The sequence below is a fragment of the Mesocricetus auratus genome, unplaced genomic scaffold (genome assembly GCF_017639785.1).
Source record: "Mesocricetus auratus isolate SY011 unplaced genomic scaffold, BCM_Maur_2.0 Super-Scaffold_100011, whole genome shotgun sequence".
In the NCBI taxonomy this organism is placed as follows: domain Eukaryota; kingdom Metazoa; phylum Chordata; class Mammalia; order Rodentia; family Cricetidae; genus Mesocricetus; species Mesocricetus auratus.
In genome coordinates, this window is record NW_024429195.1 from 54,952,788 (window position 1) to 55,076,084 (window position 123,297).

The 123,297-nt window shown below is 40.4% G+C and overlaps 3 protein-coding genes and 1 long non-coding RNA gene across 12 annotated transcripts in view; 2 read left to right on the forward strand and 2 right to left on the reverse strand.

Moving 5' to 3' along the window:
* Lgr5 (leucine rich repeat containing G protein-coupled receptor 5) overlaps positions 1-1,371 on the forward strand; it is a 113,867-nt gene extending 112,496 nt beyond the window's left edge. The window contains exon 18 of the mRNA XM_005081473.4: positions 1-1,371. This exon is cut by the window's left edge and continues 1,236 nt beyond it. The gene's annotated coding sequence lies outside the window, so the exon portion shown is untranslated.
* Positions 1,372-14,992: 13,621 nt separating this feature from the next.
* Zfc3h1 (zinc finger C3H1-type containing) lies at positions 14,993-62,345 on the reverse strand. Of its 2 annotated transcripts, XM_005081472.4 has the most exons (35): positions 61,467-62,344; positions 55,893-56,309; positions 49,360-49,424; positions 46,531-46,729; positions 45,644-45,867; positions 42,719-42,839; positions 41,795-41,892; positions 39,883-40,092; positions 39,529-39,693; positions 38,456-38,593; positions 37,787-37,908; positions 37,368-37,517; positions 35,981-36,155; positions 35,422-35,553; positions 34,496-35,038; positions 34,295-34,404; positions 33,120-33,251; positions 32,901-33,022; positions 31,514-31,615; positions 31,213-31,332; positions 29,969-30,152; positions 28,189-28,375; positions 26,804-26,992; positions 25,815-26,052; positions 23,515-23,620; positions 23,238-23,436; positions 22,341-22,435; positions 19,996-20,106; positions 19,634-19,738; positions 19,342-19,507; positions 18,385-18,485; positions 17,005-17,106; positions 16,323-16,362; positions 16,003-16,065; positions 14,993-15,872 (listed from the first exon to the last, which is right to left on the reverse strand). In XM_005081472.4, exons 1-35 carry the CDS (start codon positions 62,071-62,073, stop codon positions 15,735-15,737), a joined length of 5,976 nt encoding a protein of 1,991 aa, XP_005081529.1. In that variant the 5' UTR covers positions 62,074-62,344; the 3' UTR covers positions 14,993-15,734. The 2 variants fall into 2 exon arrangements, with proteins under 2 accessions (XP_005081529.1, XP_040610785.1); XM_040754851.1 differs by having other exon boundaries at positions 14,993-16,065; positions 61,467-62,345.
* Positions 62,346-62,657: 312 nt separating this feature from the next.
* LOC101830095 (transmembrane protein 19) lies at positions 62,658-102,048 on the forward strand. 8 transcript variants are annotated; one of them, XM_040754854.1, is made up of 9 exons: positions 62,682-62,969; positions 69,135-69,330; positions 81,897-82,047; positions 84,803-84,916; positions 94,325-94,462; positions 95,297-95,551; positions 96,383-96,592; positions 98,333-98,527; positions 101,606-102,048. In XM_040754854.1, exons 1-8 carry the CDS (start codon positions 62,899-62,901, stop codon positions 98,488-98,490), a joined length of 1,293 nt encoding a protein of 430 aa, XP_040610788.1. In that variant the 5' UTR covers positions 62,682-62,898; the 3' UTR covers positions 98,491-98,527; positions 101,606-102,048. The 8 variants fall into 8 exon arrangements, with proteins under 8 accessions (XP_040610794.1, XP_040610788.1, XP_040610786.1 ...); XM_040754852.1 differs by lacking the exon at positions 101,606-102,048 and adding an exon at positions 99,588-99,689; XM_040754858.1 differs by lacking the exons at positions 69,135-69,330; positions 101,606-102,048 and adding an exon at positions 99,588-99,689 and having other exon boundaries at positions 62,687-62,969.
* LOC121143281 lies at positions 73,967-81,019 on the reverse strand. The gene is made up of 3 exons (XR_005880484.1): positions 80,667-81,019; positions 79,817-79,895; positions 73,967-74,039 (listed from the first exon to the last, which is right to left on the reverse strand). It is a non-coding gene; the product is annotated as an uncharacterized LOC121143281 (long non-coding RNA).
* Positions 102,049-123,297: the final 21,249 nt, after the last annotated feature.

A 123,297-nucleotide genomic window follows, 5' to 3' on the forward strand; every position in this document is an offset into this window, starting at 1 on the left:
TGAGAGCGATGTGTAAGTCTAAACACTGCTTGTATAAATTGTTCAGCTATTCATCACATTACTTCGATGAGCTCAGAACTGAAAAGCAAATGAAACGCTCTTCCAGAAATAAACTCTCTCATTTCCTTTGCATTCTCTTCAAAGTCACCAGCGTAATCACTGGTAATAGGGGATTCATCAAAGGACACAATGGGTATATTTAAATCGACAAATTCCTTAGAAGAAAGTTAATAGTATGAAGCAATATAAGGACTTTAGTTAAATGGTCTACATTGCCCACAGAGTTTCATTTTAATGGTCATGTGGAGATATCTTTTGTCCTCTTGTAAGAAAGGGACGTTCCAACACACCAGTTTCTTGGATGAATGAGACATTTTTAACTCATTCATACATACATTTAAGATACTGGGTTTAATAAGTAAGCACTTGGTGCTTCTCCCTTGATAAAATAAAACTGGCTACAAGTTGTTTGAAAGGAAAATTATTAATTTAAATTGTTTCTAATGCAATTATATATAGGTAAAATTTGACTTATCGGATTCATTTTTAAATTCCTGGTGTCCAAAGCTCAGAAAGTTCATTGCCAGCAGTGGACCTATGTAGGAAAGACAGTGAACAGTTGCAGGATTTGTGTTTGTTTCTGATTGGTAGCATGCTTTGGGGACAATGTTTTATCATTGCCTCAAATAGTTGTGCATTGTAAGATGCAGAAAGGCAGACAGGACATATGTCCATATATCCTCTGAGAAACCTCACACACACACCCATCTGTAGTAGCTCTAGCAACAATGCCTCATGGCACTTTGGACTCAACAGAAACTGGGCAAAGTATTATTCTTTCTATGTAGCTTGGTTTTAGCTGTGTCCTTTTTTGATCAACCACCTGATAATAAAGAATACTTCTCTGCTTATTCCATATTAACACGGGTGTTAAATGTTTTAATCCAAATTATTAAATTTGAAAAATGAAAGTGTTTATTCTTAACTTCTGTGAGCCTACATTAGCCTCATTGCACCCAAACCAAAAGGCTGTTAGGTAGATTTATTTTTATATAAGCATGTTTTATTTTGACCAGATGTTTTAATGTGGAATTTTTTAAAAATACATTTATGAGATGTTTTATAAGATGTGTACATATAGAATTGTATTTATTACTACAGTAAAGATGCAGTGACATTTAAAAAACATGATAATAAACCATGTACAGTGACATATTCTTCCAAATATATTGCTTCTCTGCCCATTTTCTTTAAATGCATTAATTGTATATAATATATGTAAATACATAGTGCTTGTAAATAGACTCAAAATTTGCTTTTCTACTGGGCGCAAAATAAATTTTTAATAAAATGTGTGACTTGCAAAACAAACAATATCTTCAAGTCTATTGATTGACAGAAGAGACACATATGTGACCTAATGTTTTGGTGTGTGCTTTCTATACATCTGTGTTTTAATTCCTTAGATATATTGGACTCATATTAAATGCATCTTTCTTGAGAGTAAATCAGATTTTTTTCAGCTTCTGAATTATCTTCCCTGTAGCTAATAAGCCATGGGCTTGGTATAATATATTGTCTTAAGTGATAATTTGGATTTTATAACCTACACTAGTTCCAAATATCTTAGTGATAGAAGAAAAAGAGCATTTGTATATACAATTAGAAAAAAGTGTAAAAAACAAACCAATCTTAAATTATTGAGGATGGACATGAGTGTTCTATAAATTTAATTTGTGAATGTAAATTTAATATAAACACACTTCATGACCATGGCAAGAACATGCATACCCAGTACACAATGAAATGTATTGTTCAGTTACCTTTGCCCAAAACATAAGAAATTGTAGTTAATTTTCTGTGTCAGACTGGCAGCTTCCATGGGGATCTATGCCTCTCTGGGTTGTATACAAAGGAAAACAAACATTATGGTTAAAAGTAGCCAGTGTTTAACAGCACATTCCCAGAATTCCTTAACCATATGCTACATCCCAAACCTAGTTAACAGGTATGCCTAGTTAATGGGATCCTGTAAGCAGTCCCTACCCAGTCAATCTTTGGGTACAAAAGGGGCTTATTCCTCTTAATCCCATTCCTTTTGGCCTAAGTAACAGACACAGAATGGACTCAATCTTTCTTCTCAACACACTTGTTTTTGGGCAATCTAAGTTAGCAACAAGTTCTACCAGCATATGCTCAAGGAAGCACAGCCAATAATGTAATTTAAAAAAATGAGGAAAACATTTGTATCTACCCACACATCATGACTTTCATAGCAAAACACTAGTTACACCTCACACAGAACACTGGCCTTGAGTGTCTGACAAATGCTATCCACGATATATATTGCAGTGTGGGAAGACCTGGACTCCGTCTCCACAGATGAAGACATCAGCAGGGAACATACACAATGAAGATTTCCAGGGTGAACAGTAGTGAAAATAAATTTTAAAAACTAACAACCAGCTGGGTGGTGTTGGTGCATGCTTTTAATCCCAGCATTCGGGAGGCAGAGGCAGGTGGATCTCTGTGAGTTTGAGACCAGCCTGGTCTACAAGAGCTAGTTCCAGGACAAAAGCTACACAGAGAAACCCTGTTTCCTCAATATTTGGTTATTCTTTTTGTCCTGTTTGGTGTCTGGAAATAGTGTTTCTGAGGATGACACACAAGATTTTCCTTTAGCCTCCACAGGAATGGACACACACTCAAATATACACACAGAAACCTAAAAAAATAAAATAAAATAAATTTAAATGGTCAAGGGAGAAGTGCCGCCTAGGAGAACCATTGAGAGGCCAGGATCATAACACAAACCCAGCTCCATCTAATGAGAAGTGTGGAGAAGGAAGAATATCTTCCTATTGGGAGCAGCTATTTAATTAAATAGACTTCAGGTGTATTTATCTAGGACGGGCAGCCCATCATAATGATTATTATGTGAGCTTGAGCTTGTGTGTTGGCTTCTTTATGTATAGCACGTCATTTAATTAGGACAGCCTATGAGATAGATCTCATTCTCATGTTTCTTTTGGAGGAGGCAAGAAAGAGCAGTTAAACTTGCATGGGAAACAGTGATGAGTCCTCGACACATTTCTGCTAACAGGTACAGCAACACTTTTCAAAGAACAGTTCCTGAGAGTTGGCTGTTAGGCCTCACTCAGTCTTACACTCTGAAGAAGTAACATTCAGCAATCTTTGTTTTACTGTGCTATGTGGGTGATACTGCTATAGGCTAACATTTGAGAGCCAATGCAGCCTGCCATGTGCAGGACCTAGGGTCTAAAGAGGAACTGAGCTATCATTCTTAGGATGACAGAGAACAGGAAAAGAAAAAGTGATCACTTACAGTAAAGAAAAAAGTAAAGTGCAATTTACAAAAAGAAAAGTGGTAGGGAATGATGGCTGATGCATTGACTGCAGGATTTCTAAAACATGCTAACTCTGTCGATGTCACACTTGACTACAAAGCATTTATGTAGCACTCATAAATTCTAAATACATAATGAGATTATTCAATGAGCATTCACAGTGTGGTTACTTTGAAGGATAATATAGCATAGTGACTACTGAGATTGTGAAGCCCAGGGAGCCTAGGTTCAAATCCCAATTCCAGTCCTCAGTAGTTGTGTGCTTGGGCAAATTTGTTTACCTTTCTTCAGGTTGTAAAATAGGTCGTGAGATTACAAAATGTCACTGATGGACTATGCAACATCACACTACATCAACCAACAGAATTTACCGTTCAACTGCTATTTCTGCATGCGTGTGCTGCTGAAAAAACTATATGTTGTCAAGTCAATAGTATTAGGTGTTAGCAGTTTTAGGAGGCTCTGCCCCCATAACTGTGATTAGTGCCCTGATAAAAAGAGAACCCATGTGGCTTGTTAGTTCTTCACAGTATGAGGGCACAGCTAACAGGTGCTGTTTATAAAGAGTGGGCTCACAGTAGATACCAAATCTGCCGTTTTCTTAACTGTAACATTTCTTACTGTTCAGGCTTCTTGGACTGTAAGAAATATTGTCTATAAGCCACCCAGTTTGTTTGATATAGCAGCCCCAAAAGGATTATCTGTGTTAAAAAAAATTCTAAAATAAGTAAAATATGTAGTTATAGAAGTTTAGGCCTCGGGGGATGGGTTGCTGTTTATGTCTGAATTTTATGCAATGAACAAAAGAAATTTTACATTTCTATTTCACAATTAGCAAACTAACTTGCATGATATTTGACTCAAAACTTGTGAAGCAACAATAAGGAAATGGCCTGTAAAAAAGAAGAAATAAAAACCAAAAACTTCTACTTTCTACTCAAAGCTTTTGTTCTAACGAGAATGGACCTTGATCTAAATTAGAACAATTATCACTGTCTCTAAGTACATACTTTTAATTCTCAAAGGAAAATTAAGAATTCTTCATATATTGCTTTGTTCCAGTAATTAGGAAAAAATTATGTAGCTGATTTTTGCCCTTTTAAATGTCTGGATTCGTCGATAGTATAAAACAATTTAAAGTTTCTTCATATGTAACTGGAAGTATCTATCCCTGCCAAAAGCCAGTGGAGATGAACAACTCCACATAACTGTCATAAAAGGGTCATGCTGTGACATGCATAGTTGATGACATGCCTGGTTTAGTGTGACAGACTGCACAGGGCAAAGATATGCCAAGGTGATTAGGAAGTAGGTGCTATCAGCTAATACCATAAGATGCAGCCCCATTTCAAAGAGAAATGGTGTCAAAGAATAGAAGTTTGTTTCACTATTTGCAGGACTACTATCAGTAGTCACAGAAGCTTTCCCAATATTTGGCTATACTTGTCATTTATTAGTTATTTGGCTCTAGATTCTTATTTTTTTTCTATGTCAAGTTTTGAAAAAAGATCAGAATGCCCAGCAGATATGGCCTGTTGAGGAGAATGATCACCCAAGTAAACAACCTTTCCCATTTTCAGATATAGCCATTGTTAGCATTTAGGCATCTGTACTGCCTGCCCTTGGGGTTCCAACAGGATACACCCTCAGCTGCTGCCACTAAGAGCACCACCTATGCATATTCACTATGTTCTCTTTTAAAAGGGTCCTGCCCACGTCCCATCTCTCTCTGTCTGCCCCCCCTTTCTTTTCTGCTGCTCCTGTCCCCAGAGGCCCATCTCCTCCCTCCCCTCCCTTCTTTTCCCATGCTCTTTCCCTTAATAAAAACCCCTCCACCCAAGCCCTGTCTTTTATGGTATCTTTCTCTACCATGCTGCATTTTTAAATTACAGCAGTCATGAATTACAGAAAATCTGGGACAGCTCTGCATAGCTTTTGTTTGGAATGCAAAGACAGCCTTGACCAGATAGGTGCTTCCACACTCCATCACCCACACCCAATTAACATGAAAATCCACTCTTGCTTCGACTGATGGCTCTGCTGCTAATATGAAGAGGGATATGTGACAAACATCTTTGTTTGTTCGCTCCTCTCCACACAGGTGAGAGAGACTCCCCCTCCACTGTCATAGCCAGGGCCCAAGATGGGCTCACTTATCTCTACTTGCTGGTTTGCTCACATCTGTGTGATTTCCTTTCATATTGCACTAGGCCAGTAATGGATCAAATGTGTGATGGTTATGTCATTCTCAGGGCTAGGTGGCAAGGCATTCTCAACTTCAGGTTTTAAAAATGAAGCTTCTGTGTTTGCTGCTTTCAGTCCACTCCCTCTGAAAGATCTGCTACCGTTTTGGCCTAAAAATAGAAAAACTGGAGCCTGCAAACACCTACACAAGCAAGCTGGGAAGTAAACCGAGATTAAAAGAACACACTGGAATTCCTGGCCAACTTAATGAGAAACTCAACCTCACTACCCAGTTAAGACACTCCAGGATTTCTGACCTAGTGTCTGGGAAATTTGTTCCTTTAAGCTTCTAATTTGGGAGGTAATTGGTTACACTGCAGTAGGTAACTGAACTTTCCCAAGGATGAACACACAATGGCTTACTTAAATTTCAAGATCACAGCTTCTTAAAACTTGGGAAGTCGTGGTTTTTCTTAGGGACAGTTTTAGACTAGAAAGGCCTGGTAATGTAAATATTAGGAGTTTGTGTTCCTGAAAACCAGCAGGGCCACATCTCATATAATTGTCTCTTAGTACCCATAGGGCAATAGCTGTTTCTATATCATGGAAATTATAACAATGTAAGGTCTGTTCTTTGCATTTTTGTTTTTGTGCTTTTGGAAGAAGGGAATTCGCTACAAAGCTCTGGTTGGCCTTTAACTCATAGCAATCTTCCTGCCTCCACCTCCTGCTGGGACTACAAGTATTGTTGCACTAATCCCAGCTTGATGATTTTTTAAAAAGTATTCTTGGTCACTTGAACCCATAAAGGCTAAGATAGACAGCAATGGCTAATGGGTGAGTAAGCCTAATGGATTACTGCTGAAGTTCAGGTATCATTTTTATTCAAGTGCAGGCATGAGAATGCCATGGTGTGTGTATGGGAATCAGAACAACTTTGAAGGGTCAGTTCTTTCCTTCCATGTGGGTACCAAGGATTGAATCTAGGTCTCTGGACTTGAAGACAAGAGCTTCTACCTGCTGAATCATGTTCAAGTCTATATTTCTATCATCCTGATGTTGTAGGTCCAAACCACATGAGCAATGTTCTAACCGTTAGCACATTGCATTTCCTACACTGGAAAATCTCTAACAGAATCCTGTTTTCATCTCTTTGCAGGCTACCTCATTCATCATCATTTTGCTTTCAAGCCTTTATTACAACTTCCTTTTGATACCTGGCTAGCCTAGAACTCTCCATGTAGACCATTTGTCCTTGATTTCAATAGATCTGCCCACACAGACACTAAATCACTTTCTACTTGGTCTTTAGGTCTTCCTCTGTAGATTTTGTTTGTTTTGGTTTTTGGAGACAGGGTTCCTCTGTGTAACAACTCTGGCTGTTCTGAAACTCGTTATGTAGACCAGGCTGGCCTCAAACTCAGATCTTCCTGCCTCTTCCTCCCAAGCTCTGGAATTAAAGGTGTGTGCCATCGTACCCCACCCCCTCGGCCCTCTGCAGAAGTTTTAAGCAAATCAACCTGATCACACCCCTTAAGGTCAGTCAGGGTTAGCATCTAAGAACTTTAGCAGTATGAAAAAGCTTTGTGCCTTTTCAGCCTTATCCTCTCACCTATCTAAATATGTACTTTTGTTTGCCATCCTTACATACCTCTCAAGTTCAATGTAGTTTTTACTTCAAACATTTCATGAAGCTGTGAGAATGAATTCCATTTTCTGCCCTCAATCTGTTACATTCAGGCCATCCCACAATTGTTTGTTAAATGGAGTTAACCCAGTTTTCAGAGGACAAAAGAAACATCGGATCTCAAAAACTCAGTAAAAGGGATGCAATGAGAAAAAAAGTATTAAAATATAGGGGTGTTTCAAGTTGAGAATTCAAGTGTCACATCTCAATTCTGCTGCTTTTCCCAGAAGGCTCCAACAACAGCATTGTGTTGAAGCAGCTACCAGAGTTCTAGACTGTCCATTAGCTTGTCAAGAACAAGAAAGTCATGAACAAAGGGGTCAAGACTATGCTGGTGAAACCCACAAAGACAGCTGACTTGACAAGGGGGAGCTCTTGGACCCCAGACTGATGGCTGAGAAACCAGCAAGGGACTGATCCAGACCCCCTGAATGTAGTATCCGTGAGGAGGCCTCGACAATCTCTGGGGCCTTGGGTAGTAGATCAGTGTTTACCATGGCGTACAAATGAACTTTGGGAGCCCATTCCGCATAGAGGGATGCTCTCTCAGCCTGGACACATGGGGGAGAGCCTAGGATGAAATGACACTCTGGAGATCCCCAAGGAGGCCTTACCCTCCCTGGGGAATAGTGTGGGGATTAGGTGGGGGGCTGGAGCGGGGCTGGTGGAGGGTCAAAGGAGGAAGGGTGCTAAAGGGAACTGGGATTGACATGTGAAGCATGCATGTTCCTAATTTAAACTAAAAAATATAGTGAAAAAAAAAAGTCTCAATAATTCCTTCAAGGGTCTCAGGACCAATTCTCAATGCACCAAGTTTACTAAGTCACCTTCTTAGGCTCATTTGTTACCTTTGTGATTTAAATTTTTTGTTATTCCGTTAGTATTCGTAAAATGGAGATTACAGTGTTTATATGGTTATGAGAATTTTAACCTCAACACACAGAACAGGGTAAAACCACAAGTCACAAGTGTTTTTATTGAATAGCCTTATGACCACCTAAGCTGGAAATTCATGTTTTTACCTTTCTTGCTCCAAACTAAAGAATTACAGAAAACTGTAATTCATACTTGAGATTTTGTTGTCTTCATAGCACCTAAAAATATATGTGCAGCTCCCACAGCAGTGGCCAGAGGATTTTTCTGAGTATCAGAAAAAAGACCAGAAGTGGTGTCAAACTTCTGTGAAATGCTCCAGTCAGGGTTTGTTGTACTTCTATTTTTCTTACCTGCCATACCAAATATGAAGAAACGGCTAGCTTGGGGAAGCAGTTTAAGATCATCAGGGCCAACATCCTCCACAGTGACGTAGTTCAACAGACCCACATTTCTCAAGTGTTCTCTCCAGCAACTGGAAGGTCGGTCTCGGGCTTCCATGTTGACTGAACTAGTAGTGCCCCCATGGTGCTTGAATGGATAATGAGGTTTAATTTCATTCCCCATTTCAGCTTTTTGTTTTGTTTTGTTTTATGGAGACAGGGTTTCTCTGTATTGTTTTGGAGGCTGTCCTGCAACTCGCTCTGTAGACCAGGCTGGCCTCGAACTCACAGAGATCTGCCTGCCTCTGCCACCCGAGTGCTGGGATTAAAGGCGTGCGCCACCAACGCCCGGCTCCCCATTTCAGCCTTTTGGTCATGCACTCATATGCAAGACATTACCAACCACATTTGGTAGGTCTGTGGGAATAGAGCCCACGCAGGACAGAACAAGGTCAGAACCATCTCACTCTGCCATTACGTATGAAGCCTTTCTAACACTACCCATCTGCAAGGCTACATCAACCATATTTGGTGGGTCTTTGGCAGTTTCAGCCAGGTTTGGCATAACTCAAATCACAGTTTGGGAGGCAGGGGTGGTGGTGTGGTGGATAATATTTTTCTTTTTTTTTATATTATTTTATTTATTTTTCAGTTTAAATTTAGATAAGAAACAAGGTTGCTTCACAAGTCAGTTCCAGGTCCCTCTCCCTTTCCCTCCCCTCCCCCGGTGCCCTCTCCCAACCCTCCCATTATCCCCTCATTTCCCCAGGGAGGGTGAGGCCCTCCATGGGGGTGTCCATAGTCTGTCATTTCATATAGGGCAGGGCCTAGACCCTTCCCCAAGAGTTCAGGGTGAGAGTGCACCTCACATTGTTGGACGGGAGTCAATATTTTTCTTAAATATGCCTTCAACACAAACTTTACGTAAGCTTCTTGCCTCATGAGGTCATTTTATCATTTCTGCTTGCAAGCAAGCTTAAGTTGGTCAACTCTGCCATACCTTTCCTAGGCAATGCCAATAAAAACTGTAAAAGCTACTCTTAATCCATTGATTATTGAAGAGGTCTTAATCCTCTATTATATCATAAAAACCAGTCTAGCCATCACAATGGTAATTTATATGAGAAGCCCCCCCCCAAAAAAAAACAGGGTTTCTCTGTGGTTTTGGAAGCTTGGAGGCTGCCTGGAATTAGCTCTTGTAGACCAGGCTGGTCTTGAACGCACAGAGATCCGCCTGCCTCTGCCTCCCAAATGCTGGGATTAAAGGTGAGCGCCACCACTACCTGGCCCAGATGAGTTTAACCAACCCTCTTCGACTTAACAACCTAAGGTAAGCACCTTTAGTAGATGTTTGCATGTTAGAAAGAAACCATGAACACAGATGGGCTTCTAGTTGCTACTTTGCATACTGGAGTTAAAACCCAGGACTTTAAGGTAGGCAAGTGTTCTACAGTGAGCTGTATCCCATACCCCAAAGTCTCTAATGTCTTTCTCAGAGCAATGAATCACACTTAAGCCCTAATAGGATCAAGTTTGTCACTGAGTGAGAGTGATGAAACTACACCCATGGAAAGCAGACTATTACTTTAGTGTCACTGCTCATTCAAAATACTATTTGTGGACTAGGTTTTTTAAAGATAATTTCTATCATATGACCCTTTAGCACTCCTAATGTAAGTACACTCTTTTTTATATTTTATAGATATGGTTGTAGAAATGAACCAAGAAGCAATGAAGTAGGCTGTCATTACAGAGCTGGCAGTTCTACTTAATACCTAGATGCTCCTAGATAGGTGCTTCCCCGGCTCATTGCTTTACACCCCTCCACTTCCCTGAAGCTTTCTCTTAATCTCCACCTAAGCCAGCATGAAATGCCAACTCCATCCCCAGGCAGTCTCTTGACTGATGATTTGCCAAGTTGAGTGTTTTGGCCTTAGCAGCAGATGCTCTGATTATCTCCACTAATGTAAACAGACCGACAGCCATCTATCATTCAACAACTTCAAGCTGTAGGCCAGCCGTCTTCACAAGACTGACTCCATTAAGTAATGAGATGTACATGACTTGGCTTGTTTAATTGACCAAGCAATAATGTAAAGCCACCTTTGTTCAGCTGACTTGATAATCAGCCCTGAAGCTTTCAGATTACCAACCTAAAAGGGAGAATGAAGTATAAACTCTTTAAAGTTGGTTGGGAAATTTTTATTTGGATTTAGGCGTTTTACTTAACTCACTGAAGGTGGCCCTTGAAGAGATGTATTTCTATATACTTTGGATGGCCTTTACTACTTGCCAAGTGGTACGTAACTTTTTGAAATACAACTGACTCACATATTCTATATATTCTATTACGTTTTGTCTTTGAACTGGAGGAACATATCTAACCCACCAACACTCATTAATGTCACATGTCATATTGACCTGCGACAGTCCAGAATCTGTTTCGCTGGTGAAATCATAAAAGGCACATATTCTAAGCTTCTGCAATTGATTCTGTTCTTCAACAGAATCACTTTATTTCTGGATTTACTTAGCTTCCAACTGATTGAAGGCATGACTGATACTGAGCTAAAATGTTATTTGGAAGACTCATTTAAAAGTAACAGAAACAACTCTGGGTAGTTCTTTCATATAAATAAGCATGGCTCTTAAGACTTAATGGGAAAACAACTGCATGGCTTCCAGTGGACTGAAACAGTGCTTTGTATGTTGTATGTGTGAAAACTGCTGACAGTAGCATTTTATTCATTCATGATATAACAATCGGGGGTGGGAGAAATGAAGTAAGTAGGACCTTTAGTTAAACCATACTTTCCCTAACAAGGTTCCAGTCAGATTTGTGTGGACTTTCTAAGCACAAGATGCCCTGAGAGACCACCTTTCTGGCAGGTAGGCTGCTGTGGTATCCTCACACCCTCGTTTAACAGGTGGAATGTGACTCTAAACAAAGTCAAAGTTCTTCTAGGATGTTGCTTCTTTTTGAGATGGGCCTATGTACCCCAGGATGGTCTGGAACTCACCATCTTCCTGCCTCGGCCTCCCGAGTGTGGTGTGGCACTAGATAGTCCCAGATATTTTATTTTTCTTTGTTTTGTTTTTTAATTTTTAAATTTAAATTAGAAACAAGGTTGCTTCACATGTCAATTCCAGGTCCCTCTCCCTCCCCTCCTCCCCAGCCACCCACCAACCCCTCCAATATCCCCTCGTTTTGTTTGTTTTTTAATGTATGTTTCTAAACACATGCAAACCCTCCTACAACTCAGGTTTTAATGGCACATTAAATCCCAAATAACCCTGGCTTTCACTATTCCTCCTTCATGAGATGTAATTACTCACTTCCACCCAGGAAGTCTCTCCCAAATCAAGCTCAGAGCTGCTCTGGGAGGTTTCCTTGGCATATTCTTCTTTTTGTTTGTTGGACTGTTAAGTATGGAAACATTTTTATTCACCTCTGAATTAGCATAGAGCATAAACGAAGATTCTGGAAAGAAAATATGCCCAACTCTGCTGAGAAGATTGTGATGGTCTTGTGGCATCCCTCTTGTGAGGGCCATAAAGACAAAGTGTAGACAAACCACATCCGTTTTACTATTTGTGGAAGGCAGATTAAAAAGCACTGCATCTACCACAATGGCACTGCCCATTACTGAGGAGAGGTATGCGTATGATGGGGAAAGATGGAGAGGGAAGGGTGGGTGGTCAACCCTCGATGACTGCTCACCGCCCCCTCCTCCATAGTGAAATGCACAACTTAAGAATGCTTCCAGAATGGACATTTGGATGGCATATGGAGGCAGAGAGAAGGTTCGCAAAGGAAAGAGAGGAGAGAGACAGAGGGGGGAGAAACAAAGAGAAAAGAGAATTTAATTATTTGTAGGCATAATTCTCAAACATTAAAGGTGACTAAATGTATATCTTGCCATTTTCCCCCCCTCACACTCCTGTTAACAAACATGAAAGCAGACTTAAAGAAAATTGGCACCATTTTATAATTCACTTACATATTCCTACCTTTCCAAAGCCCTAAATAAATATTTGAACTATAATCTCCAATAAAGTCCCTCTGTATTTGTTGTCAGTCTCAATCACCTTTTGCTTGTCTGCAGAGCGCCTCTAACTCTTAGATGTTGCACCTGGAGATTCTTGCTTACTTTATGATGTGGGTTTATGTGCCCTTTCATTGAAAGCAAACCGCCCTAGATAATCCAGTGAGAAAAATGTTACAAGGTCCACTTTCCGTTAAAAGACAAATAAAAATATTAAGCTGTTCTCCAAAATGAGGAAAAACACGTAAAAATTCAAAGTAATATACTACTGGATTTCCTCTCTCACAGATAAAGTCCCACATCATAAAATGCCTCTTCTGTGTCTCTCTCTGGCAAGGCAGAGGGTGCAGGAGAATACAGTTCTTGCTGATTCTCTCTCCTCTCTCCCCCGGCTCAAGATTTGATCATAGAGCATGTTATCCATTCCAATTTTAACCTAAATTTTTACTTAGGTATTGCTGAAAGCATTTAATTTTTAAAAAGTAATGAATATTGAAGGAATAGGAACCTTGTCCTTAAGGAATGCTTAATATTTTTATGCAAATGCTAATGTGAGTTTGTGAATGACAGGAAAAGGCCAACATAAGAGATGATACTATTAGTAGAGACGGGGAGCACACACCTGTAATCGCTTGGAAGCAGTGGTGGGAGCATCGCCACAGTGTGAGGCCAGCCTGGGCTGCACAGTGAGACTGTGTCTTTAAAACCACAGAGGAAAACAGACAGTATTAGATACCTTTATGGTTTAGCAATTTGAAAACTGACAAAATAAAATTTAAAAAAAAAGAACCATATGTTCCTATATGGCATGTGAGTGGTAAACCCTGAGATACCACTCACATGTACATCCTTCAAGGATGGTATCCAGAATTTCATGCATAGCATCAAGTAGAGCTCTGAATGCAACAATTCAAGACATGTGTGTGTATATGCAGAAAATAGCTACAAACAAAACAAAACAAAACCACACACACACACACATACACACACACACACACACACACAAAACTAGAACTAGAGGATGGATGAGCAATTAAGAGCCCTGGCTATTCCTAAAGGGTACCTGAATTTTGGTTTCCAGCACCCACTTGGTGGTTCATAACGAAGCATATCTCCAGTTCCATATCCAACACCCTCTTTCTAGCCTGACGGCACTGCGTGCATGCTGTGCACAGATACATGGGCAAAACACCACCAATACACACTGGGCAGTGGTGGCGCACGCCTTTAATCCCAGCACGTGGGGAGGCATAGGCAGGTGGATCTCTCCGAGTTCGAGGACAGCCTGGTTTACAGATGAGTTCCAGGACAAGCTCCAAAGCTATGGAGGAACCCTGTCTCAAAAAAACCAAAAACCAAAGCAAACCAAACCCTTACTAATTCACATAAAATAAACCCAAGAAAAACATTTTAAAACTTAAAACTTGGCCCTTATAAAAAACAGAGATGGTGCAATTACAACTTTTAAACTGTAGAGAAGCAAATGGAAAATAATTTTGCCTATGATGGTGGAGAAAGGTGCACACTACTCCATGTACATAGAACAGAAGCCAAGACATGTACTTGTGTACGTGGTTCTCTCCTTACATGGGCTGCTAGCTTTGCTCAGGCTGCAGCTTCCCTGCAGAGCACCCTGCTGAAGAAGAATTTGCTGAGCACATAAGCATCATCCTCAAATAATCCGAGCAATAACAAATATTGAAATACATACAGTGGAAGGGTTCCCTGTTAGGATTCCTATCTTCCTAAATTGCTTTCGTTTCAGGAGAAAAACAAAAGGCTGATGTCTGGCTTTTTGGTTAAATGAAAGACACTAGACAAATGGGTCCACTCTTGACCTAGCCAAACAGTATTAGCTAGCAAATTATGTGCCAGCTTATATGCACATAGTGTTTCTTCAAATCAGTTTTTACTTTCAATAAGCACTACACGAGCATTAGGTTGTATCATTCTGCCTGTCATGTAAGGAGTTGCTGCTCTGCCTCCCACAATTAGGCTGCACACAGCTGGCTCTGAGGCCACATTTAAAGTCATAACTATTCTAGCAAGACACAAACCTCAGTAAACCAGCAGGTTCTCCTTACAATGGCACATTTAACAGAAGCCAATGTCTCTAGGTAGCTAACTCAAACTACAACCAAGTGACACAACTATGTTTTGAGTACACGGTGTTTAGTGGCAGTGAAAACCTATGTGCCCACTGTTGTCCAACCAGAACACCTAGCTCCACTAATTAAAGTCACTGGCCTGTCTTACTCTGTTGCTTTAAACAGGGAAGGAGCTGCAGAGGAAAGCAGCAGTCATAAGAAACATCTCTGTCTTCTCCTACCACAGTGAGAAGTGAATAAAGACAGCAACGGTTTTAAAAAGTTAACTTATATTAAAAATATTTTGTATGCCAACATTTTAATGCTACAAAGTATTTCAATACAAAGCAGTTCAAATATTAACTTCTTTAAACTGTTAAACTTTATTATAAATTAAATTTTCTTTACAAAAAAATTGCACATAATATTTGATCACTCTTAGGTTCTGATGCACTGGCATTTGCAATAGTTTCTTTAAATCTTCAAGTTAAACAGTCTCAGCAAGGAGTCCAGAACGTAGAAAGGGCAATAAACAACCCTGCTAGAACATTCAAAGTGCAACTAGCAGACTTGTGGCCATGGCAGTTACACTTTCCTTAAGATGGACTGCTTACGTTTGAAACCCTGAAATGAAGAATCTCAGAGATTTAAAGAGGAGGAACTAAAAGGGACTGCCTGCTTTTTTACTGTAAACACGGCCCTGAAAACTAAATCCCAAACAAGAATCTCTCAGGCATCAGAGAGTGTCAAGTGGATCAGGAATAGCACAACATAAAGGTAGGGAAAGTAAAAAACGAAACAAAAAACAAAGTAAAATGAAAATAAATGTCAGTCGCTTTGAGGAGCTATACTTACGTACATGATGTTAGAGAATCTGGCAGGGCCCAGAAGCAGGCCAAACAGGAAGTTCATTTATCCATTCCAAGAGTGTCATTCATGTTCATTGCTTCCGGTTTTAAGGAGAGGATATTGTAGGGAACTTGATATGATCAATAATGCTTGTCTGCCTTACCCAGACCTTAGCCAGGGATCAGCCTAATCTTGAAGAATCATTCAAATAATTTTGGCAATTATTATAAGGGCTTAGAACTGACTGCACCCAGTGTTCAGTGATTCTTGCTTTCTGTTTTGTTACTGTTTAAATTTAAGAGCTCATTTAGGCTGACTCCAATCTCTTGGCACTTGGAAACTAGTTTTCTCAGGTTATCAGTTTTACCTCCTTCTGATGCTTCAAACAAGAGTTGCTGTAAAAGACAGGGAAGCATAGAAGTAAGAGACAGCTAGGTTTTGAGCATTTACCACATCAATGGATATGGCACATGCAGAAAATTTATAGGAAAACATCAAGATAAAATAAAAGATAAAAAGCATTACATCTTTCCATAGTGATGCACAAAGAGGTAACTTCTGTAAGGCTCTCTGATATAAACGGTGGACCTATAAGATAGACAGACATACTGCCATCAGAAAACACCAGGGACAGACAACAGCTTCACAATCCTGTTCAAGGCAGACTTTACAATATACTATCATTCAAGTCAAAAATGCTTGTCTTGGGCTTTAGAGATTCCAAGTAGGGTTCTTGGAATGTTAACTTCTATTTTTAATCCTTTTTAAAGTGAGGCCAACAAAGGGGGCAGAAGAGCTAAAAGGAAAGAAGTGCCCATCTGGTAATTCAGTAATGGATGGCTTACCTCTTTTTGTCCCTTTAGAACAATCTCAGCAGCAATGGCTCTAAGGGGAAAAAAGGAATATAGAGAAGGAGGAAAATTTTATATATCTTCAAACAAAATGAAACACACCACTGGCAGAATACTGATTGTGGGAATCTGAGTACAAAACTTCCTGAAAGTAACAGGCTAAACTTCCAAGGAGTGTAACCTATAGTGAAAAGAAAAATTCAACAATTTTTATCAACTTTACAAGAATAAAACAGACCAGTGTTTTTGAACATGAATAAGATTCATGGGAGCAGGGGGAAAAAAAAGAAACACATTTCAAAACTAGTTAAAAAAAAAAAAAGATCTGGCACTAACATGTTTAAAATAACGAAAGAAACCAGACTACAACAAGGAAAACCCTACAATTTAGAGATGGTCCTAAAGTGTTATACACACTTATTTGTTTGATAACAATATTGTATTGTTATCTAAATGTTCTCACTCATTAAAATATTGTTGTTTTTAAGTTCATTGAGCAGCAATTAATAAATTATTTTACTCTCCCTAGGTATTAAACTATAGCAAATGTCCAAATAACTCTATATTAGTCTGCCTCGGGGAGGGAGAAAAGATTCTATTTCAGATTTACCTGTCTGGAGCAACCCTTACAAATAAAAGCATAGCTATAAAAACATGTACATGATTGTTGCATTACATTTTCCAGGTGGCCAGGCATGTTGGGATATTATATGTAAACATCTTGGCTTGGAGTTTCAGAATCTGAACATTGCTTTCTTCCCATTCGTGTTGAAGTAGCCTGTAAAGTACATTCAAGAAGATGAACAAAGCATTCAAAGTACAGGGCACCCCAAATGCGCTCTCTGACAGAATGTATGACCAGGTACAAAGGTTGGTCAGTTAAATCGGATCAGGGGCATCCAGCAAATATTTATAGAATGTAACTTATGATAATTGCCCCAGGATCAGAATTTGCTAACTGTTCTATGGTCTTCAATAAGAAGATCATATAATCCTGCAGAAAACAAAAGCAACCTCAAGTGTTTTTTCTTCATGGAACATACTTAATATTGAATGTTTCTGGGACAAAATAGAGACATAATGGCTCAGTGTTAAGTTCTGGTTCTTGTGGTGCAGGGAGGTAGCAAAGACAACCATAGGAAGAGTGCACCAAAACAAAAAGTGTGCTTTACCCACAATTAATTATCTATGTTCTAAAATGCTTATCACAGTAGAAACTAGATACACACAGAAACAAAATACAATCATATTTTCTACTTCACATGCTTATCAAAGGTAATTTCCTTTATTCAAATTTCCATCATTGGCTTCTGAAGAATAACACAGTTGGTATGAAATTTAATTATTAGCCATGAATATGGATGGGTAATTTTCTCACAAATTTAAGCTTTTGCATTATTTTTCCAGTTATATTGTATATATCATATGCATCATAGTATGGAGACAATCTTTAAAATCCAAGAGAATATCCAATAAACACTTTATGGTAAGACACAACCAATACAGTAGAAATGACTGCACAAGTGGATGTCCATGCATGGACAGGTTAAAGTACTCCATAAAAACTTCAAGTTGGTTTTTGAGAGTAAACAAAATGTTTACCCTGACAGAGCACATAAACCACAACTAAGGGTTCAGAAATTCTCTTACTCTAATTGAATGTAAGAAATCCTAGGTCAGTGCTTAAACAGGGTTTGAGGGTCTAAGTTTAGGAATTTTGATTTTATGTCATAAATCTATGAGATTCCATTACATACTAAATATCTGAATAACTGACATGGAAATCTCTTAATATTCCTCTACCATGTAAAACAGGTTTCTGCTTATAATGCATATGCTAATGATAAATGGTTTGTTTGTAATCTACAGTTCTCTGAAACGACCAGATTTTCATATTGGCTTTTGTATGAATAATTACATATGAGTTAACAATTCTGAGATAAAATAGTACATATCCATGAGGAAAGAGCAGAACAACACAGTTTTATCAAGTTTTCAAGAATAATTTCAATTTGAAGGGCCTATAGTACTGAGTGAGAACCAAAAATTTTCTTACCTCAGTGCAAGTTGAGAATTAGTTGGCATAATAGAGCAAAACCGTTCCAAGGTTTTGGAATGCTGAGTCTTTGGAACACAGCTCAAATAAAAGAAAATCACCTGTGAAGGGAGAGCAAATTTCAACCGAAATGCAGAGTCTAGTTATTGTATGCATTTTAATGAAAAAAGTCTTTAAGACACAAATGTACAGATTATGTATGACTAATTACCATTAATTATGCTAGCCACTTTCTAAGTACAAGTTAGAGATTGGGGTCTAAGGAGGAGAACATGGACAAAGCACTGACAGGAAGCAGAGTCTGAGTTTTCAAGCCTGAGTCTCCTTTACTTGTTGTATTGCTGAGCAAATCAACGGAGCTAACTATACTTGCCACAGCTTGCTCATGGGATCCCTGTGAGAAAATGTGACTTAATGTCCATGTACTGCTTTTAGTTCCTGGGATAAAGAACGGCACAGAAGCATGACACACAGTAACTGGTTATCCTGATGAGCCCAGAACCATCCTATGGGGAGGGTGAGGATGAGGGTGTCTAAATCTACCCTGAATTTCAGTAAGTAGGAGCTTCTGGGTGCATTTCATTGACTGAACTGAGACTGAAAGGGAAGGAGGTGCTTTGCTTCATCACCTACATATACTATACCACTGTGAGTGCGTGTTAATCAGGTTTACTATTACGAATGTAAACAGCACCTTGTTTTCAGCTTTGTTATGCCTCGTAGCTGCACTTGCTTAGCAAGAAGAGTTACAATGGATATGCTGATTCCTACAAGGCCTGACAGGCACCTTTTCCTAGACTTGGAAACATGAAGAATTGATGACAGGAATGACAGTGAATGTTAGGAAAGTGGTCTCAGGAAAACCTCTCAATATAAAATAGTAGTTTTGCCTTGCTGTCATTGTTCAGTTTTCTTTGCTATATACAAACATCTAAAGAAAAGACATTTAATTCTTACCCGATTATGAAATTCATAGTTGGACCAGTAATCAGCACTGCTAAAAGGGATGGGGTATCGGGCAGGGACAGTAACCAAACATCTATTCACTAAGTCAGTAAAAAATTTGAATTCTTGGACTTTGTTTCTGGATCCAGCAGCTCTATTATTGGCAAAGACAAGATAACTGCCAAAAGAAAAACACAGTACTTTAGAATAATTAAGCCAGTAACTCACCAAAAAAAGCTGATCACCCCTTCTCCCACCAGAGGATTATTCTAGAAATCCCATTCATAAAAGGAACTAAACTTACTCCATCCAAATCTTCTGGACTATATCAGACCTCATGGCCACCCCCAATGCTGCCTCATATGCTTCTACTGTCTCTTTAATACTTGATTGAAGAGGATGACAAAGACTAAGAAATAAAGAAAAACGTGTTTATAGTTTGATTTCATTACGTAAAGGAATGACAATGCACATGTTAAACAGCACAGATATTATTATTATTATAGTAAAGTCTACTTGCTCTTGTCATTCACTAAATAACCAGCCTTAGTATCTCTGGCTTCAGTGACATTTTTTAATACATCATAATTCAGTAATAAACATCAGCTACAAATACAAAATAGGTTCAACATGTAATGTTCCTCTCCAAAGTGGGTAATGTCTCACCAATAAATCAGCCACAAATAAGGGACTTGGTTGTTAAATACTTCATCATCAAAATTCCCTTTACATAAACAGGCTGGAATGTCAAGTGGTCCTGGGATATTTAAGAGATAGCTGAAAGAAGAAAATCACAACATTGTATGAAATTATGCCTAGGCACACATGGATTAAAATGCAATCACTGATACTCTTCAATTTCAACTTAATTGAAATATTTTTACAAAATAATGAACTTTTCTAAAAGTCATATTCAAAATTTTACTTTTCTACTAATATGAACTAACTCCTCCCAAATAAACTTGTAATTCTATCCTCTCAAAAAAAATGCTAATTTTATCAAACAAATCATCTAGTTGAACCTAATTAAAAGACCAAATAAGATTACCAAGTATCTAAAATTTCCACAAAATGTATATTCTTATGGGGGGGGGTGCTTACAAAACCCACTATCTGCATCTTTATCAAAAAGAGAGCCATTATCAAACAAAGTAGAGAAATGCTCTGGATTGTATCGCCCTTCGAAAAAAAGAATAACAATATTAAAGGTTCTTAGAAATTCTTATTTGACTTTCACTATTTCAGCTTTCTTTCTGATGTATCCGAATATCTTTATATTTAATACCAGGATCTCAGATTCATCAATCTTGAAATGGCAATCTAGTATAATCATTTACATTAAATCTTAAAAGGACTACAAGGGGGAAAGTTTCAAAAGACTAGCCCAGCTTGTGGGAAGGCAGCATCTGCAAGTTGGGTTATCATCCTACATTATCACTGCCAGCTGTATTACCCTGGTTATCTACTAAATTTCTAAGGATTTTAGAATCCTCTACTGACTTCAAATCTAAAATACATAAAATTGTATAATCTCTAGGGCAATTTCCTCAAAGTGAATGAAAACACCAAGTTAACTTTCTAAATTTACTTGAAACAAATGAAATAGTTCTTACTGCTTGCCATCTTTATACTAAATGTCACAAAAAAAAAGTTGATCAAATTTACTTCCAGGTAAGTATTACAATGCCACATATTCTACTTTATAATTGCTGTCCATGCATTTATATCTTGAAGCCAGGTTGTAGAACATGCCTTTAATCCCAGCACTCAGGAGGAAGAGAAAGGTAGATTTAGCAAGTTCGAGGCCAGCCTGGTCTACAGAGAGCATTCCAGGACAGCCAGGGATACAGAGAAACCCTGTCTCAAAAAACAAACAAAAAAGAGTGGGGGTGGGAGAATTATATCTTGAATATATAAGGAATACTGATTTCTACTAATTAACTGATTATAATGTAAGCTTAAAATTATATATAAACATATGGTGTGTATACATAAACATAGCAATGCCAAAAACCACCTCATTTATTGGCATTCTCCTAATATCTGACTCAGACTTTTTGTCTTCTCACTATGTAGCCCAGGCTGCTCTTAAACTCACATCTTCTACCTCAGGCTCCCAAGGGCTTGGATCACAGTGTGCCACCATGCCCGGTTAGAGGTTTCTTAAATTAGTCCTCGTGTAGACAAGAACTTTTAAAAGTACAGGTGTCTTTTCCTAATTCTTGGTGATAAATAATTATTTCACAAAAGAATTTAATAAAGCAGGATGTCTCAGTAAAAAAAAAAAAAAGAGAGAGAGAAATGATCTGCAGGCAATGTAGCTCCGAGTTTGTGCTGCTATTGTCTCTATTCTGCTCTAGTAAGCTAGCCTCAGGAAGATCTAAAGACCTTTGATTAGTTAGTTACACCAAGGCAAACTCTAGCATCTCTTACACTAGACCAATTATCTCCACGCCCAGGGGAAACCAGAACACGAGTGTTTGTAAAGGGTTTTGTCTGGCCTTGAATGGCCAAAGATCGAAAACAAACCAATTTAATTTTAAAGGGAAAAAAAATGGGTATGGAAGAGGGGAACAACTCTCAATTCCTTGTATTTTTTTTTCTTGTTGTTGTTAATTCACATTTAAAACTGCTTTGGTTCTAACTATATTTTAAAATATTAATGTGGATATAGCAGGTAACTTAGAATTAAGTTTTGTTTTGTTTTAAATCCATTGGTAACCAACAAATAAAACCCACCAATGAGATGATCTCAGGATACAAGTTACTACACTTAGCAAAAATGAACAAGCTGAATGGAGAAGCTACAATAAGCCTTCCATTGTATGACACGAGCATTTTATATCTTGCTTTCATTTTTTATTCTGTTTATCTAACCCTCCTAACAGTTCTGCAGGCAGGTATTCAAGTGCTAAACAAAGTCTGAAATGCAAATCAGCCAACAAGAAAAAAAACATCTTTCCACTGACCTATATTCTGTCACTCAACGAATCAAAATTTGCGCAACTTACCGAAATAAATCTACGTTACTGTACTTCTCAAACCCAGGTTTAAAAAATGATGCAATAAATTGCCGCAAAAATGGAAGAAGATTATCGCCTCGGTTCTAAAAAAAAAAAGTGACACATATCAGGCCTATTATAACTGGTAAGATGTTTCAAAGTCATTTTATAAAATCATGATGACATATTTCTTGAGCAGATGAGGACAAAATGAGTAAGTTTAGGACACATCCTCAATTCTTGTGATGATTGGTTTTGTCAACTTGACACAACCTAACTCCCTGGGAAGAGTCTCTGGGAAGAGGGACTGGCCTGTCTAGACCAGCTGACCTGTGGGAATCGTCCACTGCAGACGGTGCCATTCCCAAGGCAGGGGACCCTGAACTATGTAAGTGGGCACAGCAAGTGAACACTAGCAAGCACACATGCACCACCCTCTGCTCCTAACTGTGACATATGATTTGTCACTTCACACTCCTGAGGCTGAAATAATAGATGGTGACCTGGAACTATGAACTAAAATAAACCCCATCTTCCCCTAAGCTGCTTTTGTCAGGGTTGCTTTTTGTTTGTTTTAATCATAAAAACAGAAATGAATTTGGAACACCTCTGAATTAAAATCCATTAAACAATGTATCTAATATTATCACAGGCTACAATTCACCTACTAAGAGCTTAGGCTATCACATTTGCCATGGATACTTTGGGTGTAAACACAAGTTACAGTTTGTACTCTTGAGGAGTTCAAAGAAACAAAGCCCTGTAGCAAATGCAATGAAAAAACTGCAGCAAAACCAAGAAAAGTCTACCTTAACTTACAGAGGACAGAAGGACCAAGAAAGACATGATTCCAGAAGACATTGGTAAAGAAATACAAAATATTTAAGAACCATGAGTTGTTTTTACCTGCAGGATGAAAAATTTGCACAGATGATAAAAAACTTCTGCATTCTGACAATTATTTTCAAATGCGGTAAGCCATACCATTCGGGCTTTGTCATACTGATCTGTTTTCAAATACAAAGCAGCAAGTGTTTCCAGTAACTGGCAGTTTGCAGGACATGATTCCAACAAGCTTTTGCACAGCTCTACTGCCGCCTCATACCTTAAGAAGAGTAAGATGGTTGAACAGACTTCTACTAAAACTGATCTTAAACAGAGTTGTTCGTTAGTGAATCCTTACCTCTCGAGGAGCTGGTGCAGAGCAATCATGTTTGTGTACAGTGGAAGGCAGACTTCTATTCTTTCCCCACTGCTAAGGCTCTCATCTGTACAAGCTTTCACGGCATCTACCACAAAACATTACAACATGAGCCAAACATACAATCCATTATTTGACTGTTACACCAACTCTAAGAGACAAGAAGAAGGAAGCCCTAGCCTTTACTTGCCCACCATCCTTTTTACCTTCACTTAACCCTGACATTTACCCAAGTGAGGTATTTTAGTTATTCCCCAACTCCTTAAATTTGTGTCTATATATTACCATACTTCCTGTTAAGAGTGAGGTGTCCAAGATGGAGGAGTGATGAGCAAAGGGGTCAAGACCATACTGGTGAAACCCACAAAGACAGCTGACCAGACAAGGGGGAGCTCTTGAACCCCAGGCGGATGGCTGAGAAGCCAACATGGGACTGATTCAGACTCCATGAATGTAGTATCAGTGAGGAGGCCTCAGAAATCTCTGGAGCCTTGAGTAATAGATCAGTGTTTACCATGACATACGAATGAACTTTGGGAGCCCATTCCACATAGAGGGATGCTCTCTCAGCCTGGGCACATGGGAAAGGGCCTAGGTCCTGCCCTGGATGAAATGACAGACTCTGGAACTCTGGAGATTCCCCCAAGGAGGGCCTCACCCTCCCTGGGGAATGATATGGGGATTGGATGGGGAGCTGGATCGGGGCTGATGGAGGGACAAGGGAGGAGGGGTGGGAGGGGGAGCTGGGATTGACATGTGAAGCATTCATGTTTCCAATTTAAATAAAAACATATATGAGAGATAAAAAAGTGAGCTGTCCCATTCAAGAGCCCACGATAAGCGATTCTTTACTCATTCCAAAACTAGAACCACAAAATTATCTTTTAATCTTTCTCTGATCACTTAAATGGAGTCTTTCTTTGCTGTTTCACAGTCACTTCAATGTCTTCCCTAAACTAGACCTTCCCCTTACTTTTTAAAAAGATGTATTTTTCAACTGAAAACGTAAGATCAGTCCTTCAGCTGGGCTTACACCTTCTTATGGAGGTGTTATTGTCTGTACTCTACATAAGACAAGTCTTGGCCCCACATGCCTTTATTCAGAGCCATCTCACTGGCCATGTTACTTTTCTGGTTTGTTTTCCAATATGTAGTAAAATTTCAACCATTTTCTCCTTAAAGAATCTCTTCTCAATCAAGTCTATAACACTTTACAAATTCTTAAAATTGGCCATCATTCCACTAAGCAAGCTTAATCTTTTAGTTGTCTAGCAGAATTCTTCAAATTCCTCTTTAAACTCACTACACAAATTCATCATTAGCTTGCTTTTCATTTCCTAGCTCCTCTAACAGGAATAGCCTTTTCTTTCCTTTCTGCACTAGGCTATTCAACAATGATTTACTAAGCACATAATAAATTATAGGAATTCATCAAAGTGCTCAGCAAATACAGAGACACAAGCACAGGTTTAGTCTTTGAGAAGGTCTACTTGGGCACATCACAGTCCTGTTCCAAAGACCAGTTCCAACTCTTAGACATCTGCCTTGAACATGCAAGCCTACAGTAATTTTTCCTCCTTGAGTTCAAGACTTGTACCAGATAATTCTATAAATACCAGATCCTTTCTTCTGTAGCATACAACTTTACACTACCTACTAATACATTTTGTGTGTGTTGGGGGGTATATATATATGCATACATACATACACATATATATATGTGATCTTATATACTTTTATGTCAAATGCATAGATCTAACAGAGATTATACTTGTGTTATACTTATTTTAGGGAGAAACAGGTTTTAAACTTTATTATATGTTCAATGGCAGATATATGTTTACAATATCATAGTCATAAAATTCATTGATGGAGGAAAGAATAGCTAGATGAAAAAAACAAAACATATCCTTTAAGCTTCTACCTTAAAAAAAGGCTGCCAGAACAAAAATAAAGCCAAGTTCTCCAATTGAATCATTCCTCTATCCCAAATTATATTATCAGAAAGTGTGTGTGCATTCAGAGGCACATGTATTTATTAACAATACACTTATCTAATATCCTTTGCCATAATAAATCATAATGTAACTTTTCATTTTCATAGATGTAATGACCATCTTAAGTAATTCAGCAATATTAAAAATAATTAGATTATAATACACTACAATTTCCACATAAGCTACCCTATTTTACAAAGAATCATAATGAATAAAGAACTGGTGTGCTAACATCAGCTTTGTAACTTGTAATGGTTTATGTTATAATCTATAAATATCACTTACCTTCAAACACTGCTAATAATAAGTCAGGATTAGTCTTTACGTCTTGAGCCGATTGCCATGGCATTACGAAGGGCTCTGTGTTAACAATTCTTGAAGGATTAGCATTGGATGGATCATAAAATTTTGAAGGGAGACTATTAAATTCAATAAGATGTATGTAGGCCAGCCACGCCAGACATCGATCATCTATCTTAAGGTACTCAGCCACTATTGCATCATTAGCCAATTTTAATGCATTCTAGGGAAAACAAAAATAATTTGAAAACATTTTTAAAAATACATTCCTATCCATAATAAGATTCAAACCTAAAGAATGAAACTGTTTAAGTGATTCATAAATACACACATGAAAAAAATGTTCCTTTTTTGTTTTTGTTTTCTGTTTTTTGAGACAGGGTTTCTCCTCTGGAACTCACTATGTAGACCAGACTGCCCTCTAACTCAAAGAGATATGCCTGCCTCTGCCTCCTGAGTGCTGGGATTAAAGGCAAGTGACACCACTGCCCAGCTTGCAAGTGAAAATTTTAATCACCAAATTTTTAGATGACAAATCTTGAAATGAGCACAGATTTTATTGCCTTAATGTTTATGATGTACTAATGAAATAATATGAAAAGTACTAAGTTTATTTACACTTAAAATCCGGTAAGTTAAAGACAAAAACAAACAACTGAAACAACAACAATAAAACTGAAACATATACCCCCACCACACATCAACAACAGGTGATTTTCATTATAGACTGATCTTTTTTAATTTGTATCTTAAGTCTTAGCTGGTGAGTACCTAAAACAAGTCTTTCCCATGTTTCCTTGTAAGAGCTCTGTGCCAACCAAACAGAAGTAGAATGTCACCATAACTTATGAGTAAATGACAAAACAGAAGTTCAAATCCAAAGCCTGTGCTGTACAAACCAACAGTAATATGCATGTCTTAGACCAATATACATGCTCTCCCAAATGAAGTTAAGTACTATAATAAATGTTTACCTGTAAAATCGCAAGTGCACTTTGGCATCTCCCGGTGAATATGTGCAGCTGAACTCTAAACAAAAGAGCCTCTAAAAGCTGAAAGGACAGAATATCTGATGGCTCCCGTTTGGCTGCTCCCATCAGAAACTGCACCATCCTCTCACAGACGTAATCCTTCTCCTCAAAGGTGCTTTCCAGATGTAGGAACTGATTGAAAGAGTTTCAGGTAATTACTCTTACTTTATAGGGAAAAACTTTTGTCTTTCAAATTACGATACGAGTAATTTTAAGAATGTACAAATCCACTTTCCAGTCTAATATCCCAATCTGCCCTTCTGTCACAGATTAGAACACAAAACCAAGTGAACTAAAACAATTAGATGTACTCTCCTCCAGGTCATCACTGAGAGCAATTCATTTTCTTTTTCTGAATCAATATACAGAGAGCAAGACCATGAGAGATACACAAGCTTACGTTTATGATTATACCAATCTGTGTTGGTTAGGTATAAGATTATTTACAATTTGAAGAATTGCATCTGTGGACTGGAGAAATAGCTCAGCAATTAAGAGCTGCTCCAGAAGTCCTGGGTTCCATTACCACCACCCACATAGTGTCTCACAATGGTCTGTAATCTAGTCCCGGGGCTCCCATGCCCTCTGATACCCAAGTCACCACACACACAAATGGTATACAGACAGACATGTAGGCTAAGCACCCATACACATGAAATAAAAAAATTTTAAAAAGAGCATTTGTATTAGAAATATATGATATACTGAAGAGCAAACAAATTTAAGGAAAAAAATACATCTTTTGAATATTCTTTCCATGGAAAGTTTTGTGATAATCAACAGCATCAACTTCAGTACATGCTTCCAAATTCAGAATTAATAAAGCCTTTGCTATTCAAGTCTCTTCAGCACCTCAGCTCAAAAAGGGCAAGTTATAGCAATCAATTCATTTATTAAGAGGTATTAATTATGCTGCCCAAACTTATGTCAAAGAAATTAGAGGTAAGACTTCATAAACAGTGAAGAAAAATTTTAAAAATCCCAATAACCATAATTTTACAAAACAAAAGAAATTTAAGAGTATTTTTTCATATTCTGTGAAACTCCCTTTAACTTTGTCCAAATGAAAACTGTATAACAATTTGTCTAAGTTTTATTATTTTTCTTTAACCAATAAATTTAACAATGTTTTCTCTAAATATTTCTCATGTTTAGTCAAAAATCTATCCCTATAGAGAAGTGACTGGGAACCTAAGAATCTGGTTAAGTAAATCTACATACTGATAAAAGTATTATCTATTAAGCTACGTATCAATAATTAAGATGCTCCAAGGAATTACGAGCACAGCACACATCTCAACCACATGACTACTATCTTTTCTACTTACAGTCCAAAAGCTTTGGTAGTCAGGAGCATATTCAACAGCTGTTTCACACATTTCCTGCACCTCCTCCTTGGTCCCTCTTTTGGAGAACAATCTGAGGTAATGGCACCAAATTTCTGGATTGTCTTTATTGTTTTCCAGTGCTCGAGCCAGTACATTCAAAGCAGAATCCAAAGATTCTGAACACAGTCTGTATGTTTAAAAGGAAGAGCAAAGTGTTCCATTATAAAATGCCTGAGCGCTAAGGCGCCCAGTGTAGCAACATGTGCCCAGCAGACACATGGCACAGGTACAGTCAATCACCAGCAGTGCAGAAACTAAGTAAACTGCATCACAACATCTAACATCTAAGTAGGGCTAATCAAACGATCAAACCTACTCAAAGCCAGGATCACAATGATAAAAAGTAATAAATTGGGATTTTAAATCATGTCTGTCAAAGCCCAAAGATCCTAATCTCCCATAGACTGAATAATTTCTGTTTAAATGGATATTCAGTAAGCATTTACCACAGATAAAAACATGGTATAATAAAAGCACTAAGATTATCAACTTCAAATGTGATCTACATACATATTCAGCAATACCTTTTATGATTTATACTGTTTAAAAACAGGAAAAGTTAAACAACTCCCTTTCAAGGCCAGCTACTGCCAGCACAAAATATCAAAGCTTTCAATATAATGGTTCTTTTCAGTTCAAGGGCTTGCTATCTCCTAAAGAAGATAATTCTCTCATGATCCTATTCATACAGTAATGTAGTTCTTTTGTCCTTTACTCAATAAACAAGTCTGACAAGAAAACACTGTAACTTACTCCATTCTCATGGAAACCACACACAGGTAACTTCAATAAGACCATGTTCTGTATGTGTGTTTATCAGCATGCTGTAGCCACTACCTTATTTAACAGGTTTTATACTGTTTTACGATTAGTCTTTCCCAAAAGATTACTTTAAAAAAAATCATTATACTTTCAAATTACATTGTAAAGATTATTCCTGGCTTGCTCTCCACTATTTAAAAGCAGATATAAAATCTGTAACAGAAACTACTGGCTGTGAAATATATTACTTGTTGTAACTTGCCTATAGCCATGCACAGCAAAAAAGACCAATTCCATCAGAATTCGAAGGTGGTTAAGTAAACTTCGATCTCCATTGCAAATTAACCTAAAATTTAATCTGTCCTATTCTCACAATTTTACTAACAAACTTTTTGCCCCCTTTTTTGGTTTAAGACAGGCTATCACTATTGACTGGTCTGGAACTCTATGTGGAGCTAACTTCAGTATTAGCCACTGAGCCATGAACACAAAATGAAGCTCTATTCTTAAACTTTTCTAGTAGGTTTAGAGCAATAACAGAATACTTTTGGCTTTGTCAAAAAACAAAACAAAGATTCAAAGCCAGGAATGATGGAATCTACCTATAATTTAGTACCTGGGAAGTAAAAAAGAGGAAAGTAGTAGTTCAAGGTCATCCTCAACTACACAGCAAGTTCTAGGCCAATCAAGGTTACATGAGACGCTCTTTCAAAAACTGTACTACTCAACCAGGCGCAGTGGTGCAGTGGCTCACACATGCAGTGTCAGCACTTGAGAGACTGAAGCAGGACTGCCTGGACCACAAAAGACTTTCAGACCAGCACTGATGAGAATGAGACCCTGTCTCAAGACAAAAGACTCCACTGATAGATAGCAAGAAGGAATTCTGATGACCATAGGTAAAATAAAATAAAAAGTAAAGGTATAAATATTTCAAAACAATATGAAGCTGACCTACCCTTCATTTTGATTCAAGCACTTGTATGCGAGTTTGAGCCAAAGTTGTACATGAGAAGGATTTTCAAGTACACTAGCTTCTAAGTTAGCAATGTCATCAGTTTCACTGGTAAAATATCTAACATCATCTGGAGTGACAACAGTATCCAAAGCTGGAACATTTATTTGGTTCTCTGGTCGGAAGGCTATAAAAACAAGCACCATTAGCTTAATATCTTCTATAACAACGGGGGATTGGGGAAGAGGGTTGTTTTCATCGTTAAAGATTCTAATGACTAGTAGTTAGACGATTTTCAGGTCTAAAATCAAACTGTCAGAAAATTAACCATTCAAACCTCGACACTTCTAGAAGTAAAAATGGTGCTATTTCAAGCATCAGGAAAATAAGATAAATGGAACCTTAGCTTATAAACTATAAGTATGATCTGCTGTTAAATTATATTAAGCATATTAATTACATTAAAGGTAAGTGATATCATCAATAATTGTGAATTATAGTTTCAAAACTAAAGTTAAAATACAGCCATGATGGCGCACACCTATAAACCCAGCATTACAGAGGTGGAGGCAGAAGGATCAGGAGTTCAAAGCCAGTCTTGGTTATGTAAGACCTTACCCTGTTTATGTGTTGGGGTACTCTAAGTTAAAAGTTGCAAAGTATTTCTTCTATATCTCAACTATAGAATCACACATTACATAATCACAAATAAGCACATGAGTGCTCCTGAACCTCATTATTAGTCCACAAACTATGCAAACTAGAAATTAGAATGCAAGATGTACTCAACAATGAGTTTCTTCACTGGTCTCAAACACACACACACACACACACACACACACACATACGTACACACACGTTTATTGCATGTCAGAAAATACAGACTCCAAGATAAAACAAAAAAAAAGCATGTGTTTTCAAGACTCTGGCAAGGCAGTGGTTTTCAAATGAAGCTATGATCACCCCACTAAAGTACATTTGCAAATATATGAAGTATCTTATTAGTGTTTTTCCTATTTATTGGGCAGGGAGCATCAATGAAAACATCCTGCAATATCAGCATCAATTCTGCACAAGGAATACATGTATTGCAATTGCATTTAAGACAATGAAAAACACCAATGATACAAGTTAAAGAAAGAGCATTTTATAAACTAGGTTAGTAGATACACTGGAAGAATTGTCAGTGTTTTGAAAAAGGAAACAGCACTTAGTAATTCTAGATCTCAAATGGAGCAACTTCTTACCATACTGAATTGGTCCTGCAGACTGCTCATCATCACTGCTGAAGCTATTCTCTGATACAGGTTTTCTACAAAATTTTGGCTTCCATTTTCTTTTATCTTTGTAAGTTGTAAATGGCGGTGCTAACACAGACAGGAGAAGATTGTTAATTGATGTAACTAGGTATTTTCTTTATTATATTGAGACTTTAATGGAGGTACATTTATTTGATCATGGTAGTAAAAGACAACATTCTCTTTAAGAATGTAATGCCAGACAGAAATAAGAAACAACATGCATACATATACACACATACATACTTACTATGACCTTTACTTTCATTAACATTGCTAACAAGGAGAACAGCCATCTGGTCCATTGACATTCGGTCTTTGTTTACACCAAAAAGTTTTTCAACATACTTTTCTGAAAATAAAATAGTGATACTGTATTTAATACAAAAATTTGACTGCTAATTGAAGAGTACAAAGCAAGGAATAACTTAAGACTTAATCTATATATGATATTATTCAGTAACACCTATTACCTACGAAAGGGCAAGGTCTACAGTTAGCGTAATTATTATGACAAATCCTTCCCACCACACCACAATATGAACTGGAGCTGATAGTTCACAGACTAAATGAACTATGAACTACATTATTAAATAAAAGTAGAAAGCCCAAATGAGGAATAATAAAGGTCTGTGATTTAGAATCACTCTGGATAGTGATCACTCACACACACATACACACACACACACACACACAATTCCTTTAATCCAAAAGATATTATATGGCACCAGAATCTGGGGAGAAATAAAACAATACTATGTCACAAATGTTTGCTAATAATCTATGGTTTCTACTTCAAATATATAATAAGGTACTTTCTACTTCACTATAGGATCTGGAGGCTAAAGTCATGTTAACCTTTAGTCCTCCTGTGCTTTTGAAAACAGCAAAAGAAAGTAAGAGTCTATACTAAAGTCATCATAAACTATCTACTCAAGTGTTACTATTTTTTCCCTAATAAACCGGACCATATGAATGACTACAGAACCTTCCGTAACATGGAAAGGTCTTAAATCTCTGTAGTCCTACTAGTCGGCACTTGTCACTTGGCTACTAAGTACTTAAAGTGTGGCTAGTAAGACTGATGAATTATGCATTTATTTAAATTTACATTTAAGGGCTGAAGAGAAAGCTCAGCGCGTTAAGAGCACTGGCTGCTCTTCCAGAGGTCCTGAGTTCAATTCCCAGCAACTACATGGTGACTCATAACCATCAGTAATAAGATCTGATGCTCTCTGCCGGGCGGTGGTGGCGCACGCCTTTAATCCCAGCACTCGGGAGGCAGAGGCAGGTGGATCTCAGTGAGTTCAAGGCCGGGCTGGACCAATAGCCTCCAAAACAATACAGAGAAACCCTGTCTCGAAAAAAACCAAAAAAAAAAAAAAAAAAGATCTGATGCTCTCTTCTGGAGTGCATACATACATGCAGGCAGAACACTATATACATAATAAATAAAAATAAAAAACCTTTAAATTTACATTTAAAGCCCAATATGCGGCTAGCGATTAGTGTGCGTGATGGGGCAGATACAGGTAACTGTTATAAGTGAATGTACTGAATTATGGGTTGTTTTGAAAATACCATAAACTGGGGATGATTTTTAAGTTCCCTAAGTTCAACAAGAACTCTTTACCAACCTGTTGCAGAAGCAACTTCCTCATCAGTGCTTGTCTCTGAACAGCCAATCAACGACAGATTATATGACAAAATGTCCTGGAACAACTGTTTTCGGCTAAGTGTATAGTCTTGTACATGCTGCCTAAAATAAAAGAACAGCACAAAAGACAGGCATGTATTTATCTAATCAAGAAACCATGGCTTTCTCTAAAGGTCTTTTCCAAATAAAAGTCACTCACCACTGACAATCATCATCATTACATGTCCCTGTTAAATCAAATCGGCAGAAACACTGCTCTGGCTCAATCATGTTACTGTATGACACTGAACTCAGGGGAAGCTTTTCCTTGGTTCGATAATAAGGACTAAATCTAGAAAGAAAATGAATAAGCACATTATAGTCCACACACATTTCTTACGAAATTTTTCTTAAATTTTCTTTCTCAGTTAAAACTTCTACACCTGTTTACCTAATCAAATCAACACCCAAAAAACTACAACTAGCCAGAATATAAGTAAAAAGAATCAGCTACTTTTACAATGGGAATATGAGAAACATCACATAGAAAACTGAGTGAGGTGGTGCCTAACTGTTTCTCAGCATTTGAGAGGCTAAGTTCAAAGAAAGCCAAGCTGATGTAAGAAGGCTCCACCTCTTTAACAATAAAGACCGGGGAAGCATTCAGTGGTAGAGTACCTGCCTCATATGTATGAGGCCCTAAGTTCAATTCCTAGTGCAAATAAACAGCAACCACCAAAACACTTTAAAACTAGAATACAGAATAATGCCATTTTAAAGTTTTTTTTCTACCACACAATAAAATGCTGTCTACTAATATTTTTTGTATATACCAGCTGCTGCCTATTAAGTGCTTTATAATTTTATCATAAAACCATACCCGTTTAGCAGCCCACAACTTCTAGCATTCTGAAAATGTTGCGGGACAACATTAGCCCTCTAAGACTGTCTAAGTTAACATTCCAAAGGCTGGTCAATGCTAAAATTAAAAAGTCTAAAGTTAACATCTTTACTGTCCAGGAATGGTAACACACACCTATATATTATGTTGTAGCACTTGGAAGGCAGAGGCCAGAGGTTTACTTTAAGTTTGAGGCTAAAAACAAGTTCCAGTGCAGCCACAGCTATGTAGTGAACATCTACCTTAAAAAATAAAAATAAATATATTTCCCAGGAGACTCTAGTCCTATAATACTCAACAGAATTTGAGCCCAAAGAACACACTAAACTGCACTTTCTCATATGATTTGAACAATAACAATACACATTTTTGTCTCTCATAAAAAGATTTGTTTTCCAATTGACTTGTCATCCAAATGCTTCTATTTATTAATACATATTCATCAAGGCCAGAAGTAACCCTGAAACTCAAACTACTAACTATCTTACTGATACCTGTAGGACTTAAAGACTAGAAGAGGGCTCTGGTAGGGTCTAAAAGGACATGGCTTCACTTCAGTTGTTTTAGTCTGCGCTGTAAGAAAATCCACATCCACAGAAATCTCCTGCAAAAAACAACCATCACAATAATTCCACACGACAAGTGAGGCATTGAGTAAACTCTAGATTTTATACAGAGTTTGAAATGCCACTTACCTGACCGTGCAAAGTCTTTTCTGTAATGCCTGTGGTAGTTTTTAAAATCAACTGCTTTAAGCTGTCAGCTTTTGAATATAATTTCTGCAATTCGCCAATTTTTAACCCTAGAAAAAGTTCTGGCTTTTCTACAGTACTTTTATTGAGTTTGTTTATGCACTCTTTGTTAGGGGTGTCAGTGTGCTTAAGGTTGGGCTTAGTAAACGCATTAGATTCTAAGAAGGATCTTCTTCGTTCTCTGTTTGAACCTGACAAAACTTCATCATCAACATCATTTTCTTCTGTGTCCAAGGTTAATTTATCTTGTGTCAGGTCATGAAGTGAGGGCTGAGGTAAAGAAAACTCAGGTTCCTCTTCTACAACTGGAACAAGATTTTGTTGTTCCTTTGCTTTAAGGGCTCGGGCTTCTTTTAACTTTTGAATTTTCAAGGCATATTCATATTCTAGCTTTTGTAATCGTCTTTTTTCCATAGCAATTAATTCTGCTGAATGCTTTCTTGGACTTGATATTGGAGAATTATCCAATCTCATCACTTTGTTTGGCTGAGGAGAAAGAAAATATTTCATAGCACTTCATGCAATCATACACAATTACTCACAAGATAATTGTAATATCACTAGAATGTAATACTACCATCACAAAATTGAACTGACAAGGAGAGCCAAACAATTTAAAAAGTCAACATACTTTTGTTAGTTAATTTGTGACAATCAAAAACTAAAGCCAATGCAAAATAAATTTTAAAAGCATCCAAAAATGCAGGTATCATCTTAAAATATACACTAGATTTTATAGAGAATCTCTTCTCTTTGAATTGGCAGCAAAGTTGAAGTTACTTTATGCATCTCTTAGTTTATAAATACCATTAAAACAACCAAAATAAAAAAAAATTTTTGTTCCAAAAATATTCCTATAAGCAACTTACTCCAAGGCGATCTTGTTCCAGTTTGCGTTTCCCTAGTTCTTTACTGGCCACTGCCTTTGCCCGAGCAAGTTCTTCTCCATACCTCAGAGTCAAAGCTTTCTTAATCGAAACACGCTGTTGAACTCTGTGAATCTGAACATGGAACACATATAAATGAAGATCTTAGCAAATATCCTCTCAAACAAAATATCCTAATAGCATGTCTCAATAAGAGACCACAGGTTACATATATGTTGATGTTAGTATAAGTTCAATTTTTCCCCCTTTGCTTTAGAGGGAAAACACACGGGAGGTGGCGGGGGTGGACTGAGAGACTGAGACTGTAAAAATATTCATTACTGGGGCTGGAGAGATGGTTCAGCAGTTAGATTTTTCCAGAAAACTGGAGCTCAGTTCTTAGCACCCAAGCTCGGCAGCCCACAACCTCCTGTAACTCCAACTCCAAGGGATACAATGCCATCGGATCCCAGGAAACACCAGCACACATGTGGTAGACACGAGACGTGAACAATGCAGTAAACAAAAGACTACAATACTTAATTTTTAAACAGAGCATTACTTGTTCTTGAAGCTTCTTCAAAAACACCCTGTTAACACTGAGGATTTTCTCGGCTGCTTGAAGTTGTTCTGTAAGTTTTGTAATTTTTGCTTCGGCATTTCGAACAGACTCTTTCTTCTTGGCTTCTTGTAGTACTAGATTCTTTAAAACTGATTCATCCTTTATCAAGAGGATCCTAAGTGGTAAATAACAAAATTCTTAGTTTTCTAAAGTAGTAGACTGACACCATCAGACCATAAAGATTTCAAAGTAATAATACAGTGATACATTTAAAGAATTTTTTATCTTACATGCAAATAAGAATTTGAAGGAGGCAACTCTGTTCATAAACTGAAGACGAATCTTACATGTTATGAAATAGTTTAGCACAAGACAAATATATACCAACATCAAATACACTTATGCAACTTCCAGAGAATGTTGTACTCAGAACACTTAATATCTAATTATCTTGTTCAAAAAGAACATATATCTGTATATAAAACCTCCTACCGTCTTGCAGTGCTCCTGTTGCTTTAAAAAATTCACAATTACATTCATTTGCATGATTCACAAAAAGAATACCAGAGTCTGAAATGTTAGAAATGAGGCTATGAACACCTACTCTTCTTACTGACCTACAGATGAACACATAAAAGCTTGTCTTTAAAAAGTCATTGGGCTACTTAAATATAAACTAATTACAAGTTAATTCAGGAGCCAGTCACCACGAGCATTATTCAATAGGTCAGATAAAAACTACTTTCAACAATGAAGTCCACCTTTAATAATATGTAAACAGGACCGTGACACATGCCTATATAACCCCAGCATTCAGGAGACAGAGGCACATATCTACACAACAAATTTCAGACCAGTGAGTACTGCATACACCTCAAAAATACTCACACGCACACACACCCCACAATATCAATATTTTCTCTAAAAAGTAAAACTACTTCCAATGAAGATGTTCTAAACGATTCTAAAATGAGGAAATTCACAAATAATTTTAGCTATGTTTCAATATGACAACCTTCCTTTTTAGGTCTTGGTACCACTAATCAAAATATTAAATTATATAAATGTGTAATCCAATAGAACGAGTAACTGGTATAGTTCTACCATGTGTAAGAAATCAGGATCCAGGGGTTGTCTAGCAAACTTCCCCTCATACATTGACGCTCCTGTCCAGGCACCAACATAGCCCTGTATAGAAGTTTTAAGACTTTAGTGGGGAGGGAGTGTAACCTGTCTTCCCCTGATGGCGGGGTGGTCGTAGTGGGGTGGGGTAGGCCATAATCCTAGGGTAGTTAATAACAGCATATACAGATACAAATACGAATAGAGGCCCTCCCATCCAGGCACATTTAGATACTTATTTAATCAGACACTAAGTGAAACTCACTTGTGTTTTTTGAGCTTTGCTTCTGCATCTGCAACTTGCTTAGTAACCATTGCTATTCTACTAATCCCATCCATTTCCACATCTGAGTTCGCTGGGGATGATGAATTCGTCTTCAGCTGATCTGATTTAATCAAACGCTGTTTCTCACGACTAAATTTGAGAGAGATGAATTAGGCCAAAGAGTACACCAAAACCATGTTCTTTAAAATATATTTTTATAGAATGCATGTAAATGACATTGACTCAGGCTGGCATTCCAAGCTAACACTGCAGTTCTGTGACTTTGTCGCTGTATTTAAGTTGATAGATGGTAATCAACCTCCCCATGTGGAAGTCATAGTATCATCTTCCTAAACAGGATAGAATCACCATTGCTCATATGCCAGAGTCATGGTTTCTAGACATAAAAACCTCCTTACTTGGCAATCTCTTCCTTCAGCAAACGATATTCAATCTTCTTCTCCTCGGGCAAAGCTTCAGGTGTCCGCAGAGGGTCGTTTTCTTTTTCAGATTTTGGAGGTACTTTGGGTTTTGAAGCTTGCTAAAAGTATTTAAATCAACCAGATCAGCAGCTTTCAAAGCTTCTACACTGGTATTTACAGTTCATGTTTCACCTCAGTATATACTAACATATTTAGAAATATATTAATATCTTTACTCTTCTTTTGAAAAAATATAGAACCTAGTTGTCAACTACTCAATTATATAATCTACCTTCAAAACCTCCCTCCTTTAAAACTATTGAACTGAATCATATCTGACCAACCACTGGAACAGAAAAAACCCTGAAAGTGCTTAAACTATAGATTTTATTAGTTGTAAACTGGTGTTTTGGTTAACATAATACATTATTGGAACAGCACACTTCCCATTTTACTATTTTGAAAAAGGAGTGGAAGGGACTTTTCAAAACCATAAAAATCTATGTTATCAATAGATGCTTGATTATTTAAGTACTAAAAGCATAAATACTTTTCCCACAATAAAAATGGCTTAACTCTAAGATCTCATTTTTCAGGAACAAAATGAACTTTAACCATTGCCAACACATACATCAACTGTCTTTCATCATTAATTATAGCACATACCTCAGCAGTTCGCCTTGCTTCTTTGATCATGGACTCTAATCCACCAAAAACACTGTTGGTTGCCTTGGAAGTCTCCCCATCAGACTCACTGTCATCTGAATCATTCAGTGTCACAACCACTGATTTATGTTTTGGAAGCTACAAAACAATGTAACTGTTACCCATGGTAATAAGAGCTTCTGAGGCCAGAAAAGGGCATTCAATTTCCCAGAGTCAGTTACAGATGGTTTTGAGCCACATAACATGGGTCTGAAAACCAAACTCTGGTCCCTACAAAAGCAGTGAGCACTCATAGCCACTGAGCAGTCTCTTCAGCACCCAGAAAAAGCATTTCTATTCTTTATTACTCTGTGACAATTCAAACTCTCTGTATATCAACACACAAAAATAACCACGCACAGTGGCATTTTCTGGTTACATTCTATGATTATAGCCTCAATGTGAGTTATAATCCAAACTAAAAAAGCAGTCTACATTTTTGTCTTTCCAGACATTACTATAATCATCTTCTTCAATATTTTTTCTACAAAGACACTACCATTTAAATTAACCTTTAAGAAAAAAATTTTAACACCCAAAGAGAAGAATGTTTGGATATTCATTCATTAAAATGACACCAGAAAAGATTGAAAATGGGCCAATTTATAATCTTTAAGAAGAGCAGAGGAAAAAATATCTACCACACTCTGAGAAGAGTGCAACTTCAAACACATCATCACCAAATTCTACCAATTTTCAAGTGCACATGCTGCTCTTACTTCAAACTTCTTTAAGTTTTTTTTTGGTTTTTTGAGACAGGGTTTCTCTGTATTGTTTTGGAGACTGTCCTGGAACTTGCTCTGTAGACCAGGCTGACCTCGAACTCACAGAGATCCACCTGCGTCTGTCTCCCGAGTGCTGGGATTAAAGGTGTGAGCCACCAAAACCCGGCTTCTTTAAGATTTTTAATTTGTATTTATATAAGAATTTATTTTTGTATATAAATGAGCTAGACAGTGAAGACAGGACAGTAAAATTATTTTTAAAAACCTCTCATAGGCTGTTGAACAGTATTGTCTTATGTTTGTTTTTACCGAGATCACAGTTCGTGGAAGACGAGGTCCTCTGTGAAACTTTGGATTCTGTATCCTAGGCTGAGATACTGTATTAATACTGACTATGGATAGATTGCTTCTTGACAAAGGCTGAGAATTGTTCAGAACTGGAGGTGAAGGCGGGTCGCTATTACTGGACGCTTCCTATTAAGAAAAAAGATAAACATTTCCAAATAAAAAGATGTGTCTGTCATCTTGAGAAATCTTGAGTAAAATAGCATTGGACTTAGCTTTGCTGAAAAACCTATTAAACCCTCATACAGGCAGACAAAAGTAGAACCATCCTAACCATAGGTGTGAGTGCACCACCTAGAGGTTCAGGCACTGAATTACCTCTGGCTTAAAAGCTCTCTTGTTTGCTAGAGATTTAAGCAATTCTTCTCGAAGGAGCATTTCTTCCTCCTCCTCTTCATCTGCAAAAGGTGGTTTTGGAGGCTGTTCTGGGTCTTCAGGCGGTAGAGGTGGCAAAGGCGGTGGAGGAGGTAGAGGCTCAAGAGAAACACACAAGCCTTCTCCATAAGGCTGGCTCAATGATGGCACAGACTGTTTTAGTAAGGAAATAATACTGTTAAATGCAAATTTTATTAACTTCAAGCATGTCTGAAGCAATATTTAATCAGAAAAAGTATATAGTCTTAGTTTTAATTTTTCTATGTACACTGATGTAAATATTAAGTATAACTCAAAGCCTATCCAGAATTTAATATTCAACCATGAAAATGTTACTTTTGCAATTAATGTCTGAAATATTTATGAATTCCATAGTAATTATACAAATATAAAGAACTCCGCTCCTACCCTTATCTACATTTAAAATTCTAGAAGGTATAAGAATCAAATCAGATGATATCAAGTCAAAAACGACACTAAAACAAAAATCATATATATAAGTTAAAGCACATATGTATTTGTAGACAACACCTCACTATGCAGCCCTGACTGGCCTGAACTCACTATGCAGGCCAGGCTGACCTTGAACTCCAAGATCTGTCTGCCTACTCCTCACAAGCACTGGGACTAAGGTCATGCGCTAAATTAAAACGATTAACAAACTAAAATATGTGCTAATAAAAAAATTTAAGTAGCATTAAAGTCAAAGGGATCATAAAAATAAGAGCCCAGAGTACCTGTTCAGCATCCCTTAAAATCCTTGTAAAAATGGCTTGATATACTGTAAATCCCTTGTCTAGATGCTTTTGCTTCAAAGACATTCCAGGAATTCTCCTCAATTTTAGTTCATTCATTCCTTGTTCCCAAAAGACAGCATTGCAATCTCCTCACCATAAACTCTATTAGAAAGCACCACACGTTTACCAGGAAAATTTCAATGGAAAGGTTCTCGTACCTAGTAGGAGATACTGTTTCATATCTAAATGCTCTCAATTCAGAACCTCTGTTTTGTGATTCCTCACTTTTTTTTTTAAAGCTGAGTTGATATCTCCCACAGTGGAGGCAGGCACCTTTAACCCCACTGCTCAGAGGCCAAGGCAGGCTGATCTCTCTGAGGTCATTCTCATCTAAACAGTGAGTTACAGGCCAGCCAAGGATATAGAGTGAGATCCTGTCTCAAAACAGTAACAGCGCAATAGACAGTTCTTTAGATCAGTGATGCTCAGTGGGTTAAAGCAGGTACCCAGAACCCAACTGGTAGAAGGAGCAAAACAAGGCAGTACTCTGACCTCCACATGTGTACATGCACGTGTGCACACACACAAGCATTTTTGAAAGGAAATAAAAGACTTAATTTCTATAGATAATGTTTCTTTTGTATGATTTTCCAAAGAGGAGTAAGCCTATTTAAATTTTCCTAGCACTTCAAAGACAGAGGCAGGAGGATCTCTGTGAGTTTGAGGCCAGCCTTATCCATATAGTGAGTTCTCCAACACCCAGGGCTATGTAGAGACCTTGCCTTAAAAATAAAAAATAACAAACAAACTAAAAAGAAAAAAACAATTTAAAAAAATCCACAGAAGTAGACAATTTTTATTCTGCTTTGTAACACATTTCCTGAGTAGCAATTATTTGAGAAACAAAGAAAAGGAAGAAATGAAAATGGCTATAGTTTAAAAAAAAAGCAGTGGATAGTCAATCAACTGCTTAATTTTGCAAATTTCTAGCTATTAATTCTAGTAAGTGAATATTAATTTTTAAGCACCCTTCAAACCAAGCAATCATGCCAGTTTTCCAAAACAAGCTAGAAGATGCACAGTAATTGTCTTTGAAATCCCGCTTGATCTTTACTTACTGAAACCTGAGCTGGTGGAGGCAAAGAAACAGATGGTGTTGAAGAAAAATACCCCAATGAACACTCAGAGAAAAATGGTGGCTGTACTGGTGAAGGCGCTGTTTAAAAGAAAAAAAAGTTTGAGTAAAATACTTCAAAAGGGACATATAAAATGCATAGGTAGCTTGAGGAAACATATACCTAGGCAGAATACAAATCAGACATTAGAAGTTTATGATAAAATCCTAAACCTCTATTCATCCTTCTCTAACTATATAAAATTGTTCTTGCATCATAAAGTTAAATGTGACCTTTAGGGTGGCACTTTAATTCCTCAAAATTCACTTTCTGTTAGGCACTGTAACATGCGCCTATAATCAGATTATCAATCTCCTAAGCATTTCAATTTCTAAAAGTCAGATGTACTGTTTTTCTGTCTCAGGTGCAGGTGTTTAGTATTAGTAAGGAAATAGTTCTCACACGGTCAGTCATATCTGAGTATCCATCAAGAAAAACTGCCTGAGCTGGGCATAGTAGCTTACAGCTTTAATTCCAGCATTCATAGAATCATTCCACAACTTTCCCATTTTAGATCAATTGCTCAACAGAGTTCAAACAAAGCTTTTTAATTTAAAGCCTTCTCAAGGAAAAAACACTTGGGTCTGGAAAGATGGCTCAGAAGTTATAGAGCACTGACTGCTCTTCCAGAGAACCCGGGTTCAATTCCTAGCAACCACATGGCAGCTCACAACTGTCTTTAAGTCCAGGATCCAACACAGGCAAAATATCAATGCACATAAAATAAAAATAAATAAAAAGAAAATCACACTTGAAAATAAACGTTAAAACAATACATCAGCAAATCTTACCTCCATTACACATTTCTTTCAAGGTTTTGAGTAACTTAATTGTGATTATCAAAATGTTTCAAAGTTTGGCTCCTACCTGGAGAACTGGTTTCACTATCTGTATCCATGGCAACTTCTTCATAGTTATCATATTGATAAATGCCTCCTCCACTGTCAGGTTGCTTATCTAAAGATCGCCTTAGGTCAGGATCTGAAGACTAAGGACACAACAGTATTTTCCTTAGTTTCAATACAGGTTATTCTTGGGCTACTCAACATAAGAGTTGATAATTATCTTTTAGAGACAAATAAACAAAATTATTATGACTCTATGAGACCTGCCCATGGCAGCAATCTAGAAAAGTGTCTATGGCAGCCAAGTACTATCTGTACAGATGAATTCCACCATTATCTAAGCCATTAAGTAAATGGAATCTCTTTTAAAAAAAATTTACAACAGTTATGCAGTTATGGTTTAGCCATGAAACTAGGAGAAAAAGTCATTTTTGCATTATGATTATAGTACCAGACTATATTTTTTAAAGTCAAGAATAGGAGCTAGAGCTGGGCGTTGGTGGCGCACGCCTTTAATCCCAGCATTTGGGAGGCAGAGGCAGGCATATCTCTGTGAGTTCGAGGCCGGGCTGGTTTACAGAGAGAGTTCCAGGACAGCCTCCAAAACAATACAGAGAAACCCTGTCTTGTAAAACCAAAAGGAAGGAAGGAAGGAAGGAAGGAAGGAAGGAAGGAAGGAAGGAAGGAAGGAAGGAAGGAAGGAAGGAAGGAAGGAAGGAAGGAAGGAAGGAAGGAAGGAAGACAGGAAGACAGGAAGACAGGAAGAAAGAAAGAAAGAAAGAAAGAAAGAAAGAAAGAAAGAAAGAAAGAAAGAAAGAAAGAAAGAAAGAAGACAGAAAGACAGAAAGAAAGAAGAAAAGAAAAACAGAAAAGGAGCTAGGAGAAATGGCTCTGCGGTTAAGAGCACTGGCCAGTTCCCACCCAGCACCTACATCGTAGCTCACAACTGTCTAAGTCCAATGCCTTCTTCTAGTCTCCGCAAGCAAGTGGTACAAGGCATGCACACAGGTAAATATTCATACACAGAAAAGTCAAGAACATTATAGTTACAAATAAAATCAACAGTTTCTGAAAATTATGAACTGTGGACTGGCATGTCTATGTGCCCTGATTTGTTTTTTTTTTTCAAGACAGGATTTCTCTGTATTGTTTTGGGGGCTGTCCTGGAACTCGCTCTGTAGACCAGGCTGGCCTCGAACTCACAGAGATCTGCTTGCCTCTGCCTCTGCCTCTTGAGTGCTGGGATTAAAGGCGTGCCCGGCTCTGGTTTTTATTTCTTATGTTTTACTCATACAGTTTATAACAAAAACAAAACAACAAAAAACTTATGCAGAGATAACACACAAATAATACAATTCTTATTTCTAGGCAATGATTCTATTTGTTAAGTCTTAATTATAAATAATCACAATCCTGGCCTAAAGAAAGCTTCCTCTTGATTCTCTCCTTAACTCTTAACTTTCTACATTTAGCTAGTATAGTTGTGTGTGTGTGTGTGTGTGTGTGGTTTTTTTTTTTTTTTTTTTTTTTTGGATTTACGAGACAGGGTTTCTCTGTATTGTTTTGGAGGCTGTCAGTCCAGCCCAACCTCGAACTCAGAGATCCGTCTGCCTCTGCCTCCCAAGTGCTTGGTCAAATATGAACTCTCCCAGCTTACTTCTCCTTACAGTACCCATAAAGACAATGGCTGACTCAGTCATTGTCAATAACATATATAATGATAATGTGTTAAGACCAAATACGAAATAGCTAAAATCAATAGAGTTAATGCTAAAGGAAGACTTAGTATATTTTAAATTAGTACATACCAATTATTCTCCACATTTCTCACTCTACATGGTAAACAACAAACTACTAATACAATGCTGCCCCTACAAGAAACAGTCATTTTCATAATGGAACCTTACTGTAATTTAATAACCCTTTTTTCTAGATAGAAGATGATCACAATGCTAAAAGCAGAGTAGGGTTGGGAGCTTGTCTGTAAACTTTTTGAGACTGTGTCTCACTAAGTGACTCAAGAGATCCTGAATGTGTTATCATCGTATCTTATCCTCCCAAGTAACTAAGATTATAGGAGCGTTTTGTTTTGTTTTGTTTTGTTTTGGGTTTTCGAGACAGGGTTTCTCTGCAGCTCTGGAGGCTGTCCTGAAACTAGCTTTTGTACACCATGCTGGTCTGGAACTCAGAGATCCGCCTACCTCTGCCTCCTGAGTGCTGGGATTAAAGGCATGCTCCACCAACGCCAGGCTTAAATATAAGCTTTTGTTAAACAAAATTTCAAACTTTTCATTTCTCATAATCTACAACTGTGAGGATTTATTTCCCATTACACCTTACTTTCTTCCCAAGGATTATTTGTAGGGCTGATGGAAGAACCTCAGTAAAAGGCTTCCTGTGCAAACATGAGGATCTGAGTTTGGATGCACAGGACCCAGGTCAAAAGCCAGACGTAGTGATGACACAAACATTTAACACCAGCATGAAAACAGACACATCCCAGAGCTAGACAAGCAGCAAGCTCTAGATGAAAAAGAAGGTTCCATGTTCAGTAAGACCTCATCTCAAAAACAGAAGGTGGAGAGAAGTGACTGAAGAAGACATACTGACATTACCCTGCACCTGAAAGGACAAGCATGCATACACTCCGTGCACACAACACAATTTCTCAACACACAGAGGAAAAGAGAAAGAAAGGCTTCTCTGCATAAACTCTATCAAACATAAAGGATGTACAGTTTTCCTTAGCTAACTGGATCTTTAAAATGATACTAACAAAACATTTAAATATGAACACTCTGGGCCAACAAGATGGCTCAATAGATAAGGGTTAATCTCCATGACCTACTGGTCTCTACTGTGGTACTCGTACTAACCCTTGAATGAATGAGTAAAGACATTTTTTAAGGTTTTGAACATTTCGATGGGATAGTTCTCTATTCCTTACCTTACTTCTTGATCTTCTCTTCCCACCAACCAATTTCATGAATCGATTGTACTGCTCTTCCTGATTGGAAAGGTCTCTAATTTTTCTAATTTCCTCTTCTCGTTTCCTCCTCTCTTCTTCTTCCGCTTGTTTCCGCTGGTCCTCTTCTTTCTGTCTTTCCTGCTCTTTTTGCTGCTGGAGTTTCTTCCATGCCTTTGTTTGCTGCTTCCTCAACGCTTGTTTAGCTTCCCATGAAAAACAGAAATGTCAGCATCCGCAAAACTGAAAGTTAAGACTCTTTAAGGGATAAGACACTTAAGCATTTTCATACTGTTAACTCATATATACAGTTGGTCCTCCCTAATTCTATTTATAACAGGATTAGCATCTAATTTAGGGCTCTGTACTTTCCCAAACTCAAAATTCCTGGATTATAGGGCTGGAGAGATTGCTCAATGGTTAAGAGCAAGAAGACCCAGGTTCAATTCCCAGCTCACCACCATCCAATTCTAGGGGATCTCATATCTTTGTCTGTCTCTGTAGGTACCAAGTATGTACATGGTTCAGACACACATGGGACAAAATAGTCATCACATAAAATGTTTTTAAGTACATTTTGTCACACATTTTCATCATATTCTTTCCCCTCTTTGATTCTACCACCCTTCTTTATGTTTTCATTCATTTTCCCTCCCCATCAAGAAGCTCCAGGACCAAGAGTAGTTGGCCGATACAAAATGGACTCCATGTTGTTTTGTACAATTTTTGCTGGGGGAGTGGCATTTTGGAAACAAAAATTTTTGTCCTATTAGTTTCCTTTTCAATGTTTGTTTTTTGGACGAGAAATATATTAACAAATCTCTGAATTAAAATCAGTTCAACTGAAATAATGTAAGAGAAGCAGTCACCTGTGGTGCTGACTTTCTTGGCTGAATGTGCTTTTGTGCTGGTTTTAGTCTTCTGCTGAACAGCTTTGGTCTTGGTCAGTTTCTCTTTGCTTTCTTTCATTACCTGTTGTTCTTTTTGCTGCCATTTTTTACTTGCTGATTGAAGAGCCAAAAGACGAAGCTGTAATTCAGATAGTTCCTCTTCATCTTCACCAAGTTTCTTTAAAACAGAAAAAAAGTTACAGTTTTTAAATTCTATTAAATTCTAATGTTAACAATTTTACCAAGCTGACTCTTTCACCAAGTTTACTAAAATTTAAAGTTAGTATTAAAACAAATGTTTAAATGGAAAATAAGGATAATTTTTTAAAAACTCATTTACTATCTATAACCCAAAACTAATTTAATTCTTCTAACATAAACAGAAGATCAACTGGTAGAAGTTATCAGCTTGCAGGTAAATATGCAAAGATGAAGCAAAAGAGGAAAGTTAAGAGTTGGGCACCAAGAATCAGGATGATGAAGATGAAGTACTTATCAGACTGCACTGCAAAAAAGAATACCAAGGACCATGTCATAACACCAAGAATGTTAACTTTTCAACATTATTGCAGGTGGAAAAAGATGTACCCACTAGTTTGCATTTGAGTGTTATATGTTCTCAGTATATAATTACCTGAATTTTGAAATTTTTGAATACTTATTTGTCATCAAAGAAACTAAAACAGGGTATCTTAAAAGCCTTTCTCACTAAAGTAACTTCCTATTATTTTTCACTCTATCTTTCAAATTTTTAACTGCTACATAAACACTATACAAACTGATAGGTACTTGTGCTGTTTCAGTATTGCCTATACTGTAACACTTAAGCCAGTTCCAATTATCACAAGCATTTTCTTTCTTATTTACAATGAAAACACTGAAAATCATGTCTCTCTGGCCACTCTAGAACAGCCCACCAGAACTTATTACTAATTAGAACCTGAAATGGCTCTAGAAAATTAGCCTGCTCTATACACTTTCACTGAAAATACCAAGCCACTTTAAGCAGAAGTTCTTAAGTATTCATGGATCTGAGAGGTTTGGGAAATTCTTTTAAAGATATGAAGCAGTACAAGAAATAATTTCATATCCCATACATTAAGACACACTTAACTTTTTCTAATTGATATTGTCTAATTATATTTTCCTTAAACTCCAATTCTTTTTAACAATAAGGATAACAGTGAATGCTAGCTAATGACTTCACCTTTCCACTGTTAAAAACTCTTAATAATCACATTTGTTCATTGATTTGTTTGTTAGTCTCAGCTCACTGTGCAGCCAAGCTAGCCATGAATGCTTATCTGAACTCACTAGACAGCTCAGGTTAACCTTGACTTCACAATCCTTCCAGAATCTATCTCCTGACTGCTGAGACTACAAATCTACACTACTACCACAATGAGTTCTAAATAATGTATACAGATACCCTCAGAGACCAGAAAGAGGGTGTCAGATCCCTGAAGCTGGAGATACAGGTAGCTCTGAGGTGCCCATGAAAGGTGCAGAGAACCAAACCTGGGTCCCCTAGAAGAATACCAAGAACTTTTGACTGCTGAACCATCTCTCTGGCTCCACATTTTAAATTTCAAGTTCTTAAAAACCATGTGTGTCATTACTCATAATTATCATACTAGATAGTACAACTATAAAGATTACTTTATGAAACTATTTCCCTTATAATGAAACAAAAATATAACTGATTCTGTCATACAATTATATTTGGTACTTGAAGTAGATTCTCAAAACCAAGATAACTGAAATAGGGGACAAAGGATCTCACTAAGTTCTTGCCCTGATATCTAATTCTTATGCAAATTAAGTCATTTAACCTACACAAATGTATCTTTTTTGTTTTGTTTTGTTTTTACGAGGCAGGGTTTCTCTGTATTGTTTTGGAGGCCAGCCCAGGCTCAAACTCACAGAGATACGACTGCCTCTGCCTCCGAGTACTGGGATTAAAGGCGTGCGCCACCAACGCCCGGCTTACACAAATGTATCTTGCTTCTCCTACGAAACATGCATGTCAACGTACTGCATATGGTTATTGTAAGGATATTAAAAAGCAAATATTTATGAGTGTGGGTGGGGTCACTGTCACATTATCCTTCCTAAATTCAGATCTTTCCTAGACTTTTTGAATCACTTCAGTTCACTCATAACAACAAACTGAAATCCCAAAAGAAGAAACTGCAAGTATTTCAGATCTATAATAAAGAAAAAGCTTGAGTTACTCAATATGTAGCATACACTGTTTGACACTTCTGTACTTTCTTCTATTAGGGCCTCACAACAATTCAGAAAATGTAAGAGATAAAACTCATTTTATAGAAAACAGAGGAACACAAAGGCCAAAGATCTCACTCAGCTAGTATTTTTTTCATTTAGTAAGAAAAGGAGGTAAAATGTGATTCCAGGTCAAGTTCTACCTAATTCGAAAACATCCCATATAGGATGAAACACACACACAGGAAGATAAACTCTGAATCAAAATTAAAAGTTTCAAAAATGACAAACAGATCACCTACAGATATGAACTGTACATTAAGTTAATAAAGTTATAGACGTTAGTGGAAAGAAACTCTAAGATAATTCTCCAGAACGTCAAAATAATTTCAAATTAATAGACTAAAAGTTGGGTGTGGTAGCCCACACTAGTACTCCCAGTCATCAGGAAGTAAAGGCAAGTTTGAGACCAGTCAGAGTTACATGAGATCAAGTCTCTAAAATGAATCAAACAAAAGAACAGACTACAGCAAAACAAGTACAGGTCATACGGATTTTCAATCCCAGAAATCAGTATCTTACCTTTTCAGATAGAATATCTGAGGTACTAATTCTTCTTGTTAAATTTTGTTCTTTATCTTCTAATCCTTTAAAACAAAATAGCATCTTTTGAATATTCTAAAATACAGCCACAATTAATCCAAAATGGACATAGCAGTATACAATAATCAGGAATTATTTCACAGGGTTTCATTATTATGGTCTTGTTTTCATGACTCTCAACCAAAATTGAAGAACGCGACTAAAAAGAAGGAAGGACTGAAGAAATATCTTAGTCCATAAAATGAGAAGCCGAGTTAGATCCCTAAAACCACATATAAATCCAGGAGTAGTAACTTGCATTTGTAATCTCAGCACTGTAAAGATGAGACGGAATGACAGCTGGTGCTGACTAGCCTGCCAGCCAGCAATGGTTGAGCTCTGGTCTCAGTAAGACCACAAGCTGGATGATCATCCTAAGGAACAGCCAAAATTGACACACACAGGAAAGAACGAACACACACAGACAGGCAGACAGGCAGGCAGGCAGGCAGAGAATGAGAATGCGAATCTGACCAAGCTTGTAACATCAGCCTCATTCTAAAAGTTATAGGGCATGTGATTCAAGTATTAAATAACATACTTTGATAAAATAGCTTTAGAACTAAAAATAATTATTTAGAATAGGAACAGAAGCTATGGAGCAGATAAATAAAGCAAGGCTTCATTACCAAACAGAAACCACAATACCAAACTATTATAATGAAAATAAAAATGAACTTGCTATTTAAAATTATAGGTTTATGTATGACCAGGTTAACCATCCATTTAGAAGAACACAGCAGGAGCAGTTTATGTAGACCCAGACTTCTAGAGTACTGTCCCAAACTGTCCCTCCACATTATTCCATGTATAACAGTTTTAGAGATCATATAGTAACAGCAGCTATGGCAGTTAACGAAATTCAAACTCAGAGTTGCAGGGCTGAATTTCAAGCCTAGTATTTTATGCCCCCCCATAATAAATGCAGCTTATTCAATAAACAGTAATTAATCAAGTACCCTAGGCAAAGCAAAGCAAACAGGAGGTAATCATAAAATCTGAGACAGATTCGTTTTCCTCTAAGACTAAAAAAAAAGGTATTCTAGTCAGGCCAGGTGGCCCAGACCTGAAACCCAGCTGCTGCGAAAGCTACGGCAAGAAGGATCACAGGTGTAAGGCCTGCCCGGATACCAAGTGAGTTCAAAGACAACCTGGACAACTCAGCAAGATTCTACTTCAAAATAGATAGTACAAAGCCGGTTAGGAGTATAGCTCAGTGATAAGAGAGCTTGCTCGGCATAGACAAGCCCTGAGCTCCATCCTGGTACAGAAATAAGAAGAGGAAAAGCTTATTCATTAGAAAATGAATGGTGGATTAGAACACTTTGAAAGCTAGGAGTTTTAGATTACTTGCCTACCTTGTGTGAGGTTCATGGCACTATCCTCAGTAGAGGAGGAAGACAGGAAGAGGAAGAGGAAGAGAAAAAGAAAGAGGAGAAAGAAGAAGTAGAGGAGAGGAAAATAAAAGGAAAAGAAATAACTTAGCCCAACATAAATCTCACAATCACCTGTGCATGGTTTTCATCTCAAATAAGAGAATATATAAAACAGAAAGAAAATATATAAAACTGTGCCCAAGTGATCTGAGTCACATAAGAATACAAACACACCCTTCTAATACACCGGAATCTCACTGTGTTAATTAGCTATGGCATTCACACCTGGTGCTACAGCTCACCATCTGTCTTCAACAACGCTCCTTGTCCTACAGTAAACACTTCCAAGATTTGACCTCTACAAGTACTTCTTTCAAAGTTAGGTGACATATTCATTACAGTACACTGCATCTAAAAATTCTCAGTGTGTAAAAAAATGTATTACCATTTTTCTGAGATCACTATCTTTTTTTCATGAACCACTAATAAAAATTGTTCAGTAATTGTTTTAAAAAGGCATATGTATTTAATCCCAGCACTTCGGAAGCAGGAGCTGGCAAATCAAGGCCAGCCTAGTCTATGGAGACAGTCCCTAGAGTTACTTGATGAGACCCTGTCTCAAAAATTAAAGACACATGTACCATTATAATCAAATTAATCACACATCAAAGTGACATCAGACAAAACTAAACAGGCTGAGCACTAGATTTTCCTCCTATTTAAGAATCCCAAGTTTCATAAGGCTTCTATGGAAAGTGGGAGAAGCCTCCTTTAACGAGGACAGGAGCAGTCAGTCACCTATTAGAATGTACCTTCTGAGCCAGCACAGCAGTAAAACCATTAACCAGGAGTTTCAGACCTAATGTTTTACATAGACATTTTAAATATAGATCAGTGTTTAAACTAACCTTGTGATTAGTTATGTACTATCCTGATATGTCTATCCTCCATCATTATTCCAAAGGCATGGGGAAAACGTCTCACTGTGTGGCCAAAACTGGCCTTAAACTTCAAAGTCCTCCTACCTCCAACTCCAAGTGCTAGAATCACAGATATTGCACTGTCATACCTGCTATTATCTATGTGAACTGGTCTTACATAGCTACCAAGTAGCTACATCTTACTCCTGGCATTGCCTGTAAGCTGGAATCAGTACACATTTGTTATATATAGTTTTACTATGTTAAGGTTAAAACCTTCCTTTTTAATTAGACAAAAAGGGGGAAACACTGTAGAATAATCCTTCTGTATACTGTGAATATATATTACAGTTATTGGTTAATAAAGAAATGATTGACTATAGCCAGGTAGGCAGGACAACCAAACTAAGGATGTTAGGAAGAAAGGCAAAGTGAGGAGTCACCAGCCAGACATAGAGGAAGCAGGACCTGTACGAAATGAGGTAACAAGCCATGAGCCATGTGGTAGAACTAGTTCCAGGACAGCCTCCAAAGCCACAGAGAAACCCTGTCTCGAAAAACTTAAAAAAAAAAAAGCAAGATAAACAGTAGGGAAGAGGCAGGCATATCAAACAAAGTGGTCACAAACAAAAAGGGCTTTGCTTCCTCTGAGTGGAAGAATTTAAATAGGGGTAGTTTTGTAATTTTTTTTTGTTTTTGTTTTTTTGTTTTTCGAGACAGGGTTTCTCTGTATTGTTTTGGAGCCTGTCCTGGAACTCGCTTGGTAGACCAGGCTTGGTCTCGAACTCACAGAGATCCACCTGCCTCTGCCTCCCGAGTACTAGGATTAAAGGCATGCGCCACCACCACCCGGCAGTTTTGTAATTCTAAAAAAGCAGCTAGAGAGAAAGATGGCATGCAACACAATTGAGGTGGAGGGGTTTTACTAGGGAAAGGATCTAAGAAGGGTAAAGGGGAGGAGGGAGACCCACCTCCAGGGACAGGAGCAGCAGGAGAGAGGAAGGGGGAAGGGGATGCAGAGAGGGAGTGAGGGAGATGGGAGGTGGGCGGGGCCCTTTTAAAGGGGAACACAGTGAATATGCACACATGCTTCTTAGTGGCTACAACTGAGGGCTTATCCTGTCAGAACCAAGGACAGGCCAGTACAGATGCCTAAATACTAACAGTACGTTTATATAGAAGTAAAACTGGATAATAAAAAGAAATCTATAATCAACACTAAACACAGGAAAGGAACGAGCTAGATTGCCTTCAAATTGAATATCCTTAAGACGGATAGCTGGCTTTTCAAAATCAACACTATAAATGAAACTATCTTCAGCATGGTGAGAATAGCCAGCATAGAACTCTAATTCAGGGTAAAAAATACCTTTGAAAGTTTTGGGGACAACGAGATGGTTCATAGGGTAACACACATGCTTCACAGCCTGGCATTCCCAGTTCAATCCCCAGAACACACATAAATGTGGAAAGAGAAATGACTCCACAAAACTGTCCTCCAACTTCTACCCATGCACTAGCTACAGCACATGTGCGAACCTGTGTGCACCACACAACTATGCTGCCCTTATCAGGAGTCCTGGTGCACACTATTTTCTTGGGACATTAAGGCAGGAAGATCACTAGGGATAAAGAGTTCATAGCCAGCCTCAGCAGCATCAATACTCTCTACCAGAGTGGAAAACTTTTAATAAAACTTAACTAATAGATTGATCAAAATATAAAGATGCAGGAATAACTTAGTCATCCAAAGTTTTCCTAGCATATGCCAGGCCCTATGTTCATTTCCAATGCTACAAGACTTAAAAACAATAATATCCCAGAAAAGCAAACAAACAAACCTCCATTTAAACCCAGGCATTTTACTGGCAATATCCACTACATATTCCAGGTATGATTCTAGTCTTAAACTACCCCATAAAAGAACTTAGAAACCATCCTCAATTCATTTTAAGGGTATCAGAATCACACATTAAAATTTAGCAAGGAAAACAGGGTAGGGTGTAATTAAAGGTTAGGAGCACAAATGAGCCTCTAGTCAACCTCTATTTATATTAAAATACAAATGTCCCTCTATCATATGCATTAACTATTATAGAATCATACATAGGAATACCACTCAATTAAAAAAGGAATGAATTAGTAATATACAAAACTACATGGATGAATTTCAAACAGTGTGCTAAGTGAAAGGCCTAGGAAAAGAAGGCAGACCTGCTGGTTCCAGTCCGCAATCCCAGTGACTTGGGAAACTGAAGCAAGAGAATCACAAGTTCAGGGCTACCTTGAGCAACTTAGTGAGACACTGACTATTTCTATTACAAAAAAGAAAGTAAAGGCGAGTCTCACTGAGTGATAAAATGCTTACTTAGTATGTGTGAGGCCATAGGTTCAATCTTCAGTACCACCGACAAGTAAACAAATACATAAATAAAATAAACTGTATGACACCATTTATGTTACTCTGGGGAACTCTGGAGCAGGTCAATGATTAATTAACAGGTGAACTAAAGATTAAGAGCCCTGTTAAGTATTAAAGGAATAGGGATAACAAGATGAGTCAGCAGGTAAAGCGCTTGTCCTACAAGTCTGCTGATGACACACTAACATCATAACCACATACCAAAAATTATTATAATAAAAAGGTATGAATCCTAATTGTATGGTTGGTGATGATTATCAATTATTCAACTGTCAACATTAGTCAAAATTTGGAGGAACTATATACTAAAAAGTATATTTTAGTGCATATAAATTATATGTTAGTAAAGAAAATACTAAGCAGGAATTTTAAAAGCAACATATATAAACTAGTCCAGGTATAGAAAGGTACTTAAACACTACAAAAATCAATTAATATGTTATACTAAAGAAAATTTAAAACTCACTAATGACAGAAAAAGATGGTTGTGCTATGGCTTTGCTCTTTTGGCTTTTTGGCTCTTTTGCGGCTGGAGGGGGCACTACCTAGTTCCAAAATAACTCACATATGGAGGTTTAGTTATGAATGCTCGGCCTTAGCTTGGCTTGTTTCTAGCCATCTTTCCTTAAATTCTGCCATCTACCTTTTGCCTCTGGGCTTTTATCTTTTTGTTTCTGTAAATCTTACTTTCCACTCTTACTATACAGCTGGGTGGGTGGCTGGTTGGCTCCTCTCGTTTGTTCGTTCTCTCCTTGTTCCTCGAGCCTTGTTTCTCCTTCTATTTATCCTCTCTGCCTGCCAGCCCCGCCCATCCTTGCTCCTGCCTCACTATTGGTCATTCAGCTCTTTATTAGGACCATCAGGTGTTTTAGACAGGCAAAGAATCACAGCTTCAGAGTTAAACAAATGCAGCATAAACAAAAGTTGAGACAGGGTTTCTCTGTATTGTTTTGGAGGCTGTCGGACCAGCCCGGCCTCGAACTCACAGAGATCCGCCTGCCTCTGCCTCCCGAGTGCTGGGATTAAAGGTGTGCGCCACCACGGCCCGGCCAAAAGTCACACATCTTAATAAAATATTCTACCACAAAGGATGGCTAAACTTCAAAATCTATTCACAATTTTTAAAACTTCAAACTAAGAATGGGGGAGAATTTTTTCTTTCTTTATCCAATAAATCTTAAAAACAGAAATTGTCAGGTGGTGGTGGCGCACGCCTTTAATCCTAGCAGTCAGGAGGCAGAGTCAGGCAGATCTCGGTGAGTTCGAGAGTTCAGGGCCAGCATGTTCTACACAGGGAAATCATATCTCAAAGAAAAAAGAGAAAACCTTACAAAACACTAAAGCATCATGCTTACTGGAAAATTTCCTTTCATTAGGAAACAAAGAAAGGTGCCCACTACTGTCCCTTTTATTCAACACATTTTTAAGTCCAAGAGAGCAGATTAGCAGAAGTCAGGAATTGTGGCACACCCCTGCAATCCCAACACTCAGGAAGCTGAGATGGACTGATTAAGTTTTAGGTCAGCACGGATCACTACAAGGCATGTTTCAGGGCAGCCTGGACTAGAGTGAGACCCTGCCTCAACCAAAATATTTAGTAAACAAAACTTAAGTTATAATAAAAACCTATGATAAAGGCACAAAAGAATTTATAGATAATTGGGTCCTTTTAAGTACTTTAGTACACTTAAAATTTCTTCACACTTTTTAAGAAAACATATTTAACAAAGCTAATTCAAACTGTTATTCCATTACCTTGGCTAGCGTCTGTGGTGCTGGATTTCAAGGAAAGCTGCTTTGTCCCATCTTTTACTCTTTTCAGCCGGTTCTTATCCCCTGGTAAAGTCAGTTTTTGCCTGAGTGGTTTTAATTCAAACGCCTGAAAAGTCTTGACCTGCGCCTTCTCCTCGGGAGCGACTTCTTTACTTGAGTCTTTTGTAATACTGGCATTGTCAGTGCTTGTCTGGTCTTCAAAATGCAATGTCTTAGCATCTTCCTGCACATGCTCTTCTTTGCTATTCAAAGCTAGCTTTTCATCCTTATTGATGCACTCTAGTTCCAGCTGTATTTGCTTATACTTTAAAAGCAAATCTTCAAAAGTTTCTTCCCCACAGTTTTCACTTTTGCATGAATGATTCTGTTTTCTTGATGGAGACCTTCCAAAACTTTTGGCTGAACAGCATATTAAGGAAACCAGTTTCCAAAATTTTTCCAGTTAAATTTAACAAAAATACTTAAGTTATTGATGAATTTTTGTCCCTCAATGTTTCAAGATGAACAGATATTTTTAAATTACTAAATTTCATTTAATATATGTGCTGCTAATGCCTGCTTATGTGCCCATATTGCAATTTAACAATCAGTCCACTTACAAAATCATTAGTGTCAGAAATTACCAGTTGAATCCACAGGTAGCATCCTTCCTTCTGTAAGTATGAGGAAAACCCAAAGCATTGAATAGATGGTAAGGACGCTTTCTGCAGGAAAGGGGAGTAACTGTTTTGTCACAGATGTTGACAATTTACACTTCTGATAATCAGGAGGGAATCTTCTCTTTTATTAGTTTCTTCTCATTTCAAATTTTCAAAAAAATAAATAAAAAATGAACACTGACAATTAGGAGACATTTCTTTAAAAAAACTGATACATAATAAATTGAGAATTCATCAGTACTAAATCTGACACATTCATAATTAATATAAAAGCCATGTAACAAAAAAATAAAAATTTTAAATGTTATTTAAATGTATTTTCTAATTTTAAGCAATTCACAAATATGATATAAATTTCATTCTGCAAGTTAAGTGAAAAGCTGGGTAAATTATGTAGTTTCAATAAACTACTTGTGTTTTCATTGATTATAACAATGTTGTCCTTCTCTGCTTAACAAACAGCCAACCAAGATTTCAAACTCCTGATGACCCATTCAAAGATGGGAATCATGACCACAAATTTGAGAAACTAGATGAACTTAAACTTAAAATCAATAGTTCTGCTGTTAAAACTGTTCTAGTAAATCTCCACTTCTTAAAAGAAGTCCTGTCCCTGAGCCCCCTAGCTGTCCTGGAACTTGATTTAAAATCGAGGACCATATTGGCCTTGAACTTATAGAGATGCGCCTGCCTCTGCCTCCCAAGAGCCGGGATTAAAGGTGTGAGCCACCACTACCTGGCAATACCCTTCTTTCCTCCCATCCCACCAAATGGAATCTAGTTTTATTAATTCAACAGAAACTAATCTAAATTTATAGATTATTATTTTTAATCTTCATTTTACCTGATTCCTTTGCAGTCACTGTACACCACTGATGTCTCTGCCTCTGTGACTCTCACGTCTCCTCATTTATCTACATTTTTTAATGCTTCCTAACTCCTTTGTCTTCAAAGCTTGAGATGGAGTTCTGTAGTTGTCAGAATTCAGTCTTTTTCATTTGACAACATTTTAAGTATTCCCACCGTTTTACCTACCACATGAGAGGAATCTGAATTGATAAGGTATTTGGGGTTCTCTATTGCCCACAACCCATGCACATACTGCTGTCAAAATAATCTTATGTTTGTTTTGTTTGTTTGTTTTCTGAGGCAGGATTTCTCTGCATAACAGGTCTAGCTGTCCTAGACTCTCTTTGTAGATCAGACTGGCCTCGAACTCAGAGATCCACCTGTCTCTGCCACCCAAGCACTGGTCAAAGTAATCTTTATAGATTATAAAACTTCAGATTATTCTTCTGAGAGCCCAAAGCCCTTAGAATGAATGCCTTTATTATCTGACCTGGGCTTACCTTTCCAACCTCACCTTTTCCCGGCTCATCACAATTGATACAGCTTTCTTCTGTTCAACTTGACCCCAATTCAAGACACCTAGATGAAGCCAAAGTTATTCCCTGGCCATTTATGCATTCTTTGTTCGTAAATACTGTAATTATCTATATTCCAGCTGAGCCATCTAAAGCCAAATAGATACTAAAGACACTGTAGACATTTGCAAAGAGAGTATGTTCAATATACCAACAAAAAGTAACCTAATAACTGAAAAATGAGTGAAAACAATTGTGTTATGGTCATTAACTTACCTCTGAGACAAAATCCCTCTACAACATAATTAGGATCAAATCAACAATTGCTTGTTTGTCAGGATGTGACTTCTAATTTGTATTCTATGTACTACTTGCTGAGGCTATAGCTCAGTGGTACAAGGACACATAAAAGAGGAGCTTGAGCTGGAGAGGATGGTGCAGCCAGGACCTGAGTTTGATTCCCAGCACCCATGTTAGGAGGTTTACAACTGCCTGTAGTTACGGTTTTAGGCAATCTAACACCCCTGATTTCCAGAGGCACTTATGTGAATATATGCACACACACACATATTTAAAATTAATAAAAATAAATCTTTAAAAAAAGAAAACAAACTTCTTTCATATGATTTTGGTGGCAAATGTATAATGCCAACTACCATGGAAGTTGAGACCTACTTCACAAGATCCTCTCTTCAAGCAAAATGTAAATGAACCAATGATGCAGTTTCTACAGCAAAGCCTTGGGCTCAACTCTCAGTACCAAAAAAAAAAAAAAAAAAAAAAAAAGAGGAAGAAAGAGAAAGGGAAACTGACTTTTAAACCTGCTGTTTTAAAGGAAGAACCACTTTTCAATGTTAGCTGAAGCCAAAAGAGAGGATAACTTGACCCATGTCAGGCACTGTCCTAATTATGTTAAATCTCCTCTAATTTCAAAGTTATACATGGGAGGCCAAACACTAACAGACTGAGGAGGTAGAGGCAGAAGATCAGGAGTCCTGAGGTAGCCTATGCTACATGAGACCCTGTGTCTCTCTCTCTCTCTCTCTCTCTCTCTCTCTCTCTCTCTCTCTCTCTCACACACACACACACACACACACACACACACACACACACACACACACACACACACACACACACACTGAATAGGAATGAAGAGCTGTAGGGAGACTGATACAAGTCAAATGCCATAGCTTTGAGGCCAACTGGATTACACAGTGAATGCCACAGAAGCTACAATGTGCATCTATGTCTCCAAACAAGAACAATTAAAAAAAAAAAAAAACCTGAAACAGGCCAGGCAGTGGTATCAAATGCCTTTAATCCCAGCACTTGGGAGGCAGAGAAGGGGGAATCTCTGAGTCTGCTGAGATCAACCTCGTCTGTAGGGCAGCCTATAAATCCACTTCCAGGACAACCAGAACTGTTAAACAGAGAAAGTTTGTCTAGAAAAACCATTAAAACAAAAAACCCTGGTCTATTCTGTTTTCTTTAAAGTTGCAAGTAATTTATTTTAATTATAGAATAGAAAAAAATGATACTCAAGCTATTTCACATCTAAATCACTTGAGTCATAATTGCCCTCATTCTTTTTTAGACGATATTTGTGAAATAGTCATTTTTATAATCACAGTAGATATATGAATTAAGTGGAGTATTATACTGATACTGAAGGAATATGAATAGGGCTTGGTATTGCAAGTTTTATTTGCTCCCATTATGTTTTCCTTCTCCAGTTCTTACTAAGAATACTACCTCTATGGTGGTTTACTGATATTTCATGAGAACAAGAATGAAGACAAGCAAACCAAGCATCTTATTCTTAAAGTGCAGTGTCTGAAACACAATCAATACGAAAGCTGATTTCTGACAAGCTATCAGAGAAATCAAATTCACATTAACCACACTGGATATTTACCTACATTCCTTTTTCCATAAGTACATAAAAATATTAATATATGGCATAACCCCTATACAGCAGCAAATAAACAGACGAAAATGGGGAGGAAGGAAGTAGGCAAGCCTAATCACCTTTGAATTGCCACTGTGCTTTTGTCCTCAATTTGATGTTTTACTAAACTCTATTTTCACAACACAAATTACACATTTCATCTACATAACCTTAAAAAACATGCTTATGTAAACATCCTTTGTTGTTGAATTCGGAAAACAAAAAGCCATGATATTTGCATGTAATCATACCCAAAGGTTTTCTAATCTTCATGAAAGAACATTCACTGTGTTTTAAAAGGTTACCTACCTGGGCGTTGGTGGCGCATGCCTTTAATCCCAGCACTCAGGAGGCAGAGGTAGGTGGATCTCTGGGAGTTCAAGATCAGCCTGGTCTACAACAGCAAAGCCTCCAAAGCCACAGAGAAAACCTGTCTCGAAAACAAACAAACAAACAAAAAAAGTTACCTACCTATAACTTTTCTGCAAAACAATCTTGAGATGCTCCCAAAGCAATTTTAGGTGGTAGAAGTAAAAGCTGTGTCAGGACACAGGAACCAAAATCTGTTATTTCTTTAAATATCCCTTGCCCAATAACATCATGACATCTAGAAAAAGTGCTTCATAAAAATAATTTTGAGTATCTTCCAATTAAGTGTCATATGTAAACTTTATAGAAAATATATTAAACAACCATTACATCATAGGAATTATAGCTAGTAATAAAAGTGCTTAGTAAACTATTTTAAACTATTAGTACAAGTCGGGATGTATAAACCCATCATAAAACACAAACGTTTTGGACGATTAATTTCTGAAAATAAACCCCGAGTAAACCTGGTATTGTTAAAGATAGCCAATAATAAGGTTAGAGGCAGCAAAAGTTAGGAAACTGGCTGTTTTTCTTACCCACTTGTAGAGACACATCCCTCCCCTACATACACTACATACAATAAAAGTGCTGATAAGTTTATCTGACTCTGATCTGCACATTGGCAGCACCAAGAATTACAAAGCCCCAAAGTCAAGATGGGAAAGTGAACTCAATGCATTTAGCATTCCAAACTACGGATGGATGGACTGAAAAGATTTAAATTACTAAAACTGGTAAAAAGTAAAGGATCTACATCCACGCACGCACACACTTTCAAAGGCAGTAATGAGAACTCTAGAGGAGGAAGAAGAAATTCACAAGGACAGTAAAATTACACAGGGAAACGACGAATTCTAATGTCAGGGTTTATGAGTCTTTCTTTCCTCTAATAATCTAAGCGAATTTCCCATAAAATACGAAACTCCGGTGCTAGCAAAGAAGCAAGTTACCAATGAAATCTGGGCGGCTGGTGTGTACCGTTAAAAACCTGGTTTCTCTAGCTGACCCGAATCCACGGCACACTCGATGTTTGAGAGCGGTCCAGTCCAATAAAACAATCTAAGAAAATAGCGGTGGAGTGTGGCACATGACAACTGCCGACGCACGGAGAGACATATAGGTGGTTCCGAAAAGTTAGAACTCGGGGACCTAGTCCTGACGCTAAAGAGAGCTCCGGCGACACACCCAGGGCAGACCGCCACGTTAAGGATACAGCTCTTGCGGGGTGGAGAGGGCTCTCGCCAACTCTGACTGCTGCCGAATCCGGATCCCGCTCCTCCTCCTCCTCCCAGGGGAGGTCTGCACCCCGGCTTGCCGCCTCGCTCGCCCACTCCTCGCCCCCGACTCCACCGACTCCCACCCCGGTAAGGCCTGCCTCGAAAGCGGAAACGGTCCAGGGCGATGTGGCTCCGCTCCCAGAACGACGGCCGGGGGCTGCTTTCCGACAGGGAGCCCGAAGGCATCCGCACCGGGGGCGGATGAGTCCGGAACGGTTCTTTGGGTCGGTAGCTGCTGTGTCCCCTGAGGTGGCCCCGTTCCGACGGGTGCCGCGAGCGTGAGAAATTCCTCAGCTGCTGCTGAGAAGAGGACGACGACGACGACGAGCCGCCGCCTCCCCCGGATCCGCCGCCGCGGGGCGGGTGAGCAGGCCTCCGCCGCGGGTACGGTAACAGCCCGCCGCAGCTACTGCTGGTGCTGCTGCTCCGGCTCCGGATCTGGCTGTTGTTGTCGTCGTCGCTGATCTCCCCATCCTCAAGCTCCCCTTCTTCCTTCGGGGAGAGGCCGCTAGAGGCCGGGGTCGAAGTATCAGCGGTCGCCATCCGGGGAGCAGCGCCGGTCACACCGCCTTAGCCCTCCGTCCGGGGACCCGCCCGACCGCTGCCTTCCCCTCCCTCCTCTCCCCTGTGTCCTAACGGGCCCGGCAGGCGCGGCCTTCCCGTGCTCCGACGCCTAGCAGGCTCTGCTCCCCAACTTCCCCGCACCCCAGATCTCTCTCGCCGGACCGTCGCTCAGCCAGTACCCTCTCCTAGCGCCCCCTTGCTGCTCTTCCGCCTCGCGAGAAAGGAGCCGTGGAGGAGGAGGTGGAGGAGGAGGCCGTGTCCCGATCGTCATTTCCGGCCGCACGCCGGAAGGAGGCGACTTCCGAGTCTCGCGATAGAAAGGAAGGGCGACGGACGCGATGCTCGCTGGGATTTGTAGTCTCTTCTTGCGCCAAAGGCTTCGCCCTTGAGCCCGGTGGACCTAACTGTCCCTGGCGTCCTGGCTGAGATGGCCCGGTCGGTGGCCGGGTAGCGGGCCTGCGTTTCCGAGTCACTCATTGGTGGGGAAGACACATGCCCATCTCGTTGCTCGGGCGCCCTTATCTGAGACTCAGTCTACCTACTGTCTTTGGGACCCCGGGGGGGAGAGCGGGCGTGGCCGCCATGTTGGTGAAGGCGCCGGGGGCTGCGGGACCGTTGGCTGGTGCGAGCCTGAACGCGCCATGTTAATAAAGAGACGGGGGAGTGGGCGCTCCCTCCCACCCGTGTAGCGTGCACGCCCCTCTCCCTCGCGTCGCCGGCCTCGTTTGTCTGTAGCGTTGCGACAGCCGCTTTAGCGGGCTGCGCTGGCGTCAGGGAGCGCCGCCGAATGAGGGGCCGGGGGAGATGCCGACCAATTGCGCCGCGGCGGGCTGCGCCGCCACCTACAACAAGCACATTAACGTCAGCTTCCACAGGTAACCTGGGCGAGGGAGTGGGTGACGGAGCCGGGCATCCAAGGCGCGAGGGGACCTCAGTCCCGAGCCCGGCTGCTGAGAATAACCTGGGGACGTGGGGGTTGGGGGGGACACACGGCAGTTCGGTCCCTTTGTGTGTGGCTTCGCGCAGCTGGAGACCTCTCTGCTCCTTTTCCCGAGGAATGTGGACACCCGCTTTGCGCAAAGAAACGCGGGTTCTTGCGAACGATAACCCTCGCATTAAAGAGTGATGAGCGTACCTTTACTCTCTGCTCTTTTGTTGTTGTTTTTAATGTCTTAGACCATCCCTTGGCACGAATGACGCCATAAAGGAATCATTTCCCGTCCAAGTCAACACATTCCCGTAAAAAGCCTGCTGTGCTCGAGTTTTAAAATTAGGAAAGTCTCACTAGCTGAATTGACGTGGGAAAACGTTTTGTCATAGGCACACGCAGTAGCTGCGGAGGACCTGAGTCATCACTTGACCGCCATGTAATTAAGCAGTGTTTATCAAAGCGCAAACAGAAGCTTTCTCTTGAACAGAATCATGAAATGAACCTAGGTTCTGTCTTTCTTTCGATGAGAGCACAGCCGTGTCTTTAGTTCCGCTAAGTCAAACTATGCAAAGCATTTGAACACTGCCTTGAATATAATAGGAACTCCGTAAATGTTCACTTTTCCATCAAGAACTGCCACCCGCCTGAAGAAACTTAATACTAGAAACTTAAGTGAAAACGGTTATCTTATATACCCCACCATATAAATTGAGATCTTAGAATATAGAAAATACCTCTGATCTTTTCCCTACCTCACTATTACTAAGCGCACCCATCCCCTGACTAAAAGCTGCCACTTAAAACATCCTTCTGGTGTTTGTTTTTAAAGTACTCCATGCAAATGTAGTGCTTTATTCATTCGTACAGCTGCTGTGCACTAGGTCCCTAATCGCCTGACATTATGCTAATGACGAAGAAAGCCCTTACCCTCGGGGAACTTTAGAATTGAATAGAGGAGGAAGACATAATTACAGTTGAGTGCCACAGAAAAAACATTCAAAGGGATCTAATTTAGCATTGGAAAGTCAAAGGACACTTCACAAAAGAGGTGACATGTCGACTGAGACCAAAGGAAGACTGTAGGCTTGGTCCTCTCTATGAAGCAGTTTCTGTTCTGTTCCGGGAGTACTTGAGAAGCCCCAAGAATGTAAAAAGAATAGCATGATTCTACTTCCATAGTAAAAAGCCTTCTGGCTGCAGGGTGGAGTTGAGAGTGATACTTAAGGTTCTAGTCAAGCCTCACCAGAGGTGAATTTGCTGAGAAAGGAACCTGTTGTAGAATGTTCTTTCATCTACCATTTCCTTCACAGGGAAACCATGCTGTATGAATGCTGCTGCTTAGTTGTGGGTACAGGAGCACTGAATTAGGGGAGGTGAGAGAGCTGAATGAGAAGAAATGAGGAAGCTGTGTAAAAGGGAGGCCAAGCCTGGTGTGGTGATACATGTCTGTAATCTCAGAGATGAGAAGAAAGAGGCAGGGATGTCATTAGTCTGAGGCTGGCCTGAGCTCCATAGACCCTGTCTCAAGATAAAATTTAAATAAACCTGGGGAATCCATCCAGTGGCCTTGAAGAGGATGTTCTTAGCAGTCAGGGTGGAGAGAAGTAGACAGGTTTTGAGAAATGTTTGAGGAGAATTTACTGGATTTGGTAATTGGCTGTGGAAGACAAAAGGGAGGAGTCTAGCCACTAAAAGCAGTGGAGAGCTGGGTTTGGTGGCTTACAGCTGTAATCTTAGATTATAGGAGGCAGAGTTTGGAGGACACACCCCAAGGTCCAGGCCTGTCTGGACTACAGAATAAAACTCTTGTCTGGAAGAAGATGAAGAAAAAAAGACGCACCATATACATACTGTCCATCTAATGTGAATCTAGCATTTTTATGGTAGCCTTAGAAATTTAGGTCTTTATAATTGCTAGGCACATTCCTATATTCCTTTTATATGGTAGTAGGTAGAAGCATCACCATGAGTTCAAAGCCAGCCTGAGTTCCAGAATGAATTTGAGGCCTGGCTACAAAATAAAACCCGGTTTCCAAACACAACAAGCAAAACAAACCAAAAATGGGTTCTAAAATATCATAATAAAAATGAATTCCTGTTTTCACAAACACAAATAGTATTTAATTTGTCTTATAGGACATAGGGGTGTGTGTCTGTCTGTCTGTCTCACTATGTAGCCCTGGCTGGTTCATACTGAATCTGTAGACCAGATTGACCTTAAACTCATAGAGATCTCTCTGCCCGTGCCTTCCAAGTATTTCTATTAAAGATATGTACCACCATGCCTGGCCAACATAGACTTCTTCTCTCTCTCTCTCTCTCTCTCTCTCTCTCTCTCTCTCTCTCTCTCTCTCTCTCTCTCTCTCTCTCTCTCTCTCTCTACTGAGTGTGGGCCAATGTACTCCCCTGGTCCTCTGCCAACCCCATAGGTTCACTATCGGTAGTGAAATGCCATCCAACACACATACTGATTCCCGAATTCCCCTTTTCAGTAAGTGAAATACCATCCACCCAACAAGTTGGAAACAATCCAACTTGATGCGTGGCTATTCCCTCTTGACTGGATATTCTAACAGCATCTTAGCTGGTTTCCTGGCTTCCATTCATGTACTTGTAACCATCCTACTATAATCAATGGTCTATAGCTCCATAGTAGCAGTTGTCTTTTCATGAAAGGGGGAAAGCCCCCATATACAGTATTTACCCAGTTTCTAAGATGCATTTACTCTCACCAAGCTTGGTTTCAAGCCACCAACATGACATGACTAATCGTGGAGCTAAGAAGAGATGTATAATAGCACACTAATCTGTCGTGGTTCTACCATATAGATACAGTAGACATAAATAACAAAATAGAAATAAGGGCTGGAGAGATGGAATCAGCAGCTAAGAATGTGTACTGCTCTTCCAGAGCTCCCAGGTTCAGTTCCCAGCACCTGAATGAGGCAGCCCAATCTATAATTTCAGCCTTCCATGTATGTTTCATGTCCTGCTCCTGAAATACTCTATAATTCATTATTCCTTCAGCATGTCCTATTCCATACAGCTCCATACTTACTCCTTTACAAAAGACCTACTATGCCACTAAGCTAAGTACTTACATGTTCTAATCTTTAAAAGAAATGTGTGAGCACGTGAATTTGTTGGGTTTTTTTTTTCTGAGACAAACACTAGAGTTGTGTTATCCCCTTAGAAGCATTTCTACCTCACGTTACAAATGGCAAAAATAAACTACTTGGGGCTGGCAATGTACCTCAATGGTAGATACTTACTGTATATGAGACCCTACTTTTGATCCTAGCACCGTTAGCTCCAAAAAGGGGGTCTAAAAAAGTTAAGTAAATTTGCCTGCTGTGCCCAGCTACTGTGCAAAGGAGCTAGCTTGGTTGTCCAACAATTGGACGGCCTCTCTGCTAACATGTTAGGACTACTTGATTCTTTACCTTCTCAGTACACACTCAGAGGGTAGGCATTTTTTTTATTACCACCACATGTACAATGCATTATTTAAATGTAAGCAAAATAGCATTGCTCAAACTATTGAGTGATTTTTTTTCCAACACATGTAAATGTTTTTTGTTTTTGTTTTTGTTTTTTTGGTTTTTCGAGACAGGGTTTCTCTGTGGCTTTGGAGGCTGTCCTGGAACTAGCTCTTCTAGACCAGGCTGGCCTCGAACTCACAGAGATCCGCCTGCCTCTGCCTCCAAAGTGCTGGGATTAAAGGCGTGCGCCACCAACGCCCGGCTTCACATGTAAATGTTTATAAAACCCTGGGTGCCTTGTGTGAATAAGAATATGTCCACATGTTACCACCATGTGAATTTGTTGATATTTATAGGATGTTTTTATTATTCAAATTTATCCAATGAACAACATCTACCGTAAAAATATACTGGGAAAAATCCAAATAGGATATTCAAGGACCAGGCAGAGTTGCACAGGCCTGTAACCCACAGGAGGTCAAGGTCATCCTCAGCTACATAGTAAGTTTGTTGTCAGCCAGGGTGACATTAGAGTCTTAAAAACAAATAACACCTGTAAAACATAATTTAAAATAATGCTATTAAGAGCCTGGTGTTGTTGGCGCACGCCTTTAATCCCAGCACTCGGGAGGCAGAGGCAGGTGGATCTTTGTGAGTTCGAGGTCAGTCTGGTCTACAGAACTAGTTCCAGGACAGCCTCCAAAGCTACACAGGGAAACCCTGTCTCGAAAAACCAAAATAATAATAATAATAATAATGCTCTAAGAACCAGCCGTGGTGGTACATGTCCACCATCCCAGCACTCAAGGTGGAAGCCAATGGACCCCAAATAATACTTACTGCTCATCTTCACTGATTGCCTAGTAAAATTAAATATATTTAACTAGGTTTGACAAACCATTAAATAATGAAGTAAGAGTTTGTTGAAATGAGAAAAGATTAGGATATATGTTAAGCCAAATGCAGCTGCTCACTCATGTAATCCACCACTTGAAAATCGAGGCACGTGGATTGCAGTTTTAGGCTGGCTCTGGACTGCACAGTGTGCTGCAGTCCAGCCTGGCTTAGATAGGTAGGCCCTATCTCAAAGAGCTCACAGGGAACTGAGAACTAAGCAAAGTTGGTAAGTTTATCAGAGCATGCCTTTTGAAGAAATTAAAAATATAAAAATATGAACTGTGAGCCGGGCGTTGGTGGTGCACGCCGTTAATCCCAGCACTTGGGAGGCAGAGGCAGGGGGATCTCTGAGTTCGAGGCCAGCCTGGTCTACAGAGCGAGTTCCAGGACAGACTCCAAAACAATACAGAGAAACCCTGTCTCGAAAAACCAAAAAAAAAAAAAAAAAAAAAAAAATGAACTGTGGAGTGACAGCACATCTTCAGGGCATATCTGATGTGAGGAAGTCATATCTGATGTGAGGAAGTCTATTTAGAGTACATTTGCACTTTCATCTGTACTATCACTGGCAATGTGTGCAGACGAATTCCATACATGTGATAGGCCTCCTGAACCACATGATCTCACATGGATGTTATGGCTCTTTATATACACAAATTAGTACATATGGAGGATGTAGTAATCAAACCAAAGAAGATTTAGAAGCTCATCGAGCAAAGGCACTTGCCATGAAAAGCAATCTGAATTTGATCCCAGAACCCATGCAAAGGTTGAAGGAGAAAAACCCAACACCAACACCTCAGACCTCCATTTGCAAGCTGGCACACATGCCCACCACGCACATATATCATACAAATATAGTAACAAAGGGATCTGTTAACATTCACATATTTATTGGGTGTCTTTGAGAGAGAAAGACTGTGTGTACATGCCATGGGCTGCATGTGAAGACAGGACAATTTGTGGGAATTGTTTTCTCCTTTCACCAGGTGGGTCCAAGAAATCTAACTCAGGTTGTGAGGTTCAATGGTAAGTGTTCTTACTTAATGAGTCATCTCACTTGCCCTAAATTAAAAAATAAAATAAAATAAGAATTATAATTGAAATTTAACTATATATGGATGTTGATTATGTTTCCAAGTCAATTAACAAAGCTAGAATTATTAGAATTTTCAGAAATAGCCTTTTATATTCGTGTCTTCCTTAAGCAGTATGTGTTGGATGGATGTATGTTTTGCATCTGAAATAAATATGAAAGGAAAAGGATAGCTTAAAGATCATTTATCTTCTTATTATTGTTTTCTGCTATGTTCCATAGCTCCAGAAATTTTTCAAATGCAGATTAACTACACAGAATTCAGTGAATTATTTATATATTCTGTATTTGTATTAATATGTCAAATTTTTTTGAGTTCTTGTTGTTTGCAAGGTCAAAGATAATCAGATAAATAATAGTAATAATCACTTTCCTCAAGAAACTTACAAGCCAGCAAGATGGCTCAGTAAGCAAAAGCCCTTGCTAAGGGCTAGGTCAGAAGGAATGTCTCTTTTTAAATTCTTGAAAAATTAAGCTAAGAGTTTTTGTCTAACTATTAATAACATAAAAATTATCATAAATTGGCATCTGGAGATTGTTTAGTTTTTCCCCATAAATGAGGAACTTTTTAAATTAAGTATAACAAAAACAGGAGAGTCAGAGTTTGAGTTGCTTTTTGTTTGCTTGTTTTAAGGTTTCCTTTGGATCCTAAAAGAAGAAAAGAATGGGTTCGCCTGGTTAGGCGCAAAAACTTTGTGCCAGGAAAACACACTTTTCTTTGTTCAAAGCACTTTGAAGCCTCCTGTTTTGACCTAACAGGACAAACTCGACGACTTAAAATGGATGCTGTCCCAACCATTTTTGATTTTTGTACCCATATAAAATCTATGGTAGGTGATACCACTCTCCTTTCTTCAAACATGCTTTAGATTCTAGTACTTTTTGTTTGTGCAAATGAGCAATTCACATTGTGCTAAAATGAGTGTGTAATGACATGCCTCAAAAAAGTAGAGCTTCCTCTTGTGTGAGAGAGGTACAGGCTAGAATCAGGACTTGGGTCTCCTGACTCCAATCTTGTTTCCCCTGTGAAGTCCAAACAAATTTCAGATTTTGGACTTCTGGATGTCCAAATTTAAGGATGCCCAGCAGCTAGAAATCTATACAAGTCCTCAAAGTCTGAAGCACTTGTAATCCAAGTACTTTGCATATGGGGCACTTGACCAAAATTGCAGCCTTACATAACTAAAAATTATTGTAATTATCAGTAAATGTACCATTGGCAAAAACGAAAAGATTAGTAATGACACCTCCAGAGTCACTCTGTTCTAATTGTAAGATGAGAAGCAAGTGGTGTGTAGTAAATCCTTTAGGAACACATATTCAGTTATGCCAAGAGATGGTGACTCAGGTCAAGACTTTATAAGAAACTATAGGGTTGGTCTGGAGAAGATGGCTCAGCGGTTAAGAGTACTGACTGTTCTTCCAGAGAGCCTGAGTTCAATTCCCAGCAACCACATGGTGGCTCACAACCACCTTGAGATTTGGTGCCCTCTGCTGGCATGCAGGCAGAAGATTGTATACATAATAAATAAAATATTAAAAAAAAAAAGAAACTATAGGGTTCATTCAGTTTAGCAGTGAGCTCTTGGGAGTTTGGAACACTAGAGGTTTTTGACCATGCATAGGGCAATTTAGTCAGATGCTAAAACTAAAGCCAGGGGCTTGAGAGATGAGTAAGAAATTATCAAATGTTGATTCATTTGAAAGAAAAGAGAGAATTAGGTTCAGGGTTAATGAACTGAAGTGAGTTTAAGCCTGGCTGGTGGCGCATACCCTAAATCCCAGCACTCTGAGGGCAGAAACATTTTGAGCTCTGAGTTCAAGACCAACTAGGTCTTATTGAATTCCAGGGCAGCCAGAGCTGCATACTCAGACCTTGTCTCAAAAACAACACAAACAAAACCACGTGGTTTAAGGCTGCAAATACAGCTCCGTGGTAGAGTGTGTCCAAAGTTTGATGCCCAGCACCAAGGAAAGAGACCACAAGAGGAAGAAGGATACATTATACGTTGATCTGATTAGAGAAGAAAAACTGAGAAAGTCACCTAAGGAAAAGAAAAAGTAGAAAACACAGGAGGGTTTGAAAAAGGGCATCTTCCCACTGAGAAGGAAAAAGCTATTGTTTAACTGTGACTTTGAATTTGGAAGGGGACATGAGTCAATGTTTTTTGTTGTTTTTTTTGTTTTGTTTTTTTTGTTTTTGTTTTTCGAGACAGGGTTTCTCTGTGGCTTTGGAGGCTGTCCTGGAACTCGCTTGGTAGTCCAGGCTGGTCTCGAACTCACAGAGATCCGCCTGCCTCTGCCTCCCGAGTGCTGGGATTAAAGGCGTGCGCCACCAACACCCGGCATGAGTCAATGTTTTAATGGGTGAGAGGATGTGTATCACTGCTGATGGTGGTGGTGGTGGTTATGATAAGATGATGATGATGATGATGATGATGATGATGTTAGAAAAGCTGCAGAACAGCAAGGGCTTTCTTATTTCTAAATATTCCAAATTTGAGCACCTCAAAGATTGCCTGCCCCCAAGTATGCACTCACATATTGAAATTGAAATGTACCATCAGCTGTCGCAGGCAATGCACATTTTTACTTCAAGTGCTCAGGAGGGAGAGGCAGGAGGATCAGTTCATCTGCTCCATAGAAAGGTCGACACCAGCAAGGACTATGTGAGGCATTATCTCAAGAAAAAGAAAGAGGAAGCCTATCTCTGCCTTTGGTAATTTATTTATCCAATAACTACTAAACTTTTTGTTATGCCAGAACCAGTTAGATGTTGAGAAAATGAAGGGTGAAGGAAAGCTCTGACATTTCTCTATAAGGAGAAGCCAGCTGTAGGTTTTTATTAGTAGGAACTATAACTTATTCAGTGTTATTTTCCCAGGAATTAATGCTTCAGTAGGTGGTTGGGTTGTTTTTGCTTTGCTTTGTTTTTGTTTGTTTGTTTTTGTTTGGAGAGACAATCTTGCTATTGAGGTAGCACAGACTATCTTCAAACTCTAGCCCAAGCTATTTTGTTGGTTTTGTTTTTTTGTTTTTTGTTTTTTGTTTTGTTTTTTTTTTGTTTTTGTTTTTCGAGACAGGGTTTCTCTGTATTGTTTTGGAGGCTGCCCTGGAACTCGCTTTATAGACCAGGCTGGCCTCAAACTCCCATAGAGATCCACCTGCCTCTGCTTTTCGAGTGCTGGAATTAAAGGCGTGCACTTTCAATACCCGGCTATTTTTTTTAACATTTATTTTATGTGTATTGGTGTTTTGCTTGAGTGTATGTCTGTACCACAAATATACCTTAGGCCTGTGGAAATAAGAAGAGGACAGTGGATCTCCTGGGAAAATGGAGTCACAAACAGTTGTTAGCCACTATGTAAGTGGTGGCAATCAAATCCAGGTCCTTTGGAAGAGCAACCAGTGCTCACCTACCTAGCCATCCTCCATCCCTACAAGCTACTCTTGAACTAGCCATCCTTCTGCCTCTACCTCTAAAATGCAAAAAAAAAAAAATGTTTCTTTATATTCTGGCTTTTTTGAGAGAGTTTCACTGTGTAGCCCTAGGCTAGTCTTAAATTTATGGCACTCCTGCCTCAGCCTCCTGAGTGCAGGGATCACAGTACATACCACCATACCTTAAGTGAATGTTTATTTAATAAGTAGAAGACACAATTACGAGAAGATGTGATACAGTAGGCAAACAAGTGGTTTACTATTTCTGGAGTATTCTGAACAAAAGAATCCTTTGCTTTCAGGTTTGGACAAAAAAAATTCCTAGCCAGATTTTAAATCTTTGAAGATTTAGTGTGAAGAATTATAAGTAAATCTGTTTGGGAACTTGATACCTCTATAGATATGTGAGTTTTTGTTTGTGTAGATTCCAGATCTAAACTATTCATCAAATTGAGAGACTAATACTTAACAAAAAGCAGATCAGATCAAAATGTCTAAACAAATTCTAGCGTGGTCTTAGTAAAAAGAATTGAAAAATATTTTTAAAACCTCCAAAAATCATATGGAATAATGTGGAAGATACCTTGAAAATCCACTGCTTATTTCTAAATCAATGTTTAAATGTCTATAGATAAAGGGCATAAGGAAACGGTAACTATCTAGGTATGGCAGCACAGACATTCCTTTAATCCCAGCACTCGGGAGATCAAAGCAGGTGGCTGTCTTTGAGTTCAAGGCCACCCTGGTCTACATATTCCAGGACAGCCAGAGCTGTCTATGTAGAGAGCCCATGTCTGAAAAATGAAAAGTGCAAGGTGACTAACTAGAGTTCATTCAACCTACTGAGAAACTCTAGCCATGGTTACATGAGATAGTGTGCTGTTGTTGCCCATTAAACTTTAAAAACAGTTGTTAAAAGAGCAGTTTAAATACCATGTTACTCAGAACTGGACACTGTTTACTTATTTGTGATATCCATAATTTATATTAAACTCTCTGTTCGGCTCAGAAACTCAAGTCAAGGAATCTTTTGAAGAAAAACGACAGTTTTACTCCAACTGGACCATGTACTTTAAAGCCCAACAGTCAGCAAGTACTGCTTGAACACAGTTATGCCTTTAGGAACCCTATGGAGGCGAAAAAACGGATAATTAAACTAGAAAAAGAAATAGCAAGCTTAAGAAGAAAAATGAAAACATGCCTGCAAAGGGAACGCAGGGCAACTCGGAGATGGGTCAAGGCCACCTGCTTTGTGAAGAACTTAGAAGCAAGTAACATGCTGCCTAAGGGCATCGCAGAACACATTTTACCAACTGCCTTAAGCAGTCTTCCTCTGGAAGATTGCAAACTTCTTGAGGAAGATCAACAAAGTAAAACATTACCAGTTCTCTAAATCTAAAACAGACAAGGAGATCTGCGTTCAAGTTTTCCTTACACAAAAATCCCATGCCCATCTTCCAGTCTTATCATCGAGGATACTTACGGCAGTTGTACTCAAATCAAGTACTTGAAGTAACAAGTCATTATGTAATGTACTACATACGGAGACTTGAGTCTAAGAAAAATGGGAAAGTTGAGCAACAACTTTGAGAGTGAGTGGAAGTGCCTTACATGAGGATCATGGACTTAGACACTGTCTTCAGAAACACTGCTTGCAGAGTGTTTCTGCTTTTGCTTTTAAACTGCTGTTAAATAGGAATGACAAATGATATGTTCATATGAAGAAAAACATTCTACGCCAAAGTTGGGATATTACATTCTAAAGAACATGCGAGGTAGGAGCTAATCATATTAAAGGTGAACTTAAAACTACTGGATTTTCTATGAATTAAATTAATGGGATTGTGATTGAAAATTTATAGAATAAAATTTCTGGGGTACGGGGCAAGTTTTTTTTTTCTTTTTTAACTTATTGTATTTTTTTTAACCAGTCAAAGTAAGCTTATCATGACCTTCCTTATAAGAACATTGGGCCTTAAAGTAGGTTATAAAATAATTTGAAAATAATATTTTGAATATGAAATACCTTTGAGACTCCAAGCTAGGTGAGACCTCAAGTACCTCAGATTGGGAAAAGCCGGTGAGTTATACTCAGTTTCTAAGAAAATCGACAGAAAATAATGCAGAATTCAGGATCTAGCTTTTACTTTAACAAAATTAATAGATAAGTGTAAATTATTTAAATTATTCTTTTTTATAATAAAATACTGAATTTCCATCTTCATAACTGATAAAATTAATAAGCACATTAGACCTGTAGCCATTTGTTCCTTGTATTGATAGCAAATTCTTTTTTTTTTTTTTTTTTTTTTTTTTTTTTGGTTTTTCGAGACAGGGTTTCTCTGTATTGTTTTGGAGACTGTTCTGGAACTAGCTCTGTAGACCAGGCTGGCCTCGAACTCACAGAGATCCGCCTGCCTCTGCCTCCCGAGGAATGGGATTAAAGGCATGCGCCACCAACGCCCGGTTTGATAGCAAATTCTTAAGTTGCTATTTCCTTTTTTTAAACCAGTTTCTAATCACCTTTTCTATGTCAAAAATAGCTTTTGGCCTCCCACTTGATAAATCACAGTATAATTTAGTCATAGGAAAGTACTTTGACTATGTTGTGCTAAGTTAAAACAAAATCTATCTAACCCATCAACTTGCCTTTATACTTTTTTTTTTTTTAGAAAATCAACCTTAATTAATAATGGAAATAAAATACAGTTCTCTAAAACAATGTGTGTCTCTGTGATGAAGCTATGCAAATACTGATTATAAAAATACAAGTATCGAGTTTGTTCCTCTGGCTGCCACTTGCACCTTGGAAAGGCCTGCCTTATGTTACTAAATGTTCAATTAAGAGCCCTTCCTTCAAAAAGCTTTGGCCAAGTAATGCAAAAGTGGACTTGGATAAGTGAGTTATTCAGTTCTACTTCGTCTTTGTGAGATTACCATGTGACAGTAACATGCCTGGTCTTAAAGAACTATAAACCTTTCCTACAAAGAAATGGAGTTCTGATTTTTTGCCAACTTTTGGGTTGCCTCTTTTTCTCCTCCAGTTGTCCATCTCTCTTTAGTAAGTAATGTCTTCCCTGCAAATGCAATGGTAGAAAGTGTCTCTTTTAGTTTCCATGTGATACTTATGACTCACTATATACTTTACAATCCTTTTGTACATGTGATAAGCCTTGTTAGTTATCCTTAAGTATTGGATATAGTTCCTTGACTTTGTCATTGTATATCTTTCCCAACACTGTTTCAGATATCTGTATGTCATCTTGAATATTAACAGCAAATACACTGACTATACCTACTTGATAGCCTAAAATAAGCTGGGTAACTAATCATACTAACATAACCTGTATTCTCCAAGTATAAACTATCATGTGGTTGACCCGTGTACCCCAAGCACCAACCATTAATTAATGTGGTCCAGTTACTACCTAAGTAAGTATCTTTATATCTTAATATATTTTTAAATCATAAATATACAACATTATAAAATACAACAAGCTTTTAGCAAAGTTACTTAGTCTTCATTCTTATGTGTTACATTTCAATTTCTTCGGGAGTTTTGTGTGCTGGGAATTAAAAAACCAAGGGCCTTGTGCATGCATACTCTACCACTGAAACACATCCCCAATCTTTTTGCATTCACTATTATTTGACACCATTGAATAAATAATCCTCAGCAATTGTTATTCCCTGTGTATTTTCTCCATGTTATTTTCCTGATAACATGCTTCAAAATTACAACAGCTATTCCTCAGTTGTGCCTCAGAATTCTTCTATTTATCTACTCTGTGTCTACAGGCTACTAAACTTTACAGGGGATGGGGGCACAGCTTAAGGTTAGAAACCTGATTTGAAGATGTATACTGGGTTGGGAGATGTGGCTTATGTTTAGCATGCATGCAGGCCAGATTTGAAGCTCCCACACCTAAAAAGGGGGTAAATACAACACTGACTGCCCTTAAGTTGTTGCAAGCTTTCTAAAAGACATAGTGTTTGGAATATACGATAAATTCCATTTTAAAAAAAAGGTGTAAAATGCTTTGGTACACACTATTGAGTTGAAACTCAATGGAAAACGGAGCAGCTTTACACCTTTTTACAACGAAGTGATTTTCTTTTGAAATAAACCATTTTTTCAGAGAATGACTTATCAAAGGAGCTTAGAACACTAGAGTTTGGTCCGAGCTCAGTGTTACTTGAGTTGTAAGGCATTGTACCCTTTAAAAAAAAACTGAACAAAATTGTAATGATAACTTTGCTGAAAGAAAAATACAGCTACAAGTAGGTCAAAGCTAATGTCAAATATTGGAGTATTTGAAACTTGATATTTTGGGGGAAAATAACCCCAATAACAGGTTGCTATAAAAGAAAAGAAAAAAAGAAACTTTAAAAAAAGAAAAACCTTTTTAAAAAGTTAGCAATTCTCCCTCTTTTTCTGTACAAGCTGGATGCATACAAGAAGGTAATTTTGTTTACTGACTAAACATTACTCTGTCGCATGTGCACAGGAAATGGAAATGCCTGTGGTCTAGAATGAACACATATTGGGCCTCCAAATCCATTCTGCCCTTGTGTTTTGATCTTTTTTTTTTTTTATGAGACAGGTTTTCTTTGTATTGTTTTGGAGGCTGTCAATCCAGCCTGGCCTCGAACTCACAGAGATCCGCCTGCCTCTGCCTCCCGAGTGCTGGGATTAAAGGTGTGCGCCACCACTGTCCCGGCGTGTTTTGATCCTTTAATGTATGTTATTGAAATAGGAAAATCATGTGTTTCTGAAAGCAAAAGATAAACTTTAAATGTATTTAAGATGTTTATGAGATCCTTGTTGATGTTGTCTAGGTAGACTTCATTATGTTTTTTCTGTGTTAGAATACGGGTAAATTTTAATTTTGATATAATAGAGAAATTAATCTTTATATCAGGACTGGGATTTTTTGATATTTAGACAGTTGGATGCTTTATAAAGTTAAGGATTTTGTAGTGTATATTAAACAACATTGTACTCACAAAAATGTATTTGAAATTTGTTAATATTAAAAATTTTTTCCCAAGGAATTACTGTCATCCCTATTATTTCTAGAAGGTAAATTTCTGGAAAGGTCCTTACCCTAATTTGAAACCATAACAATTCCATGGTCTTCCTTCTCTCTAAGTTGAAGCAAATTGTAAAACATGTAGAAATAAGTAATGCCTTAATGACAAATTAATTTCACATTGTTACTAAATATACAGTATCACACAATTTGAATTGTTTATGCAGTCTCAGCTGGATACACAAAGAACTGTAAAAAAATCCCTGTGGGGTTTGGATATAGCTGAGTGGTGGAAGCATCTACCCACAATATACAAAGCACTGGGTTTGATTACTATTACTGAAACATAAATGAATACATTATAGTTCTCTGACAATAACTTGAGGTATGCACTGAGACTTAGTGATAGGTACAATAATCAAAGCATTGTTTTAATAGTATTCCTTAATGCTTTAATTACAAAAATAGTATTTTAACATTTACTAAGAGATAAGCTTATAGGATGAACAGATGAGATGTAGTCCCTGTTCTCAAATGTATTAGGAAAATATTTCCATTCACTTTTCTCATCCCTACTATTCCCCACTCGTAGGAATTAAGTGGAATTCAACAAATTGGTTTTCATACTGCCTATCTTCTTAAAATTTGTTCTCCAAAAGTTAAAAAGAATGAAATTCAATGTCAATAGATGATGTATATATCTGTGATAAGTTTCAGTTTAGTAAATTCTGTAGAACACTTTCTAACGCGTTTCTGTTAAGTGTTCTTTATTCTGTTAGACTTCTGTTTTAGCCTGTTCTTAACTCCCAGTCTTTTACAGAGGTCCTTTCTCATATGCTGTTCACTTGACTTTTTGGGTTTTTTGTTTGGGTTTGTTTGTTTATTTATTTGTTGTTTGTTTTGGCAGTACTAGGGACCCACTGTCCTTTTCCAACCCCTGAGAGTACCTGCACACACATCACACATTAACATATTTAAACCCACATACATACACATAAAAATTAAAAACATGTAAAGAAACTCTGTTGCTTGAAAATAGCTTTTAAAGTAAACAGGCCAAGATTTTGTTGGCATTTTTAGATTGGTAAAGTCTGTAAAAATGGCTCAGGGGTTAAAGAAATGATGGCTGGGCTTGGTGGTACACCTTCAATTCCAGCACTTGGGAGACAGAGACAGATGGGTCTCTATGAGTTAGAGACAAGCCTGGACTGACTGCTTTGTGAGTTCCAGTTCAGCCAAGGCCATATAGTAAGACCCTGTCTTTAAAAATAAAAAGGGGGCCGGGTGGTGGTGGCACATGCCTTTAATCCCAGCATTTGAGAGGCAGAGAAAGGACAATCTCTGTGAGTTCAAGGCCAGCCTGGTCTACAGAGCAAGTTCCAGGACAGACTCCAAAGCTACAGAGAAACCCTGTCTCCAAAAACAAAAACAAAACAAAACAAAAAACACCCTTTTAAAATCCTTTGAGTTAATGGGTAAGAGAAGGAGTGGAGTAATGGCTTCACAGTTAAAGGTACTTGCTGCTCTTGTAGAAGACCCAAATTCAGTTCCCAGAACCCGCATGCTGGATCACAATAGTACATAACTCTAGTTACAGGGAATCAACACCCTCTTCTGGCATCCATGTGTACCAGTCATGCTCATGGTGTACATACATACATGCAGGCAAATACTCCTACACCTAAAATAAAAAATAAATCCTAACATATTAAGAATACTGTCAGTATGTTTTGAGAAGTAGTCTCAACATGCAATCTAAGGTAGTCTCAAACCAAAATCCCTAATTTCCTACCTTAGCTTTTATGCTGCTGGAATCCCAACCGCAATACTTACTAAAGATCTTTTTCCCTATATCAGTGTAATTTTAATGAAAATGGTCTCCAAAGGCTCATATATTTGCATACTTAGTATCCAGCTCATAAACTGTTTGATATGTAGCCTTGTTGAAGGAGATGTGTTCCTTGTTGGAGATGTGTCACTGAGGGTGCACTTTGAAGTTTCAAAATGTACCCAGGCTCAGTGTCTCTCTGCCTGCCAGGCTCAGTGTCTCTCTGCCTGCCTGCCTGCCTGCCTGCAGATCAAGATGTAGCCCTCAGCTACCTCTGCAGCACAACACCTCCCATTTGTGGCATCACGCTCCCCACTGTGGTGATAATGGACTAACGCTCTGAAACTGTAACTCCAATCAAATGCTTGAAAAACAAATCAATCAAACAAATATGCCTCTCCACAGCAAGAGAACCCTGACTAAGACAAGATAGCTTGTTTTATTACCTACCAACAAAAGAGCAGGGCTGGAGAGGAGAGAAGTTTGCTTGATTTAACACAAATCACAAAAAGACAAATTGTAAGCCGGGCGTTGGTGGTGCACACCTTTAATCCCATTCCTCGGGAGGCAGAGGCAGGCGGATCTCTGTGAGTTCGAGGCCAGCCTTATCTACAGAGCGAGTTCCAGGACAACCTCCAAAACAATACAGAGAAACCCTGTCTCAAAAAAAAAAAAAGACAAATTGCAACTAATATTAACTAATATTCTAAAAATGGGGGTGGGAGAATATTAATTTGAAGAGTTACTTCTCTGTGGCAGCTACTCCAGGATTCTTTGCTGGATTTGAGTTAAGACCTACAAAGAGGCCCATAGTATCATGTGCATGATGCTTTAACATGGTTTGTGCTTGAACACAGAGGGGAGATAGGACCTGATGAAGAAATCTTATATGCACAGAAAGACAGGTTCATAAAGGCCCACAGAACTGTTGCACACAGTCCCGAGCTTTCTGCATGCATACCTATTTGCTGTCAGTCCAACTGTCTCCTTGTGAACATTGAGCTCTGTACTTACCTGTGAGGTCCCTGAATGTTACACCTGAAGGTGTCTGCAAGGCTTGAGATGGGTGTCAGAAACTCCTGTGTCTGAGTCACTGATGAAAGTATTATTTTAAATAGCTGGTTAGGCAGGAAACTTTCATGCGGGAACCAGGACCGTCCCTACTTTGCCTCAGTTATATGGGAAACATCCTTAATTGGATGTTGGGGGGGTGGGGGGAGGGAGGAGTGGGGGGGGGAACACTCATTTAAGAATAGATTTCACTGATACTGTGATGTCATGTGCAATTTTAGGCAGACCTATCCTAAGAAAGGACACCCCTGACATCCATGCTGACAAGGCTAGGGATACAGCTCATTGGAAAAGCAATTACTGAGCAAGCATGAAGCCCTGAGTTAACACTCTAGTACTAAAGCAACTAAATGTCATTAGACAACCTGGCAATGACAGTGAGGCCACTGTTTTCTTTTAGAACAACAGCTGATCAGACAAGGTTATCCTGTAGACTGCTGAAGGCAAAACAAAACAAAAAAACACAAAAAAACAAAAAAGCCCAGGTTATTTTTCTAAGCAATGCAAAAAAAATTTGTATCTGTTGTTAATAACTTGTAACCCAATAGTCTGGCAATAAAATAAAGGTCAGGTAGTGTGATGGGATAATACAAGTATTTACCTATGCAGAACAGATAACAAGGTATACAGAGAATTTTGGTAGAAGCCACGATTTATGTTCTACCAAAGGAAAAACAGTCTTGGAGTATATCTTGACATTTAAAATGGCATGATTTTTAAAATAATGCCCTCCAGCAGTGGAAATGTGAGTTTTTAAAGAGTAACTGGATTATGTCACAGTTGTGTACTATACCTTAACAGTCCTGTCATGTCTGTCACGCTGTCAAAAAATTAACTGAAAACATCTCAAAATTATGTGCTTATTATTCCTATTCACTCAGACAAAATAACTCATAATCCACCTCAGCCCCCTGTGTTCTGGGACTATAAGCATGGGCCACGACATCTAGTGAGATCTCTGTTTTGAAACTGAGGCTGGGGAGATGTGGGTAAAGCACTTGTTGTGCAAACCCGAGGGCCTGAGTTCGAATCCCCAGAACCAGGTGGGACTGACACAATTAGGACCTATCTATAAAAGGTCCAATCAGTCAGGAGACTTAGATCGTCTGTGAACAGGATGGTCTGCTGTGTAAATGAACTGACAGGATACACTCGCTTGTACAGTGTATGCAGACAGACGCATTCACAATGTGTTAGAACAATAATTACGTGAACGCTCATGAGCAGGAACCATGCTTATCTTTACATATCACGGTACCAGCTGAGTCTGGCCCAGATTAAGGGCCAAGCAATTCTGCTTCTACACGAAAATCCCTTTGTCCTTCACATGACACCATAGCACCTGGCTATGAACTCTTCATAAATTATAGCCCATGACTGGTTCTAAATTCACAGGTTTTAGCATCCCACGCCACATTTTCTGGTGACATTTTTTCAGTCTAGGGCATCCACAAATCCTAAAATCTAGTTGTCCTGTCTGTTACCAAGGTGCGTTACAAACTCGGCAGGACTCTAGCCCGGCTTCCGCCTTAAATGGTCACGTGAGCGGAGCTGGGCTGCTGCGCATGCGCGCACGTAGCCTGCCGCGGAGAGGCTGGAACTGCCGGGTCTCGGCCCCGGCCGGGTAGAACCCGACCCCAGGGCAGCACAGGACGGACTCCGAGGCGCTCGCCAGAGCTGCTCCGGTTCCAGGTCCGGTTGCCTAGGTGGCGGATCGTGGAGGTGGAGCCGCTGCGGGCGGGGGGCGGGGCGAGCCTCCCATTGGCCGCCTGGCTTCCGTGCGCTTGCGGCGTCCCTCCAGGTGCGAGCCGCTGGCCCCGCGTCCCCGGTGCGCCTTTTCCCAGGGAGGCGTTAACCTGACCTGGGCGAGCCACAGGGTCTAGAAGTTTTGGATCGACGATTGTAGTCTGTCGTTCGGTTGGTTGAAGATGTTAGCATTTCTTTTTGCCACTAAAGGAGTGTTGTTGAGGGAAAGTTAAACGACTTCGTTCATCTGAAATGTTGCGTTTTTTTTCTCCCCCAGGTGCTCGTAGCTTTATTTTCCATGACAGATCTTGACGACAATACATGCAAAAAATACATAAAGATGATTACTAATATCGTAGTATTGAGCCTGATCATTTGCATTTCCCTAGCATTCTGGATTATGTCAATGACCGCTAGCACCTATTATGGTAAGTAGAAGTTCTAGAAGCTTATGGGTGGAATTTAAAAGTAACACTTCCAAATCCAAAAAGTACGTCCTGTAAATGGTTAAGAATGATTTTGTGTACTACCACAAACTGAATGTGGTTTGCTACCTTGACGAAATAAACAATGTCTTTAGTATTTTATGTCCTTTCATAATATTAATTATTCCTGTTTCTGCCTCCCAGATGCTGGAATTCAGAGCATGATAGTTTTTAAGGATTATTTTGGTTTTTACAGTGCTGGGAATTGAATGTACAGTTTTGCATGTTCTGTGCAAGCGCGTCCAACTCTTTGTTGTTGTTCTCTTATTGGGGTTGTTTGTTTGTTTTTCATGTTTTGTTGTTTTTGAGACAAGGCTACAGCTTGTGACCCCAAACTCAACTATTTCTACCCCTGTCTCTACCTTCTTGAATTATATGGGCCAAAACATCCATGGAGATACAATTTCAAAACAGGGACTGAGGCAATGGCTGTGGGTAAAGCACTTGCTGTGCCAGCCTGAGGACCTGGCTTTAAATCCCCAGAGGCCACATGAAGCTGGGCACCGTAGTACCCAACTATAATTCCAGTGTTTGAGGAGAGGTCCCAGGAGCCCTTGGGCCAACTCAAAGTTATCCTCTGACTCCACACACATACACATTGCACACAACGCAGCACAAATAAACATGCACTGTACTTTTTTCTTTTCTTTTGAGAAATGCTATGTAAACCAGGCAGACCTGAAACTTAAAAGAGATCTGCCTGTTTCTGGCTCCCAGATGCTGGGATTCAGGGCATTCACTACAATGCCTGGCGCACGCACACACAAAATTTGTTTTGAAGCTGGCTTAGAACATGCCTATACAAACTTACTTTTTTTTTAAAGGCTAACTTATTTAAAGGCTTAATTATTAAGTTATTTATTTGTATGAGTGTTTACCTGCAAGTTATGTATGTGCACCAGAAGCTTGCCTAATATTTAAGGGGTCAGAAGAGAGCATTGGATCCCCTAGAACTAGAGTTACTGATGGATTGTCAGCCACCATGTGGGTTCTAGGAATCAAACCCGGGTCCTCTGTTAGAATAAGAGCTCTTAACCTTTGAGCCAGTTCTGCAGCCCATAAACTTTACATAGTCCTACAGAACTGGAGTAATAATGGTCAGGTCACAGCTCACAACTAAGGAACACCTGCAGGGAAAGAGAGGGTGTATGTCCTAGAAGTGGTTGTGTCTTGGTACTGAAGAAAAAGGGAGTCCTCTGTTAGCTACATGCAAATGATGCCTGAGACCCCTGGAATAAAAGTGAAAAGAGAGAGCAGGACAGTTTTGAGAAACACCACAATTTACCATTAGAGAGAAAGGACATAAAAGGAACCATTAGCAAATATAAAAATCAAGGGAGAGAAAAGTGATCTGAAGAGAATATTTTCAGCAAAAATGTATAAAATAGCCAGTTGTTTTTGGTTTTTTATGGGAATAAATGTTCAGTCAATAATAATTAAAATTATTAAATACCCCCCAAAATTGTTTATCTGATCTCAAAAAAAGTGTGTCTTAAGTGATCAACATTTCATGACATGGTCCTTTGCAGAGAGAGACATTCATAAAGATACACTGTGGAAGAGGTCTGGAGGGGAAGGAAATAAGAGCATGTTTATATAAATAAGTAGAACAATCCAGGGACCGGAGAGATGGCTCAGCGGTTGAGAGCACTGACTGCTCTTCCAGAGGACCAGGGTTCAGTTCCCAGCACCCACACAGCAGCTCATAACTGTCTGTAATTCCAGTTCCAGGGGACCCAACACCAATGCACATAAAATATTTTTAAAAAGAAAGAAAGTATAACAAGCTATGGTTTCTGAACTGGGCTCTTCCATTAGGTCCAAACACATAATGCAAATGAATGAAGCTATAGCGTCACTTTCCGGAATAAGGCTTTTCCTATGTTTTGTTGCTCAGTTGGCCCTCTTGGCTTTTTAACTTTCTATATCCTGGTTTTGGTGTTTCTCATTTGGCTTTTGAGATAGGGCTGCATTTGACATCGCCGTGACTAGCCTGGAATTCACAGTGTAGACCTTGCCTTGGACTTGTGGTCCTCCTGTCTGCCTCCTGAGTGATATAGGTCCGTTCCAGTACACTTAGCCACTTCCTCATTTTTTTTTTTTTACAGAAATGTGACTGTAGTTCCATGTTTTTCTTTGGGATAAAGAAATCCCTCAGCCATAGTGTCTATCAGAAGGTGACTGAGCATGGTGGGAACTCCATGACCTGTCTGAAGGAGATGACCCCCATTTCTTGGCCTTTAGTTAGTTCTGCAATGTGTGCCAGAGTATCTAGCTTAAACAAAATGAAGAATCAGAACTTTCACATCAAATCTTCTAACTTTTAATATTAACTCAAAAGATTTAAAGATACAAAGATACATATATCAACCACACTACAGGGCAGCCCAATGCCCAGGAGTATTTGGCTAACAAAATTAATTCCATGGTATTCTTGTGGACTTTTTATTTCATTTTGGCATTCTTTTGTCTCATTTTCTTCTGTTCATTTTGATTTTCATTTGTGTTTGTTTTTGCTTTTAGAGAGTGACAGAATATAATGAGAGATGGGAAGATCTAAGTCTGTTGTATAAAATTTTAAAAAATATTTCATCAGTATGTTTTTAGGAGACTAACCTATGCAGGCGTCACACTGTTTTCCATGTTTTAATTTCCCAGGTAACTTACAGCCCATTTCTCTGCCTCTATAACTTTTCAGGTAGCTTGCGGCCTGTTTCTCCTTGGCGTTGGCTATTCTCCATTGTCGTTCCTGTTATGATTGCCTGGAATGGCTTTAAAAAGAAAAGTCTAGATCACAGTGGGGCTTTAGGAGGTATGTTTTAATTTTGAATGTTTAAAATAATTATATCGTAAATATGTTATTTAATCTCGTGTTTTCTGAATTCAGACTATGATTGAGTTTATTTATTTTTTAAAACTTTCTGAAAGATAGGGTCTCACTATATAGACCTGGCTGGCTTGGAACTCACTATGTAGACCAGGCTGACCCTTAACTCACAGAGCTCTGCCTGCCTTTGCCTCCCTAGTATTGGGAATAAAGGCATTCGCCACCAGGGCTGGCTGTGACTGAGCTGACTGAATTTCAACATTGTGCGTGTTGGTGATTCAGCGGTGCCATTCTGTAGAATTGCAGAAACAAGATACCCATTCCACTTTGTAATCCATGTGAATAAGTGTACAGGATTGCCCTCTGTGGACCTTGACCTTGGCTCTTGTGTACTTGGTGTGGTGTCCTACTGGCAGAATTACTGGAACACTTCTTCTAGGTGTAAAGTGGAAGAGACAGAAGTAACTCTTGGAAATTGCTACCAGTGTTCACAAACAGCTTGGTTCAAACCTATTGTTCTAGGTGGCTTTTTAGAACTGAATTGGACCCAGGCTTTTATGTTATTCTTTCTTTTATTTATTTTTATTTGTTTTCTGAGACAGGGTTTCTCTGTGTAGCTTTGGAGCAGTCCTGGAATTCACTCTGTAGACCAGGCTGGCCTAGTACTCACAGAAATCCACCACCTGCCTTTGCTTCCTGAATGCTGGGATTAAAGGTGTGAACCACCTTTTTTTTAATTAATTAATTTTTAAAAATTGAGCACCTACTACTCTGTGCCACCGCTCCAGATTCAGAATAAAACTGACCAAGCACAACTCTTCAGTTCTCTTGGGTCATTTATTTTACCTTACTTTTTGTTTACTTCATTTTGTTTTTGAAATGTCATCTTAGCTGTATAGCTAAAACTGGTCTCAGGCATGGAATCTTCCTGCTTCAGTCTTCCAGGAACTTTTACTGTTTGGGACTGGGGACCATTAGATAGTAAGTAAATGAAATGTATGCAAACTTTTCAGACAGTGTTGAAGTTTATGAGGGAAAAATGAAAGTATAATAAAGCATGTATATTAGAAGATACAAGCCGGGCGTTGGTGGTGCACGCCTTTTAATCCCACCACTCGGGAGGCAGAGGCAGGCGGATCTACAGAGCGAGTTCCAGGACAGCCTCCAAAATAATACAGAGAAACCCTGTCCCGAAAAACCAGGAAAAAAAAAGGAAGGTACAGGGCAATTGTCCCCCCCAGATATGGTCCCATGGTTTTCTCTAAGAAGGCAATCTGGAGCTATGACCCAGAGAAGCCAGCAATGGGAATGGTGAGAAGCATTTCTGGGCTGACAGAGTAACAAGTGCATTAGCGCTGACACGTGGGTCCAATTGTTCAAGTAAGAAGATAGCTCAGTCAGGCAAGTGGTAATAAGGACAGGGAAAGTAGTGAGAGAGAAAGCCGGGGAAACTGGCTAAGAGCTAAGCAGGTCCATCCAGGCTGGTGTCCTCCAGTAAGGGTTTTGTGTCAAAGCAGGGGGATTTCTAGCCCCAGATTGGAAAACCTACATGGTGTACGTAGAAAAGAGACCATTCATAGCCACCAAGCATTCCCCAAGGCATGAAGTCCCCTAAATACTTCCCATAGGATGAAGACTATTCATGCTCGCCTCTCTTGAGGTCACCTACCCAGCCTTCAGAATGCTACCGGTCACCAGCCCCTCTTGCACCATCAACACTCTGTCCCCTCTGAGTGTGACGTTCTGTAAACTAGGGTAGACCCTCAGAGAGGTAAGATAGTGTGGTTGGTCAAAGAACAAGCGTTAGAAGCAGGCAAGATCCACTTGAGTAAAGACTGTGCCTGCTCCCTGTCGCCCCTGAGGGTTTCCAGTGTCTGACCTGGAGGATAGACCACAAAATTAATGGAACAGAAACACCAGGAAAACTCACTGGCCTGGTACCTTCTTAAGGCCATGAGAAGAGCCCTAGCATGTGCTATCATGGTGCTAGGTGTTTTTGTTATTGTTGTTTTATATTCCTCCTCCCCTCTCCCCCCCCCCCCAGGGCTGGCCTTGAACTCACGGTAAAGCCTCAGCTTCTCCAGTGCTGAGATTCCAGGCTTGAGCTACCATACTTGAATTATTTTAAGGCTTATTTTTATTATTGTTAACTATGTGTAGATAGGGGTGTGTGTGTGTGTCTGTCTGTCTGTCCGTCCGTCCGTCCGTCCGTCTCCATGTGGGTATGTGCACCTGACTGCAGGTGCTTGCTGAGGCCAAGGGTGTAGAGGCATTGGATCGCCAACCTGGAGTTACAGATGGTTGTGAGATGCCTGGTGTGGGAGCTGGGGACTGAGCTTTTGTCCTCTGGAGAGCAGGAGAGCAGCGCTTTACTTCTGAACCATCTCTCCAGAACCTGAACTTTGTGTTTTCATCTTCTGTTTATTTTGAGGCAGAGCCTCACATAGCTGAAGCGGGTCTTAATAAACTCTACAGAGTTGAGAATAGTTTGAGGTCTTCTGCTTCTACCTCGCAGTGCTGGGATACAAGTATATGCCATCATGCCTGTGTATGTGATGCTGGGACCCAAAACCAGGGCTTTGCCCATTTTTTTTGTTTATTTCTTTACCATCGTGGTGGAAAGCATGGCAGCATGCAGGCAGACATGGAGCTGGAGAGGTAGTGAGAGTGCTACATCTGGATCCACAGGCAGCAGGAAGAGACAGTGATATACTGGCCAGGTTTGCCCATCCCTAGTGACATACTTTCTCCAGCAAAGCCACACCTCCTAACAGGGCTATTCCCTTTGGGCCTGTGGGCGCCATTTTATTCAAACTACCACACTTTCTCATGTGCCCTTGCCTTGGTGTTTACTATCTTTGACTTACAGGAAGAAGGGTCAATGCCTTGAAATTCTTTCCTCTCCATCTATTTATTTGTTTATTTATCTATTGGTGGAGAGGGTAATGAGTGCACACGTGTGGAGTTGATAGGACAACCTTTGGGAGTCAGCTCTCCTCCATCAAGCATGCTGGTCCCCAGGGCTCAAGCCCAGATTATCAGGTGACTTCACCACTGAACCATCTCACCAGCCCTCAAGGACTTGAAAAGTCTCCCTGGGGTACCCCATCCGGTCTGGCACGCCACTGCTGGGCATCATTCTCAACTCTGGGGGAGGAGGCACTCTCCTCTCCTGGCCATGGTGGAATTTTGAAGCTCTGAACTGTTGTTCACCTGAGAATTCTGATGAATTATGACTGACCAGCACCACTCAAAATGAGTTACCAGAGATACCCAGCACAGAACAGATCCCAGAGAAAGATCCCAAAGTCTTGTCTTCCAGGGAAGAAGAAAAGGAGACAGGAGCTCTGGAGGTTTGGGGAAGGAAAGCAAAGGAAAAGAACCTGAAAACCAAAGGGAAAGATGACAAAGATGGAAAGAAACATGTCAGTGTTGTCCAGCCAGGGCATCAAATGGCCAAAGCTAGCACTGGAGACTAAGAAAAAAAATCCAGCATAATTGGGGATCTTAACAAATTGCTGGGAGGAGAATTCAACATGCTTAGAATTACCAAAGCGGTATATACGTATCCTGCCACTATCTGTCAAAGAGTCACCTCAACTAACAAAGCTTTGTCATACAGTAACAAATTGCAATCCCTCCATCCATCCCCTACCCCTAGCAGAGCTGGACTTTCTAGTAAATCTCATGATGCTGGCTCTCAGTGGAAAGTTGCTGACCAGTTTACTCGATGACATTGGGGATGCTTGATCTGTGGCATAATAAACCAAAAGAAATGCCTTCAGTGGTGTGTAGGCTAGATTCCCACCCCCTCTTCAGTACCTACATTTTAATCATATAACGACCCTGGAAAAGGACATAAAATCCTGCTGAAACTCAGTACAGTCAGCATCAAAGAGAACAAACTCACACAACTTTCTGAAACTGGTGACTTATGTAACCTCATTGCAAACCTGGATATAGCTCACAATCAAAATGAACATCTTCTGAAGGAGATTGGAAACCACACACAGATAAACAACCTTGACTCAGCACAGCAACCTTCCAGATACCATAAGAAACTGGTCCAGTTTACATCCCCTTGGCCTGAGACCCAGTAGAGTGTCAGCAATCCCCAGGTCATGAGCACATGGAGTGGCTTGAGAACAATAACATCTCCTCTCTATCAGAGGAGACAATGTGGAGAATGTGATGATGCTTCCTGTGGTTGTCATTGCTAGGGTGAGATTACTGGATAAAGTGTACTATTTAACAGTGTCTACCACAGGACAAAATCCAGTCTGACTCTTGGGGCCGGATCTGATTATCTTTGTGTTTGTGGGTATTGAGACCTTTCCTAGAATAAATATATTTTCTAAACTTTGGGGAAACGGGAACATGGTGAAAGGGTTTTTTGTTTTGTTTGGTTGTTGTTGTTGTTGTCCTTTTCTCATTTCTGAAAGTTGCAGATCCACAAAATTTTAACAGAAAAATACGGCAAATAAACTGCATGAAAAGACACATTCTATGTATGCTCTATGTCTTCCCTGTATCATTAACTGCAGTAAGTACTTTAAGGACTTCTCCCTGGTACAATGAGATGAGTGTGTAGTGTGTATGTATGTCTGAAGGCTATTTAACAGTGTCTACAGTTTTGTAGGCCTTGACCTACCTCTTCACTGTATCATTAACTGCAGTAAGTGCTTTAAGGACTTTGCCCTGATACAGTGAGATGAGTGTGTAGTGTGTATGTATGTCTGAAGGCTATTTAACAGTGTCTACAGTTTTGTAGGCCTTGACCTACCTTGTGCATCCTTCTCTTCTGGGGTATCGGTGTCTTCACACTATGCTGTGTTGCTGCAGAACTAAATGCACTTTCCCCATATGTGGGGCAGTAGTCTCCAGCAATTTAGTTCTGAGCTGTGGCCTTTGGCCCCATTCTTCCCTTGCTGGTGGGTGGTAGTACAGTTCTGGGAAATTGACACATTTTGTACACTTCATTGTGGAAGTAATGTAGGATATACATATCCTATTTGATGATACTTTCTTTCGCTTTACTGCCTTTAGGAATAGCAAAATGGTGAATGTGTGCCCTTGATGTAGTACTCTTATTTTTCCTAATGCTGGTCTAAGTCAGTTTAATTATTGAGGAGACCTACAGAGCAAGTATACCCTAGAAACCATCCTGAAACATACTTCTCATATGTGAATAACTACATATGATTGTAATTATGTATTGCTGCTTAGTTTTTTGTTTTGTTGCTATATATTATGTTGGGTAATTTGTTCTAAACAACATTTTTTAAATTAAAACTATAATATCAAGATAAAAATTTGGACTTTTAGCCGGGCGTTGGTGGCGCACGCCTTTAATCCCAGCACTCGGGAGTCAGAGGCAGGCGGATCTCTGTGAGTTCGAGACCAGCCTGAATTACCAAGCGAGTTCCAGGACAGCCTCCAAAGCCACAGAGAAACCCTGTCTCGAAAAACCAAAAAAAAAAAAAAAAATTTGGACTTTTGCTCTTCCTGGCACTCAGATTCAAGACAGGTAAAAATCTGTTCATGATTGGCATATTTGTAAGGAGCAACTAAAAAATGAAGAAAGGCAAAGACAAAAGTGAGGTACAGAACTAAACAGAGAATTTTCAATAGAGGAATCTAAAATGGCTGAGAGACACTTGAGAAAGTGCTCAACATCCTTAGCCATCAGGGAAATGGAAATCAAAACAACTCTGAGATACCATCTTACTCCTGTCAGAATGGCTAAAATCAAAAACACCAACAACAGTTTATTCTGGAGAGGATGTGAAGAAAGGGGAACACTTCTCCATTGCTGATGGGAGTGCAAACTTGTACAGCCACTTTGGAAATCAGTATGGCGGTTTCTCCAGAAATGGGAACCAGTCTACCTCAAGATCCAGCAATTCCAAAGAATGCACATTCTTACAATAAGACATCTGTTCTACTATGTTCATAGCAGCATTAGTTGTAATAGCCAGAACCTGGAAGCAGCTTAGATGCCCCTCAACCGAAGAATGGATACACAGAATGTGGTACATTTACACAATGGAATACTACTCTGAAAAAAAAATGCAATCTTTAAATTCACAGACAAATGGATGGAACTAGAAGAAACCATCCTAAGCGAGGTAACCCAGTCACAGAAAGACAAGCATGGTATGTACTCATATATGGATATTTGATATAGAGCAAAGGATTACCAGCCTACAATCCACACCTCCAGAGAAGCTAGGAAACAAGAAGGACCGTAAGAGAGACATACATGGTCCCCCAGTGAAGCAGAAAGGAACAAGAGCCCCTGAAAGAATTGGGAGCATGTGGGAACGGAGGTAGGAGGAAGAGGAGTGAGAACATGAAGGATCAGGAAGATTGAGTGGGGAAAGGAATAGAGGAGAGCAAGAAAAGATACAAATAAATAGAGAGAGCCACTATAGGTTTAAAAAGAAATCTGGCACTAGGGAATTGTACAGAGATCCACAAGGATGACCCCAACTAGGAACCTAAGCAATAGTGGAGAGGCTGCCTTAAATTCCTTCCCCTATAATGAGAATGATGACTACCTTAAATGCCATCGTAGAGCCTTCATCCAGTAGCTGATGGAAGCAGAAGCAGAGATCCACTGCTAAGCACTGAGCCAAACTCCTGGAATCCAGTTTCAGAGAGGGAGGAGTAATAAGCAAAGGGGTCAAGACCATGCTGGGAAAACCCACAGAAACAGCTGACCTGAGCAAGTGGGACCTCATGGACCCTAGTCTGACAGCTGAGGAACCAACATAGGACCAAACCAGGACCCCTGAACGTAGATGTCAGCTAAGAGCACTGGGCAGTCTGTGGGTCTCTGGCAGTGGAACCAGTGCATTAACGGACTTTGGGAGGCCATTTCCCATGGATTGATACTCTCTTAGCCTAGATACACAGGGGAGGGCCTAGACTCTGCCCCAAATGACTTGACAGATTTTGATGATCCCTCATGGAAGGCCTCACCCTCCCTGGGGAGTGAGTGGGGGATGGGATGATGGGAGGGAGAGGGAACTGGGATTGATATGTAAAATAAGATTGTTTCTACAGGGCTGGAGAGATGGCTCAGAGGTTAAGAGCACTGACTGCTCTTCCAGAGGTCCTGAGTTCAATTCCCAGCAACCACATGGTAGCTCACAACCATCTACAATTCAATCTGGTGTATATGTAATAAGTAAATAAATCTTAAAAAAAAGAATACTAAAAAAAAGACTGTTTCTAATTTAAATAATGTTTATTAAAAAAAGACATAAAACCCCAGAATGCTTAAATGTGTTGGAAAACTATTGTAGATGTTCATTGCATCTTACCAAGTAGTAACCCTCTTCTTTTCATTCTGTGGTATCTTTCTGTTACTTTTTGTTTATAAAAAGAATTGTTGCAATTCTACCTAGAACTTGTGTGGGGGTGTGGTTTTTCGTTTTAAGTAAATCTCATAGCCAAATATATTTCTATATTAAGATTATGGAACTTAAATTTAAGACGCAATGGCCAATACCTTTCCTTGAGAATATATAAAAAAAATTTTAAAACATCTTTGGATCCCTTCCATTTGCTCTTGATAGCGTTCTTTGATGTCATTATTGCTTTCCTTAATGAAATCAAAAGTGAAAGTGAAATGTCTTTACCTGTTGTCAGATACCCAGTATTTAGTATCATAAACTTTCCAAGAACAAGGCTTCAGTCCACCCTGAGGGCTTGTGTAGCAACTGTCACAGTATACTGTGGGAGGGAAAGCTCCTGAGTCCTCTCTGTTCCTTGGATAATGACTGTCACAAAATAAGTATTTAGGAAGGAAGCGTACATTGACTTAAAAAGCTTGGCTCTTGCTAGGCAGTGGCGGTGCACACCTTTAATTCTAGTATTCAGGAGGCAGAGACAGGTGGATCTCTGTGAATTTGAGGCCAGCCTGGTCTACAGAGGGAGTGCCAAGGCTGTTACACAGAGAAACCCTGTCTAAAACAAACAATCTGGTTTTTTTTTTTTTTTTTTTTTGGTTTTTACGAGGCAGGGTTTCTCTGTATTGTTTTGGAGGATGTCTGTGCACAGTTCGGGGCACTCAGGATATTGTGATATTGGTAACAGTACATGCAGTGGATTCAAGTGTTTCCTCAGAACTTCCATGTCTCATCATGGAAGCTAGATAACAAAGACGGATGTGATCCCATCAGAGCCCTGCCTATCAGGAGGTGCTATGAGGAAAAGACAAGGGTGTGGGCAGGGTGAGGCGCCAGCAAAGGCCAGAGACAGCATAACCATCCCTGCAAGTGTGGTCTTACCCACTGCCGTCACTGCGTTCAGCTCTAGCTTGTCTTCCTGAAGTAGAAGCCTCACATTTCAATTGATGAGAGCCCAGAAAAGAAGCTAAATGTTATCCTTTGCCGTAGAGATTAACTAGCACTTTATTAATCATCTAAAATGTGAAACTAACCAGGTGTACAGGAACATAAAACTTATGTTCACGCATGCCCTGTTCTTGTAGTTAGTCCATGGGAAAAGTCACATTATCATTAGAAGCTGTTTTGATGAGCACAAACTCTGAGAAACCATATAAGTCTACAGGTCAGAGAGTCCCCTCCTTTGGGCAGGGCTCAGCAAGTAGGACACCCTCCCTAGGACAACAGTGGTAATATCGGTGTCACCAGTGAGGAGATGCTGGAGGCCACACATCACCCCTGTGGCACATGGGCCGCAAGGGTATGCAACCCCAGACAGTTCATCCTGAGCATTGAGCTCTCAGGGTACGGGCATCTTCTCCAAACGTGCTTGCTTGCTGGTTTGCATGAGATCTTATGTTGCACAGACTGGCCTCAAGCTCCTAGGTCCCAGACATCCTACTGCCTCAGTCTTCTGGACGCTGGGAGTGTAGGCACGGGTTTTGTATGCATCCTTGAAATCAGTCACCATCTGAAAACTGAAGGGCTGCCCAAAATCAGAGGGAAGTATGAAAATCCAAAATCACAGTGATAAAAGTTCTTGCAAGACTTGAAAATTTTATCTTCTTTTGACTTTACATGTTAAAGGAAAATCCCAAGATATAAGGGAGGGAATACAAAAGATAGAAATTTGCAAAACAGATTTACCCTCTGTTCTAACTGCTGTATAATGTTTATGATCTAATGATAAAACACTTCACGTCTTCAGAGTATAAAAAGTTTGCTTTAAAATGATCTTATATCATTGTCTGAAAGGAGATCAACATGTGGTTGAAATGGCCTTCAGTTTGCTGCTTGGTAGTAACTGAGTTGGAATCACGAAAATGTGTTAGAAATGTATGTCAGATTTTGATTTGAAAGTAAGTGAAAAGATCCACTTTTTTCCAAAACATCATTTCTGGATTAAGTCTAATTCTGTGCATCTGTATGTTTCTTCCAGGGCTGGTGGTTGGATTTATCTTAACCATTGCAAATTTCAGCTTTTTTACCTCTTTGCTGATGTTTTTCCTTTCATCTTCTAAACTCACTAAATGGAAAGGAGAAGTGAAGAAGCGTCTAGATTCAGAGTATAAGGAAGGTAAAACTCATTGCCTCTGACATCTCTTCATCCTTGTGAGCTTTTGATCAGAACAGGTTGGGCTGGAAGAACAGGTGAATCTTATTGAGGATTACTTCGGGGTTTTAAAGTTTGTTTTGTTTTGTTTAGATTTATTTATTATGTATACACCAGATCATTACAGATGAGTGTGAGGCACCGTGTTGTTACTGGAATTGAACTCAGGACCTCTGTAAGAGCAGCCAGTGCTCTTAATCTCTGAGCCATCTTTCCAGCCTCCCTGAGGATTACTTTTGTAGCTTAATTCAATTCCTTATTTCTTTTGCACAGTAACAAGTAACTGCAGGTTTGTTTTGGGAGTTTTTTGTTTGTTTTGTTTTGTTTTGAGTTTTTTTTTCTTTTGGTTTTTTGTTTTGGCTTTTCAAGACAGGATTTCTCTGTGTGTCTCTGACTGTCTCTGATTTTGTAGATCGGGCTGGCCTCCAACTTACAGAGATCCATAAATACAGATTTTTAGTGCAAGTCTGCTATTATTTTTTCTGGTTTTGCCAATAATGGTATAGAATGTGGATAAAGACACCTTGCCACTTTTTTTGTTGTTGTTGTTTTTCGAGACAGGGTTTCTCTGTATTGTTTTGGAGGCTGTCCTGGAACTCGCTCTGTAGACCAGGCTGGCCTCGAACTCACAGAGATCCGCCTGCCTCTGCCTCCCGAGTGCTGGGATTAAAGGCGTGCGCCACCAATGCCCGGCGACACTTTTTTTTTTTAACTACTATACTTTTCTGAAACTTAAAAATATATGGACCTCTAACTGAATGTTGTTTTTTCTCTCTATGTCTGCTTACCTCTCTCCAGGAGGCCAGAGGAATTGGGTTCAGGTGTTCTGTAATGGGGCCGTGCCCACGGAGCTGGCCCTGCTGTACATGATAGAAAATGGCCCCGGGGAAATGCCCATAGACTTTGCCAAGCAGCCCACTGCTTCCTGGATGTGTTTGTCACTCTTAGCTGCACTGGCCTGCTCTGCTGGTGATACCTGGGCTTCTGAGGTTGGCCCGGTACTGAGCAAAAGCTCACCTCGGCTAATAACAACCTGGGAGAAAGTTCCAGTCGGTGAGTGTGTGTGTGTGTGTGTGTGTGTGTGTGAGAGAGAGAGAGAGAGAGAGAGAGAGAGAGAGAGAGAGAGAGAGAGAGAGAGAGAGAGAGAGAGAGAGAGAGAGGAGAGATGAGGAATGGTCAACTGTGGGGTGACAGTGGGGACTCGTTAGATACAGCGGTTTCTGGCATGGTAGTCTAGAGTAGGTGACTAGAGACAGCTTAGGACATTTAACCTTTTTAAAAGCCAGGAAAGAAAGCTGGGCATTGGTGGCACATGCCTTTAATCCCAGCACTCAGGATGCAGAGGCAGGCAGATCTCTGTGAGTTCGAGGCCAGCCTGGTCTCCAGAGAGTTCCAGGACAGCCTCCAAAACAATACAGAGAAACCCTGTCTCGAAAAACCAAAAAGAAAAAAAAAAGATAGAAAAATGGCATTTGCAATGCTTTTACCATAAAGAATGAGGAATATTTGAGGAGATAGCTGCAGGCCCCATGAGCTAAATATTAAACAGTGTTTGCTTGTATTTATGTGTGTGTGTAACTTTCACTGATCAGGTTTTTTGATTTTTGTCTCTTGGGGGCAGAGGTGGATTCTGGGGATTGAACCTGGGATCTCATGCATGCCTGGCAAGCACTCTATATCACAAGGTATAGCTCCAGCCCCCATGTATTAGGTGGTTGGTTTTTTGCTTTTTGATTGTTTGTTTGTTTAAGAGAGAGCACTCTCTTCTTTAAGTTCATTTTAATTAGCAAGGACCAGTCTGGGGTTTTGTGTTGTTTTGCCTTCCTTGGTGCCCCTTATCTGTTGGGTACTAACCTGACTATCTGGTATCCTTTTCTCCCTCAGGGACCAACGGAGGAGTCACAGTGGTGGGACTCACCTCCAGTCTCCTCGGTGGTACCTTTGTGGGCCTGGCCTACTTCCTCACACAGTTGGTGTTCGTGAGTGACTTAGACATCTCCGCTCCGCAGTGGCCCATTATTGCCTTTGGAGGTCTGGCTGGCTTACTAGGGTCAATTGTGGACTCATACTTAGGGGCAACCATGCAGTTTTCTGGTAAGACAGCATCTTATTGTTAAGTTTTATTGTTTTGTTTGTTTGTTTGTTATTTGTTATTTGTTTTTTCGAGACAGGGTTTTTCTGTGTAACAGCCCTAGCTGTCCTGGAACTAGGTCTTTAAAGCAGGTGTCCTTGAGCTCACAGAGATCTGCTAGTGTCTGCTTCCCATGTGCTGGGATTAAAGGTGTATACCACACCACAGCCCAGCCTCATTTTTGTTTTCTTTTGATGTTTGTTTGTTTTAGAGATGGAAAAGAATTATGAAAAACTTTAACACTTTAAAAACTTGGAAAAAATGTATCATTGAAACCAGCCCAAAGGCTGGAAGTGACAGGGGAAACCTCCATAATTTTGGTTTCCATATTCTTTTATTTTATTTGTTTATTATGTATACTGTTATCTGCATGCATGCTTCCATGCCAGAAGAGGCCACTAGATATCATTACAGATGGTTGTGAGCCACCATGTGGTTGCTGCTAGTTGAACACAGGACCTCTGGAAGAGCAGTCAGTGCTCTTAACCTCTGAGCCATCCCTCCAGCCCCCAGGTTTCCTTATTCTTTTGTGTTAAACTAATTCATAGAGGTTTCTAAATTCTGAGGAACATTGATTACAGTGCAGGAAACAGGCTTTGGTTTTGAGCTGTCATCTAGTCTAGGAAAACAGGACTCTTGGGTGAGATCATTTTAATGTACCTCCTTTCATTTGTTTTTGCCAAGTGCATTTCATAAGTATACTGGTCTGACTACAGAGTGGCCTGCTTCCCCATGGTAATTATCCCCACCATGACTTTCTGTCCTTGCCCTTGAGGTTCTTGTCTCTTGTTATAATTGCCCAGGCTGGCCTTGAACTCCTGCACTCAAGCTTTCTTCCTGTCTTAGCCTTCCTAGTTATCTGGGACTTCCCTTAGTGTCCTTCACCATTAAGTGTTTACTCCTGATATGTGGGAACTGGAGTGTTAGCTCGGCAGTTAGGAATGTTTGCTGCTCCATCAATCATGAGGACCGAAGTTCGGATCCCAGCACCCGCATCCAGCTCTCTGTAGCTCTGATTCCAGCTCCAAAGGACCTGACTTCCTCTTGTGGCCTCCACCTGCGCTCACACATGTGCTTCTACAGACAGACAGAGCCATGCACAAGCACACACAATCTTAAAAAAGAGAATGTATATGTGTAAGTTTTAGTGTGCCTGTGTTTTATTCTGTTTGTGCTGTGTTTTAAAATCCTGAGAACAGGTGGTTTACCAAGAACAGAAACTGTAGTCAAGCCCTCAATAGATGCAGGATCCAGTGACAGCTTGTCGTTTTTGTCCAAGCTAGCACCTTGTTGCTATGTCCTTCTGTGAGCAGAGGGCCCAGCAGCTCCCTGAAGCCTCTTTATAAGGTCGTCACCCTATTCATGAGAGGTCAGCAGGCTTGATCACTTCCGCCAGCCGCAGCTCTCAATACTGACACATTGAGTCCTCCATGACAGCAGAAGCAGAAACATGAGTCTCAGCAGCCTTCTTTGCGGGCAGTACCGTACTGGGTCCTGACATGATCCCAGCTGTCGGACCTCCCCGGATTGCCTTAGAGAGACCACTGGGAAGCCAGACCTTCCATTGCTAAAGAACTCCAGAGATATGAGAGGTGCTGTAAAGCCCCCCTGTGCAGGAAGGTCTTTTATAACTCAGGACTTTAAAGGTAACACCACATCAGAACATGGTGACTTGCACGTCGTTTCCTCCATTTCCATTTCAGGCCTGGATGAAAGCACTGGCCTGGTGGTCAGCAGCCCAGCCCGGGAGACCAAGCACATAGCAGGGAAGCCCATCTTGGATAACAATGCCGTGAACCTGTTCTCCTCAGTTTTGGTCGCCCTCTTGCTCCCAACAGCTGCTTCGGGGTTTTGGCCCTGAGAGTGAACTTTCTTTCTTTCCCAATTGGTTGATACTGGTGAGTCCAGCCAAATTCTCAATGTGAAGTTTTTTTTCCCCTCTTCCTAGTGAATAATAATTTTGCCAACCTTGGGAATATGGTGGGATTCTACATTACCCTTTCAGCTCCTTTCACAGCTGACGTCTGTGTAGTGAAAGGTGGAAGCGCAGACAAGTTATGCACATTTTTCTTCCGCCACATGAAGCTTTATTTAACGATGGAGCTGTTATTTTCCTCTGTGCTTGTATGTTGAGCTGAAAGTCTAGACGGTCTCTGTAAAATGTTACTTTGTTCAGTTCCTAAAAACCAAGTGTGTTGATAGCCTAAAATGTTCCCCACTAGTATAGAGACATACCACTATGACAGTTGTCCCGAAGTTCTATCTGCTTTAATGACTTGACCCATGCACTTGGTTTTGTTTTGTTTTTTTGTTTTTTGTTTTGTTTTTTGGTTTTTCGAGACAGGGTTTCTCTGTGGCTTTGGAGGCTGTCCTGGAACCCACTTGGTAGTCCAGGCTGGTCTCAAACTCACAGAGATCCGCCTGCCTCTGCCTCCCGAGTGCTGGGATTAAAGGCGTGCGCTACCAATGCCCGGCAGACCCATGCACTTGGGAGCCCCAGTGAATAACTAACTTGAACTTTTCCCACTATACAGGCATTGCCACTCTGCATTTTGTTTCCTTTCTCCTAGCTAATGATGCAATTGTTTGAGCAAATTTCTTTTTCATCACATTAGAAAATGTGAAGAAAATTGTTATTTATGAAAGAAACCATTTAAATTTGCAACTTCTGGATGCAGCTGTAGCTTGGGAATAACACTTGCCTCAGGCACACAGTACCCTGGTTTGGATGCCCAGCACTGAGAGAAAGTTACCACATATGCATTCATGTCTTTAAGATACACATAAGAATCTGGATTCCATACTGCCATGTGGGACAGTTAATGAGTCACTGGAAAATTAGTGTCATTGTTTCTTTAATTTACTTTGATTTGAACTTTGAACTGTTTTGTAAGTGCCTGGAAATGCTGTGGTTTCCTCTCATGAGCCTTCTGAGTCATGCATTCCTTCTCTTTGTAGCCTCAGTGAATTCTGCTTGTGACTGTGTTCTTCGCTGTGTCTTCCCTTGTACAGAAGAGGTTTTGAAGGAGCAGGTTATTTTATTAAATATCTTAAAATGTTCCTCGTCGTGTTTCCCTTCCCGTTCTTCCCCTCCCCATTTCCATCCTTGATGAAATCAAGGAAGAACTCCCTGATAAAGTGCTACCAGAGTGAATAAATACTGCTTACTATTTCTAATAGTGTCTCCTGAGGTAGCTTATCTATTTAAAACCTACTGATCTGGAAAGAAAATGAAGCAATTGAACCCTTAGTCCTGAAATCACCAGTGCAGCCATTCACAAGCACTGTCTTTTAACTCTGGGTATACGTTGGAAGTGCCTGGAAGTGTTGTAGAGAGTGCTGATGTGTGTGGTGCAGTCCAAACTGGGCTTTAAAGTTCTGCACATGAGTGTGCTATCCGGATTTCCAGACACTGTTGCCAAGGCCCCTTTTAGATCAGGCAGGTCAGACAGTTCTGTGCTCTTCTAGTGTGAGGCCTACTCCGCGGGCGAGTCTCTTCTGACAACTCTGCTGTACACATAGGGTACTGGCAACCCCACCTCAGTTACATCCCAGTCTTGTGAAGTGCAAAGTCACGTGAAATGAGGTGTCTGGACTTGGTCACGTGCCTGCAGTCTGAGCAGCTGCTGCCTTCTCACCATGCAGACTCTAGGGCCTGCTCATCTCTCCTCCTTATGTTGTAGCTGCTGTTCCGGTGTCATCACAATGAGAATGAACTGTCCTAGCAAGCATATCCCAGACGAATTACACCGTGCCAAAGAAACAAATGCACACTGTGCATCTTAGTCATTTAATCTGCTTACACAGTGTCTGTTGCCTTAATTCCAAGAGGTCCTGAACATCTCAGTAATACAGAATAATTCAGTAAGCATTTGTTGAGTTAATTTGGCTGACTTGGGAGTATAGTCCTGCAGCAGGGGTAGGCATGGACAAGAAATACCAGTTTGGCTACCTGACTTTCTGAGGGCTGTAATGATTCCAACATTTCTCAGTTGTGTCAAACAATACGAATGAGTTTGAAACCAATGAGTCAGGCATTCAGTGTAGGAGGAATGACAGACCGACAAGGCAGGGTTTCTGGGCTTACTCTTCTGACAACACAGAATGTCCATTCTCCTGTTTTTCTAAAGGGTTGCTCTCTAAAATTTTATAAATGTGGACACTCTTTTTAGAGAAGATTTGCTTTGTTTTTGCTACATGTCTGTGTGTTTCTGTGCACCTGAGTGCAGAGGACAAAAGAAGGTGTCTGAGTCCCTGAGCTAGAGTTACAGGCATGATGGGATACCCTCTGTGACTCTGGAACAACGCTCTTAACCACTGAGCCACCTCTCAGCCCCCTAAAATATTCTTTGAAATGTTTTAGAACTAAGAGACCAGGGGTGTGGTGGTGCACACCTTTCATTTCAGCACTCTGGAGGCAGAGGCAGGAGGATCTCTGTGAGTTCTCCATAGTGAGTGCCAGAACAGCCAGGGCTGCATGGTGAGACCCTGATTAAAAAAAAAAAAAAAACTCTGAAAGATTCTTTTTAAAATGTCATATTGTTGCCGGGCGTTGGTGGCGCACGCCTTTAATCCCAGCACTTGGGAGGCAGAGGCAGGCGGATCTCTGTGAGTTCGAGGCCAGCCTGGTCTACAAGAGCTAGTTCCAGGACAGCCTCCAAAGCCACAGAGAAACCCTGTCTCAAAAAACCAAAAAAAAAAAAAAATGTCATATTGTTTTAGGGTTGTGTCTTATTGTCTTAGGATTAAATTTTACATCCAAACATCTTGTTATATGTCAGCATTCTCATATTCTCATGCAGTTCTGGAACACAGAATTTTAAGGAAGCTCACATGCCCATTGCCCAGGTATAGCTAAGACAGACATTTGCCGCTCACAAAGTGAGCATACTAAGTTCTCTGGTGTTTGTGCCCCCTTTCCTTTCTGTCCTGCTCTCTAGCCTGGAACTCTCCCTTCCTCTTTTGTTATCTTACAGAAATCATCTCAATGGCACTTCTGTAAGAGGCACCCTCAGGTTCTCCCGTGCAGAATTACTATCTCCCACAGTCTGTGCTTTAACTGTAGAGGCTATGACCGCTGAACATTCATCTCCCTGAGTCCCGAGGTGGATGCGACCAGAACAGATCATTCAAGCTTCTGCTACCACATCTTTCCCACCGTGGTGGGCTGTGTCCTCCAACAAGCACATGGTAGAAGGAGAGAACAGAGTCCCTCAGGTTGTCTTCACACACACACACACACACACACACACACACACACACACACACACACACGCACACACGCACGCACACATGCACGCGCACACACACAGAGGGAGGGCGGGAGAATGTAAAAAACATACAGAAATAACTAAATGACAGTATTTCCCTACCAATTTTTGCCTTAAACATAAATTATTAAAATCTATAATCAAAGGCATATGTTGATTTAATACTTTCTTTTTTAAGTTCTAATCATATTTTTCCATGAGATGCTTGATTTATCTAAGTATGCCCATAAACTGAAATTGAAAAGATGGAAAAAGACAGCTGGGTGGTGGTGGCCTTTAATACCAGCACTAGAAATCATATGCAGACCTCTTGAGAGTTCTAGTTCATCCTGGTCTACGTAGTGAGACCCTATCTCAAAAACACAAGTCTGGAAACACATAGATATATAGAAATTAAGCAATACATTTTAAAATAACAAAGCAAAGAGTTAACAAAATACTGGGAAACACTGCAAACAAAAATGGAAAGAATGGTAATAGCCAGAACCTGGAAGCAACCTAGATGCCCCACACCTGAAGAGTGGATAGAGAAAATGTGGTGCATTTACACAATGGAGTACTACTCAGTGGGAGAAACAAAACAATGGGTTCCTGAAATTTGCAGACAAATGGATGGCACTAGAAGAAACCATCCTGAGTGAAGTAACCCAGTCACAAAAAGACAAACATGGTATGTACTCACTCATATATGGATTTTAGACATGAAGCAGGGGAATGCCAGCCTACAGCCCCACCGCCAGAAAGTCTGGGAAACAGGGAGGATCCTAAGAGAGATATGCATGGTACCCCAGAGAAGGGGAATGGGACAAGATGTTCTGAGTGGATTGGGAGCATAGGGGGAGGGGAGAAGAGCTGGCAAAAAGAGAGGAGGAAAAGAGAAGGGGAGAGGGGGACATGGGGGAGCAGGAAGGTTGATGGGGGGGGAGACTAGAGGAGAGCAGGATGAGAGATACCATAAGAGGAAGCCAATATAGGTTTGAGGAGAGATCTGGCACTAGTGAAATTTCCAGAGATCTACAAGGATGACACCAACTGGCAATCTAATCAATAGTAGAGAGGCTACCTTAAATTCCCTTCCTCAATAATAAGATTGAAGACTGCCTTATGTGCCATCCTAGAGTCTTCATCCAGTGGCTGATGCAAGCAGAGGCAGACACCCACACTAAACACTGAACTGAACTGGAACCCAATTGCAGAGAGGGAGGAGTGATGAGCAAAAGGGTCAAGACTGGGCTGGTGAAACCCACAGAAACAACTGACCTGAACAAGATGGAGCTCATGGATCCCAAACTGATGGCTGAGAGGCCAGTATTCGACTTATTCAGAAGCCCTAAATTTGGGTGTCAGTGAGGAGGCCTTGGCAATCTATGGGGTGTTGGGTATTTATCAGTATTTATCCCTGGCATAGGAATGAACTTTGGGAGTTCATTCCACATGGAGGGATGCTCTCTCAGCCTGAATACATGGGGGAGGGCCTAGGCCCTGCCCGGGATTATATGACAGACTTCGGAGGGCCTCACCCACCATGGGGAGTAGAGTGGGGATTGGGTGGGGGATTGGAGAGGAGGTAAGGGAGGAGGGGAGGGAGAGGGAACTGGATTGACATGTTTCTAATTTAAATTAAAAAAAAAAGAAGAAAGTGTAACAAAGTTTGTGAAATGCAACAAATGTAGCACTAAGGAAATATCCGACTGTCAAATGGATAATTTAAAACCAGAGGATACAAAATCAAGCTGACAACCTTTCTAGGAACTAAGAAAAAAAAAAAACAAACCTAAAGCAAAACAACAAAAGGACTAGTCTTTGAAGATATCAACAAAATTGACAAACTCCTGAGCTAAAAACAAAAAAAGGAAAAAAATACAAATAACTAAAGTTAAAGAAATAGTCTAGACAGAGGATTGGAGCATCAGATGGTTCAATGGCTAAGAGTAAATACTGCTCTTCCAGAGGATTCAAGTTCAGTTTCCAGCACCCACACTGGGTGACCTACAACCATGTGTAACTCCAGCTTCAGGGGATCTGACATCTCTGGTCTCCATGGGTACCATCCTCATGTATAAAAACACACAAATTAAAACTGAAATACCTAAATTCTTTTTTTTTAATTTTGGTTTTCCAAGACAGGGTTTCTCTGAAGGTTTGGAGACTTTCCTGGAACTCCCTTTGAAGCCAAACTGGCTTTGAACTCGCAAAGATCCACATGCCTCTGCCTCCCAAATGCTGGGATTAAAGATATGCGCCACCACTGCCCTGCCAAAAGATCTAATTTTTTTTTTGAGACAGGGTTTCTCTGTATTGTTTTGGAGGCTGTCCTGGAATTCGCTCTGTAGACCAGGCTGGCCTCGAACTCACAGAGATCTGCCTGCCTCTGCCTCCCAAGTGCTAGGATTAAAGGCGTGCGCCACCAACATCTGGCCAAAATATCTAAATTTTATAACACTAAGTTATGTTAATAAAAAGGTCAAAAGATTCCTAGGAACAGACAACAAACCAAGATGGAATTATGAAGAAGCAGAAAACCTAAGTCAATAGTAAGAAGACAAATCACTAGTCACAAACCCTCTCCCAAGCCCAGATCAGATGTCTTCACTAAAGATTTCTGTCAGATGCTAAAACAAAAGTTTAACACAGGTTCTATCTGAAAACCAAGAGGCAGCAACTCTTCGAAGCTCAGTCCTCAGTCTCTCTCTGTCTCTCTCTGTCTCTGTCTCTCTCTCTCTCCCTCCCGCCCTCTCTCTCTCTCTCTCTCTCTCTCTCTCTCTCTCTCTCTCTCTCTCTCTCTCTCCCTCCGCCCTCTCTCTCTCTCTCTCTCTCCCTCCCTCCCTCTCTCTCTCTCTCTCTCTCCCTCCCGCCCTCTCTCTCTCTCTCTCTCTCCCTCCCGCCCTCTCTCTCTCTCTCTCTCTCTCTCTCTCTCTCTCTCTCTCTCTCTCTCTCTCTCTCTCCCTCCCTCCCTCTCTCTCTCTCTCTCTCCCTCTCTCTCTCTCTCTCTCTCTCTCTCTCTCTCTCTCTCTCTCTCTCTCTCTCTCTCTCTCTCTCTCTTGTGAGACAGTCCTGGCTGTGCTGGAGCTCATTTTGTACACCAGGCTGGCCTCGAACTCACTGAGATCTGCCTGCCTCTGCCTCCCAAGTGTTGAAAGGCATGCACCAGCACGGCCCAGCAGAAGCTCAGTCTTTTAACGTCATCAAACTAAGAGACACTGGTGGAAAAAAAAAAGATGCATCCATATTCCTGATGAATATTGCTGTAAAATACCTCAAACATATTAGCAAAGTTAATATATGAAACCCCATAAGTGTAGCATATCACATTAATAAAGAAGGGGAAACACCCACAAAATTATCACAGTTGGTTCAGATAAAGCATTTGCTATCTAGCACTCTGATCATACAACACTCAACAAATCAGAAAGAAATTAGCTCATGCTAATGACTCAGTGCTCAGTGGGTAAAGGAGCTTGCCACAAAGCCTGATGACCTGAGCTTCGTCCTGGGGACGCCTATGATGGAAGGAGAGGAACAAGTCCTTAAGGTTGTCCTCTGACCTATGCATGTGTGTGTGCATACACACAAATGTAAATATATATTTCTTTATTAATAAATGCATATTTAAGGAAAGGGAAACTTCTTATGCCCATGGATAAGAAAATTTAATATGGTTAAAAGATACCTTGTTTACATTTTTGTGAGGGGCAGTGAGATGGCTCAGCAGATGGTAACCCTGGGTTTAAGTCCTGCATCCAATGTAAATGTGGAAGGAGAAAACCAACTCCACGGGTTGTTCTCTGATCTCACATGTCTCTCTCTCTCTCTCTCTCTCTCTCTCTCTCTCTCTCTCTCTCTCTCTCTCTCACACACACACACACACACACACACACTCACACATCATGCACACACACAATAATAATGGCATTTAAAAACGTTAAATCTCGCTGGGCGGTGGTGGCACACGCCTTTAATTCCAGCACTCAGGAGGCAGAGGCAGGTGGATCTCTGTGAGTTCAAGGCCAGCCTGGTCTACAAGAGCTAGATCCAGGACAGGCTCCAAAGCCACAGAGAAACCCTGTCTCGGGAGAAAAACAAAACAAAACAAAACAAAACTTCAAATCTCAATGACAGTTTTTACCAAAACAGTAACATTACATGGAATCTCTATGGACTTCAATTAGTTAAATGGCCATACTCAATGTTGCTTTATTTTGAAACATACTACAAAGCTAGGAATCACCAGCCAGGCTTGCACTGACATTAAGAGACAAGTCAATCCGAGAACTGGAGCAGAGCCCAGAAATAAACTCTCTTACATGTAGCCAAATGAAGCCTCAAGAAGGCTGCCAAGAACAGATGATGTGCAAGATAGGCTCTTCAACAAATGGTGTTAGGAAAAGTGGGTATCAGCTTAGACAGCAATGAAATCACGCTGAGAATTGCAATTTACAAAGATTAGGAGAAATTCGTTTTAAAGTCTTAGTTTTAATGGAAATTATAACATAAAATGATAAATGTCCATGATGAAAATATCAGGGGATATCTGGGTGGTGGTGGTGGTAGTGCACGCTTTTAACCCCAGCACTCAGGAGGCAGAGGCGGGTGGATCTCTGTGAGTTTGAGGCCAGCCTCGTCTACTGAGTGAGTTCCAGGACAGGCTCCAAAACTACACAGATGAACCCTGTCAAGAAAATAAAAAACAAAAGGAGAAAATATCCGGGGAAAGTGCCACAGTATGTGATCTGCAATGGTTCCTTGAATAGCCAAAACCAAAGGTAACTTCTGCAAACAGAAAGTTTTCTTTCTGTTACTATGTCAACACGGTGACCAAAAAGCAACATGGGGGAGGAAAAGGTTTACTTAGTTTCCATTTCCACATCACAGTCCATCTGACGGAAGCCAAGCAGGGACTGAAGCAGAGGCTGTAGAGGAATGCTGCTGTGTAACAAAACACTGTCTTATTTGTCTCAAAACAGCTAGAGTAGGATCTGGGAATGTAATTCGGTTGGTAGAGGGCTTGCCTGGTGTGTGTGATGCGCTGGAGTTGACCCCAGCACCACATAAGCCAGGCATGATGGTTTGTGCCTGTGACCCAAGGACTCAGGAGGTTGAAGCAAAGGAATCACAAGTTCAGAGTCATTGTTGGCTGCTTAGCAAGTTTGAGGGCAACTGGGCTACCTGAGACTCTATGTTAATAATAATAATAATAATAATAATAATAATAATAATAATAATAACAGAAATAAAGCCCACAGAAACAGGAAATAGAAATGGCAGATAGCAGAGAGTGGAGAGCTGGGTCATCTGTTAAAACTTCCTACTGCCCTTCCACAAGACCCAGGTTCCATTCCCAGCACCCATATGGCAGCTCACAACTGTAGCAGGCTTTCTTGGACCGCCAGCCCCCAAATCCTAACACAGAGACTTACTATTAATTATGAATGCTTGGCCTTAGCTTAGGCTTGTTTCTAGCTAGGTTTTTTAAAACTTATATTAAGCCATTTCTATTAATCTATGTGCTGTCCCAAGGCTGCTTTACCTCGTCTACACTGTCTACCCTGCTTTCCTGCTTCCTCCATGGCAGGCTGGCCCTGGCTGGCTGACTGGCTCCCCTTCTCTTCTGCCCACCAGCCCCACCTATCCTGCCTGTGCCCAGCTGTTGGCCACTCAGCTTTTTATTAAACTAATCAGGTAAAACAGCAACACATAGCCAGGGGATCTGATGTCCTGGTCTGGTCTTTACGGTGCACATGCTTGCAGGAAAACACTCATACACACAAAATAAAAATAGACAACATCTGTTTAAAATGAAATGGTAGGTACCAGCGGGGAGGAATTATTTAATGGGTATAGACTTCAGATCCCCAAGGTGACAAAGGTGCTACAGATTTGTGAATATGCCAAGCACTATGAAAATATACATCCCAAGGAAGTTAAATGGTAAATTCTATGTTTTTTAAAAAAAAAAACAAAATTCAAATTAGTAAATGAATCAGAAAACAAAACCCTTGGTATGGTCAAAGAAAGAAATGCAGCAATGAAAGAGTTAAGATGCCAAGCTGAAGGGAGGGAGGGAGGGTGGCCTCCAGAAGCTGGGAAGGGCAAATATTCTGCTCCATGGGCCCTAGAAATGTAGGACCACTGCCCCACCGACACATTGACTTCTTTTAATTATTTATGTATTTATTTATTTTTTGGCTTATAGAATTGTTAGAAACTCAATTTGTTCTATAGCAAGCCACTTGAGTTTGTGTTAATTTGTTATAGCAGCAACTGAGAGCTAGTACACCGAGTGTCACTTTTGAGAAGCCCTGTCTTCCTACACAACAGTGTTAAACCCTAGCCCTGCCACTGTAACTTTCTGACCCTGCTTTCTTAGCCTCTCCATGGCTTGGGCTGTCCATCCATAAAGTAGGCTATGAATAGTACCTGTCTCTTGAAGGATCAAATGTTACCTCTAGTTGGAGCAGTAAGTTACTGATTGGCAGCTAAGTCTGTAGAACTACAAGATGCTTCTGCTCCTTTTATACTTATTGTTGTTGCTCTATGAAAGGAAGGTGACCTAGTCACTATGGTTGGTCTTTGTTCTGCTTCCATCCTGTCATCGTGTTCCACCCCCACAGCACTCTCTCTCCCCCCACCCTCCCCACCCAGCCCACCCCCGTGGTAGAGGAGGAAAGGTATCTGACTCTATCAGGAAGCATAGTTTGTATGTGACAGAAACATGGCAGACCCTCATTTCATAACAAGAGTAACAAGACCGAGAATAGCGAAGGCTACGCAATTTACTTCCCAACCTCTAGAGGTCTAGTATCAGCCTAGAGTGGCAGGTGCCCTGACTGAGGACAGGTTTTAAACCCTAACTCAAGCCCCTTACTCCCTTTATTCCTTGACTGAATAATCATGGGAAGTGCAATTTTACACAGGATCTAGGTGTCTTGTGTCACTCACACTGGTCTTTATACACTGAGCCCCACACTTGCTCTATAAGTGCCAAGTCCAGTTAGTGCTGACCATATGCGCATGCGTATAAGGCGGTGCAGGGGAACACAGGGATCATATCAGTGCCCATATCTTCAACCAAGAATGGCTCGCCCTCCCCCAGCCACTGAGCCGTCTGCATGGCCCCATACACACTGCTGATGAATTGCGTGTTCTGAGTTAACTCTCCAGCCCCCTGCCTGGAGTAGCAATATTGGGTTAGTACTAGCAGATACTAGTTAGACTCAGTATTCCAAGTAGTGCCTGAGCTCAGATGTGTAGAGACAAAAAGAAGGGTATAAGGGTGACAAGAGAAACACAGATACCACAGGTCTCAGAGACGTGCCGAATCTGGGTTTTATAATGATTAATCATCTTTGTTTCCCCTCCTTGACTAGTCTGCTGCTTGGAGACGAGATGTACGGCAGTCTCTTAGTGATGTGTGCAGCTTTCTCCGAACAGCCACTCTTTAAAGAAAATCTATCTTAGAGACTCTATCCCAGCCTCTGCACACTGGCATATGAGGTGATGGACAGCGTCTGCTCCAGTGTTCCAGTTACAATAGTTCCAGAATCTAGCTAGGTCTGAATAAGTATTCTGGGTTTCGTATGGTTGGGGTTTGGTTTGATCTGGGATGTGGGTGTGTATGTGGGCTGGTGGGACACACAACCTTGCTGCATTGTCCCAGTTCCCAAGCTGGCCTGGAGCTCTTCATCTTCCTGAAAAAATTCCCAAAATATTGCCACCATGCCAAGCTATCTCTAAGTCTTGTTTTGCTGTGGTGTGTGTGTGTGTGTGTGTGTGTGTGTGTGTGTGTGTGTGTGTGTGTGTGTGTGTGTGTGATCAGACTGGTTTTTCCGTATAACATGTTCTGGCAGTTGAAAGGCCGACTCCAAGTATCAGGCCACTGGGACCTGAGGTAGATAAGCCCTTTTGCTTTATGCTTGTCTAAGACATGAATTGTTTTCTTATTTGTTTTGCTGTTATGTTAGAGCCTCAAATTTCCCTCGAGGTGCTTGTTTCTACACTCCCTCCACGTAGCCTTTTCCTCAAGTAGGAATTGAAGAAGAAAGCCTGAGAATTGCAGTCATTTTAACTGTAGTCTTCTGTTATTAGGCAGGTGTCCAGTGGTTGCAAGCTATGAGAGTTGTTCTGGGAGTCTGTAATTAGGGCTTGGTCTTGGAGTAAAGCGCAATTGGGTATTTCCACACCGAAAGGGCCAGAGCCTAGCTGGCACTGGGTATTTCTCTCCCCGAGGTCAGGTATGCTTTGGTAAATCCCAAGTGCTTAGGCTTAGGAAAACAATGTCTTTTGAGAGAAAAACCCTGTTGAGGAAAACCAAAATTTCAGGACCTGTTTCAAAGAAGTCCCACAGAGGGACTTTTCTCTGACCTCACAGTGAGCACCTGATACAGTTCCTGGAGGTGAATTTTAGGGAAATGTAAGCTGTTGCCTTATTCATAGGCCCCTCAGGAGGTAGTAATTCTCAAGCTAGCCTACACTGAGCCTGTCCTAATGTGTCAGTTTACTGGCTTCTGCTCCAGGGTTTCTCCATGAAAACTGTGATTCAGTCTATCACTTGTCAATTCGCCCCATGACATCAGTTTTCCGAGTCACATGTCAGACAGGGAGTCACCAGGGTGGGTTTAATCCTGGTGTTACCATTTACAAACTTGGTGGTACCGAGTCTCTGGGTTTGTGGAAGTAAGTCGGGTCGTTTAAGATGGGGGATTCAGTGAGTGCAGGTGGCTTATTTCTTTGGTGAGGAGGTAGGCATGCTCCAAACCGTAGTGTAACCTAGAGCAAAGATGAGCAACACTTCACAAAAGTTAACCCAAACCTCTTCACTTCTGCTAACTCAGTTCAGTTTCTAACCATTCTGCACTCAGCCATTGCCCATTACTGATAACGCAACATTACACTGGCTAAACTCAAACAAGAGAGGCTTATTCGGCTCATAGTTCTACAGGCTCATTGTTGAGAGGTCAAGTCTAGTGACAGCCTCCTAGCCGGCAGAGCCCTGAGGCAATGAGGAGCCTGACTGACCGGGAGAGTCAGAGCAGGCCTGTGCGTTCCTTTCTCTTCCTGCCTCTCCTCTGTCTCCTCCACCACCAGGATTCATTTGTGCTTTCTCTACCTTCAACGCCTCCCAGAGGCCCATCTTTCTAAACGGTATAGTCAGATGAAGTTTCCAGCACCTCACAGTGGGGATGAAATTTTGACAGGTAAAGTCCTGGGTGACAAATGCCAATGTGAACCAAAGCTTACAGTTTTCTTTTTTTGTATTTATTTATTTTTTGTTTTCGTTTTTAGCATCCTGACGGCAGTTTCCCCTCCTTCCCCCTCTCCCCCTCCACCCCCTGCACTCCTCCACTTGTTTCTCTTCAGAAAAAGGACAGGACAGGCTTCCCATAGATATCAGCCAGCCATGTCACATCAAGTTGCCGTGAGACTAGTCATTTGCTCTTCTATTAAGGCTGGACAAGGCAACCCAGTGGGTGGAAAGGGTCCCCAAAGCAGATAACACCGTCATTGACAGCGCCTGTTCCCACTGCTAGGAGTCCCACAAGAGGACCAAGCTACACGACTGTCACACATATACAGAAGCCTCTGTCAGGCCCATGCAGGCTCCCTGGCTGTCAGTTCAGTCTCTGTGAGCCCCTATGAGCCCAGGTTAGTTGATTCTGTGGATTTTCTTGTGATGCCCTTGATTCCTCTGGTTCCTAGAATTCTTTCTCCCCTTCATCCACGGAATTCTCCAATTTCTCCCAAGGCTTGGCTGTGGATCTCTGTATCTGTTTCCATCAGCACAATCTATGAAAATAGGAGAATATTGTTAGGAAACATTTCTTTGACTTATTTATTTATTTATTGGCCAATCCTGTTTGGTTGTATCCTGAGTTTCTGAGCCGGCTTACAGCTTCTGGTGTTTGTTTTAGATTACTATGCCGTAAAGTCATCGATCTCAGTAATAATCATATTAAACCTTTGTGTATCTTATATATTTGCTACTTTCTTGACCTTCTTGTTTTATGTCTCTAGTAGCAAATAATTTATTAATAGAAATTTCATTGGGCTGAGAAATAGAAGAAATTAGCCTAAGTGCTCTCTCCATTATTAATTAACTGGATAATTAATATTATTGCTATAATATTAATACTAACTGATAAAAGCACTTAGCCATCCTTTTCCTCATCAATACCACAAACAATCTAGAACAGATATCAAAAACTCTTTTTAATGCTCAATTTCTTTTCCTTTCTTTTTTTTTTTTTTTGAAACAGTTTCACTTTGTAGCCCAGGCTGGACTAGAACACATAGAGAGTCACCTCCCTCTGCCTCCTGAGTGTTGTGACTGAAGGTGTGTGCTATCATGCCCAGTTACATTTCAATCTTTTAATCACTAATTAAACTTAATACTTAACAACTCTCATCATCTGGGCATAAGGCATTGAGACAAGGAAGAAGAGAAAAATAAATGACGTTTGTAGATTACTAGGAGCTATCCCACAATTGAATAACTCCATGTTGTGATGAAAAGAAACCCTGTGGTTGCTTGTGGTGGTTTAAGTGGAACGCCCTTCCACAGACTCTAGTGTTTGAACATCCTATCCCCAGTTGGTGGCGCTGTTGGGGAGGCTTAGGAGGTAGTATGTCACTGGAGGTGGGCTCTAAGATGCTCTGTTTGCTTCATGCTCGCTCGTGGTTCAAGATGTGAACCAGTTCTTGCAGCAATGCCTCCTGGCCATGACTGGTTCCTATCCCTCTGGAACCCTATGCCCAATCCATGAGATGCCTTGATCCGTATCACAGCAACAGCTACACTTTGGTGAGTGGTTATAATAGAGGGACCAAGAGGGACCTGGTTCAATTTAATGGTCATGAATATTTTTCTGAGAGACAAAAAGTAGGCAATGGCCAAGTGGAGGTTTGGGAATAGAGAGAAACAGGCAGCTGAAAAACTCCAAAGCCAAGTTCCCCATCCTGTTAGGGGAATAGAGAGCCTAGGAAGCAGGAGGGAAGGTTGGGTACTGAGCCAGGAGTCTCAGGAGGCAGGAACTAGGTCTCCAACACCCTGGCTTTACTGTCAGAACCTCCAAGTCTATCTTGGAGCAAAGGGAACTTAGAGGAAGCTTTTGTCAGTTTCCTCTGCCCTGAAGCATTCTCTTTAGTGTCCCCTCTGCCTAGGAGCCGGCCTGACCCAGTAAAAGGGCAGTGGTTAATGCACAAGACCCACCTGCAAACACAAAATCATCTTTAAAGTGGGATTGAAGCAATGGTCTCCAGGGTTAGCTGCCTAGTGTGACTGAACCCCGACTACCTTCTCACTCCTTTGAAGGGTTTGGTCTCACGGGTCACATATAAGGAGGCAAGAGGGCTTTGTGAAGACAGGTTCAGATGGACAGCTGAGGTGGCCAGTCACAGCTGTTCTCTCACTAGGTAGACTTCCATTTCTAAGAAGGAATTTTAGGAAGCGATGCCAGACAGTTGGGGCACACTCCGTTAATCCCAGCACTTGGAATGCAGAGGCAGGTGGATCTCTGTGAGTTCCAGGGCAGCCAGGATTACACAGAGAAACCCTGTCTTGAAAAAAAAAAAAGAGAGAAAGAAAATCTCCGTAATTGAAGATGGTCTGTATAGTAAGGACAAAAAGAAAAATTGTAAACAAAATAACCCTTCCCCGAAGAGAATAATTTGAGTATCGTTAATTAAAATTGTAATAAAGTTCAAGTTCCACAAAGATAAATTACTAGAAATGAAAAATCACAGTGGGCCCCAGCTATATGTGGCGATTGCCAAACTGAAAACTGTTGGCCACTGTAGTGGCTACAGAGGAATTTTCCAGAACAGCTTGTTTTTGTTCCCCTTTCTCTGAAAACACGGTGTCCCTCAAAATGTTACCCAGTGCGTCATGTTGCCCAGAAATGTGTACCACAGAGCTGGCTTCTTTTCAGGGTTCCCCAGTGGTAGCCCAGTTGGGATCACAGAAGTGAGACTCGCACTTGCCCCAGCGCAATTTCTGAGCCCCAGGGAACCGTTTCAGGGAACATCCCAGGCTTTCATCTCTGCCACCTATCTGTAAGCAGTAAACCTGCTTCCTTCTAATGGGTCACGTTAATGTATACGTTCTCTTGCCGGACTAAGGTCATTTATAAAGCTGCAGCCGAGGGGCTGGAGAGATGGCTCAGAGGTTAAGTGGTCTTGAGTTCAATTCCCAGCAACCACATAATGGTTCACAACCATCTATAATGATGACCCACAGTGCATATGACATTTGCCAGCCTGGTGGCGGGGGCAGGGGTAGGAGAGGCGTGGCTTTGAGCCTTTTTTTTTAAAATGGTTTTTCGAGACAGGGTTTGTCTGTGGCTTTGGAGGCTGTCCTGGAACTCGCTCGGTAGACCAGACTGGTCTTGAACTCATAGTGATCCGCCTGCCTCTGCCTCCCGAGTGCTGGGATTAAAGGCGTGCGCCACCAATGCCCGGCTGGCTTTGAGCCATTTTTGGTGCTGTTGATTACGGTCCCCTCCTCTAAGTGTATTATTGGTATTAATCTCTTGGCTACTCGGTCACAACATCACTTTACCATAAAATTTTTATATATCATTTTTATATATTACTTCATTTAACCATTTTATGTCTGATATTCTGAGTGATGTTGTAGAGTTGGACTTTCTTTGAGCTACCAGCTCCCAAATAAAGACACGGAGACTTCTTAAGCATGAAAGCCGACAGCAGGAACTGTATTACAAGAATCTACAAACTGAAGAACTCTGATTTCAGCACTTTAAATATATGTCATTCCACTGTTTTATGACCTGCATAGCTTCTTGTAAGAAAACTGTCACTTAAAAAACAAACAAACGCCGGGCGTTGGTGGCGCACGCCTTTAATCCCAGCACTCGGGAGGCAGAGGCAGGCGGATCACTGTGAGTTCAAGACCAGCCTGGTCTACCTAGCGAGTTCCAGGACAGCCTCCAAAGCCACAGAGAAACCCTGTCTCGAAAAAACCAACCAACCAACCAAACAAACAAAAAAGGCCAGGAAGACGGCTTTGTGTGTAAAGTTGCCACCTCCAAACCTCATGACCCGAGTTCACGGCCCTAAACCCACATGGTAAAAAGTGAGACCTGACTCCCTCAACCTCTGACCTCCATGTGTGCACAGCAGCACATGCACACCTGGACCGGTGCACACACAGGCATCCACACTAATGCGATTTTAACATTAAAAAAGTCATATTCCCTCTGGTTGCTTTCTCTTCTCTATTTGTTTTCAAACAGTTTGAAACCAGTCTTTACGTAGATTTGGTTATGCTGCTTCAACTCTGGATTTAAGGGTTTTTTGTTTGTTTTTGTTTTTCAGTTTCCTCCCCCCTCAATTTTTTATTGCTTTTTTGGGAATTGCATATGACATATTTTGATCATATTAACCCCCATACTGAAATTTTATGAACTGTGGGAAACGCTTAATCATTTTTCTAACATTTTTTATTCCTCTGCCCTCTGAGACTCCATTTGCTGATTGTTTTGCTTGTTTTTTGTTTATACGAAGTCTCTTGACATAGCCCAGCCTGTTCTAGATGAACTGGAGATCTCCCTGCTTCTGCCTTCTGAGTGCTGGGATCACAGCTCGGGCCACCACATGTGACTCGGGGTTCCATGAATGTACAGTAGATACTGTCCTGTGACTCAGTTAGTTTCTTTTTGTCCCTTTTCCCTTGGATAGTTGCTACTGCCCTGCCTTTGCTTTCCAGTTGACTGACTGCATTTTACATAGATTATTAATCCCATTCATTGTATTTTTAATTTATTGTATTTTTATATCCAAAAATCAACACATACATATTTATTGCTGTTATTGAGACGAGTTCTCATGCAGTCTCAGGTTTGCTATGAGGCTGACCTGGAACTTCCAATGGTCCTGCTTCCACCTCCCTAGTGATAACACTCCAGGGAACCCCGTTTCCTGCAATGCCAGGGACTGCACCCTGATCCTGTGCATGTTAGACAGGCTCTCTGCTATGCAAGCTGCATCCTTGGCCTCTAGTAATATATTTTAATATCTTCCTGTTTTTCTCCTTTTATTCATATTTTTCTCTAATTCTGTGAGCACATTTTTTTTAAAAAATCATAATATGCGCTGTTACATCTTTGCCTGCCGATCTCATCTCCTTTTTATCTGCTTTTTATCCCAGTTACAGGTCACATTTTTTGATTCCGACCATGGTTGGCTTCACATTGAAGAGGACCAAATCGCTTAGAGAGTGCTGAGTCTTGCTCTGACGCTCAGTTAAATATGCTTTAGTGTCAGCCCAGTGTGGGTGAACCTTGTTATGCAGAATCCAGAGAAGGCTGGGCCCTGGGCTCCGGATCTCCAGTTCCTCCGAGGGCTGGATCCAGTTCCCGGTGCTTTGTACAAGAGAAGGGCTGACTTGTGGGAACACAAGCTGTTCCCTGCCAGGAATTGTTCTTGTTTACAGTGTGGGTGTCCAAGATTCAAGGGCATAACTGTGTCACACATTTGACAGGGCCCTTCTGCAGCTCTCTAGAAATCTCTATGCCATACCCTGCAGTCCAATTTTGTGTCATTATATCTTGCACCCTCAGGCTCCCCCAACTCTGATTTTTCTGTCTTCCCCGCGTGCATGCACACACACACACACACACACACACACACACACACACACACTTTTTGTTTTGGGGTTTTTTTGTTGTTGTTTTTGTTTTTCTTTCTTTCTTTTTTTTTTTTTTTCAAGACAGGGTTTCTCTGCATTGTTTTTTAGAGGCTGTCCTGGAACTCGATCTATAGACCAGGCTGGCCTTGAACTCACAGAGATCTGCCTACCTCTGCCTCCTGAGTACTGGGACTAAAAGTGTGCCGTTGCAATGCCACTGCCTGGCTACTCACACATTTTTTGTTTTACATAGCAATCCCAGTTCCCCCTCCTCCTCCTCCTGCTCCCCCCACCTTCCCCCAGCCCCACCCCCATCTGTTCCTCAGAGAGGGTAAGGCCCCCATGTGGAGTCAATTAAGTCTGTCCCAAGGCCCTCCCCCCTGTGTCTAGGTTGAGCAAGATAATTCTCCATATGAAATGGGCTCCAAAAAGTCAGTTCATGCACTAGGAATAGATACTGGTCCCACTGCCAGTGGCCCCACAAACCACCCAAGCCATCTACTGTCACCTGCATTCAGGGGGGCCTAATTTGATCCTATGCAGGTTCCCCAGCTGTCAGTCCTTAGTCGGTGAGCTCCCACTAGGCCAGGTCTGCTGTGGATCTCTGCATCTGCTTCCATCAGTTACTGGAGAAAGGTTTCATGATGACAATTATGGTAGTCCTCAATCTGATTTCAGAGTGGGGGCCAGCTAGGCACTCTCTCCACTATTGCTTAGAGTTTTATCTTGGGTCATCCTTGTGTATTTTTTTTTATAATCCCATAATGGTTTCCTCTATCAAGATCTCTCTTTCCTTGCTCTCCCTCTCTGTCCTTCCCCCATTTTGATCATTCCCCTCATGTTCTTCTCCTCCTCGCTCCCCTTCTCTCCTCCTCTCTCCTCCCCAACTTACTCATGCACATTTTTTTATTTATTTAACTTTATTTTATGTGTATTGATATGAGATCTCCTAGAACTGGAGTTACAGACCGTTGTGAGCTGCCATGTGGGTGCTGGGAATTGAACTCAGGACCTCTGGAAGAGCAGCCAGTGCTTTTAACCACAGAGCCACCTGGCCAGCCCCACCCATGCTCATTTTTATGCGTTGATTTTCTCTGTCTGATGCTCACTCTCAGGGCTTCATATATATACTAAGCAAATGCTTTATCACCGAGTTATACCACCAACTTCAAAGGAGTATTTATTTTTAGTGTATATTTTTGTGTGTGTGCACATATGCATGCAGCCCTTTTCATACTACATGTAGAAGCAAGGACAATTTGCTAGAGTCATTACTCTCCACCCCACAAGTGGCCTGGAAATCAAACTCAGGCCATAAGTCTTCACAGCAAATACTTTTACCTCCTGAGCCATTTCGGAGGCCAAAGGCTTTTTGGCTTGGGTTCTTTAAACAGTATTCCTAAAGAGTTACACTTTGTTCTTGCAGGCGGCTAAGGACTAGGAGGATCAACTTCATGTTTTGATGGTTTGGATTTGTGTTGACAGTGAGGCTAGGTCTTCCCGCTATAGCAGCCATCTAGCTGCACTGTTAAAGCGAGTCTTCAAGATTTCTACTGACGGCTTTACTCAGTGAGGTCTCTCGGGGCTGTCTCACGGGATTAGAGTGATGCTGTAGCGTTGTGAGCTAACTCCTCCGCGGATATGCCTGGCTCAGCAAGTTGTTCATTGCTGGGCTTTACAGTTTCACCTTCCACACGCACAGATTGGAGTTTAGTCTCTAAGATGGGGGTGGGGGGTGACCTCTGTACAAACTGCTGGAGCTCTCCCTTAGAATTCATGCGCTTCACTTTCCCTTCCGGTCGTCTGTGTGAATAGTCCAGTGAGAAATGGCCTTTAGACAGAAAGTTTGCTACAGCCAGAAATCCACGGATGCTTGGGGAGAAGAACTATTTATTTAGGGATGAAATAGGGAACACGCACACTTTCGACTACAGTGGGAATCGATGCCATTGCGCCATTGCCTCTTCAGGTCCACCAGGGAAGAATGGAGAAAGCTCTGGACCAGGTCACGAAACAGTGCATCAGGAAGCCTTCCACCTCCAAGGGCATGAGAGCGCTGCGACGCCCCCACCCCACCCTAGTTCTAAACCGGTTATGCATCAGAGAAAACCACGCCCATAGGGCTAGTCACCCCAAATGCCATTGGCTAAACGGAGAGAGCTCCCACAACAATTCATTGAACTTGATTGGAACCCCCTTCAGAGGCAGGGTTGTTTTCTGGTGTTTGTAGCTGGGGATGGGGGTAGAAGTGGTTAGGGAGTGGGGTTAATGCCTATGAATCGTTTATATTCTTCATGTGTAGAAGCAGAAGCCGGAGTTTTAGTTAATCACCAAACTGAAGTTCTTGAACTTGCATAACAGTGGTGCCGGGCATTGGTGGTGGCGCACACTTTTAATCCCATCACTTGGGAGGCAGAGGCAGGTGGATCTCTGAGTTTGAGGCCAGCCTGAGTTCCAGGACAGCCTCCAAAACAATACAGAGATATCCTGCCTCGAAAAACAAAAACCAGCCGGGCGTTGGTGGCGCATGCCTTTAATCCCAGCACTTGGGAGGCAGAGGCAGGCAGATCTCTGTGAGTTCGAGACCAGCCTGGTCTACAGAGCGAGTTCCAGGACAGCCTCCAAAGCCACAGAGAAACCCTGTCTCGATAAACCAAAAAAAAAAAAAAAGAAAAGAAAGAAAGAAAAACAAAAACCAACCAAACAACCAAACAAAAAAACCACCACCACCACCACCACCAAAAAACCCGGTGGAGAAAGCCCCCTCCAGGAAAGCTGGGGAACATGAAGGCGGTAAAACTACTCCTAATGTCATCAGACCCATAGTTCATTGCAAGATGCTTTTCTAATGAAAACCACAACGGGGATTTTTTTATAAGGCCATAAAGACGACAAATTAGTCGATTTCCTCCCATCAACACAGGGTATCCGGAGGGCTTCCACTGGAGAAGACAATGGTTGAGTTTTAGCCAAGCTTAATTTCTTTTTCATTCAGCCATAATAAATAACATTGCCCATAAAATCTGCGTTTTTAAGAGTGTCTGTTGGAGGAAGCGACAACAAATAGTAAAGATATCCACCAACAGTACGATTTTCAATTATGTATTGGTTTAACACACTATTTTTTGATGCCTTCAGTATGCAAAAGGTACTTCCGTAGATGCTAGCTAGCAAAACCAAAGAGGGGTCAGCCTCTGGTGTGTTTGCAGCAAGCATCAAACCTCTTCCTACTGCTCCTGTAATGAGACAACCTTATTTTCGTGGCCTAAAACAGATTTGCTGCCTAACAGTTCTGTGAGCATCAGCATGACTCTTCCTGGCTGGAGATGAGGTAGAGGAAGGCTGCATGCCAACCCGGAAGACTCATAGCACCATCCTTTTCTAGCTCCGAGGGGCTACCCACATGTGTTTCATGGTTCCTTTCCCGTTCCTTCCTCGCTGGCAGCCATGGACCAAGCTGCTCTGCCTTGGCTTTTTTCTGATGTCATCTTGGTCTCTCACCCCCTCCTCTAGGCATCACTCTGCTTACATCAGGCCCTCCTGGATGATCTCTCTCTTGTAAGGTTCAATCATCAGTAGCCTTAAATCCATCTACAGTGTTAATTCCCCTCTGTTATGCAAGCTCATAGATTCTGGAATTCAGATGCAAATCATTGGGAACAGAAAGAGAACAATGATAGTACTGTTTCTACTACTTGGAGGTCAAAAAGTCCCAGGGGAAATGTAAAATATAACAGACTTGCAGGGCATTGGTGGCACAAGCCTTTAATCCCACCACTCGGGAAGCAGAGGCTGGTGGGTCTCTGAGTTTGCGACTAGGTCTACAAGAGCGATTTCCAGGACAGCCTCCAAAGCCACAGAGAAACTCTGTCTCGAAACCACCCCCAAAAAACCTCACTAACTGGATGAGAATGAAATTGCATGGTGCCAAAATTATGAATTTTTAGAGGGAAATATATAACAGTAAATACATTTAACAAAGAAAAAACAGAGACCTTAAATCAGTTACTTGGGCTTGTTTCTTAAGAAACTGGAGAAAGAAGAGGTCACAGAATGCCAAACAAGCCAAAGACAAGAAGTAATATATAGTGAAAAATAAAGAATTGAAAAATAATAAGAGGAAAAAATCAATGCAACAAACAAAATGGTTCCTAGAAAAATAATTTGACTAGACTGTCCAGCCAGACTAACCAAAAACAAGAGAATGCAAAAAAATGAATTACCAATACAAAAGATAAGGAATCATCATAGACATTAAAGGCTAATAAAGGAATACTATTAATAAGTCTAATTAGGACCAGAAGTATATTGAGAAAAGCATCTAATGTTGAAACAAAACAGATGAAGTTTTAGGCCACAAGAATAAAATCACTGACAAGCAGCCCTGTCTTAATGACTTGTTGTTTGCTGCAGTATAATACGTGAGGGAAGTAACTTAGAGGAAGGACTCAGAGGAAAATCTTTGATGGTTACCTTATTTTTACTGAGAGAACATAGCCTGGAAAGGATTCGCCTATATCTGGTCAATTTCACTGAGCTTCAGGTGCCCTCTTGTGGTTAGTCCTTACACCTGCAGCTTAACTATGCTTGCTAGTGAGCAGTGGTTGAAAAGGTTTCAGGTGGAGGAATTGTGGCTTTTGAAAGCCAGGAAGACCTTCAGGGAAGTTAAGATTCAAATAAGACTAGAAGATGCAGTTTTCTGAGATGCTCCATAAGAGGAAAATACAGACAAGTACTTGATTCTGATTGAAAGAATAAAGAATGTTGTCTTAGCGTCTCTATTGCTGGGAAGAAACACCATATTCCCCTGACAACACGGAGTGAACTATCATACAGTCGTAGGTTGAGAGACCCCAAAGCTTACCCCCACAGTGACATACTTCCTCCAACAAGGCCACGCCCACTCCAACAAAGCCACACCTCCTAGTAGCGCTACTCCTCAAGAGCTTATGGGGGCCAATTACTCTCAAACTACCACAGATGTGTATTCTGGGTTGGCATTAAACACCTCCACCACACCTTATTCTAACTCTTGTTGCCTCCCACACCAGAGAATGCACTTATGAAGCAAGAGACCTCAGTCTTGCAGTCAATACAAGTTGCTGATTAGCTGCACAAATAAAAGATTGATTCCCGTGGAGTTCACATTCGTCCACAACTATTATTGTCTACCGTTACTCTTACTAGGTGCTTTTAATGGAAAATGCTTTGAGAAAATTTCATGTATGTCAAAATCCCATGTGCCCAAGCGCATTTCTGAAATTTCATGTTCAGCACAGTCTTTTATAGACTGAGCCTTCACTCATTTGCTTCAATTAATCCTTAATAATAAAGCCCTACATTGCAGAACTCGAGGATGCAAGTATTTCCTGGGCACAGGGCTGGCACTGCTGAATGTAGCTATTTCCTCTAAAGGAAAAATTCCCCACTGGGTGGGGTGGCACATGCTTTGAATCCCATCACTCAAGGAGGCAGAGGCAGATGGATCTCTATGAGTTTGAAGCTAGCGTGGTTGACACAGCTAGTTCTGGGCTAGCCAGGACTATACAGTAAGAGCCTACACAGGACTACACAAAGAAAGAAAATTCCCTTTTAGAGGTAAGACTCAGACAGCTAATAAAGTTATGAGGTTTTCAGAAACTTACAAAGCCATGAGGCTTCTCCCAAGTTTATATAAGAATGAGTAATTGATGGAATCCATTTCAAGGAGCTATCGTCAAGTTGAGAGAAAGCTCCAGGAATGTGGCCTCCACAAGGCCACAGCCCATGCTGGGTTGGGCAGGGCTGGGCTTCCAGGGATTCATCTGACTTAGAAATCACCACCCTCCTTCTAGTTACCCTCATCTATGCTGCTATGAGTAACACCAATAAACTCTTTGGCTCACCAAGCTAGGCTTTGGTAAGATCATTTCTTTAGTCTGCCGTTAGTGACCTATATTGGGGGGAGGGGAGACATTTTTCATAGTTCCCTAGTAGACATATAAGTTCCTGAAGGAAAATGCTTTGGCTTATAGTCAAAGTCCCCTGCCTTTCTGCTAAACACTAAACGTCAGCGCTCCCCTTTGGCAGCAGTAGGAATTGTTTTGTTTCATTTTGTTTGTTTTTTCAGGTTCCTTTTTCTCTTACTGTACTCCTGTTTTAAATTCCACCGTACCCCTAATATTCAGTTTATCATTTCCCAAATGATTGCATATTACATTTTGTTAGCCCAAACTTTGTGAATTTGTAGAAAACTTTCACAGAAAACTGTAAGTATGATCTCTCTAAGGAATTATAGAAATGTTTTGAATTCTCCTGTTCTCCATTAGAAAAAAAAAACCTAATTAGGATAACAATGAATTTCCTGTAACCCTTGATGAAAGGGACCAGTGTTCAACGGAGGATTAGAAATGCCTAGAGAGGGGCTGGAGAGATGGCTCAGAGGTTAAGAGCACTGACTGCCCTTCCAGAGGTCCTGAGTTCAATTCCCAGCAACCACATGGTGGCTTACAACCATCTGTAATGAGATCAGGTGTCCTCTTCTGGCATGCAGACATACATGGAGGCAAGATGTTGTGTTCATAATAAACAAATAAATCTTTAAAAAAAATGCCTAGAGAGGAGACTGAAACAGCCAGCATACAGCCTGCAGGGGTCCTGTCTCCAGGTCCTCTGCCTATGTATATATTGTGGCTGATAGCTTGGTGTTCTTGTAAGATTCCGAACAGTACATGTGTCTCTTAAGTTTTTGACTGCTCTTGGGACTCTTTTCCGC

What these genes read in the sequence shown, in the direction of transcription:
- Zfc3h1 (XM_040754851.1), bottom strand. Translation starts at nt 62,073, where the DNA reads ATGGCGACCGCTGATACTTCGACCCCGGCCTCTAGCGGCCTCTCCCCG. An exon ending in TAGTGAAACCAGTTCTCCAG is followed by an intron (nt 41,893 to 42,718) that starts GTAGGAGCCAAA and finishes TCTTTTAAACAG; the next exon opens with CGCCTTCACCAGTACAGCCA. An exon ending in CTGCACCAGCTCCTCGAGAG is followed by an intron (nt 23,437 to 23,514) that starts GTAAGGATTCAC and finishes ACTCTTCTTAAG; the next exon opens with GTATGAGGCGGCAGTAGAGC.
- LOC101830095 (XM_040754854.1), top strand. Translation starts at nt 62,899, where the DNA reads ATGCCGACCAATTGCGCCGCGGCGGGCTGCGCCGCCACCTACAACAAG. An exon ending in ATTAACGTCAGCTTCCACAG is followed by an intron (nt 62,970 to 69,134) that starts GTAACCTGGGCG and finishes GCTTGTTTTAAG; the next exon opens with GTTTCCTTTGGATCCTAAAA. An exon ending in GACCGCTAGCACCTATTATG is followed by an intron (nt 82,048 to 84,802) that starts GTAAGTAGAAGT and finishes ATAACTTTTCAG; the next exon opens with GTAGCTTGCGGCCTGTTTCT.